At 39.7% G+C, this 133208-nt stretch overlaps 1 protein-coding gene across 1 annotated transcript; it reads left to right on the forward strand.

The window, feature by feature from the left end:
• The first annotated feature begins 45272 nt into the window (after nt 1–45272).
• On the forward strand, nt 45273–113985 carry PELI1 (pellino E3 ubiquitin protein ligase 1). The gene is made up of 7 exons (XM_026668442.2): nt 45273–45732; nt 93890–94031; nt 100845–100974; nt 104893–104994; nt 110817–111014; nt 111133–111321; nt 112469–113985. The coding sequence occupies exons 2-7, from the start codon at nt 93961–93963 to the stop codon at nt 113033–113035; spliced, it is 1257 nt and encodes a 418-aa protein (XP_026524227.1). The 5' UTR covers nt 45273–45732; nt 93890–93960; the 3' UTR covers nt 113036–113985.
• Nucleotides 113986–133208: the final 19223 nt, after the last annotated feature.

The raw sequence follows: 133208 nt of genomic DNA on the forward strand, positions 1-133208 counted from the left end.
ATCATCTCCTACAGATGTGGAGGAAAAGCCTGCTTTGAGATATGTGTGCCTGTGCCACAATATGGGCATCCACAAAAATCTTTTAAATAAGTAAATATTACATTGCCTAAGTTAGGGATGTTAAATCAGTAGCCATTCAGATAATATTGGATCAAAGCTCTTCGAAGCCCAACCATTCTGGGCAAAGGTAAGGGATGCTGGAGGTCACACAGCACCACTTATCAGACAAATAAAGGTATATGTATCCAAGGAGGATCAGATTTTTTTCCCTTTTTTTATTGTGTTATCAAAATATTTTGAAAATCAAACAAAAATACATTGCTTTGGAATGCCTATTTTTCTTTAAGAATCATCAAGACAATACCAAAGTGTGCAACAATATATTTTTTTTAAAAGAAAACCATAAAGGGGCAAAACCATCCACATAGAAACAAAATACCCCAGAATATGAAAACTAAACCTTTGCCATAATTATGGGAGTTTTGAGTGTTAAAAACAAAAACAAAAATGGAAAAAAAATAAGGAAGAACGGCTGGAGAGGTAGCAACTGTAATAGAGGACTGTAGAGGAATTTACAGGGACTCTGAAGAACAATCCTGTTAGAAAGTGATGATTCAGCTCAACATTATGTTGAAGGCCCATTTGTTAAGAATTGGATGGAGAGGGCTTGAAATAAAATGCCAAATATTCCAGTGCCTGGATGTAATAGTGCTATAAAGCAGCAGCTTCATCTGGAATACTAATAAAATATATACTAAGGTATATACTATAAAACATAACTCTGGCCTTCCCATTTCTAGCAGGAGCAGGGGAAAAAAACGTAATCCAAAGAATCAAGAGCATCTTTAGCAGGAAATGCTTATTTATAGACTTATAAAAAATCTGTAAAATGATTTAGCATTCATTTTACAGCTTCTTTATAAGTCTATAAATGACAATATTCTCAGAGGAGTTTGCTTGTGGTTTACAAAATTATAAACAGTGGAGTACAGAAATGGTTTTCTTCACTTACAAAATTAGAACTTTGGAACAGCCAACAAAAATAATTTGTGAAGATTCAGAACAGTCAAATTAAAGAATGTCATGCGATGTATAACTGGTTCATAGAATTCGCTGTCAAAATTTATAATTGAATATATAACTGCCTATCTACAGATTATCTACACTGTAATTTTGGAAACACACCATGCTGGCCATTATTGTATGATTTGTTCATTAAGTGCTTGACATTTTCATTTTAACCATTAGGGTTCCCTCCCCTCCTCATTTAAACACCACTTCGTTTGTATCCTGTTGCTGAACTCCCACCAAAACTGGAAGGTTTCGTATGACTCACTCCGATAACGCTGCTGTTGTTTAATCGCACAGAGAATGCAAACATGCACATACAGAACAAGATTTATGGACAAATTGCAACTGTGAATATTTTGAATAATCTTACAGTAATGTAGGTAACTTGTCAACAGCGTTCGACATATACAAGACAAATTGCAAAAATCTCTTCATGCCATATGTATGTTTCACAATATTTTAAGAGTCATTGTGACATGCAAAATGTAAAATCTAAATCAGGAACCCGCAATTACACTATACTTTTTAAGAAACTCGAAAAAGCAAGATTTGGGCCCAGCATCAGAGGTGGTACTGAGATTAATGAGGCAAAATGTCATTGTCACCTTGCGATATTTTGAAATAATGTAGCTATAGACATTAATAGGAGAGTGCAATGTACACATCTCATTGTATTACTTATTATCTGTGCATACATTAAAAGCAAACATGAAGTCTACCGCCTTCCTTTATTGCTTGCTTTCATACTAATGCTTTACATGACCCAGATCCACATGAGGGTACCATCAGCAGACAGATGTCAGAATAAAATCAGGTGATCACTAAGAATGAAAAACCCATAGAAAACCTGAAACAATGTTTGATCTTTGTTATATTTTCAAAAATCATGGTTGATTTGTTCATTTTTCATACAACCCTGGGTATGTACTGAAAAAAATCCCCACAATGTATCTACAGTTGCCCCTTCAAATTTGATTAATTGGACTGAATTGTTTCTGTATCATATTAACCTTTTCCATTCTTCCCCTTCCACCTACTTTTGTAACATCTCCAGAAGAGAACTGACTCAAAATCATTTGTGTGTCTTCATGCTCCTTCGTTTATGGCTACTACATTTGGGCTACAAAAACATGAGTGACCCCAATCTAGTAGCTGTAATTCAGTTAGCTTAACAATACTTGTCAGACATTATCCTGGCAGAATTAAAAACCTGGTAGGCAAAGATCCAGACACAAATATTTCATTACATTTATTGGAAGAACTACCGGTAGAAGAGCTTAAAGAAGAATTCCAAATAATTGCCAAGTACAAAATGCAAGCCCTTATTCATAATAGAAAAAATGTTCAGTTCAACAGCTTATGCTCTTGGGAGGAGGATAATGGCAATCATCACTGCCTTGTTTTGGAAGAAATATTGGACTCAAGGAAATTATTTGCATCTGTTCATTGTGTCGTCCTTATTGCAACCAGACCTTATTGCTTGAAGGGCAAAGGGAAGATTTTTCCTCATTAAAGGAATCAGTCAAGCAGTGTGTGTCTTAAAACAGTGTTTCTCAGCCTTAACAACTATAAGATAGGTGGACTTCAGCAAGGGTAGCTGGGGAATTCTGGTAGTTGAAGTTCACATATCTTAGAGTTACCAAGACTGAGAAACATTTGTCTAAGGAAAGTCAAGACATAACACACTTAGGAACCACACTACTGATATGAGATGATAGAGCATCTTTCTTCAAGCTGGCACCCAGCAAGCATGAATCCCAAGAGTAGCAATCCCATATAGCTAGAGGATGTTACATTGAGGAAAGCTTTGACAGATAATGGAGATAGTGAGGCAAGAAAGTAGAGGATAACCACAACAGTTTATCTATACTTGGCATGTATATTTTCACTTTTCTAAGTTTCTAGAAAAAGGCTTGGAGAAGAATTTTTAAATTGTATGCACAATGTTTTGCTGAGAATAAAAGGTGTTCAAGGTACTTGAAAACAAAGTAAGAAGGCTAGATAATACTTGGAGTCTTGTTAAGCTACCAGATCTATTACTGCAGGAAAGAGCTAATGAAAACTCTCTTTGCTTTGGAGATTTTGTAGCTCAAATCTGGCATGCTTAGCTGTATGCTAAGGAAAGAAGTCACATAGTCCAAATGTAACAAGGGTTCTCAAAGCTGCTTCTACTTTCAGATGAGTATCTTTCCTATTGTGGCCCTAATATGTTCTTCCCAGAACAAACAGTTTTTAAAAAAGAGAATACCACACCAGATGACATATTACAGATTGTTCCTTTTAGCAGTGCAAATTACATCAGATGGCTGTACAAGTTTTTCTCTCATTAAATATTCCCTCCATTAAATTTGAGTAAGAAAAATGAAACCTTGTGCCGGGTTCTTAAGAAGACATATTTCAATTAAGGTGCTGAACTGTCTGAAGTTTGAAAATACTGTATATTCAAATTTACACCCACGTTAAAAGTTTATTTGGGAATAAAACAAACAAATATCTTTCACCTATTTGCCTTAGCTCCAGGGAAATAGTGCTAGGATCACTAAATTGTACCAATCCACCAATTGGGCCAAAGATGTGGACTCAGGCTTGACAACCGGTTCTGTGGGCGTGGCTTAGTTGGTGGGTGTGGCTTGGTGGTCATGTTATTGGCTGGGTGTGGCGAACTCAATATCACTCACATCGAGGCACGCATCTCCTCGCCTGGCCTCTCATGATTGTGGGGATGCTGCAACAGTCGTACATGTGAAAAACTGTCATAAGTCACTTTTTTCAGTGCCATTGTAACTTTGAATGGTCACTCTACACAAGCAAAGTACCAGCAAAGGAGGGGGAAAAAACTCCAGACACGTTCCTGAGACAGGAAGTCTAGTCCTGCCAAGAATGTAATAAGGGTTAACGGAGAGGCAGTTTCTGTAAGCAACACCAGAATGTTTCCTTCCTGCCTTTCTTACAGGATTAGGCCAGTAATTTCTTCTAACAACCGGTTCTCCGAACTGCTTAGAATGTTAACAACCAGTTCTAGCAAATAGGTGTGAACTGGTAGAATCCCACCCCTGGGAATGTTGTGTTTCAACAGAACTTGCTATGCCTCTACTAGTTAACATGATTGCTGAACAGACACACCTGCTAAAGAAAAGCCCATATATGAATGTATCAGTACGGTTTACCCCTGCTAAAGGACAGTCAGTAGTCCTCTGGAGAAGAGAACAGCAAGTCAGAAAGCACGTTTCAAACAAAGAAATCCTGAATTTCATACCTTTCTCTATGAGCAAATGCATGTACTGTACTGTACTCTAGGTAGATTTATCTTGCAAAGTCATAATTTAATTTTCTTAATTTAAATTTCTTTATTTAAGAGAGAGATCTACTAAAGATTACTAGTCACCTGATAGCTGATGGCTGCCTGCCTTCATTTCTCTCCACATGCAAGGAACAATTGCAAGAGGGGTTTTTATCTCCACTTTCTACCTATTGTGCAGGTAGCAGACCACTATGAGAAACAAAATGCTGGATTAAGATGGACCATGGTCTGCTTCCACAGGTCTGTTTTCAGAATCTTTGGCAGCTGCCTAAAACCAAAGGTGATTATTTTCAAAGTAGGATTCTTTCGCCAGCAGATTCTCACAGAATGTTTTCAATAAGATTTGTCGAGATGAATTCTATCAGCTGAACTACCATTAATTTACAGCCAATGCATTACCATGTGCTTTAGGATGGAGACTTTCCAATTTTCTTTCTAAAAATCTTCCAGGTTCCTGCCTTGACAACAAAGAAGCATGCAGTGGCTGTTAAACATTTCTTCTGAAACTTTGAACCCACACAACTCAATTGAACCCACTTTCATAGCTATGACCTAGTCTTATACTTCTGTCTTCCTGAGTCTGTTTATTACAAGATCAAGGTAACTTCACCAGGTATCTGAAGGTTAGTTACCTTCTCCAATAAATAATGCACTATCTGCCTGAATAGTGGTTTGCAACATAATCTCATATGATGGTATCAGAAGCATGTGAGTAAAACAAAGCTGCTAAATTCTGCTAATAAACAGCTGGCAATTGAATTGGCATGGCTGAAAATAAATTCTGGTCTTGTTTACCAAGTAGAGCAAATATTGCAGCATAATCTACATTAAAGCCCCTTTTTACAGCTTGATGGTTATATTTTAAAGACAGCAAATACAGCATTTGCTGTGTTTATGAGATTCACTACAACATTCCCAGTGTAACGTGTCCTATATAGTGTGAATAAAGTCACATTGGTAAACACATGCCATAAGTTACCTGTACTATGTATAGCATTGTAACTGTAGGAATATCTTTCTGTTTGCTATTTATTTATCTTATCTTTTATATTAGGTAACTTCATGTATGCTTCTGCTGATTAAACATTAAAAATAAAGATCACGTATTCACAGTTGTGCAGTTGTAACTGTACCCCACAGGAAAAAGATTCTGACAAGTGTAGTTTTCTTTTCTGATGTTAGAGGAAAAGAGGATATGTAAGAAGAAACTTGGTCCCTCAGAAAATGGTCCTTCCAGTCTAGCATAAGGTAGTATTCAGCTACATTCATTCCAGAAGTTGACAAGTTGAACAAAGGACAAGTAGCTCTTTTCTACCGTTGCTCATTATTAGCTCATATTTAAGGTACTCTATCCGTGATTCAGATAGTGCTAAACAGCTTATAAGACCAGTAACTATTGATAGTTCTGGCCTCCATGCATTTGTACAGTTAAAAATTACCCAATTTATTTTCAAACCACATTGGGTGTCTGTGAATTCCCCCATTTATTTGTGTTATATAAAAAGTACTTGCTTTTATCAGCTTTGATGCCCTCCTGAAATGGATGTTTCCAAGATGTCACCTGGGAAAGCAGGCGAAAAAGGAATCCTTTGAACCTACAACCAGCCTACGAACCCCTCAGAATTCAAATTTCAACCATACGGTCAACCAACAACAGCCCCCATCCTCAACCAACGCACACAACTCCTACCACCCATCCCCAACCAGCATTTCACCTCCCAATGACCTCTCCCCATTATAAGACCCATCACAAGACCCTCACCTGATGTGACCCACACTTGACCCATCACAAGACCTTCACCTGATGTGACGTCCCCATTACAACACCTACTGACCACACACAGCCCTTATAAACAGAAGAACATTGACACTGACATCCATTGGTGGTATTCAGCAGGTTCTGACCAGTTCTGGAGAGGCAGTAGCGGAAATTTTGGATTACTACCTCTGACTGGCCATGCCCCCATCTATTCTCTGCCTCTCAAGTCCCAGCTGATTGGCTGGGTCTTCTTTTGTTGCCCTGCACAGGAAAATGGAGCTGGAAAGCAGGTTAGTGGGGTGGGGAGGGAATGGGATTTTGCAGTAACCTTCCCCCAGGAGTGGGGAGGGAATGGAGATTTTACAGTATCCTTCCCCTGCCATGCCCACCAAGCCATTCCCACAGAACCAGTAGTAAAAAAAATTGAATCCCACCACTGCTGACATCCCCTAAACTCCACTGAAGACGTTACCTCGCCTGGTAACAAAACATTCAGAAGCCAGCCCACAAGCTTGGAGAATGTACCTCCACCCTTATCCTTCATCCAAGTTACAGATATTTGCCACCATTGCAAATGAATCTTTTTCTCTCACCTTTTTTTTCAGTAACTTGCATGAAACCTGTCTTCCTTTATTCCAGACACTGTAGTATTTCCTTATAGTGGAATGGTATTAGCAAATATTACAAAACATGCTCTGCAGCTTTAAAAGAATGTAAGAATGATCATAGCCCCACTTCCCTACCAAGGCTGTGCCTGTCTTAGATGGGCACTGCCTCTCTGTGCTCCAACATCTGTAGAGTTTGGGAAGATAACTGATTAATTACCGGCTCTGCCCCTACCTGAGAAGAAATACTGTGAGTATAAGGTTTATAGTATTTCCTCTTAGGATGTAAGGTGGGCAATTTCCCCACTGTTGAGAAGCCTCATTCTATCTTTCTGGTGTTTCCCCCTTCCCTCGTCTATTCAATTCAGTAAGTTTATTGTTATAACCACCCGGTGTATTAATGTGAAATGGAATGAAATTAGTAGCAAGAACAAGGAAAGCAGAGAAAAGAAATAAAGAAAAAAAAGCAATGGATAGAATTAAGGTGAAACCAATATTACAATTAAGAGCTTAAGCATTTTTAAGTTTAAATGCAAACTTAGGAAAGATAGAAACCTAATTGTTAACATTTGAAATCACATCCATAAGAAGGCTGTTCGGCACCCAACCCTTTGTTTATATATCAACAATGTTGGCCTCCTGATTTCATCATGGATGGAGAATAGAGGACATAATGAATAATGTCCTTCATTTAGCTGGCACTACAGGGGTGGAGATGCTGTTTCACTGGATATTTACAAAATCTACCTTCAAGGGAATGCTGAGATCATGGTTGGTAAGCAGGGAGATGGAAACGTCTTTGTCAATGAATTATTAGTATTGTTAATCAGATATGGGGAGAAGCATCTATGTTTTTTACTTTTGTGGTACTTTTCGCTGATGATGTAAAGCTATTCAACACCACAGACAATACTGCTACCCTTCAAAATGACCTTGACTATGTATCAGAATGGTCAACCAAATGGCAACTTCAAATCTCAACAGATAAATGCTCTGTCTTACATATTGGCAAAAAAATATATCAGAAAATAAAATACAAGCTGAATAGTCAAGACCTTGTTGATGATCCAAACTCTGTCAAGATATCTACTCATCTCAAATGATCTAAGTGCTAGAGCCCACTGTAACTACATGGCCAAAAAGGCATTAAGAGTTGTTAACCTAATCCTGCGTAGCTTTTTCTCTGGTAATATCACACTACTAACTAGAGCATACAAAATATTTGCTAGACCAATACTTGAATACAGCTCATCATTCTGGAATCTGCATTACATATCTGATATTAACACAGTTGAGAAAGTCCAGAAATATTTCACAAGAAGAGATCTCCACTCCTCTACTTGTTGCAGAATATCTTATGCCACCAGACTTGAAATTCTAGACCTAGACAATCTAGAACTACTCCGCCTTCAGTCCGATCTAAGTATAGTACATACAATTATATATTATAATGTCCTACCTGTCAATGAATACTTCAGCTTCAACCATAACAATACAAGAGCACACAATAGATACAAACTCAAGGTAAACTGCACCAAACTTGATTGCAGGAAATATGACTTCAGCAATAGAGTGGTCAATGTCTGGAATACTCTACCTGACTCTGTGGTTTCTTCCTCAAACCCCAAAAACTTTAACCTTAGACTGTCTACTATTGACCTCACCCCTTTCCTAAGAGGTCGGTAGGGGGCGTGCATAAGCGCACAAACATGCCTACCATCCCTGTCCTATTGTTTCTTTTTATTTTTCTTATATGTATCCATTTCATGTATTCATAACTATGTTTATACTTATACCTGTTATCTTATAATTGCTTGACAAAATAAAATAAATAAATAAAAATAAAACAAGAGGAAAACTTTGAAGACTGTAATCCAATAGCATCTCTATACAAATCCTGTTTGCAAAGTTTATCTCTGATATTGTCACTGCCCCAAGAGCTTGGTGGGGTTTTTGCTGGTCTTTGTTCCCCTTGAGGGGGTCCCTCTGTCCTATAGCCTTTTCACTGTGAAATGTGGGGGGTGGGCTGCTTTGTTCTTCACAGTGTCCAGCAGGGTCTTCCCTCCATCTTTCTTTTAATTGGTAAGGAAAGCAAACACAGTGCATTGTAAACAATGGCAATGTATAGCTTTCCTATTATAGCAACATGGAGGAGAGGGATGCTGTCAATTTGTTTCATTTTCCTTTCATTCACAGTAAACATTAGTTAGTTTGCATTCTTTGCACTTTCTTATTGGTCAGTGGAGGAAGCACTGATTAGCCTAGGATGACCTCTATGTGTTCTCTGCATTTTGGTGTTTGAAGAATGAAGACACTTTGGAGGAATTAGAAGAAATGTTAATGCTATGGAAATGCTCTCAAGCTGTCAGTGCACATAACTCTTTCTTGGAACTTTGCAAAAAAATAGATTCTTAACATTAGTCTTGAGACACATGTATATTGGTGAATGCATTTATTACAACAGAGTTACTTGTCAGTCAACAAACTTTCTAAGTGTTAGAAATGAACTTGAAAGCACATAAAAATACTGCATATAAATAAATAATTTATGGTAACACTGCAATAATTAGGCTAAGACATGAGAAGTCATTGGTGCAAATCTAGGCAAATGAAAGTGTCTTCCACTGGCAGAGAGATAGTGTCGAACATTGAGGTATTTGACAGCCTTTTAAAAATCTACCATGATTTGTTCTGTCATCATTGGTCTCACTCCTAAAGGGGGGAAGGACTTTGAAAAGGGATGATGATGATGATGATGATGATGATGATGATGATGATGATGATGATGATGATGATATTCAGGTAGATTTGGGCAGGAGAACTTTGTACTTTACATACTTTGATTCTAAGCTCATCTTCACCAGGTAACCCCCAATATGTTAGACCGTAGTCCCCCAAATTTTCAATAACTATGGTAGGGTTGAGGAGGGCTGGTACTTGGAACCCAAAAGACCCAGAAGATACCCTCTTTGGGGAAATGTATTTTCACCTATTTAGGATTCTTAAGATCTGGCACTGAAATTGATCATCTAAATATATACAGTAGGAATACACATATAGTCCAAAAACAAAAGAGAAAAGAGAGCAAAAAAGATGCAGTAATCAAACAATGGATGTTATGGCAATAGGAGTGTCCCTACTAATAATGGTTCATGTTTGGATTGATCAAGGTCCCCTACATTATTCTCTAATTGTTCTTTTTCCTAAGTCAGGAGGTGGAGAACTTGTTGAACTCTAATTCTAAGCTTCGCCTGGGATCACTAGTTGTGATGATTATTGGGAGTTATTTCAGCAATATCTGTAGAAATAAAGATTACTTAACCATGTATCCAAATCAGGGGTCCCTGACCCCCTGTCTGTGGCCCAGTACTGGCCTGTGGCCTGTTGGGAAATAGGCCGCGCAAGCAGCAGATGAACGCGTGAAACTCCATTTGTGCAAGTGGTAGTCGTGGATGTTGTGAAACCATCCCCTTCCCCCCCACCACACACACACTGCTGCTGCCAATCCACAGAGCTGGAAAGGTTGGGGACCACTGATCCAAATTACTAAACGGCTGTCTTACAAGTAGCTGCTATTATCTCTAGACATTTCCAAGCTTCTCTCATGCTTCTAGTAGCAGCACTAAATCACTCTTTCCATACTCCTTTTCCAGAGCGTGGAATGAACATTATCACCATCTCAGGGGAACCTAATTTTGAGAAATGATTTTTTATTTAATGTAAATGGGCAACAGGTATAATGGATCAATTTGATATCTTTGTCACCCACTGTTTGTTCCACTAATTGTCCTGTCCCACTAACCAGACAAAACCAGTTGGGCAGTGGTGGTCGAAGCAAGCTTTGGTGTTTATAAAAGCTTCACTAAAAATATGAAATAAATATAGAATTCAGCTGAAATTAGGAGACCCTATGAGAGCTGTATGAAATGAAATTTCATTTTAACGTATGCCGATTAGTGTACAAAGTGACAATAAAGTTATCCTAAGTTTTAAACCATTCCTCAACTACAGTTTAATATAGGAATTTGTACAAAATGTGGATTTCTCTAACTACAGTTGTTATGAAATTTTTAAATTTGTATTCATTGATTTATATTTACTTTATTCCTTTATAAGGAAAAAAATCAATTGGCCGTCTAAGAGAATTTTATTTATTTCATCTATTTATTGCAGTTTATCCTTTTTATTGACATCTTTAAACTCATTTATGAGCTGTGAATGGCAAAGAATTCTTTACAGGTAGTCCTTGACTTACAACTACAATTGGACTGGAACTTCTTTTGTTAAGCAATGCAGTTGTTAAGAGAGTCGCAGCTGGTTTTACAACCTTTTTTGTCACAGTCATTAAGGAAATCCCAGGCCATTAAGCAAATCAGGCTTCTCCCATTGACTTTACTTGTCAAAAGCCCACTGGGAAAGTTATAAGAGATGATCATGTGATCCAGGGCACTACAATCATGGTAAATACATGTTGTTTAACAAGTGCCCAAATTTTGATCATGTGATGTTGTGACAGCTTTAAGTGTCTCTTAAGTCATTTTTTCAGCACCATCATAATTCTAAACAGCAATCAAACAACTGGTTGTAAGTCAATGACTATCTGAGTAAAGAAACCATCATTTCAATACCCTCATCTGGATCCTCCAGAATAGGAACACATATTTGCTTTTGCCTACAAAGGTGGATAAAAAGACACCACCCAAATGAAAGAGAAAGGAAAGTATAACTTCAAGGCTAAACCAAGTTCGTTCTAGGTCAGTGATGGCTAACCTTTTCCACGTTGCGTGCCACAAGTATGCTCACGTGCCTGCACCTATGATGCAATGTGCGTGTGACTCCCTGCCCCCTGCGCATGCGCTTGCAACCCCCTGCACACGCACCATGCACCTCTTTGCATATTGCACGCCATCGCATGCCTCTGCACATGTATGCGAGTCTCCCACCACGCATGCATGGCAGATATCAGCTGGCTGGTGGGGGGCACGCACACATGCGCAGTGGGGCTCTTCCGGGCGACCTCTCGCATGCCAGCAGAAGTGGCTCTTCCAGCAGGTGTGCCATAGGTTCGCCATCATGGTTCTAGGTTCAATCTTTGCTAATCTATTTTATTGGGTCTACCATTTATTCATTTTACCTTCAAAATGTAGTGCTTTCAACATCTATTTAGTTTTCATATTAAAAAGATACAGTATATGGCAAATTAAACACACAATGTTTACTTACAGTTAAAGTAATTATCTTCCATGTTAATTAGGAAGCTCACATAATATAGAATGCCATTCAAGAATAGTTGAGCATGCTGAAATGACATTGATATTGAGTCCAAATGGAAATGTGTTTGTATTTATCCATACTCTGATACTGTTACTATTAATTTCAGTGGAGATTGCATTGAGTTTCCTAGTTGGAAGATGTGTCTTTTCCAACAATCAGCACAACCTAAATGTTTTTCTTTCTCTCTTTTAAAACATGCTGTTTCTGTTGACAGCACACAGCTTCCTCCCTCCTACACAAAGTGCATCAATTCTAAATAGGTTTATTGAGGCCTATTGCTCTTATAGTTTAATGTACATCGTAACATGAAAATATTTGCTTATGACCAATTTTTGCTTGCTATCGCCTCTTGACAAGTTAGTCACCCATTTTAAAAATCACTAGAATGAATGTGTATATAAGAGGGGTGTCAAACTCGATTTCATTGAGGGCCGCATTAGGGTTGTATTTGACCACGAGGGGCTGGGGTAGGTGTGGCCAGGGTGGGCATGTCCAGCTCGACGTCACTCATGTTGGGAGTGCTTGTGATGGCCTGAGCACTCTGCCAGGGAAAACAGGCTCCCGAGCTCAGTTTCCGGCTGCAATGGCCTACTGCAACCCTCTGCCAGTGAAAACGGAGCTCCATTTTTGCTAGCAGAGGCTTCGCAGGCCGGTCCCTCGCTATTTCCAGGGTGGCCTCACGGGCCAGACCTAAGCACCCTGCGGGCTGGATCCAGCCTGCGGGCCTTGAATTTGATACCCCTGATATATAAACATGTAATCAATTCCTATATTTAGTCTAAGTGTACAACTTCCTGGAGGTTTTGTTATTAAAAAAGCAGATTTAGTATCTGGGAAAAGATATCAAGTTATTGAAAACTTATTTAACCTGTGCACCTTCACTGCATTCTGGGGGTGCAAATTCCACAAGAGAAACATAGCATGTACACAATGTTATATAAATATGTATGACATATTTATATATGACATAAATATGGTGTATTCAGAAAGTATTCAGACCCCCCTTCACGTTTGTCAATTTTGTTATGCTGTAGGCAGATTCTACAGTTGTTGAAATTCATTTTGTTCTCATCATCTCATAATGGCAAAGTGAAAACAGAATTTTAAAGATGTCTATAAATTTATTAAAAAGAAAAAAAGCTGAAATATCACACTGACATAAGTATTCAGATCCTTTGCAACAACACTTGAAATTTAGCTCAGGTGCCTCTCCTTTCTCTTGATCATTGCTGACATGCTTCTACACATTGACTGAAGTCGACCTGTGGTAAATTAAATTGATTGGGCGTGATTTGGAAAGGCACACACCTCTCTATAGAAGGCCTCACAGCTGACATTGTATACTGTAGCAAGCAAAAGCTATGAGGACAAAAGAACTGCCTGCAGAGCTCAGAGACAGGATTATGCAAGGCATAGATCTGGGGAAGGCTACAATAAAATTTCTGCTGCACTGAAGGTTCCTAAGAGCACAGTGGCCTCCATAATTCTCAAATGGAATTGTTTTGCACAATTAGGACTCTTCCCAGAACTGGTCACCTGTCAAACTGAGCAATCGGGGAGAAGGGCCTCAGTAAGAGAGGTGACCAATAATCCAATGGTCAAAGTACAGGGATGTTCTCCATGAAAACCTGTTCCACAGCTCTCAGGACCTCAGACTGAGCCAAAAGTTGACTTTCCAACATGGCAATGCGATCCAACCTGACTGAGCTTGAGGGGATGTGCAAGGAAGAATGGCAGAAAATCCCCCAATCCAAGTATGCAAAGCTTGTTGCATCATACCCAAAAATATTTGAGGCTTTAATTACTGCCAAAGGTGCTTCAACATAGTACTGAGTGAAGGGTCTGAATACTTATGCCTATGTGATATTTCAGTTTTTTAAAAAAATAAATTTACAGACATTTTCACTTTGTCATTATGGGGTATTGAATGTTTATTTTTTATTTTTTTTATTTATTTATTTTGTCAATTGCTTACAAGATAATAGGTATAAGAAAAAACATAGTTATGGATACATATAAGAAAAATAAAAAATAAAAGAAACAATAGGACAGGGACGATAGGCACATTGGTGCGCTTATGCACGCCCCCTAAGGACCTCTTAGGAAAGGGGTGAGGTCAAAGTAGATTAATAGAAAAATTTCAACAACTGTGGAATCAGTGTGCAGCATAACAAAATTGACAAATGTGAAGAGGGTCTGAATACTTTCTGAATGCACTGTATATCTGTATTACTAATCCAACAGAAAAATGTTGATCTATTGTAATCAAACAGTAAGAGTATACATTATATTTGATTGTATATTCAGTTTAGCATATTATACTTACGGTTAATCTTTTGGTCTCATAATGGACACCATTTTGGCAAAGAATACTGATTGCTTACTATTAATTTATTTTGGAATTCAGGAAGGCCATCAAGTGCTAACTGTTCTAAGAAACCTGGAACTGAAGTGGAGATGCCCACATTTTATATTAAAAGAAGGCTTTCTCAGCAAATTAGGATATATGATTACTAGTACTATTTCTAAGTATTAATATTTTCATTTTAATCCTGGTTAAAGAGTGAATGCTCTGCTTATATTCAGATATAATTGAAGAGGAAGAAGGGAGAGAGGGAGGTTTTAAGAACACTTAGGGACCAAATCTCTCACCCCTTGCTTAGTTGTTCCTAAAGTGTTGGAAATAAGGTTAAAGGTCGCTAATACTGGAATTACTGACCTCAACTTTCCTATTACACTACCTTGTTTTTTCGGGGAGAACAAAGAATGTTAAGAGAGAATAAAGAGTCTTCACATATTTGCATTTCCAAACTTAATTTGGCTACTTTAACCTTAGACTGTCTACTATTGACCTCACCCCTTTCCTAAGAGGTCTGTAGGGGGCGTGCATAAGCGCACCAATGTGCCTACCATCCCTGTCCTATTGTATCTTTTTATTTTTCTTATATGTATCCAATTTATGTATTCATAACTATGTTTATACTTATACCTGTTATCTTATAAATCACTTGACAAAATAAAATAAATAAATAAATAGTTTGTTTAGACAGGATGTTCCCTATTAGGCATTCATAGTCAATCCATCTTTTAACAAAAACACTGGTATCAGTTCATAATTAATGCACAGAACATTATATACTTTTTATTTTGCATTTAAAATACATACAAATGTTTTTCTTGTACAATAAATTTAATGTAAATGTAATTTAACATAAAAGTAAGATGAATTTGCCTTCCCTTTCATCTTCTTAGCCCATTAGCCCGCTTGACAAGCACTAAATTTGTTTACAGTTTTAAAGCTATTTTCCCCCACAAAAATTCACAATTCCCACCAGATTTCTTCATGGCCTCTATTCAGGCTCACATACTCCAGTGTGAGAACTCTTGCTTTACAGAGAATCAGATGACCCTTCCCAGGAATTTAAAAAAGCTGTTTAGATAAGTCCATTATGAATAACTTTTGAAAAGTGGAGTTTAATTCTGTAGTAGAAACTGACATATTAATAACAATAATGTTTGTGTGTGTACAATTTTTGCATATGTCTATGCAAGTTTGTTCAAAAGTAACTCCTATGTTCTGAGTATTTAGGACCTGTAGCCTTGGCATTGTTCAGTTTATAAATATTAATTATATTTTGAATTAATTATATTTTTCTTTTCTTTTAGTAAAGTTTATATTTCCCTTCTGAAAGTTTGTATATAGTAATGTCATTAGAAATTATAATTCAAAAGATAAAAACTAATGCAAACAAAACATAAAAAAGAAAAATAGCAAGTGCAGAAAAGAAAATATAAGAAAGGGAAAATAAGAATATAGTAAAAAAAAGAAAGAAAGAAATGTGTAAGAAAATGACTTCCTTTTCATCACAAATTTATGAACAGTTTAGCAAAATATCAGCTTTTTAAAAAATGAAACAAATGAGCTTTTCTTCCCATATCCCATCTCTTATTTAGAAACAAATCTTTAAAGCTATCAGTTTCAGTCCTGATCAGCAAAAGACCATTAAGGATTACAGAGATAACATATCTATTTTAAATTTGATCCCATAAACCAACTTTAAATTCCTTCCTGTTAACAATCTTGATATTTAATCCCTTCAAACAATGCCCTAGAACTTGATTTCTTTTTATTGTTTTTTTGTCCCTTCTCAGAAAATTCTCCAAAGCTTTAAAAAATCTCTTTTGTAAATTCAATATAGGAAAGTTATTCAGGTCATTCTGTTCAGTGGTGGGATTCAATTTTTTTTACTACTGTTTCTGTGGGCGTGGCTTGGTGGGCGTGGCAGGGGAAGGATACTGTAAAATCTCCAGTCAGATGTGGGATTTGCTGGTTCTCTGAACTACTCAAAATTTCCGCTACCGGTTCTCCAGAACTGGTCAGAACCTGCTGAATACCACCTCTGATTCTGTTTGTTTTTCATATATCCCTTTTAATAATTAAAACAGGCATAAACCAGTTTATTTTGTACATTCAGTGTAGCATCTTTTTCCATATCATTCTTGGAGCCTGTCATTTTTATTTTTATTTTTTTAAACACTTTATTGATTTTACAATTAAAATAGACCAACAACACATACATAAATGCAAAAGAAAAAAGAAAACAATAGAAAAAGATAGAAAACAATTAAAAACATTTTTATTTTCAACAGTTTGTGAGACCTCCTTTTTATCCTTATTTTATGCCATATATACAATTAATCCTTACATATATCTAGATAGACATAGATATATGTCATTTTTAAATATACTTTCAGATCAGTCTTAGCCTTGTCTAGTAAAATTTGTTCCTCTTTTATAACATCTTTTCAACATAATATCTATAGAGATAGATACTGTTAAAATTAACTTCTGGGTCCATTGTTCAAAAATGTCCTTCAGTATATCCAATCTTAAAATATTTTACTCCATTCTGTGTTAGCTCAACAAATTTAACTGTTTTACTTCTTTAATGGCAATCTTTAGTTCCTTCTACATCCCTCTGGTGTCCAACCTTCAAAATCTCATCCTATCATTTCTTTAAAAGCGAGATCAAATCAAAAGTATTTTCCCATGGGAAGTATTCTTCCAATTAATTCCAAAATTTTATTTCAAATCCATCTAGACTCTTAGTTCATTTGTAACTTTCCAAAATCAAAGTTGTAACCATCATTTTGCAAATATAACTTTTTTCACTAAGGATTTAAGGAAACTGACCCAGAGATGTAAAATCACCCTTTCTTCCCCAGAAATCATCCTTTTAAGAATTCTGAGCATTCCATATAAACTTTTAAGTAGAGCATCTTCCTCACTAGTGAAGACCATATTATATATTGCTGAAGATTGCGTAACAGTTGTAAATATACTTTGGGTTAACCAAGGTCCCTATTAGAATAGCAACAGAAAAGACACATCATGTTCTTTGTTCTTCCTTTTTTTGTGTTTTGCCACCACTCATAGCAAGAGAAAGAAGTAGGCTGGTTGCTAGGGAGAACTGGGAAAATGACCCATCATGTATCATTCAGGGTGTCTAGTGTCTAAATTTAGGATTCAGCAGTGCCTGAAAATCAAATCAGGTTCAAATACTGTTAAGTAACACAAACAGTTCTGGAAGAAGCTATGCTGGGGAAATCATTCAACGTTTGTTCAAGTGCATGTTAATGGCAAAGCATATGAAGCTCTGAAGGTTTTGTGAATTGCTAGAGTAGTGTTTGGAAAGCTTCCAAGTGACCAGTATATTGTTTAATAGCTTGCCCTTGAAGAACTAAACTGGAAAGTGGATTTCCCATTTATTCCTTTATTCAACCATGCTTCAACACTGAAAGTTGAATCTTCCTGTCTCTCCAGAAATTCAGTTACCAGAAAGCAGAGCCTTCGCGTGCAAGTGCCCAAATCATTTGTGACCAGCTTAGAAAAGTCCTAAAGGAGTACAGTTGAAAATAATATTTAAAAAAAAAAACATCAGAAACATTAAAAGCTATGAGGCTGATTGCCTTTGCCCTTGCAAGTGTTTAAAACAAGTATAAACATGACAATTTACATGGATACAATCACCATAGCAGCATGGTAACAGTAAAAGCTTGTTCTAAACATACCCAGAAGGAAACTAAAAATAGTTTGATAGTGTCAAAGTATCTCTGAGTGAGTGTGTGTGTGTGTACATGTACAAGTGTGTGTGTGTGTGTGTGTGTGTATTTATCTATATCTATATCTATATCTATATCTATATCTATATCTATATCTATATCTATATCTATCTATCTATCTATCTATCTATCTATCTATCTATCTATCATCTATCATATATATATATATATATATATATATAACACACACACACACAAAATCACATATGCTAGCTAAAAGAGACATAAAGCAGGTTGAGAGTGTAATTTTTTTTTAAATGGCAGTACATTTGATTTAGCAGTTAATGGACTCTGTGATTTTTATCAGCATAAACAGCAATGTAGATTATTCAGTTCTTAATCAACAAGCACCAGTAAATTTGCTTAGGCCACCAGAGACACTGTGCCTTTTTTCCAATGTAGGTAACAGTCCAAAATAATGTCACTCTGATATCCCATACTTCATTAGTCTCTTTGAAGAAGAAACTCTCGAGTCCTACTTCATGAACATGCATTTGGATTTTTTCATTACGGGATTAATTAGATTAGTTAAGAAGTAACCAATTAACTGTGCTTCTGGGTTCTACTGTACTTATCCAGTATTTTTTTTTAAAAAAAAACATGTTGCAAGTTGCTCAGTTTATTTAATGCAGCATCTCCTTTATATGGATCAACACTCCTGGTTATGTTTTTGACATCCATTAATATTTATGGCTTCAGGGCTTTATGTATTTTACAGCTTTTCTAAGTTGCTCCAATATGTACAGTAGATTCTGTGTGGCCTATCATAGAATAAGAAGTGTAAAAGTTCATAACTGCCCATAAAACATTCACCATTGCACAATCAGTTCTGGTTAAAAGCATGATAGTACAAATGGTTTCACAAAACACCAGGGAGAAGGAAGCTCTGAACAACGTTGGAGGCAAGAATTTCAAAAGTAATGGGTCGTGAGGGCACAACAGAAGAGGCTAGTTGAAATCCCCTGGGATTCTTAGAAGGGCATCTCACGGTGTCTTTCCTGGAATGGGAAATCTGACTTATGTGGTTCTGATATAGCCTGGAGCTACATCATACAGGGCTATAGATGATGTTTATCACATTAAACTGCGCTCAGAAACCTATTGGTAACTAATACAGTAACTTTAACAGTGGTATTGTCCTACATTGTTGGATGTCAAGTCCTATACCATTGGGCATGATCAAGGAAACAAGAATTATACAGCCTTCAGTAATGCTAGTCTTGAAGTAAGTACAGAATCTTGGGAACTGAAAAGGGAAAGTACAGCCTAGTTTTTAATTTATTTCACTTCTTTCTTCCATATCCATAGTTTTGAAGATCTATTATTTGAGACTAACACCCCCCCTACACACAAAGATCTGTCCCATATTCAAAACTTTTTATCACCCTTATATCTTTCACTAATTAATTGTTGGCCATAAATAATCAAACAAATTTTACATTTTTAAGTTAAATTCTTCTTTTTACATGTGTATATATGAGTGAACCATCATATATGCAAACAATTAGTTCTTCTTCTAAACTGATAAAAGAACCTTAATCTAACTACTAGATCTCATTGGAGCGATTTGCTTAGTTTGTTAATCCTGGACAATTTTAACTCCCCTTTCTGGGGTTGGAAGTAGCCCAAGAATTCATGACTGCCATGACAAACATGGGCTTGCTCAGGCCCTTTGGACTGTTACACACATATCCAAGTACAGCTTAAGTTCATTCACTTGTGTACATGCAATCTGTTGAGGCCTAGTCACCTCACAGACTTTCCATGTATCTGTTGTTATTGCATGCAAAACACACAGCTTTGTTCAACAGCTGAGACTTGCCCAAGCAGGGTAAAATACAGGTAGTCCTCGAGTTACGATTACCATTGAGTCCAACATTTATCTTGCTAAGTGTAACATTTGTTAAGTGGGTTTGCCCCATTTTACGACTTTTCTTGCCACAGTTGTTAAGTGAATCATTGCATTTTTTTAAGTTAGTAACCTGGTTGTTAAGAGAATCTGGCTTCCCCATTGTCTTTGCTTGCCAGAAGGTTGTGTTGGAAGAAAAATCCTTCTGGGTTCAGTTCCAAGTGGGGAAAAAGACACTGGAAACATGGAGGCTGTTTGGAAGGTTTAATGGTGGACAGGACCACATGGCTTGAAGCTGCAAAGAAGGATGATCACATGCTTCAAGATGAAGGAAAAGATCAAGAAAAAAAGACTGAGGTGCTGAGAGTGCCTGGGTTTTATAACCTTTGTTGGGATTTGAATTGAAGCTTGTTTCTAATTGGTTGTCAGACTCCCATGAGGCCATGCAGGGGCAACTCTGTAGGCTGTCCTGAGTTCCAGGCTTGGTTGAGCCTTGCTGGATGATGATGCACTGAAAAGGGCTTTTGAGCAATTGCAATAGCTTTACCTGGAGATCTTTGTTATGTAAAGTATTCTGTCCCTGGCCTTAATGGCCCACCCATTAACAAAGGTGTGAGTGAGTTTCTGCTTCTGAGGTGAGTTTCTGCTTCTGAGTTTCTGTTCTTTTGAGAGGAAATATTCTGCCTTTTTAATATTTCCTAGGATATTTCAATTTTCTAGGAGAGGTGTGGGTGCTAACTTTCTACAGTTGCAAAAGGGGATCACATGACCTTGGGACACAGCAATGGTCATAAATATGAACCTATTACTAAGCATTTGATTTCTGATCATACAATCATGGGGGGTGCTGCTATCATCATAAGTGTGAAAAACACTCATAAATCACTTTTTTCAGTGCTATTGTAACTTTGAAGGGTCACTAAATGAACTGTTGTAAGTTGAGGACTACCTGTATTATTCAGGGCCTTAATAAGATGAGAAGCAACAACTTCTTTAAAATTTGGAAAATTGTCAGGGCAAACAGAAGCTGTTTACAATGCTGAAAACTAACCTCATCAGAGTGGTCAATGTCTGGAATACTCTACCCGACTCTGTAGTCTCTTCCCCAAACCCCAAAAACTTTAACCTTAGACTGTCTACTATTGACCTCACCCCTTTCCTAAGAGGTCTGTAGGGGGCGTGCATAAGCGCACCAACGTGCCTACCGTCCCTGTCCTATTGTTTCTCTTATTCTTCTTTTATTTTTCTTATATGTACCCATTTCATGTATTCACAACTATGTATACACTTATACTTATTATCTTGTAAACAATTGGCAAATCAAATAAATAAATAAATAAAATAAATAGAGTCTTCTTCCTGGCACTGCTTACTTTATTGTTTTCTTGGGGAATTCCATCTATGCAAAAAAACTATCAAAAATGTGTAAATATTTTTCTAGTTCATCAAACATTTTAACTCTGGGTAACTGAATAACTTGGTCTGCACAAAAGCTATGCAACTTAAAATGATGTTACATGCCTAAGTTGCTATTCTGATTGTTTTCTGTTTTATTTCCAGTACATACTACTAATCAACTCCTACTCTGCTAGCTTTCTTAAGATCAGAAAAATCAGCTATGACCTCAAGTAATGGAAGTGGAAAGATGATTTTGACAATGAAATCATTCGAAGTCAACTGATAAAATTCAACATAGAAACCAAAACAAAAATCACAATTAATAAAAGCCAATGGTAAACAATCCATACATTCTAATTGAAAAATAATTGCAGGCCTCTTAAAACATTAGAGAAAATACCACTTTTCATGATAGTGTGTTTTAGAAAGGGCATGAACTTTATGCCACCATTCACAAAGCTTGTCCTGCCTTTATTGCTTCTGTTTCTAGTCACTGCCAACCACCTTCTTCCCTCCAAAGTAATGAATGAGAAAGCTTAGTATATTTCACAAACATTGAAACTTCTCTTGGCCAAACAGTCCAAGAGAAGAAGGGCCAATATGACTGTCTCATTCATAAACAGGAGATGAGATGAAAGCAATGTCATGAGTACATGACAAATAAAACAATTATGTCAGGATATATTTGGTCTGTTATTGCCCATATTAAGATTTCCCTAATCTTGTTCCTTCCAGAGCCTACACTTCCATAATTCCTACCAGAGCTCATTGCTTTTGTGACTGCTTGTGTCAGTTCCTCTTTTCCATCAGATTAGATTTATCCCATGGAGATCTAGTGGCAAGTTTACTCATCACAAGCTGTAATAACTACCAATAGTAGAATGTTAACCATTTTTATTGGGTTGAACGGTCTGCTTTATTCTTCTATACTCTGTGATAGATAGCTCTACAACAGTAAACAGTTTTTTTTTTCCGGTTTGCAAGGCTTCGGCGGCGGTAGGAATCCGCGATCGTGCACGGTCCCTGCTGCGCTCGCCGCCGAAGTGCCTCCGATCCAGCTGGATCTGGAGGATATGGTTGCCCCGTAGAGGCAACCGAAGAGAGATGAGATCCCGGTAGGGGTTTGGGGTTATCGCAAACCCCCTCCTCAGCCAGCTAAACTCCTTTTTCCCAAGGTGGTGGAGCGGCGGTCAGCAATGGCTGCCACAAAGAAGCCTACAGCTGGGTAAGATTGTGCAGGAGGAAGTTGGAAAAAGTGAACGTTTTTTTTGGCTGAACCGGGACAACAAGGAACTTTTAAACACCCTGGAATTTTAATTGCTTGAATGATACATTGTTTCCTAAGAAGACTGGAAAGCGGCGGAAGAAAATCGAAAGGGAAAGTTATTTTTTCTCACTCTCCCTCCCCATGGAAATAGCTGATGGAAATCGGAAAAACCTGCTTGGGCACAAAAGGTAACTAAACTTGAAATTTAAAGCCAAGGGGATAAAAGATTTCTGAACATTGGAATTAAAAACTAAAACCTTTTTTGCTATAAGTGGGAGGGAAGAGATAAAGAACTTATTTTAAGATTGCATTGAAGGAGACTGCTTGGAGTTTATAAGACCAGAAATAAATGGCAATAAGACTTCTAAAAAATTACTTTGGAACTGTGTAATTGAACTCTACCCCAAGAAGAGAAAATATAAAAAGAAGAAAGTGCTAAATGAAACAATTTGTTCTGATTTGGATTGCTTTGTGACTTTGGGATTTTTGGGAACTATTTCTTGAAAGATTAAAAACATTTGGGTTGTTCTAAAGAAAAAAAATGGCATTATCTGTTGAAGAATTGCAAATGGAATTTCAAAAGCTAAAAGAAGAGGAACAAGAAGGCAAGGGCTCTTCTGGATCTATTTTTCACTTTTTAGAAATGGCGATTTCTACCTACCAAGAAATACAACAACAAGAAGGCTGGGATGAAGGAGAAGAAGCCATCTTTAATGGACAGACAATCTCACTTGAGGAAGAAAAGAGAAAGGGGGGAAAGAAAATGGAGAATTCAGAACTTAAAAAAGCAACCAAGAAAGGGAAAAATAAGATGAAAAATCGATACAATGTCAGAAAGCAACAGAAAAGAGAAATACAACAGAGAGGGAAGATTAAGAGAGTGGAGTTTAAGAGATGGGGGGGGTAAAAAGGCTAGAATTGATAAGAAAGGAAGGGAAAAAGGAAAGAGAAGTCATAAAGGTTTAAAACAAGATGTTAAAAAACAGTTTTTTTCAGAGACAAAGGTTAAATTATAATTTAAAAAATGATTCTGCAAAAGTACATAAGATTGTATTGTAGATATTAGTATTTGAAATCGAGTTAGAAAACTGAAATATTATATGAGTTAATAATGCATTAAAGGGAATGTATAAAAATGTTTAAGATTTAATAATAGAGTTTAACTTTCTATGGAATATTGTTTTTACTATCTTATAAAGTTAATTCTCTCTTTTTTTTTGTTTTATTATTCTAAAATGTGATACTTAGAATGTACTAAGCAGAATCAGTATGGAAAGTATGTATTATTTTAAGTGTTAAATTTAGGGGAAAGATAAAAAGTTGTCATACTTCAACCAGTGATTACAGGAGAAATATTGTATTAGAAAGAAAAGATAAATAGATAATTGAAAGAGAACGGACAAAAGATGCAAGTATAATGATCTAAACTGAGATGAAATAAATAAAATAGAATTAAGAGAGTGAATGAAGAGAGAAAATATATAGAAAATATAGAATGTTAAATAAGATATGAAATAGTATATTAAGTGAGCATGAATTTGATTTATGTCTGTACAAAAAGATGTAACCCGGTGTAAGCTGCTTTCCAAAAAGAAGTTTTATGTATTTATGTTTTGTGTTTTGTTTGTCTATGTTTGAATTAACAAAACGCTAGAAGAATGTTGGAAGAGAATAACGAAATTGTAAATAAGACAGATGGATACAATGAATATATACAATTCAATGCAAAAGAAATATAATTGAATAGAAGGAAAGGGAGAAATAAAGAGAAGTTGGGAAAAGATATGAAGTTGAACAGATAAGATAAATATACATATTAAACTGTGCTTGTATGGAAATGTGATAATTTGGAATTATCTTTAAATAAGATGTCTTATTTGTTTTTCAGAAAAGATGTCCTATGTTATTATATTCTACGTTTTGTTTGTTTGTGTATTGTTTTTAAAATTAATAAAATTTGTTTTTAAAAAAACCAGTTAACAATGGAAATGATTCCATAATGAGCCAGTCTTCATATCACAGGTGATGGCTGATAGGCAGTATCACTTTTTCCTTCTTTGGAGTCTTATTTATCTTTTGATATCCCCATGTTTCCTTGTTCCCTCATAGGTAGGGAAACTTCTTATTTTAATAAATATGATAAATTAATAAGATCTGGCTTCAGATGGTCTCAGGGTAAGAATCTAAAGAAGCAAAAGAAATCTATGAAATTTCTTTGCAATTGAAACAGGTGTTATTACCTCTTAAAATAAAACCAAATATCTCTTCCAATGGTGGGATTCAATTTTTTTTACTACCGGTTCTGTGGGCGTGGCTTGGTGGGCGTGGCAGGGGAAGGATACTGTAAAATCACCAGTCAGAGGTGATATTTGCCATTTCTCTGAACTACTCAAAATTTCTGCTACCGGTTCTCCAGAACTGGTCAGAACCTGCTGAATACCACCTCTGATCTCTTCATTCCACATCTCACTCCAATTTATATATATTAATCTCTAAAAGCTCATGCCTCCTTACAAAAGTGCAGTAAGGGTTATCAGAAATAACAACATAAATATTAAATATTACAAATTGCATCTATGACACTCAATCCCTTTCTATTAAGCATATTCCAGCCCCACACCCCCTGGTTTCTCTTTTCAAATAATCAAAATACCCACTCAAAAAACAAATATTATCAGAAATAATCATTGTCATGTAGTCCTTATCAATACTATAAATTAATCATCTCCCATAATAGCAACCCCATTATTTTAATCTTGGCCAAATAACTCAACTTTGCATTCTTTCTTCTTTCTGCAAAGAAGATATAGTTTTTAAAGATCTTTTCCATAGTATATATTTATCTTAATGTTGGTTATACTTGCTGGAGATGAAGGGGGAGGTTCCTTTTTCTATTCTTTTTTTCCCCTTTTATTGCATTTTCCTTTTTAATGTATTCTGTAGTTGTATACATTTTATTTGTATCTTATAATCTTTAATAAAATTATTTGAAAAAAAGAGATTGAAATGGAGATTATCAAACAAATAAATCTCTGTAGAGTATGGATTGTAATAGTATGTATTATTTTCTATTCGATGCCAGTGTAAAGATGCAATATATTTTTGAATGATACATCCTTCAAAAAAAGAGTTTTAACTAGAGATAGTTGATATATATTTTTAAAAAGCTTGTATTTAGGCATAGTTGCATGTTTTTCAAATGTACATATAAAGAACAGTTACATATGACAATAAAACCAGATTTTTCAGTGCTAAAACATATTTTTTTAAGTTTACAGGAAATTTGACGAAGCAGGATAATCCTTGAGCCATTTTTATCCAATGATGCCCATAACAAAGCATAGATAAAATTGTGCTAGATTTGGTGCATAATGCACCAAATCTAGCACAATTCATAACCTAGCGGTTCTATTAGACAGTGAAATACACAATTCCAGTATTGCTTAAAACTATTTCATAAAACCAGCTTCATTATGAGAAATAAATACTACAGTATTTGGTAAGTCTTGTTTGGCTCCTCCTTTACAAGAGCCAAACGCCTAAGGAAACCTCTGTCTAAAGTTTGTTTAATATTGCATGTGAACTAAGTTCCTTGGCTTGTTCCTTTCTTAACAAGCCAAAATCATAAGACAGAGTTTATTTTTATTATATGCCAACTGGATGTGTGCCATTTTAAGCTTCTTTTTCCTTACAGTAACAGGACAATCAATTTCCTATGGAGAAAAGTTCTCATTTATTCTGAGCATATTTCCTCTGTGTTTCTTTTGTTTCTATCTACTCAACCGTTGCTGTGGTGATTTTTTATTTTTATTTTGCTACTAATATTATTTCAACTGATTTTTTTTCTGGGTCACAATATTGCTGAGGAAAAAAAAACAGAAGGGAAAACTATTTAGTCCAAAGCAGAGTGATCACTGAATTCTGTTAGCGTGTAGAAATGATTGATGAAAGAATGTCAAATTAATTTAAAATGTATTGGTTGAATCTGTGAAGGTCACAGCCAAGTCCCTTGCTTAGCTTAAATCAGAATTCCTCCACTTGAGTGCCCCGCAGATATATACATCAGTTCTCCAAATTCTCCAACCAGCATGGTCATTATTGAAAAGTATAGAAGCAGAAGTCTTCTCAAATTTTAGATGGCAGGTCTAAACCTCTTGTTTTAATATTCCCTTCTTACGTTTCTCTATGTATCTCTTTCTAAAAGCTCCTTAAGGAAAGGCAAGGATTCAAGTACAAGAAATGGACAAATATGACATATCACACAATGGATTAGTAAGAATCTCAATTACATCCAAACAATTTATTGGAAGTTTCACAGTTATTTTGAAAATACTGTATTTGCATTCCCTTGTATAACAAGTTGGAAGTTTTTTCTTTGGAAAACAAAACAAATATACCTGTCCCCCAGGAAGTCCAGCAGTATGTTGAGCTAGGTGAGTTCACCCAATCCCTTTTGCAAAGTCAGTTGTGCTCTTGGTTGATTTTCTCTACTCAGCATTATTAAATTAGTTGAGATTCTTGCACTGCTAGAAGAGAGGAAATCTCTTTGGTATTTCCAGATACTAGATTCAGACAGATATTGACAGATACCGAAGCTCCATTTGCTATGAATATGCCCTGTATAGTGATAACTTCTCTTTTGCTTCTTAATTGTTCTTTTACAATAAGAAGAAAGGTAGGAAGAAAACAAAGAAACTAACTGGAAGCATAACACGCATATAATTTTGTCAGCTTTGATCCCATCTCCCATTGTGTCCTGTCAAGAGCAAAGAACATAAAACTCTTGCTGGCTTTTTGACAATAATGAAGCTTGATTTGATTTGAAAATAAAACTGCAAGTGTTTACTCACTTTTCCCTTGTGAATCAAGATGAAATTATTTAGTTTTCTGCTTGTTATGGCTTTTATGAAGGACTAATGAATGGCTCTCAACTACTGTCTATTGCTCAATTAACAAAAGCCTGCGGCAGTTCTCAAGTCTCTGCAAGAAGTCTTGAGACTTGCATGAATACCAACACCATTCTGGAAGAGCAGATGATATCATATGGGCCTTCTTAACCAATCATTGTCCTACTTCTGAAATGCTGTATTCTTAGTGGAAACCTATTGATGTGCACAGTTCCTGGAATTCTATATATGGAGATTGCAGGGCGAATGTTCTCCAAGCTAAAATACATTTCTTGGAAGGATTTAGATTATTAATACTCACCAGTAATCTAGTACAGTCACGTTTTCTTTTTAAAAATCTTTCTCTTGGTTTCTTGCTGTTTTGATCTGGGGAGGGATTTGTTCCATTTTCTTGCAGCAGCAATATTCCTTCTAGGAAAAGTCATCACAACAACTGAGTAAAGTTTGATACTGCTGCTACAGAAAGTAATCATGAAAGCAAATAAAGGAAGAAATTTTAAGAAGGAAATTTCCCAAAATTCCCAAAATTCCCAAATTTTGACAATATTTGAGAATATTTAATACAACCTTTTCCAGAGATATGTTCTTTTTCATTTCTGAGTTAAACAGTATTTATACCGCTTAGTTTTAAATTTCTTGCATGCCATTTTGGTAAACCCTGGCAGGGGCTAGAATGCAGCCAAATTAATACACCAAAATACACTGTGTACAGATTAAGGTATCCATCTGTGAGCCAGAGTGACTTCAAGCAATCACACTGAATACTTTCTACATCACAACTAATGCTCCACAAACATTAAATGGTTTATAGCTAAACATAGAGAGTATCTAACTCACATGCTACCAACACGTGAAAAGTAAAGCTGTCATCAAGCGATGGATTTTTGAACAGGAGTGCAGGGATGTAAAAAGCGTGGTCTAGGGGCTTAATAGAGCCCCAGATATCCCTTCTGGGGCCTCCAGAGCCTCTCCAACTAGATGGAACAAAAATATTGTATGTTTGAGAGTTGGAAGGAGACTTTAAGAGGAAAAAGATTCCTAAACCTGCATATATTTAAAACATTTCATTTTATCCTTAAAGCGCCTAACCTGTTTTTCCCAAGTGAGCCCTGATCCCACTTGCTCTGGGAGAGCAGTCTTCAACATGTCATTGTTTTGCCTTTAAGTGGACAGAATTGCCCAATTTTCTGTAGAGCCTTTGAACATCAGTGTCATAGAAATATTTTCAATGGATAGTTCTTTTTATTAGCAAAGGTTTTTGTCTTTCACAAGCTTAGTTCTGTGTCATCCAAGTCAAATGGTAGGCAAGATGGATTCAGGTCAGAACCACAGTGGTGCTGAGAACTATTCCCCTTGCCCCATCAGTATCTTGGTTATTTTCTGCTCCTGACTTTTAGAAAACCATTCTTTAATTTAAGAAGATAATAGGAACCCAAATCATTGCCATTCCTCAGATAGCATTTTGGTAAACAATGGCAAACAGATGCTAATGTAAAACTCACAGAACAGGACAGAAAGAAGTTCTCTTTTCCCATAGTTAACCATGGCACTTTTCTCCTTTCCGCTTTTTTTTTTTTTTAGATGCACTTTTAATTTGATTTTTGCTTAAAGAAGGATTTAATCATGTGAACCCATCAAAAACAAATCCTGTGTAGCCTAGATAATCAATTTGTTTTCTTAGTAAATCCTAGACTACATACCAAATCAGAGGTGGTATTCAGCAGGTTCTGGCCAGTTCTGGAGAACCGGTAGTGGAAATTTTGAGTAGTTTGGAGAACCCAGCAAATATCACCACCTGACTGGAGATTTTATAGTATCCTTCCCCTGCCACGCCCACCAAGCCACACCCACAGAACCGGTAGTAAAAAAATTTGAATCCCACCACTGTACCAAATGCTCTTTGGGGAATTGACTTTTTACAGCTGACTACTAAGAGAGGGAGTTTCATTTTCTAAATTTAAATTATACATTTGAATTATATTATTCTGTTCTTCAAACAGTAACTTCTTTGAGCAGATATAGGGTGAGGAAGGAAGGATGAGACCAGAGGAACTGATGGCTATGTTTTCCCTCTTTCATCTCATAAGTTGGTCTGATATTATTTTTTTACCTTTGGTGCCTGAGGATCTTATTATTCCTGCTATGACTTCCCATGACTTGCCCACAGAGCTAGAAACTTCACCTGGGAATGTTATCTATGTCTCATGGCACGTGTTTATTCCTAGATCTGTGTGATGGTAACCAAGTGGTTGGATAGCTGTGATTCTGAATCACTCTTCTGCACTAGAATGAGTTTGGCATGAGATAGTTGTGAAGTATGTCTGACTATATGATGAGTCAAAAAGATTAAGATATGTCCCCTGAGAAAGAACACTGCCCTTACAACACTACCCACTTATCAGAACAGCAAAGACAAACAGTCCTAAGAAGAAAAAGCAGGGGATAAGTGAGCTGTTCTTTGATCTGCTCCCTTACACTTTGAATATTTCATGTTTTGGTAGTCATGAAACATACAGTCGTTTAACTTCTTGTGTGTGCCAGTACAACCCTATAGCAGTGAAACTAATCTCCTTGATGATTGCTAAAGGGATGTAAAAGAAATCTGCCAAAAAATATTATGGGAACGGATCTGCCAAAATGGACTCTTCTCTGGTATAAATAGCAGCCCTGAATACGGTCTGCCAAGACCCATTAAAATCACTCTGCACTGGGAAAACATTCAAAACATTGCTATTCAGTGGCATTCAGTATTGCCACCTGGGTGGATGGAAGGATTATAGGTAATGTAATTCTTGTGATCTCATATGTTCCGCTATGTATTATCCCACCCTCCCTTTTCACCCCTATTTATCCCTTCTTGGCTCTTTTCTTTTTCTTCCTGGTACCCATTCCCATCACTGGGCATGCGTATCTTTTTTTTTTTTTATTTATTTATTGATAACCACCCACAATACATTCCAGATCTCCCCTTGTAGCCTTTTCCTCTGAACCTTCTCTTGTACCCACTTTTTGCTCTAAAGCTCCATAAGTAAGAGGGGATAGAAAACAAACATCAACACAAATATTTTAATATTTTTGTTAATATCCAAATTTATAGTATTAGTTACCATTCTCCTGGACCAGGAATCAAGAACTCCCACCTCACTTATTGTTTAAATTCTGATTATGGCATACCACAGTCATTGCAACTTCACAGAATACCACAAAGTGTGGGCTGTTCATAATTAATATTTGCTTGCCTTGACTACTGTACACATTTGTCAAATAGAACATCTCATCATCAACAAAATTCCACTGGAGCTTTGGATACCATTAAACCCATTTATGCCCAAATAAAACATTGTAATACTTTGTTTAATTCATCCTAATGGGCTAGGGAAACTATTGGATGGTATCTCTATGAAAGGAGCAGTAAATGTTCTGAAGCCTTAAGAAAATATTTGTAGACATTTTATAATACTATTAATTAAGAGATTGCTTTCTTAATTAAGGGATTTTCCATGGAGCAATGAGTAATTTTTATTCTGCTCCATTGAAACATATTTATTTGATTTTTTTATCTCAAATAAATTTCTCATTCCCGGATCAGCTAAGAACCTATCATAATTGTTTGTTTTTTTTAAAAAAAGCACAATTTAAAATCTTAGTAGAAAGAAAGAAAGAAAGAAAGAAAGAAAGAAAGAAAGAAAGAAAGAAAGAAAGAAAGAAAGAAAGAAAGAAAGAAAGAAAGTGTTATGTCTGGGAACGTGGGCGCAAGAACGGAGACGAGGCATCGAAATAGTGACTCCAACTCTTTATTAGTGACTTCAGAACAGAGCAAAATACTTGGGCAGCAGCAGCTCCTTTTATAGAGCTGGCTGCTGTCACAACACCCAATGGTTTGAGTTTGCCGCGCTGTGAGCGTCCAATCAGTGGCGACCCGCTGTCAGCCAATCAGATCAGCCAAAAACAACCAATCACGATCCGCTATCAGCGGGCCAATCAGAAGTGCAGGTTTACAAACCTGTCGTGGAAAGAAAACTATTAGAATTGCAAGCCAACGAGCTTGCTTAGTTCGGAACAGAAAGAAAGAAAGAAAGAAAGAAAGAAAGAAAGAAAGAAAGAAAGAAAGAAAGAAAGAAAGAAAGAAAGAAAGGATTATTATTTTCAATTGTAATTCATTCCAAAAGTATTTCATCTTGTAGTTCTGTACCAATGAGGCATGAAGTAGATGAATGTGTCCCAAGGGAGGGAGTTGCATTTTCAAGATCAGAGAAAGCCCTTATTTTATTTAATTATTTTGTACAAAATATTTTGATATTGCTTCCTATCCAAAGAAACATTTGCAAGTTAAACATAGCAATTATAATTAGAAACAGCTAAAACAATAAAAACAGATGAGACATTTTACAAACTACGCCAATCAAAAACAACATTATTCAAACATACATTGTTCAAAAAATCAACATTAAGTTGGTTACAGAAAATAAAAACAAAAATGAAGTTTTAAAAATATCACAGCATTAACCCATGATAAGAAGCCCTGGCAGAATAAAATAAGGATTGTATGTAGTCCCCAAAAGACAATAAGGTTAGTGCTAAGACAATAGAGAACATTCCAAGGTTGAGAGGAGGGGCTACTATTGGAAAGGCCACCTCCCAGAAAGCCATTCTCCATATTTCAGTATACAAGAGTACATGGGAAGAAAATGGAATGTGCTGAAATGAGTAGATTGACATTTGAAATTAGAGAACAGGAGGATAAACAATTTTATAAAATTTGGGATCTTTTTTTATCAATGGTTAGATAATAAAGTACAGTAATGAAATAATGTAGATTTCTAGAAAATGATAAATATATAAAGATATACTTCTTTCTTATTATAACTACAAAATGCTCTTAGGATAGATTTGGGATGATAATATGAACTGTTATACAATAAATTAAGTAAATTACGGTTATCTTGTAAAACATGAATGGATAAAAGTACAGTCAAATGATTGATTAATAATGATACTAAAGTGTTTAGTTTTTGATTGACAATATGAGATTATATGCAATGTAATTGTAATTGAAGACTACGAAATGGAAGCACAAAACAATTTGTAAACCAACCGGCACACTGTATGTACACCTATGGAAGAATCTTGATGTTTTTATGTTTTGGTTGTCTATGTTTGTTTTTAAAAACCAATAAAATTTATTTTTTAAAAAATAAATTCATCTCTTTTCACTGAAGAGCGGAGCAGATGAGCTCAAGTTCAAGTTTATTTGATAGGTGATGTCCTAATCAATATAATTGGTTAAAGAGAAATCAGACAATGTTTCAACCAATCTTGTTGACCAATCTCTCTAGTAATATGACTACTGAAACACAGATGGCTATATCGTTTGCAGCTGCCACCTGACTAGCAATTGGATGAGCTCTCGGGAAAGCTGGCATGCTGAGACCAGGAAGTGAACAGTCTCTTCCCCAGTGTGATCTTCCTCCCTTGTAGCCCATCAAGCAGATAATTGGCAACCTGCTGGGAACAAAGGTCTGTGCAAAGGGTTAGAGCCCTAGCAGTCGGGTTTATATTGTCTACTACAGGTTGCTCATCTGTTCTTTGAAGAAAATACTAAAATATGAAACTGTCCTTGGAAACAGGCCTCAAAATGATTAATATTGGGTTACACGAGAGTGTGTGGTCTAATACAGGGGTCGCCAACCTTTTGGACCTCAGGGACCACCAAACTCATAATTTTAGATCCCAGGGACCACTAACTGGTTCTGTGGGTGTGGCCTAATTTGTGGGTGTGGCTTGGTGGTCATGTGACTGGCTGGGCATGGCTTGTATGTAAACATTATAAATATTTATATAAATATTGAATTTTTTTATAAAAAAGAGCAACTTTTACCCAAAATCAGGCAAAGCAGGCAAGCAGATTGAGTTGCTCACAGAATCACAGATTCATTCAGAAGTCTATCTATCTGCCATTGGCTAGCTCAGTCTGTCACATAAAATTTGCTTGCAAGCAAACTCACAAAATTAACTCACAACACACCATGCATGTAAATATTGATTTTTTTATTTAAAAAAAGAGCAACTTTTACCCAAAATCAGGCAAAGCAGGCAGATTGAGTTGCTCACAGAATCATTCCGTGATCTATCTATCTGCCATCGGCTAGCTCAGTCTCTCAAATTTGCTTGCCGTGAGTCTGCACTGAATCTGCTTGCAAGCATACCTTCAGTCCTAAGGGAGGTTCGCTGTACTTTAAAAGCAGAGCCGAAATCTAAAGACTAGCTAGAAAGCAAGAAATCCAACCATTTCCTGCTTCCTAGCTAATCTAAATCTCCCGGCACAGCAGAACAGATGATGGTCAGAAAAAGGAAAAATAGAAATTTAGCAGGCAAGTTTGCAAGGTAAGGAGTGAGTAGGCAGTGAGGATTCTGCGCAGCCTTGTGTTTCTGTGCAGCCTGGATTAATTGCTTTGGAAAGGTGCTCTGGGGGTGAGATTTCTCTCTGGTCCACCAAAATTTTCTCATGGCCCACCGGTGGGCCGTGGCCCACCGGTTGGCGACCGCTGGTCTAATATATAAACCTAGGTACAATTTTAGGCTGTGATATTCTGTACACGTTTCTAATTTTTTTCCATGGCATATTCGTCTCCAGCAAATTTAAAGAATCTAAGCTGGATCTGAGGATGCAATTTGTTATAAGAAACCATAAAAAGATACTGTGAGTACCTTTGACTAAACCAGACAAAACCTTTCTACCTGCAGCCACCCTCCGATCACCCAAAAACAGAACCAAATCTAGGAGCACTTCTGGTTCTAAAAATGCCACAGAGCAGATTTTTTACACTTATTGTGTCATTTCTGGCTTTTTGCATTACCTCTCAACTGATTAGCTTACTTTTAGCTTTTCATAGATATCAGACTGTTTGTTCGTTTGTTTGTTTATCACATTTGGCTGCCTATTTCTCAAAAGGACAGAATACAACAATCAGTAAAATAGCAATATATAAAAACAATCATTATACAAATATAAAAGTCATGATTAAAAAAAAACCCACTATAAAAAAATAAAGTATACAAACCACATGGAAAGATCAACTACAATGGAGCCATCTAAGAATATCTCCATTTTCAGATATTGATGAAAACTCTCTGCTGTTTTGAACTGAAAAGACTGTTAGATTTGAGCACCATATCAGTACTGAAGCCAAAATGTTAAAATTCTTCCAATGGGTTCAGGGAAATTTTTAAATATCCCCAGAGTTGTTCTGAGAGTGAGTTAGGCAGCTTCTAAATCTGATAAATAAATAAAAACTGAACCACAAAAACAGGTATAAACTGAATTTATATGGGACCTTATCAATTAGTGATCATATGCTGAGCAATGTTTGCCCAGACTTCTTACTGAATCCTAGGATGGCAAACCAAAGCAATGGCAGTTGACGTTTTCAGCCCCGCTGTGATCCAAAGGATACCATTACTGATGGAAACAAACTGAAAGATCCAGCAGCCTCAGTGTTTCCCTCTTCCCCCATTTCTAATTAAACTTCTCCATCAGATGAACTAAAAATCGTCATCCGGAAATCACTTTAAAAATTCTCAATAATTGATGTGTGAATGAATCTGAAATTTGATTAGTGACGGACTTGCAGGGGTGGGATTCCACCTGGTCCGAACGGTTCTATAGAACCAGTTGTTACGAATCTGCGCAGTTGCCTGATTTTTGGTAAAAGTTGCTCTTTTTTTATAAAAAATCAATATTTACATCAATATTTACAATATTTACATACAAGCCACGCCCGGCCAGTCACGTGACCACCAAGCCACGCCCAATCAGCAAACCACACCCAGCCAGCCACATGACCAAGCCACACTGACAAATTAGGCCACGTCCACATAACTTCTTGTTAAGAAATTTGAATCCCACCCCTGCGGACTTGTATTTCTTATCCTCACCGAAAGGATAAATTAGGTTATTATGCCAGATGGGATCTAAATATGGTTTATTCGGTAAGGTGTCAGCTCAGTTTCCTTCAGGTGTTTTGGTATGCTTGGTATATTTGCATCACTTGCATCAATTATGAAGAACGGAAAGGGTTAGGAGGAAAAAACTGATGTCATATCTCCAAGGATGCTTTCCACATTCTAAAACATGATCACCTGTTGAGGCAAAGGCATATCCGTACTTGCTATTTTCTGGCTTTTTAAAGAAGTGGCATTCTTGCCATTGGCCATGCTTTGCTAATAAGGATGGTGTGCAAAGACATCCCTCATGTTGGAAGACACATCCTCACACATGCAAACAGAGAATCTGCCATACTCAAAACAGCTTCCAGCAGAACAATCCATGGTATAACCTGCTTTCATGTAGAGACTATCCTTACTAAATCAAGTTAGGATAGTCTCTACATGATATACATTTTAATTTTTTGCTGAAATATAGTAGGTTCCCCTGTCCAGTCACTGGAGACATTAGAGTCAGACACTTAGAGTCGTGTCTGACTCTAATGTACAGTGCTCATTCTCCATTTCTTGGCCAAGAAAGCCAGCATTGTTCAAAGATGCTTCCATGGTCATGTGGTCACTATTAATATATGCTGAGGTGCACAGAACGCTGTTACCATCCTTCCGAAGTGGTACCTGTTTATCTACTCATTTTTGCATGCTTTCGAAGTGCTAGGTGCGCAGGAGCTAGAGCAAGTAATGGGTGCTCACCCTATTGCACTGCGCTTGGATCTTGAACCCAGGTTGTCAGCTTTCAGCTTTTGCAGTTCACAAGCTCAGCATCTTTAACCACTGATCCATCGTACCCACTGTGAAATATGGGAATCAATCTATAATAATCAGGAGATAATAATAATAGTAATGCTACTAACATGCACAGCTATATAAGAAAAACAATATTGTCAATTGTGGAATTAAGGACTGTGATGTCCTGCTATATAAATAATTAGATAGGAAGTGTGAGTCTGTGTCATAATAACTGTAATTAAAGAGCTTTTCATAGTCTTTGTTAATTAAAGATCATTATAATTTCCATCTATCAGCATGTCCAAATTAAATATTGTTTGATATAACACTGACAAAACTTTGATAGATTTTTATCTTTAATTTACTGAATTATATTTTAAGATGATATCATGTATCAATTTGTAAGCCATGTATTTAGAATATGCACACATTGTCAGCAAGGCAATCTTTAATCTTAAAGAAAAGAATTTTTAGACACTAAAATACAAAAGAAAAGAAGACAAATCTATGTTGTGTTTTATGTTACTGGTTTAACAATGAATTCTCTGCTGTAGAGAATTCAAAATATTGTAAGCTATCACAAAATATCTGTCATTGAAACATGTATTGTTGCATCCTTTGATTAGTAGAAAATATATACAGGTAGTATATACAGGTAGTCCTCAACGTATAACCACAATTCAACCTAAAATTTCTGTTGCTAAGTGAGACAGTTGTTAAGTGAGTTTTGCCTCATTTTACAATATTTCCTGCCATAGTTGCTAATTAGTAACACAGTTGAAAAGTGAAACTGACTTCCCCATTGACTTTGCTTGTCAAAAGGTCACAAAAGGTGATCAGATGTCCCCAGGACACTGTAACCATCATAAATATGAAGCAGTTGCCAAGCGGTCAAATTTTGATTGCATGACCATGCAGATGCTGCAATGGTCGTATGGATGAAAAACGGTAATAAGTGCAGTGATAACTTTGAATGGTTGTAACTTGAGGACTATCTCTAGTTCAACCTTACATTAACACCTTTAATATTTAAAGATTTCCCCATAAATCTACTTATATAATGTACGGTACATTAATGCATTCTCCCCAAAATATATCAAATGACCATGTCAGAGGGCTCATTGAATTCCCAAATATTTTCACCTCCAGCATAACAAAATCTGTTTCTTGTCCTTTCAAATAAGATATATTCAAATATATATTATTTGACATGTCCAATATAAGGTTGATTCATTTTTGATGAATCAATCTTAATTTCAGATGTATTGACCATTTTAACATTTTTAAGAACATGAGTGCATTGATGCAACTTTATTGGAAGTTCCAGATCTTTAATTCATGTCTGAAATATTCCAGAAATGTCCACTTTAAAAATATTTTTAAGCCTATGATTGAGATATCCTATAGGTTTTAATTCTGTCATGGATTCCATTAAGAAAGTAGGGTGTTGTTTAATCCTATTGTGAACAGCAACCTTATGGAACCAATCTTGCATTATTATTTTTAATATTTCCCATGAAATAATGAGGAATCTATGTCATTCTTTGTGATATCTAGCATTCTACTACCTCTGGTCATTGTGTGCACTTTCTGTGTGAAAACTCTGAAGATGTCACCATGTAAGAATTAATAAATAACCAAGAAGTAGAGAGATGTCCAACATGTTGCTTGTGTGCCATTAATCAGACTCTAGTGTTTTTCTTGCTGCTCAAGCAATCAAAGGAAGAGCTTGGAGCCCAAACACTGCTCAGCTAAAGACGATGAAATCATTAGATTGTTTACATGTTTGGATAACTAATGAACCTCAATGAATCTGTGCATTATACAAGGATGTGCTATGGCTCCTAGGCATGTGGATGTGACAGGTCATTGCTTATTTGCTGCTATGGAATTTCTGGAGCAGTGCGGGAGAAAAAATCCATAATCCTTAAAAACATGCTGAGGAAAAAAATATGTTATCTGTAGAAAACAGCATCGACCTCCTGTAACAGGCATCTCCCTACTGCTTTCCTGGGCAGCTTCTACCACCCCATGGAACTCCTGCAAATCCACCCCTTACCCTGTGAGTTGAGGAAGGGCTAACAGCTCCTGCAGAAGAGCCTCCTCCCTCAGCTCCAGCCACAGGTTAGGAAGAGCAGTGAGTAGTGGTTTTTTCTACCAGCAGATTATGATTAGTGGAAAGAGAAATTCAGCGAGGAGGAACTCCTAGTTGGTAACTTGCAGGCATTAAAACTATAAGAATAGCACCCATATGTTGGGCTGATTATTGAAGAAGAACATAACTGTACATCATGGCAACAACCTTTTCACCAGCTTATTATTTTTTTTCTTGGTTCTAGGATTGATGCATTGCATGTTAATGTGGTTGTCAAGTTGTACCCCGAAGTAATTGATTACACTGGACAAGAATTTAGAATTTATTCTGGATATGCTTAAAACTTTGACCCATTATTTTCACCACTATTTTCCCATAAAATCCAGTCTCCATTTTGGATAAGTCTAGTCCTCTTTTTCTAAACCGAATACTCATCCATGTTTCTCTTGTGCAGAGGAATAAAGGAAATTCTATTTAAAACAGATATTTTAATGCCACTTTGTGTCCTGGAGAATGTGCTTTGGTAACATATCACAGATCTCTACAAACTCATTACCAGTTGCTGGGCTTAGATGAGTTTTTCTTCACAGAAAAGGGTAAAAGACTTCAACTTTCTGACTGCCTTCCTCTTTGCTTTGAGGAGAGTGAAGAAGGAAGGTGGCAGCACAACCAAAGGAAGAAGCTCTGACCACATTCATCCCAGCCTGTCCTGATTGGGTGGGCAATTCTGGTGAGTGAAACATCTTACACACTCTCAAATCATTCTTTTTAGATAAATATCATTTTTATTGTATGAACTTCAAGAACATTTTAATAAAAATCATACAGGTTGTTATCATTTAGTGACTGCCTCCAATAGGGACCTTTTGTAGCTACAAGGGATGAAATGTAACTTTGCAACCAGTCCATGCTCTTATAATCTTCACAGGTCTATAAAGCAAAAGAAAATGACAGCAAAATAGGGATGATGTTTCACTTAGCAACAGCTTTGCCTAATGACCAAATTGCTAATGCCAATTGTGGTTGTTAAACAAGGACTAGCTATAATAACTGTTCCCTATCCAAACATTAGATTGGCCCTGGATCTGCTGGTCTTTCGTAAGGCGCTAAAGATGTCATTTTGTGCCCAGGCCTTGAGCCCATGTGTATGAAGAGACCCATCGCCTGGTTTTTGTATCTCTCTTGGCTATTGTGCATTTTAAATTTTGTAGATGTGATTTTAAATATTGTTCGCTGCCTAGAGTTGCTTGCTAAGAAGAGAGACTATATAAGTTGGCCAAATAAATAAATGAATATTAATTAAACCTGTGATACATGGTTTCATTTCTACTTCTTGATTTGGTAAACAGATATAACAAATGCCAAATGTGTACCTGAAGCTTCCTCCATGGCTGTAAAGACTGCAACGCTTTAGCAAAATTGGCCAAATGGTCATTTGCGTGCTTACTGTGCAAAAGCATTCCATGTCTGTAAAATAAGATCTGAAGATCTACCAAATAAGAAAGTTGGACTGCATATGTTATCTTAACAAATGACCTGAGTCAATTTTAACTGCTCTTAATAATTTTACAAGGATAATAGATTAAAACAGGTTGGCGGCCCGGGGGAGGAAGGAAAGAGGGGATGGTTTTGTGGGAGGGGCAGGTGTGTGCATCTGTGTGCTTGCCGGGTCACAAGTACCTGCAACAGTCAAGCAAGTGGGGCCGCAAACACTAGCAATGCTTGCACGAATGGGGCCATGAGTCCCATGGGTGGGGTTGTGCATGCACGCGCATGTGTGTGCACCAGCTAGCCACTCATGCAGCCTGGTTGTGAATAGACCATGGACTGGTAGTGGACTGTGGCCCACATGTTGGGAACCCCTGGATTAAAGTTAAGTCACACCTGGTGTACTTTCCATATTAAATAACTGAATAGCTCATTGAACATTTTCTTTCTATATTTTGTAAATATATTTAAATAAGAGCTGAATGTAGACTGTGTGGAATGGTAGTCTACATTCAGTCACTACATTTGTGGCAATGAGTCCACTAATGGAAAAAATACAAAATACTTTGATACTTTAAGAATCAACCTCTATGATTGGGACACATCTATTCATTTATGAATTTGTTCACCTTCATTCTTTCCCTCTGCTCCCCTCCCTCCCTTTTTTCTCCCCCTATGTAATACATTAATTATTTAGCTAAAAGCATTTGGAGAATCAAAGCTTTCCTTTTTTATTGGTACTATCTTGTAAAGCATCACATATAGGGATGATAAGATATAACATCATGACTGACAACAGATTGCCTTTTAGATTCCTTGCCTGTGCATCAGACTGCAAGCCTGCATTCATTCATCAGCTCATGATCATTTCGTTTATATTCTCTTCACATGTCCTGACATGATTAGCATGTGAAAGAAGTATCACTGGATGTTACTAGAACTTAATCATGCAGCTACCTAAGGCCCTGCAAATTCAGTTCAGAGGAAATTAACACATAGGGAACTGCCCAGAGGGACACATTAAAATTTATCCCTGAGCCTCCAAATGGCATAAACTAAAAGAATATTCTACTTCCACCCTAGGTGTAGCTTGCTCCCTTCCTCTCCAACTTTGTCAATTTTAAGATTAATTTTTCTACTAATATTTATTATTTTAATATTGTAATGTTTTATTTTGTTCCTTCTTGTTGTAAGCCTCCTAACTTGCCTCTTGGCAGGGATGAGCTGTATATAAATTTCATAATAAAAAAACATGCCAAAATTTGCTGCCACAATCACTGAGCTTTATTGTCTCACTATAATCAAGCTGACCACATGTGCTGCTCTTCACTTTTCACATCACGACCACATAATTGATGAGGTGTGCTAGATTGTATCCACAGTATAAATTGTTCAAAAGAAAAGTTTTTTCCTGAAAACTGGAACAGCCAAATGAAGTTGCCTCTGCTATGGACTGGAGATGAGATGAAGGAAAGGGCATTACATTTTTTTTATCAGGTTATCAGGGCCAGTTTTCCCACAATTTAGGAGATACGAGGATGAGTCTACAAACTGTTTATGACATTTTTAAAAAAAATCAAGACCAAATATAAAACCAAAATAGATATGATTAAACCTGATGCACTTGCATATGAGCTGGGGTGGTGTAGTGGCTTTGTATATGAGCTGTGGTGGTGTAGTGGTATTGCAGGCTAATTCTGCTGATTGCCAGCAGTTTGATCCTGACCGGCTCAAGGTTGACTCGGCCTTCTATCCTTCTGAGGTCAGTAAAATGAGGACTCAGATTGTTGGGGGCAATATGTTGATTCTGTAAACTGCTTAGAGAGGCCTGAAAAGCACTATGGGACAGTATGTACATCTAAGTACTATTGCTATTTTTACATGTTCTTAAAAACTCTTCCAATAGACATAGCTGTATAGATGGAATACAAAAGCAGCATAGTAATTCATAACCATCCTAGACAATTTTCAGCCTTTCCAAGAGTCACTATTTTTAGTATTACCATCCTAGATTTGTTGCTTAGAAATACAAGGATAAAGTGTTGATGGGGGATTGTACAACTAGAAAAATGGGGTAGAATAGCTCTCAATAATAATAATAACAACAACAACAACAACAACAACATTCAGGGCAAAGGGCCAATTATAATAGATAATGGGAAGGGTAGGTCAACACGTGAAGAGATATGGCTTCCATATAGTTGGCCTACATAAAACAAAATTAAGGGCAAGAGTAATTTATGCTGTACCACAACAAAAGTTTTCTTATTCAGAATTTTGTGTTTACATTTTTTAAAGCAAGGGATAGGCACATACAATGTTATATATGTCCTGCTCACAACTTGGGACTCCTAGTTCCAAAAATCTTCCTTCAGATTTGACTTGCTTAGTCTTTCAGCTTTCTCTTTGTGTATTCCCACAGACTACCTGGTTTATATGCTGGCATAATTTGGACTGAATTTATAAATTTGTAATTAAGCCTGATAATTTATTATAACCATAAAACATATAAACACTACCAGTTTAAGAGTTTTGGGTAGTACCTGCTTAAATGAATTTATAAACTTGTACAAATTTATAAGCACAAAAAATAAAATATAACCATATAAATCCTAACATTTCTCCCTGAAAAAAATAAGATTGTTTTTTCTAAGATAAATAATATCAAAATACTCATATGTTGTTATAATTTACTTGTTTTTTTTATTTCATCTTTATACCTCCTGCTTATTCAAATATTAAACACAACTTGCCCAGGGCAAGATCTGTTTAATCTGTACATATTTGTACAGATTTTAATTCTGTATTTTATATTTTAAATTTTAGGTCATACAGTATGCCTTATTTTAATTGTGATGTTTCTGACATGAATAAACAAACAATTCAAATATTTAAGGTGGAGAACCAAAATGCAAAATATCTTCTGCTTTCTATAGTAGAAAAACTGCTGTAAAGTAACAGTTAAAAATAATATTTATGTAGGATTAATGAGCTTGCTATTAACACTGTTGGAAGAAATGTCCATCTGGGTTCAGTTTTAAGTGGGAAGAAAGATACTGGAAACACGGAGACTGCTTGGAAGGATGGTTTAATGGTGGACAGGACCACATGGTTTTGAGGTCCTGGGCAAAATATGAGCACATGGATGAGAGAGGGAGAGAGATTTATACCTTCTGTTGGGCTTTAAACTTGCTTCCTTTTCCTGTGGCAAGAAATGTATCCTGATTGGTTGTCAGACTCCCATGGGGCTATGCAAGGGTAACTTTGTAGGTTTGGTTGAATCTTGCTGGGTGATATAATGAAGGGGCTTTCGGCAATTACTTTTATGGCTTAATGGCGTTGTCCTGGTTTGGATTTTGAGTGAGGGCTAATCCTATCACCCTGGAGCTGAAGGTCTTTTGACTTGTAGATAAGCTGGCATCAAAATATCTGCTGGGGCTGAGTTTCTGTGTCCCTTAAGATTCCTATTTCTCTTTTAAGGGAAATATTCTGCCTTTTTAATATTTCCTAGAATCTTTCATTTTTCTAGGAGAAGGGTGGGTGCTAATATTCTACAACACATTTCCCAAGAAAGTCTAAAATATATAAGCAATGCAGAACTGAGATAATCTATACCATAACGTAGTCCTGAGTTGTATATGTCCCATGCTTCAGTATCCCTTTTACAACATGGTTATATAAAACACAGATAGTTCCTGCCCCATTTTATGTCTTTTCTTGCCACATTTGTTAACTGAATCACTGCAGCTGTTAAATTAGGAACACACGGTTGTTAAATGAATCTGGTTTCCCCAATGACTTTGCTTGTCAGAAGGTCACAAAAGGGGATTGCATGAACCAGGACACTGCAACCATCATACATGTTAATTGTCAAGCATCTGAATTAGAGGTGGTGTGATGACCCAGAGTGTAACACAAATGTAACAAAATACAAAACATAAATAAATGTCCTTTAATGCCTCCAATTTGGCCACACTGTTCAATAATTCTCAGTTGGAGATAAAATGTACTCAAAAATAGTCTTCAAAAGAAAGCAATACAGTCCGAACTTAATGAGCAGATAGAGGTGAAATTAAAAAACCAAACAAACTACAATGATGAAATTTCCACAATGGACCAGGATAAGTAATTACCAAATTCAAGGAGATAATAAGGCACAGTCTGTTGGAAGGATGCCAACCAAGATAACTTCAGCCCAAAATAACACACGGTTTGCTTCTGGCAACACTGTGTTATAATCGTCTCTCTTATGTACTATTCTCCCCAGCTGCAACCAATGAGGAGTATCCTCACCGCTTCCTCTCTCATAAGCCAAGTTATTGCCTTGCCTTCTCTGTTCTCTCTTCCTGCATGTCCTAGGATGCAGAAGGGATGGGCCTGGTTCTTCCTCTGACTGCCCAGCTGACCTCTGCCCTTCCCCAGCCTCCTCTACAACCTCTGGAGCCACACCTCCACTCCCTGTCGGCTGTTCCTCCTCTCCCTCAGAGTCCGACTCTACCAAGGGCATGACAGGTGGTATTCAACAGGTTCTGACCAGTTCTAGAGAACCGGTAGCGGAAATTTTGAGTAGTTCAGAGAACCGGCAAATGCCACCTCTGACTGGCCCCGCCCCCATCTATTCTCTGCCTCCCAAGTCCCAGATGATAGGCTGGGTCTTCTTTGGTTGCCCTGCACAGGAGAACAGAGCTGGAAAGCAGGTTAGCGGGGTGGGGAGGGAATGGGGATTTTGCAGTATCCTTCCCCTGCCACGTCCACCAAGCCACACCACGCCCACAAAACCAGGATAGTAAAATTTTTTGAATCCCACCACTGATTCGAATATAAATCACATGAGCATGGGGATGCTGCAAAGGTCATAACTGTGAGAAACGGTCGTAAGTCACTTTTTTCAGGGCTGCTGTAACTAAATGAACTGTTGTAAGTCAAGGACTACCTGTACCGCAAACTCTCTTTGAACAACCATCCCTGAAAAAAAAAAAAGTTAAATCATGGGTGGAGGAACGATGCTGCACATTCAGCATTTCGCTTCGTTGCACCCAAAGGTTTTGTGAGCCTTATAATTAATATTTTGCAGTTGAATCGCCTTGTGAAGCAAAATGTTGCCTCCCCTTTGCTTTAGTTTATACTAGCATCTGAGCCAAGCCAGCTCGTTTGCTTTAGTTTATACTAGCATCTTGTGAAGCAAAACGTTGCCTCCCCTTTGCTTTAGTTTATACTAGCATCTGAGCCAAGCCAGTTCGTTTTAACACAATCGCAACGTTCACGTTTTAAAGGCGCCCGCCACGCCGGCGTTAATAACCGTTCGCGCTTGGCGCCTCTATCCAGCCCGAAGAACTACACTTCCCAGACTCCTTCAGAGGGCGGTGCGTTTTTAAGAGGTCACCATACCCCCCCCGCCCCCTTTTATGTATATGTGGTGGCGGAGCTACAGCTGACCCAGCGGGCTAGTTCTAGAGTCGAGGTTGGTTGGTCGGGGAATTGCGCTCCTTCCGCCTCGTTCCCAGCCACAAAGGAGACGGGCTACTTTGTTCCCTTGCGTGTCCCCCCCCAACCCCTCACCACATCCCGTTCCCGGGTTTGCAGGCGCGCGGCGGCGACGGCGGCGCTGGCAGGATTACTTGAAAGCTCCGCTGCGGAATCGCTCTCCCGCCCTGCCTGCCTGGCATTTTGGGTGAGGGTTTGTTTTTCCTGGAGGTGATTGATTTATTACAGCCCCCCCTCCTTTTTTTTGGTTCTTCCTTTGCCGTTCTGCGAGGAGCAGCGGCGGGGTCTTGTCTACCTGCTATAGCAGAGGAGGAAGGGGGAGAACAGAGGGACGCCACCAGTTCATACCGGGTCACTATCCCGGCTCTCAGTCCGTACAAGGTAAGAATATATCGGTTTGACTGGTGGGGGGGGGAGGCTGAAGATGGGGGTGGGTGGAAATAGCTGGGGAGGGGGAAGCGAGAGGAAATTTTAGAGCAGGAAGAATTCGCCCCCCGCCGCCGCCGTTGCTCCTTCCTTGTCCAACAACCCCCCTTCACACACACACACACACACACACACACACTCGCGCGCGCGTTTGTTTTTCGCCTCATGTTGTGTTTCTGTTGTAGGCTTTGCGTTTGCATGTTCTTTGTCCTCTTTCTCAAAAAAGGAAATTGCTCAGGCGTCTCGAGGTGGATATTTCCACATCCTGTCTTCATCTTCCTTTAGCCACCCCCACCCCCCAAAAAAAAAAAAAGGCTTGTGTGTTTGTGTGTGTGTATGGTCTGGGAAGGCTTTGTCAGGGAGCCTTTCGGCTGGGAAATCTTTCTTTCTTTCTTTTTGGTGCCTTAGCAACGTGTGAAAGGTCATGAAAGATACGTGCTTCTTTGAAACTCTCTGAATACGTTCCCTAATTTGCCCGAGGTAAGCGAGCAGGCCGAAACGTTAACTGATGCTAAAAGGGGTAAAACAAAGGAATCCGACTCCTTTGTGCTGATGTATAACAACAGCTTGATTTTCTTCGGCATTCTGGTTAATCTTTTCCACCGTCCTTTTGAACCATTCACAAAGAAATACATTTTTCAAATAATGTGATCTTTGTCCTTTTGTTTTGTGATTTTTATTTTCACTGCCCTTTATATTCCGTAGAATATTCCTAATCTGGGTTTGTAAGAAATCTCTATTTTTCTAATTTAGCTAATTTTCTCAAAAGCGTTCAGCTTCAAATGGCTAAATTACTGCAGGCAATATTAGTAATGATTAGTTTTTTCTGCCTTTTTTTAAATGGAAGATTGAGGTTGAGGGTCTTTTTTTTTACTTTCAGTATTAAATCATTTCAGCCTCCAAAGAGACCAACTTTTCCTTAAAGAATACCTTTGAGGATGGTAACTGCCAAAATTATGTCTTAATTTTGTGTTGTTTGGGTTTTAAAAATCTGCAGTTATTCATTGTAAAGCATAGAGAATTTCCACGAGTAGATTCATGTAATGGTATACTTTCCAATGAAGTGTATTGTTTACAGACAGCCTGTTTTGTCTTGGCTGCTGGTTTAGCTGGTTACTTTTTGCAATCTTTGTGACACTGTAGTAATTTTCTCAGTTTCCTACCAACAATTTTCTGAGTTGTGCAGTAATAGGTTTAGCTTAATGTTTATGTTGAATTTCTACAGGAAGGAAGGAGCAAGAAATCTGTTTCTCTAACTTTAATTTGCATCTCATAAACATAAACACAATGTATTCTGTGCTGCTGCTTTAAGTCTTGCTTTGTATTTGTTATGTGTTACATTTGGCTGACTTGCTCTCTCCAAAGATCTTGTTGTAATTTATGGATACTTGAGATGTCATAATCTCATTTCATATTAATATTTCTCTGCTCACTTGAAAGCTAATGCTAAAAATATTTCTCTAAAATTTGTTTTATTTTAAAAGTAGTGGTTAAAGTAATGCAGCCTGGGTTTTAAGTAGCTCCTAATATTTTAAATTAAGGAATATGAAGAAAATATTGACATTTTAAGGTTAACTTCTTACTTCAGTTATTTTGGTAATAACTTTGGTTAAATTATTTCCTAGCAGAAGTAACTTACATGTTTTCTTTGGGGTGGTTAAATTAGTGACTTTTGAAATCAGTCTGTTAGTAAATTAGATTCTGCAATTAATTTGGCATTTCAAGGTATCTGAATACTGGTGGTTTTAAGTGAAGACCATAAAAAAAAACAACTTAGAAATTTCAGTGTGTTTTTCGCTATTACTGTGCATTGCTTTTCAATCCAGACTGAAAAAGGAATATTTTCTTTAGTCATAATATTTACACACAGAAAATACAATGATACTGCTTAGCTGCAGGACCTACCCTTTTCATATAAGAATTTCTTAAAATACACATTATCACTGGAAGCCTAGCACTGATAACATAATTCTACATCTTTTCCCTTTCATGTTTGGCTTAAATTTAGAAGAATTCTGATTGTATTCATTGGTCTTAAGGAACTAGAAACATGACTGGAGACTGCATAGGGAACCATGTTTGAATTAGAGCATTTGTTGTGAAAACACTAGCATTTTAAGCTCAGTAAGGTTGAAATTGGTTGCAGTATTGGCAGACTAAGAGTGTAGATCATATGATGCAGGATTCTCTTGTAATCCATGTACTGAATGCTAGTTATATAAATAAGGAAATGTGTTCCATTTGATTGATCAAAGCTGGGTATAACATAGGGATTATATTTCCAGGAATTTATTTCAGCAACAGAAATCTTTACCCAGCAGAAAAGAAAAACGAGCATCAGTTTTAGTCTTGTTTTGATTCCTGTTAGCTACACAGAGTTACATTTCATGACTGTGGCAGCCATATAAATTGTATAAATAAATGTCATCAAAACAGTTGATAACATTGACCACAAAGTTTTAAATTGGCATGTAAACATAGGATTTCTTGATTGTATGCAAACCTTAGAAGATCCCACATACTAGATTAACAATATGCATAAGAAGATATTAGTTATTCAACTTGCTGTGCTAAAACAAACATTACTTCCCATTGTTTTCCCCAATCTACATATAAAGCAAAGTGTGCAAGAATTATAATACTGATTCTGTTGCAATGCATATAAAATTACGTTTTTTCAGTAAATCTGCAAAAGGACTTTCTGTATGTTTTGTGGGACTATCTTTTCAAGAATATAGATCAGATTTGTCTAAAGATGTTTCCTAAACAAAAGTATGCATATTTATCATATTATAATGCAAATAAATACAGCCCTATGTTAATCCATAACATCTGCTTATGTTGATCATATGTTTTTAGTTCACTACTTAAAAATTCTACTGTATCTATAATACCAATAGCACTTAGACTTATATACCGCTTCACAGTGCTTTACCAGCTCTCTCTGAGCAGTTTACAGAGTCAGCATGTTGCCCCCAACAATCTGGGTCCTCATTTTACCAACCTTGGAAGGATGGAAGGCTGAGTCAACCTTGAGCCCCATCTCAACTGAACTCCCAGCAGTGGGCATACTTAACCTGCAATACTGCATTCTAACCACTGTGCCACCATGGCTGCTTCTATATTATAAGTGTTAATAGTTACATTTTATTAAATATTATCCAGTTAAGGTGCCAAAATTTCAGTGAAGTCAGTTTGATTTCATAAATTGTCCATTTAATGTAGGATTACAAGACCTACAAAAATGCTATAACAAAGTATAAATGGCCTTCAATATTGATTTTTTAATGCAACTTTTGGATGATTCATTCAATATCAAAATAAGGAAAAGGAAAAGAAAAGAGCAATATTCAGAGGCTTTGGTAAAGGAAACATTTGGCAAATTTACCATTGCTTTATTTAAAACTTGTTTTGTTCTTTAATAAACTTAGTTATTTATCATAGTTATTCATATTGCTTGAGGAGTTAAAAGGTGAATTATATTATACAACCAGTGATGTCCCAATCAGACAGTAGTATCTGGCCTGCTTTAAAACCAAGAGTTAAACAAAATCAGGCCTGGTTAGTGTTGAATGGGAGATCACCAGAAAATTCAAGGGCTTTGGACTAGAATGGGAAGTTGAAAACACACCCAGAAAAGGATATGTGCAAGCCATTCCTTATTTTTGCTATGAAACCTACACATTGTTTATCTTGAATGGAGGGAATTCTCAATTTTCTTTAATCAGTGTTACAGGCTCACTATATAACATCAGCTTATGTTTCACCAGTAATATCTAGACTCCTGATATGTTTTATTGGTAGTTTTTATTCTACAATATTTAGCTTGCCTAGCTAATTAATACCGTATATATAATTGCCCTTGAATGCTCTGATTTCTGCTCCTTATGTTTCACTACTGCATGTTGAAAAACAAAAGCCAATCATTTTATCCTGGAAATGCATATATTCCCACACTAGATCATTTGTGTTTGTCAACACTAAAAATAGCACTAGTTGCCTGGTACTTGAAGCCATAATGTTTACACACATTCCTTTATTTTGGTCAATGACCAGCATAGTAATTACTCTGTTTTGAGGAACATCAGGAATTCACCTAGCTGATTTCTAACATGCCTATTCCACAGTTTCTAAATGCACAAATACCTCCCAAAACAGAAATGATAACGAAGTATTGATGTGACAAGTAACATTAAATGCTGAAAAGTAATATCTGTAAGGGAAGAAAGCTCACACACTTTCTTTTGATTCACTTGTCTTATCTTATATTTCATTAGATAAGTTGCCTTCTATATTCAGTCTCAATACCCATGTCACAATATTCTGAACTGTCACTGAATTTGTGAGTTACTTAAACTTCACCTATCTTTTCTGACAGCTTGATAGAGGCAAGCTAGGACTTTTCATGTTCCGTTGCCTTCTATACCTTTGCTGGCCAGGAGGATGGAACCCTAGAAATCAAAATTTCAAGACCTATGGGGAGAAACAGATTGGGAAGACTGCATTAGACAGGGTTCGGATAGTCCAAGCATTTTAAAGTAATCGCTATTTGATCACTTATATTAATTTTGTTCTTGCTTTTGGAGTGTGGGAGTGGAAAAGAACACTAAATGAAAAAGTGTTTGTTCAGGAAATAGTAAAGTTGTTTGCTATTTTCCCAAATAGGGAAATGAAACATTTGCTACTATTTTGAATAACTGAATACATTAATACTCAAACACAGTTCAGAGTGATGTGTTAGATCTCAACGATCAACATCTGGAACTCAAGATCTAATTCAGTAGCATAAACATATGCTGATAAGGAACTTATGGTAATTGATATATTAAAAAAAAGACCTTTCATTTTGTGAATATTCTTAATGTTGATTTTATAAGCTATGGTTTTTAGGATTATGGTATAAGCATCAATATAAAATGTGTTCAGACCAAGACTCTTAGTTCTATATAAAGATATTGTTGAACAGGTGAATCTTTAAAATAAAATTAGTATCCATACAACTTAAGTGATTATAATTTTCTGTGTTTCCTATGTTTTCTATCATTTTCTACATTTTGGAAAATATTCATGAAATATTTTTGGAATCGAAGAGTTGGAAAACATGGAAGTTTTCTATACAGTCTAAGATGCATGAGGCATTTCAGTTTTTATCCAGTCAGTGAGTTTTGATTGTATGATAAGATACAAATATTCAGTTGATTTGCATATGTTGGGATACATCTCCTTTCCTCTTTGAAGTTTTTTATTGCTGACAGGTGAAGCAGGCCAGCAAGCTGGAGAGTCTGCCTTCTTTACCTCCCACATTCAGACAGTATTAAAATCTGATTGCTTAGTTTGGATTATGCAAATACACTAAAGTGATTCCACTATTTCTTGTTTGATCTGCAGTATTGAGAGATTATTTACATGTGTGAATGAGCTATTATTGGTCCAACACCAGGTATAACATTTTCAAATTGTCAACTATTGTCATGAATGTAGTGTTTACAGTACAGTTGACTTAAATCTTCATTTGTGAAACTAATGGAATGAGCTTGGATTGAAAAGCTGCAATTATTTCAAACTTAGTTATCAATATAAATTGAAATATGAATATATGTTCAGTCTTAGGAGAAAGCATGTTGAAATAGCACATAGCTGTACTAAACATTTGGCATGTGGTTAAAAAAGCATCCCATATGTGGGCTTACTAAAAAAGAATCAATTTCCTTTCAAAACAAGCCATAGCCTTCTGTACTTCAGTACTAAATCACTTGGAGCATGTTGTTAATTCTAAAAATGTATCTTTGATTTCCCATCATGTGCTGTAACATCAGTTCCTCCCTGCTTTTAAACTGATATGTGAGACTGTGTGTTTCCTCTAACAAATGTTGGAACATAGGATGAAATTTTAGTAATTAAATGCCTGCTTCAGAATACTGTATTTTATAGATCAAGGTAAATGTTGTCAAACCTTGCCTAGTAACCTCAGAAGCGTGTATAGTAGTTGGCATTAAATATGAACTGTCCTTGGCTTTCAATTCCACTTTGCAGTCTGCAATCCCAGATTGTGGCATTTTATTTTCCTATTGTGTTAAAGTTAATAACGCATTCAACAAAGTTTCATCCCTTTAGTCCAAATGGACATCTCTGGTCACATGAAAACAAAAAAGATTAATTGTGCTACATCTATATAAAAAATGAGGATAACTACTTGGGACAGAAAGTTTATGGTACCACTCAGCCATGTTACTTGTCTGCATTTGAATTCTTACAAACTGATATTTATAAATAAATGATCTACAAGAAAAACACAAGTAGCAGTTCAGCGTAAGAGTCAGTTTGATAAATCAGTTTAGATTAGAAGAACTGGTTCCTGTTAAATATATTGTTTTTCTTGAAACTCATCCATTGGCCTGAATTCTGACTTAGGAATAATGGGCATTCTAATGCTGTGCATCTCAATGACATTAGGTTACAGAAATTTACTATAGTGTCACATGGTCATGTTAGAGATTGTTCATGCGATTTAGGCTAACAGTGAATTTGTAAGTTTTAATAGCTTTTTATAACCTCTGTGGCTATTCAACATTACATTTATCAGACCTGTTAGCCATTATGTACAGCATTTCATAAGGCTTGGCAGATAGCTCTACTGTTGTAATGCATTTGGAGAATATCTTGTATTTGTGATCTTTTTTTAGAAAAATACTTCATATGGAAACAATAAGTAGGCCTGCTTTGTTCTTCATATCATAGTTTAGTATATTATTGGTTCTTGGCAGACAGTATCTGCAAGCACTTTGTACTCAATAGTGCTGGGGCCATATTTGTATTATTCATACTGAAAACATTCAAGTCACAACTTGTTCAGTTTTATATTCTGCATTTAGTGTTACTGAATGGCCTACATTTCCACTGTGGGGTTTTGGGTGCCTCTTTATGCAATACAGCAGGGGTATCAAACTCGCGGCCTGCAGCCCGAATGCATCACACTCTGGCCATGCCCACCCCAGGTTTAGCAAAGGGGAAAAGTTGTGATACGTCACATGATGACAACGTGATGTCGCAAGTTTGACACCTGTGCAATATAGGAAGAAACCAAGCCTACCTCTTAGACAAAATGTAAAACAACCTTAATGGTATAGAAAAAGGGGGAGAAGAACATATCTCTCTCAGGGCATGTAAATTCTAGTCTTAGATTGAAAGGCACTGTTCTAAGGATTAAAAATATCCTTTAGAACAGTGGTTGCCAACCAGTGGGCCAGGGACCACTGGTGGTCCGTGAGAAAATTTTGGTGATCCACAGAGAAATGTCACTCCCAAAGCACCCCCCAAAGCAATCCAGGCTGCATGGGAACACAAGGCTGTACTGCCCACATGACCCACGGGAACACAAGGCCTGCATGACTTACATTGTGAACAACACGAGTAGTGAGGGGAGGGGGAAAGGGCGGAGGGGGGGAACTTGCCCCACTCACTCCTGGCCACCAGGCTACTTCTTTCCACTCTTCTGCTTTTGGCTGCACGCAAGGAAAGCAGCAAAAGTCTGTCTTTATCTTCCCCAAACTCCACCAGAAGTGAGTCTTTGGGACCCTGCGATGCATCCTGCTCCAAGAGGCTGCGCCGGTGCGACAAGTCTCACAAAGACTCGTTTCTGGCAGAGTTTGGGCAAGAGAAAGAAAGACTTCTGCTGCTTCTGCTACTTTCCTTGCATGAAACCAAAAGTCTCCCTCCCTCTCTCTCTCTCTCTCTCTCCCTCCATAAGAACAGAGCTGGAGATGGTATCTTGCGATCCCAAATAAAGAATGATCAATCGGTAGGAAAACAGGGTGGGGAATTTTCCTGCAGACTTTTTGGGGGATTTTCCCAGGGTCTCTGGTCCACGGGATCTAAAATTATGAGTTTGGTGGTCCCTGAGGTCCAAAAGGTTGGCGACCCCTGCTTTAGAATGGTAGAAATGGCTCTTGTAAAACATCTGGTTCAATCACTTAATGCAGGAATCCACTAAACCAACCTTGACATGTCCTGTACTTATTTGAAAACTTCCAATGAGGGAGAATCCACCCCTGGTTAGGCAGTTTCCCCCATTATTTTAACACTCACCATACATTAAGTGTGGTGTCCAAAATTGGGTGTAATAATGAGGTATAATAGACTTCTTGCTCCCGTGTTCCGAACCCAGTAGTTTTGTTAATGAAGCCCAAGACTGTATTAGCTTTTTTCATTGTTGCATCACACTGCTTGTTCATGATAGTGATATGATAGATTTCCTAAATCCTTCTCACATAAACTGCTTGTCAAGTCAGGTCCTTTCAATCTGTGGTTCTGTTTTGTTTTTTTTTTTCTATTCAGATACAGGACCATTTATTTTTCACAGTTGAGCACTCTACAGTATTGCATTTTATCCAATGAGCAACCTTGTCAAGATCATTTTAAGTTGTGCTTTTATTCCTTAAAATATTATTATATATAAGTCTGATGACCTTACCTTCTATTCCATTCTCTAGGTCATTTATAAAGATGTTAAATAGCACTGAGATGAGTATAGATCCTTGGGGTATTATAGTACTGTCCTCCAAAACAATGCTAAGCCATTTATGAATGATGTTTTGGTGTTATATTACTGTACTGTCTAACTTGTTATCATGAAAAACCTTATACTTTAATAGGATCAAGAAACATAACATCTATATTAATCCTTTCATCTATCAAACCAGTCACTTGACTCCCCCCCAAAAGAGAAAGTTTGTTCTTGACAAAACTTCTTAAAGTAGGATAATAAATTTGGAAGGCAATCATGTGAAATGTAGTCAAACTCCAGAACAAGAAACATATAATTTGTTTCCAGAACTCTCTGCAGTGCATATGAAAATGAATAGTCAATGACATGGCAGAGAAATGTCACAGGCTGGCTCAATGTATATAAACTGATATCATGAACAAAAAACAATTTATAAATACTGTTTTTGCCTTTGGACAAACTAAAGGAAAAGCATTTGTTTAGTTTTAATAGTGACAAGATATTTTTGCTGGGAAATTATTGGAAAATGCCACCATAGTCAAAATGAATGTTAAGTTGAAAGTTGTTCAAAACACCATAATGTATTTTTAGAAGCTGTGTTCCAGATCAATATTTCAAAAATTCCTTTGAAGTGTTTTAATATCTAAAATATGGTGAGTGAAGATATATGTAGTAAACTTAAGAGTTTATTTAAATGAACCATAATTAAAATATATGGATCTTTTTTTAACTGGTATTACATTCAGAAGACACTTGATGTGGCTATAAAAACCTGAGTTGAAGATATAAAGAGTTTTAATCTGGAGAAATAATGTTAATTATAAGGGGATCTGTATAAAGTTGAAGACAGAATTGCTGAATATAAAACACCAAATGTATGATCGTCTAAGTATATCAGAATAAAGACGGTTATTGAACAGGCAAGATAGCTACTTATCGAAGAGAATGGGGGTAGGGGAGATAATTGAAAGCAAGACTATAAATTAGTTCCGTATAAGTGAATTTCAGCCTAGGTGAAACACTCCACTTAGAGTTAATGAACACGTCCAACAACCATTGTGTCTCCAGAATCCCAAGGGGCAACAGGAAGCTTTCTTTACTATGATTATGTATCTCAGAGCTCAGTTCTTATACTCCGTTTACTAAATAGCCAAGGGAGAGTAGAAAATGGCCTAGGGCATCTTTAGTGGAAAGTAAATTGTATCTTCTACCTATGGAACTATGGAATAGCTAGTGATACCTATCCAGAGATACCCTTAACTTTTACAATTGGTAGTTCAAGAAAGATTAGAAGTGCTCTGGCCATTGAGCAGAGGAGAAATCAAGAATGCTGCTATTTTTTCCGGAGTCCCATTGGTATGTTCAAATTATCTCCTCCCAAAAGTTTTGGTTGACAATTAGCTCCCAAGAGATGATATCAAGAAACATGCCAAAACAACAGAATTTGTAGTAGATATAGCTAAGAACCTCCTGTTTGCTTCCAAATCTGTCACTTTGGAACTGGTGGCATGATTAATTCTTCAGAATTGGGAAGTAGACCACCATCAAAATGTAACCTCATTATTCTTCTTTGGAAGAAAGAAAATCAGATTGCTTTTGGTACCAAGCAAGGATACAAAGACATTTCTAAAATTCTGAGTGTAGATTAATGAGAAAAAATGAATTTCAACAAATGTAAAATCAGGCTGCAGCATAACAACATTGACAAAAGGGAAGGGGAGTGTTCTGAATATTTTCTGAAAGCATTGTAAGTTAATGGTAGAAGCTAATCCTGTTGGACAATGTTGTAGCTTCAGGAATTTGTCAGAAACCTACTTAAATATCCAAATCAGAATAACCTAACAAAGGTCACCAGGAATTATTAGTTTCAGTTCATAGAGGTCGCATTACAATCTAAGAGGGTTCATCAAGAGAATGGTGGTGGTTGTGAGCGGTTTAAGAATATAGGTGGTCTGGGTTCAATGTTTTACATTTATCTAGTGTTCATAGTCACCCACAAGGAGCATGGGCTGGGCTGACAATCGGTACACTCGCATTTGAGACACATTGCTGCTGCAGGGTGGGATGAGCTCCTATCACACGCTCCAGCTCCTCCCAACCCAGAAATTTGAAAGTGGGTAACCTTGAGTAGATAAATGGGTACCACTTTGGTGGGCAACTTCACAGACATGAAAGGAACCCCAAACTGGATGTCCCCCAGGTGATGTCATCAGCAAATCCTTTCACCACGCAAGCATGGAATTATTAGTGTAGTTGCTCATTATCAGAAAAGCAGTTAACAATTCCAAAGCAATAGTTTACTGCTGACAGAAACCTGACTAAGAACATAGGGACATCCTGGCATGAACCAAGTGGATTCCACAACAGGAAGCCTTCATTGACAGAGAAAGGGCTTTTCTCCCATGAGCTGTTCAGAGCATCCAGTAGTGGGAGGTGCTTCAGTCTCTGCATGTGTAGGCTGGGCTTAATTTCTGGAACGCTCTTCCTCCTCCATGGGACTCCTCCCCAGCGTTCCCCAGTTTTGGCTCAGCCTTGTTCAGGATAGGCAGTGCTTGTGATTCTTCCTTGGCCGAAACAAGAAAATTTGTTTCTTATTAGCAGGTTTGAAAATTGACCAGTTTATCTTTAGGACTCTTTAGCCTCCAAATCGCATTACGATCTCCCGATGTTGGCTCTTTAACATCTGGCATCCTTGCCATTTAGCCTTACAGGAGAAGCCCTTGGAGGCTACTCCTCCACGTGGTGGGAGTTTGCTGCTGGGGAGCACACCAAAAGGTTAACGGCTGGAGGCCATTGTTTTTTTACAAAGACCTCGTGGCCGAGCTTATTGTATTTCATTTCGTGCTGTGTGAGGTACTTTCTTTCCCGAACAGAACTTTCTCTTTAGGAACCCTTGGGATCATTACACCCTCATCTTGTTCTTACTATATTCGAGGCTATCTGTACATTTAAATTGTTGGCTTAACCCTCACAGCCCAATCAACCCAGCGGTACAACAGGAAGCACCTAGGCCTGTGTCCGCCTGTGCAGGGAAGCTGTTGAAGGCCTCTACCTTCATTAACTTGGGCCTTTAGGCATTCTCAATTTGGCTGTTTGGATTTTCAGTAATTTTAGCTGTGTGCTATTTATTTGATATCCATATATATATAGCTATATATTAGTGATTATCATTAAATAATAATAGTCATTATTATTATTACTATTATTATTATTATTCGGTATAATTTAATATCAAAATATTACTGAGGTACGACTCATTATAGATAGATATTAAAAGTGGGGGATGAATAAAACATCAGGGCAACTGGTCTGTTCTTAGATCAGGCCCTTGGGCATGCCAACTGCCTTCACAGTATTGCATTGAATAATGAGCATACTGTAATTCCTTCAATCGAAATGCAGGCGGTAGTAACTCTCAGACCTCAACCTCAAAGGTCAAAGCTAAATCTCAGCACAAACCTAAGCAGACTAAAGCGAATTCTAAAGCTTCAGAAAAGGATGCCAACAGGTGCTATAAAGCATTAGAAAAGCAGATAGATAAGTGCACATGGGAGGCGCACAGGGCCTCACAGGACTTTCCGCCCCCCAGTCCAGGTCCATCTACCTCTTCCCACCCTCTTCCTCCCCTAGATCTCTCCCTCTCATCCATGCGCAGCTTGGCTCCCCAGAGCCAACAGGCCCAGTTACCTGGAACACTGACCATGCAAAGGGCTGCTGAAGCTACATTCACTCCAACGGCTGCCCATCTTTGACAGGACGACATTCTTCCAGAGGAAGTTCCAGAGAGGATGAAGGCCTGGATGGAGCTGGCAATCCTCCAGGGAATCTCAGCAGGTCTTCAACATGCAGTTCTGACCAGGGAATATCCTGTAATTGCTGATTATGATTCTCAATCACTAAGGTCGTTGACCAGGTCGGAGCAACACTATACCCAGGTACAGAGGGAAATGCCCCTCCAAGGGCTGACGGAGGAGGAGGAGGAAGAAGTGGATCAAATTGATTAAATGGAACAGATTGAATCAGGATCAATACAGGTTGGAAGCGGGCCCCTTAGAAAGGGGAATGTCTGAGGATGAGGGCCTTGTTCCTGATCAACCTGTATTTACAGGCTTATTCCACCCACAACTATTCAGATCACTTTTGTTTAAGGCAAAAAAAATTGCGCGGCTGAACAAGTTGACCCCTTCTACCACTCCAACTCCTTCAGAAGAGGGACCAGAAGATCTAATTTTCAACCAACCAGTAGTCGAGGCAGATGTGATTCCAGTTCCTTACATGTTTTCAGACCTGGTACAGAAACAGTGGGTGTCTGCAGCGGTGTACCTGGCCCCCACAGGATATGACAGGAAATATTTTAATTTGGCCCCTGATTTCTCAAAATTGTTGAATACTCCCGAGGTAGACGAACCTATAGTGGGATTAGTGTCCTCGTCCTTCATTCCCAGTGAAGTGCTGGAGGCATTAAAGCCGGAGGAAAAACAGGCCGAGCTAGCCCTATGCAGGGCTCATCAGTCTGATGTATGGGCCATCAGAGCAGCCACAGCCGCCTCCTTTACCCGTTCTTCTCTCAGGTGGCTCCGCCTCTTATGGGAGCATGTCCCTAATTCCAACATTAGAGCGCACCAAGATATTGCAAAACTTATAGCAGCTGCTGAATTCTCAGCTGACACAACTTATCATACGGTCAAGTTTTCAGCCAGGGCCATTACTTCACATATCACAGTGCGATGCTTACTATGGTTAAAACATTGGCAAGCAAACATTAAGCACAAATGCAAGCTGGCTTCATCTCCTATTGTGGGAGACAGACTGCTTGGCCCTGCCCTCGACCTGCTGCTAATCGAAACCTGAAACAAAAAGAAAATTCTACCTTCCCTTTTTCGGAAGTCAGATTTTAGAAACCCTCAGTCCATTCGGAGGGGATCCTTTCGGCCCTTTTACCAGGGACCCTTCTCACCCAGATACCAGAGATCCCCATCATTCAGACCAGGGCAGCAGCCACAGAGGTCCAACTTCGGGGATAGGAACAGAAGGGGTGGCCAATCCAAGAGATCCTTTCGAGGAGCAGGAAACAGGTCTTTCTGGCATCCAAGATAACTTCCTGGACCCGACTCCCATTGGCAGGAGTCCAAATACAAGGTCAAGGTACCATCAAAGGTCCTCATATCTCTACACTGGTGGACCAGACCAGTCATCAACAGAGGTTGTCTCTTCAAAGATCCCCACAGACTTACCATCACCGCCGATGCCAGCCTGTTTGGATGAGGAGCTCACTTTCAATCGCTCACAGCCCAAGGCCGCTGGTCCTCCATAGAACAGTCGTGCAGCATAAACTGGCTGGAGCTTCGAGCAGTACACCTGGCTCTCTGCAGCTTCCTTCCACAGGTACACAATCATCACATACTAATATTGACCAACAACTTAACAGCAAAAGCTCACATAAACAAGCAGGGGGGCACGCAGTTGAAACACCTTATGCGGGAAGCGGAGCGCTTGTGTCGTTGGGTGGAGAACAACCTGCTTTCCATCAGAGTAGAGCATATCTCAGGCCTGTTGAATACACAGACAGACTGGCTAAGCAGGGCCATGATCGATCAATCGGAGTGGCGCCTCCATCTGACCCTGTTTCAAGAGGTGGTCAGGAGATTCAGACAGCCGGTGGTAGACTTGTTCGCTTCCCCCCTCAACTTTCAGCTCCCCAGATTCATTTCCAGGTACCCCTCGCAAGGAGTGGAGAACTTCAACGTGCTCTGCTGCCGTTGGCCCCAGGGTCTTCTGTATGCATACCCACCACTTCCACTGATCCCCAAGGTCATCCAGAAGCTGCTGGACGAGAGGGCAGAGCTGCTGCTAATAGCTCCTTACTGGCCCAGATGGCTGTGGTTTGCAGACCTCCGCAGTCTATCCTTATCAACACCATGGAGAATTCCTCCGGACAGGGTTTTGCTAACCCAGGAACCCCTTCAACATCCGGACCCTCAATGGTTGCACCTGACCATCTGGAGGTTGAGCAGAGATGTCTGAAGAGCGAAAAGTTATTGCCACCATCCAAGCTGCCAGACGCCCCTCAACAACCCGCATTTACAATGCCGCATGGATCAGTTTCTGAAAATGGTGTACTAAGTCTCAAACTGATCCCATCTCTCCATCAGTGGCTCAAATCCTAGAGTTTCTACAAGAGGGTCTTGACAAGGGATTATCACCTAATACGTTGAAAAGACAGGTGGCGGCCTTGGCATTGGTTGTCACTTGTGAGGGTCTACTGTCTCTTTCTCATCACCCATATGGAGTTTCCTTCGAGGAGCCACAAATTTATACCTGCCAGCGGTTCACTGTTATCCCACTTGGGACCTTAACAAGGTCCTCGTTGCACTCACTAAGTACCCTTTCGAACCCTTGAAATTGTCAAGTCTCCAATTTCTGACGTATAAAGTAGTTTTCCTTGTAGCGATCACTTCCGCTCGTCGTATTTCGGAACTGGCAGCTTTGTCGATCAGATAAGATCTTTGTATCTTCCATTCTGACCGGGTGGTCCTTCATCCTGATCCTATGTTTATACCCAAAATTAATTAGGTCTTTCACAGGGCACAAGAGCTGATACTTCCTAACTTTTTCCCAAGCCATCTCAAGGGTTGGAACTACAATGGCATCGGCTTGATGTGAGGCGAGCATTGCGAATATATATTCACTGCACAGCAACTTTCAGAAAAACGGAAGCTTTATTTGTGTCGTTTCAGCCAAACACTCAGGGGTGCAAGGTCTCATCTTCCACAATAGGCCGTTGGCTACGGGCTGCGATAGCGAAAACGTATCAGACTCGAATCACTACAGGTGCCCAGGGGCATAACAGCTCATTCAACAAGGAGCACCACAACATCGGCAGCATGGGCCACGCAGGCACCAATAACTGAAATTTGTCAAGCCGCAACTTGGGCCTCTCCATCACCCTTCATTAGGCATTATAAAATAGATGTGTTTGCATCCGCTGAGGCCTCCTTTGGCAGAAGAGTTCTGCAACAGGTACCAGGAGGAGATTCCAAGACAGACGGAGTCCCTCCCATAGGACAGGCCAAGCTTTGGTATGTCCCACTACTGGATGCTCTAAACAGCTCATGGGAGAAAGGGCGTTGGTACTTACCTGATATGCCTGTTCTCTTTGAGCTGTGAAGAGCATCCAGCATCCAGCTGTGAAGAGCATCCGTCTGGTGGGGTCCTGTTTCAGCCAACGAATTGTTAGGGCGTTGAGGGCGAGGATGTTTATTCTCTCGTCTTAGCCAAAACTGGGGAACGCTGGGGAGGAGTCCCGTGGAGGAGGAGTGTTCCAGAAATTAAGCCCAGTGTTGAGGTAATTCCCCATTTCTTCCCCCCATTCCAAGACTACAGAGCAAATGAGATCAATGTTGTAATGGCACCATGATGAAAAGGGTTGCTCTGTAAATTCCTGGTTTTTTCCAGTGCTATCCAAATGAAACATAAAGTAAGATGCACAATGAATAGGTGATTCATTCTGGCCTTGGAGGGCTTGATTCATCACACTAATGGACACGAGGGAGGAACACCCATGCCCCTTCCTGAAATGACAAAACATCCTAACCCAGGGTGCAACAATGCATCCAGGTTCAAATAGCTACAATTATATGTCTGAAAATTGAATTGAGCAATTCCTGAACACAGATCTTCCAAGTTTGTAATGCAATCTATCTTAATCCCAAGGAACTACTACTGTCAGTTAACTACGTGCATTTTTGGACAGTGGTACAAAAAGAAAAACTTCGGATTTTCAGGTTTCCTGAAGATAGGGCTGTATAAAGGAACATAGAGATAACATCAAGGAAAGAGTGCAAGAAATGTTGAGCAGATTGTCTCAGTCTTGAGAAAAGAAAAAATATGAGGAAAAAGAGAGAGAGAGAGAATTCTGCCTTTATTCTGTTTGGTATGAGAGGGAGTAGAGGAATATTCCATAACATTGCAAAATAGTGTTGTTATTCTCTATAACAATAAAGTTGAGTTCTAATAATCTTATGTTAGAACTCTGTTTTATGATTGGCTTATCTCAAAGGGCTAACAGTCTGAAGAGGGGATAGAGGCAGTCAGTTTAGACTCTACTCCTTGAGGGGCAGAGGGCAGTATTTTCACATGCACCATTTCCTTAAAGGTGTGTTCCTCTCACCTGCAGTGATTCACTGTTTGTTCACATGAGACTTACCATGATGTCAGAGCCTCAGTGACTTCCCCACTTCAGAATATTAGATCTCCATTACCATTAATAGAGGACAGCTTTCTTGATTGCTCTAATTTTGATTTGGACATTTAAAACGTTAAGGGCATCTTCGTGGAGATACAGAATGGACAAAAATGGCTTTAAAAAACATTTCCCTAGTTCATGTTCATGTTCAATTCCAGTTTCACGGAGCACAAGAGATTGTATTTCCCAGCTTATCTTAGACTCAGTCCTCCCTAGAGGTGGCTCAAGCTAAAGGTTTGGAAGATTCTGACCATCTACTTCATATATACACTGAAAGGAAAAAGTGCCTAGTATAGACTATCAAACAGGAAATCAGGCAAAATGAGTTTTTCTGCTTCACAATTAGTTGATCGGTTGAAAACTCCACTGCAAGAGTTAGTTTCCACACAGTTGGAGGAACATGATCTGGTACCAGATCTATTTGACACCAACACAACAGATAGATGGAAATTAGGCCTCCTGTAAATAAAATGTCATTGCATAGCTTGGGGCGGAGAAGGATGAGCAAAAATGTGAACGTTGATTTCCCTATAGATAAGATTTTTGTTTGAAATATAGCAGCTACTGCAATTCTGTTGTAATGGCTTCTTGGCCATTCTCTACAATGACACTTCTTATTAAAAGTTCTGGATTACAGTGTTCTTTAATTGGTTCTAGTCTAGCTTTCCAGGAACTCAGTATACTGAACATAGGGATTTCCTCCGTAAGATAGTTACGTTTCTGCCTTTTAATTTGAGGAGATGGAATTTCATATTGATTCCATCTTCTGATGACCAGAAAACACATCACAGAAATCCAGCTACTATTCACACTTAAGTATGTAGAGCTAGACTTAAGACAAAAAGCAGAGTTTCTTTACATAGTAATTCATATGGCAAGAATACTGTACTATCTGGATGAGCAACTTTGTCCATGTGCTACAATTTAAGTACAGATCAGACATCATGCTTTACCAGCAGGGAGCTTATAGAATTCATGAGGGAAGTGCATACTTACAACTGTAAGGGAGGAGGGAAGATAGACTTTCTCAGTTACATAGACGTAGATACACATAATTTCATAAACTCATTCCAGAAATAAGTATCAAGTTTTTCATACCCAAAATGTCATAGTGAAGGTGGGATTTCAGCTCAGATTGCTTTTTGAAGGACACACTGCAATAGAATTAACTTTCCTCCCTGAATGTAATAGTGATATGCTTGGGGGATTTGACTGAAGCTAGGGGATTCTGATTTTCTGATTTTTGGCTGGAAAAAGAGGCTTTTTTGGGAGGGGGGGAATCTTTTCCACTGCCTTCTATTGTAATAAGATAGTAAGTTCCAGATAGCAAGTTCTACCCTTTATACATAGGTTTCTGTTAAGAGCACCATCCAAAAATCCTATCTAATCCAACATTCTTCTCCTTCAGTGCTTAGAAAATGTTAATCCAATCTTATTGCTTGATTCCTCCCCCTCAAAAAACCCTTCTCTCTTCCTTGCCATTGGAAAAATATGGGAAAGTAGAGGGTTTTTCTCCTGAGGTGCAGTTTGTCTTCCAAGGGTACAGGTAATCGTCAACTTAAGACTACAGTTGGGACCAGAACTTTCATTGCTGAGCGAGGCGCTTGTTAAGTAAGTCAGACCCTATTTTACTACTGGTTTTGCCACGGTTGTTAAATTGGTTACAGTAGTTAAGTATATCATGAGATTGTTAAGTCCATCCTTCTTTTTACATTGATTTTGTTTGTTGGAAGCCCCCTAATAAGGTCATAAATGGTGATCATGTGACCCCAGGTTCTTTTTTCTTTTTTTGGTAAATTTTGAGTTTTCACAAAGAGAAAAAAAAATACAAATAAAACATCTTTTTTGAAAGTAGTGTAATCCTGGGTTACATTTCTTCGTACAGACACAAATTCAGGTTCATGCTCATTTTTATATTCCATTCCATATCTTATTACAATTTTACATTTTCTGAATAGCTTCTCCCCTCTTTTAATTTTCTCAATTTTATTTTAATTATCTCAATTCAAATCATTGTATTTATATTTTTTGTCTGTCCTGTTTCAATTATTTATTATCTTTTCTCATTAAACAAAATTTCTCCTGTAGTTACTGATTGGAGTATGACGCCTTTATATCTTTTCCCTAAAGTTGTAACATTCAATATAATACATAACTTCCATTCGGATTCTGCTTGGTACATTCTTAAAATACACACTGTATTCTTAAAGAAAAATTATAAATGTATAATATAATTAAAATAACATTCCATTCCAATTCAATTCTATCATTAATATTAATATTCATTAAAGTCTTAACATCTTTAACATTACTTTTCAATTAAATATCATACTTCTATGGGAACAATTATAAGCTTTCCATAGTTAATTCCCCCCCTCTTCACTTATATTTTATAAAACATTAACTAATTAAAATGTTCCCGTTCCTTCCTAATTCAATTTTCTCATTTATTTTATTTCACTTATTTTATTCACAAGCATTTCACTAAATTACACTAACTATTTTAGCTCATTTACCTCATTTTAATCATACATTGTTTCCAATTTTCTAAAGTTATTTCTATTACTAATATGACACTACAATCTTATGTACCTTTACAGAATCCCTTTTTCAGTTAAATTTTCACCCATTATCTCTAAATAGGCCCTGTTTCTCTATATCTTGTGTCTGTCCTTTGTAACTTCTTTTCCTTTCCTTCTTCCCTCTCTTCTTCTCTCCCCTTTTTACCCCCTTGTCTCTCTACCTCTATTTCTCTCTTCTGTATTCCCCTTTTCTGTTGTTTTCCAGTATTATACTTAGTTTTTGAATTATTTTTCTTTTCTTTGGTTGTTTTTTTAAGTCTTAAATTCTCCATTCTCTTTCCCCCCTTTCCTTTTTCTTCCCCACATAAAACTGCTTGTTCATTAAAGATGGCTTCTTCTTTGTCCCAGTCTTCTTGTTTTGCAGTCTTTTCTTGTTGTTTCTCATAGTTCCAAATCTCCATTTCTAAGAATTGAAAAACGAAACCAAAAGAACCCTTCCCTTCTTGTGCATCTTCTTTGTACTTTTTAAATTCCATTTTCAATTCATCCAGAAGTGGTGCCATTGTATAATTTTTTAAACAACCACCCGATTGATTTTAGTCATTCAAATATACTACCCAAGAATCCAAAGATCACAAAGTAATCCAAATACACGCGATCTGTTTCTTTTTTGCTTTTTTTTTTCACTTCCTGAGGTTACTATTTAGTTGCAAAGTTTCAGTTAAAATGTATCTTTTAGAAGTCTTGTTGAAGTTTTACTGTAGATTCTTTTTAATTCCAGGCAGTCTCCTCCCTCTTCCAGATCCTGCCCTTATGCTTTTTCTCTCCCTTCCTGCTTATGAAAAAGAAAATCTTTAATGTCCAGAAATCTTTATTATCCCTTTGGCATTTTGTTTTATTTTCAGCTTAATTGCCTATTGATGTCAAAGCGGATTTTTCTGATTTCTTATTTAAGTCTCTTAGTTGTCAGTATAGGGAAGGAGAGAGAAGGGGAAAAAAGCCAAACCTTTCCTTTTTCACTTTCCTTCGCTGCTTCCGAATCATCTTTGGGAGCAATGTTATTTTTTGTAAGTTTAAATTCCAGGGTACCTTAGTTGTTGCGTTTACAATTTAACCTGGTCAGCCAAAACTTTCACTTCTTATCTTCCTCCTGCACATTCTTTTCCGGTCGAGTTCTCCTTTGTGGTGGCCATTTCTGACCACTGCTGCAACCACCTTCGGGAAAGGGAGTAATGGCCAGCTGAGGAGGAGAGATGCGGCTCTCCTCGACCCTGCTGGCGGTCTCCCCCCTCTTCACCACCTCTACGGGGTGGCTTAGCCCCGAAACCAGCCGGCTCGGGGCGCTCCAGTGGCGAGCCCAGACAGAAACCGCGCACGATCGCGGATTTCTGTCTGTCGCCGAAGCCCTTCAAACCGGAAGACCATGTGACCCCAGGTTCTTGCAGCTATTGTAAATACATGCCAATCGCCAAGCACACAGATTTTGATCACATGACTGAGGGAACACTGTGATGGTCATAAGGACATAAAGTCACTTTTTCCGACAGGATTGTAATTTTGGTCATTAAACAAATGTCTTAAGTCATGGACTACCTGTGTTCATTTATTGTTTATGATATTTGGGGGTACTTTGATTGCTGACACCTCCCCTTTGGGTGTACACTACACCTTTAGGTGTAGTAGAAAAGACATGAATCCATATTAAAAGGATTAGAGGCAATAATTAAATTTGCTGGTGAACTACATTGGGATCAAATCTCTAATTACTTTCCAAGCTTTTTACATGAGAGTATGTTTTATGTAGGCTTACTTGGGAAATAGGTTTCTTTGTGTTAAATGGGATTTTCCATAGAAAAGTCTAATATTATAAGTGTTTGGTTTTCTATATTTACCTATTTTACTACAGCATTGTGAAATGTATTTAAATACACACACACACAAAAACATTTTGGTAAAAATAGGCCCCTGATTGTTTGAAGATGTGCTTGCAAATATCATCTAGGACAGAAGTAAGGGGTCTTTTTTCTTGTCCCAAATATTTATTCTGCTATAATCAAATAACTTTGAAAGAGGTGGTGATGTACCCAGGGGTGGGCCATTACAGGTTTGCCCAGGTTCAGGAGAACCCGTAGCTAACGTTATGGCCGGTTCAGAGAACTGCCAAATTCCTTCCCTGGCTGGCCCTGCCCACCCCGCCCTGCCCCTCCCAGGAGTCTCTTTGTTTGGGATGCAAGATAAGTGCAGAGCACACATGGAGGTTCAGGGAGAGCAAAAAGTGGGCCTGCTGGAAGTTCCAGAAGACCAGAAATGGGCCTGTTTCCGACCTCTGGAAGGCCTCCGGAGCCCAGGGAGGCCATGTTCGCCCTCTGAGAGGTTCAAGAAAAACCTCTGGAGTCTGGAGAGGATGAAAACACCGCCCCTGGCTGTGGTGCAGGAGGCTGTCTAGGCCACACCCACCATGGCCACACCCACCCAGCAACCAGGCAGAGAACCCGTTGTTGAAATTTTTGAAGCCCACCTCTGGATGTACCTTTTTTGGTTTTGGCCATTTTATGTAAGGCTAGAAAATATTGTTCAGAAAGTGGTAGGACTGCAATTACAGAATGTCCTTGGGTGAGGTGGATTATCTTGATCCCTTATAGCAGGAAAGGTTCAATTCTGATCAAAGCTTGGAAATACCATTAATTGCTCTGTTTGATGATTTTTCTAGGAACTTGGCTGGGAGATTGCATCCCTCTTGGTCCTTCTAAACCAGGGATGTGAAACTCAAGGCCCCACGGGCCGGATCCAGCCCACGGGGCCAGCCTGGAAATAAGACACCAGCCCACAGTGCCTCTGGTGGCTAAAATAGGCCACATGCGGCCACCCCGCACCTCATTTTCAGCTTCCATGGCCTCCTGCAGCATTTTGCCAGCTGAAAACTGGACCCAAAACAGGCCAAAAAATGAGCCCAAAAATGGCCTGAAAACAGGCCACGCAGCTGGCAAAGTGCTGCAAGAAGCCATGGAGGGCGAAAACAAGGTGCAGGGGGGCCACATGCAGACCTCCTGCATCCCGTTTTGGCTGGCAGGGTGCTGCATGAGGCATCCGTCCCTCTCCCTCCACCACCACCTCTGACCAGCCTGCAGAGGAGAACTGCAATACTGATCTGGCCCTCAAAGAAATCCAGTTTGACACCCGTGTTCTAAACAGACTCTTATCATCAACCAGAGCAATAAACAATGCAAAGGTTGGGAGCGGGGACTGTAGCAGATTGGTTGAACCCTAGGCTTTATGGATCTTCACATCCTCCCCATTCCTCCTGCTTTGAGATAGTGGCTTGGTAGTTCCCACTGTCACCATTGTATCTTCCATTTTACATAGCATCTATCTCATAACCTAGACATAAAGGTAGGTTCTGAGCTAGAGAAATATTCACATTTTGGGCACTTCTCTCTTATCGGTTAAAAGAATGGCCCCTTCTCCAATTCACATACAGGCCATGGTTACAAGGCTGAGAAATTCCAACCTTAGCATATTGGAAAATAAAATGGCTTTTGACATATTTCAGTTGCTGAGTTTTTTGTCACCTTAATCTTTTTCTCTTTTCAGTAAGTCTGAAAAAGCCTCTATGAGAACTTCTATTTTTTGAGGTATACATCCAGTAATGAGCTATCAATAGCTTGACAACAGAAGTCTTATAATCTGTGCTGTGTTTCTGTTGATTTAAAGTAAACTTGCCAAAAAATAACATTTCAGTTGTGTAAGCCCTGACTGTGTAGCATAGAGGTATATGACTAAAGGATGCAATCTTTCCTTGCTTCCTTGGACTATAGAGCAATATCGCCAGAGATCAACAAATCAAATCTTATTAAACAGAAGAAAACATAATACCCTTATTAACCCTTAAACTCATAAAACCCTTATTAACAGAGTATCAAAATGCAAACATTCAAAGAGAAAGAGAACAAGTTCCAGAGCTGTTCCCATTCCAGTAAAACAGTTGGTTAAAAGAAATATAGAAAAGAAAATGCAATGCTCCAGGCAGAGCACAAGATTAGACTAGTTTCCTACAAATTATTAATTACCTGCCTCAACATTTCATAAAATGATGATGGATAGAAGTTTCAAATTAATGTTAACAAATACAGTAAAATTCATAGAAAATTTGTCTCCATATACAGTCTGACAAATAGAAAAAAAGGCTGAGGTAACATACTTAATTTCATAATTTGTTCAGAGGAATAAAAATATTAAACCAACACAGCACAGAATAAATTAGGACCCTAATGCTAGTTCCTGTCTAGACTTACCCATTTCTTCTGAAATAACTATAGCATCAGTTCCTCTGCTTCAGTTTTCTTGGATTTCCAAACTCTGGGAAATTCCAAACTTTAATTGGAAGCTGCTTTGAGTTGGTAAACTTTACTCATTTCCAGCTTCAGCTCACAGCTTTGCTTCTGATGTAAAAAAAAAAAAGAATTTTTTTCTATGTTCAGCAGAAGGAGATGCTGGGGTAATCTGATTTGGTATACGATTAAGAGCCAACTCTCAATTGAGAGAATGTGGGTTGCATATCTGAGCCTGTCTAGCAAACAAATTGCAAATACAGCAGAGGCACTACAATGCTTCTGCTTTTCTCTGGGCAGTTTTAGTTGTGGGAAGGGGAGATCCAAGCAATAGTTACTGCCTTGTAATATTGTAAAAAGATGTTATGAAAGGGGAACACATTTTCCTGAATGAGACTGATCTGAGAGTGGATTTTAAAATGGCAGACTACAAGAATGATATGCAAAAATATGTTATATTCAACATACGAAAGAAGCTGGATAATTAAAAGCGATATGCAAATAACAAACCAAAAGAGTGACCGGAATAACTTCCCTATATTCTATTTACAAAGAGATTTGTTGAAACTTTGAAGAATTTTGTAAGATGGGATAAAGAAAAGAAATTAAAAGAAATCAAATTCTAGGACGTTATTTGGAGGAACTAAAAATCCAGATTATTCAAAGAAAAAGGAAGAAATATAAAGTTGATTTATTTGATCAAGGTTAAATATTATATTATCTCTGATAATCCTTAAGAAACTGATGCTGATCAGGACTGAAATGATCTTTAAGGATTTGTTTATAGATAAGTGATGTCATGGCCTTGTCTGAGCCTGGTTCTAAGGAGGAAGAGAGTACAGCTCCTCTGGCCCATGAGGAACAACCGGAGGAGCAGGACGAGGCAGGTCCAGGTCCCTAGGGCCTTGGAAGGGTCGCCAGAGAGGAAGAGAGGGCACAAGATGACTGAGTGAGAGGGAGGAGCTTCAGAGATGAACAACTGCCTCCCCCCGTCTGATCCGCGAGAATGGAGAGGAGGTGGAGACCAAGGGTGACACAACTCCTCAGTAGGAGGGCACCTCAACCCTCTTCACAAGGCTCACCTGGAGACTAGGATTTAGGGAGACACCATGGGGAGGGGTTTTTGTCAGGAACAAGTGTACTTACCAGCAACACTTGCCACGCTTCGAGAAGCCTTGCTGTTACTGACGATTTGCCTTGCCTTGCCTTGCCTAGTCTTGCTGTTGGTGGGTTCGCAGTGACACAGCTCTGCTTCGGGTTGTGCCTTGTTTCTGGCAAATTGTCTGGGCTAAGGTTGCTAGCCTATTTTGCTCTTGGAGCTGTGCCGCTCCCTTGGACTCAGGGGTAGGATTCTACCAGTTCGCACCTATTCACTAGAACCGGTTGTTAACATTCTAAAGCAGTTCGGAGAACCGGTTGCTAGAAGAAATTACTGGACTAATCCTGTAAGGAAGGCAGGAAGGAAACATTCTGGTGTTGCTTACAGAAACTGCCTTTCCATTAACCCTTATTACATTCTTGGCAGGACTAGACTTCCTATCTTAGGAATATCTCTGGAGTTTTTTTCCCCTCCTTTGCTGGTACTTTGTGACCATTCAAAGTTACAATGGCACTGAAAAAAGTGACTTATGACCATTTTTCACACTTACAACTGTTGCAGCATCCCCACAGTCATGAGAGGCCAGGCGAGGGGATGCGTGTGTCCATGTGAATGATACTGAGTTGGCCACACCCAGCCAATAACATGACCACCAAGTCCATCCAGTCACATGACCACCTAGCCACACCTACCACCTAAGCCACGCCCACAGAACCGGTTGTTAAAAATTTGAATCCCACCCCTGCTTGGACTTCTTGCATCCAGAAACTGCTTGAGTTATGTGCGCGCATTAGAGCTTTGCTCATAGACTGAAAGTGAACTGTGAGGACTTTATGGAAAGGTTGGTTAAGTAAAGGGTGAATAAGCTACGCATTGCCTGTGTTGCTTATGTGTCCAGCCCCAGGTCATAACATGAAATGGAATATAGAAAGCAGATATTTTTTGTTGTATTTTAAGAGAAGGTGATGATTTACCAAAATTGTTTATATTTGTGGTGAAGGGAGAAATTGTTATATATTTCTTTTCCTTTATTATTTTTTCTTTCCATTTCTTTTCTGTGCTTTTTTCATTTTTATTCTTCTGTTTTTTGGTTTGTAGGTTTTTTTATTATTGTATTTTTAAATGAAATTATTAAAATACAAAAACGTTCATCAATCAGTTCAGTGTGAAGTATTATCAAAATATGGGTAATACTCTGGTATACAACTCGACTCTAAGTAAGGCCAGGATAGAGATGTGAAGGAGGTTCTGACTACATGTTTAGAGGCTGTGAAGGACTTTATAGGAAGATATAAGCTGCAGTGGAATCCCTCAAGGCAGAGGTAATGTTTGTTAATAAACAATATTTTTGAGATAATACCCTCCCTGAATCTGCCCTGCTAGATTCATGGTTGCTGGACAAGCGAATAGTTATTTGGGCTTTTGTTCAGCTTTAGCTAGTATGCCTTGCCTGAAGTTGGAGATCCTGTCACTTGTTAGCCATGAATGTATGGACCTCTACTATAATGCAATGCATACTACATTAAACATACAGCTGATTTTCAAGTTGGTTCAAAATGCAACACTCTGTCTATGGGTGGGCAAGAGCTGCCAAAATCACACATCATCATCAGTGCAGTGATACTGCTCTGGCTTCCAGTAGGCTTCTGGATTTTTGGTTTAGACCTAAAAGCCCTTTATTGCTTGTGGACCTGATATCTTCAGAAACCACCTCCTTTTAAGCACATTTCTCCTTGAACATGTTAACATTTAGAACTGCTAAAAATGTATTATGGTATGCTGTTTTTTTTAAAAAAAAATGTCAAAGAATCTTGGTATTCATTCTGTATACTACCCATAGTATAAGAATGTATTTCAAATTTTATTTCATGTTCATACGGTACTATTATCTAGATGTAGGCAGTAGTGCCAACATTTGAGAATACATAGTAGTGTTACTTGAGAAGTTTTTGGTGTGCGTTTTCTTCACTTTATAATCTGGTTTGCAATAATGTAATGTCAATGTAACATATTCATTGAGATATACAAAGCATTTGTTTTCCTCTCTGGCAGGTACATATGGAAGAAATAAGCAGCATAGCAACTTTTGTAAATTGTGATAAATAATTTATCAAAACAAACTAACCGGTGACCCAATGAACCTTATTTATTGAGTTATTAATTAGTGAGAAAACCCGTGGATTAAAAATCATAAATTTTTAATTCAGTGGTTTTCTAGGATTGGATATAATGCTAAAACTATTAATTTGTCAAAATATGAGTGCAAGCTTGGGATTGTCTTGTTGAAAAGAAGAAATATTTCCCAGCTTCATTTACATAGTGCTAAATCATACTTTTGCTTTATATTTGAATAGAGTTATTGATGTGTTAGATTGGATTAAGCCATAGTATTTGGTTTTGATTTAGCCCATTGCCTAAATCTGATTGATTTTTATTTATTCAATAAACCATAGTTAGACAAATCATGGGTTAGTATGTATGAACCAATTATTGACTCTTATATTCTTTGTAACAGTCTGTATCTTTTTAAGAAAATCAAAGCTAGAAGAAACATTTTCAAATTGCATTACAGCAATTCTTTTCAATATATCAAAGCCTAAACAAGGATGGTTTGGGCTGAATGTGCTAAGTTTAGAAGCTGGAAGTTTGGGGAGTCTCTTACCATCTCTGGAGTGTACAAAAAAATTAAAACTGCTCCTAATGCCCTTTGGCAAATCTTAAGCTACATTCCTTTCAAACAGCTTGAAACCAGTGGTTACATCTGCCAGTGCACATGTGGGCTTTGGCTCTTGTTCTGCAATGAACTTTTCCTGTCTCTTCCTTGCTCTGACTTGCGTGTCTACAAAATCTGTTGTGGGGGTTCCTGCACCCCAAAAAAGAAGCTGAGGACTTTGGAAAGAAACTATGGAGAGAGAGAGAAGGAATCTGCTATGCCGGTAGATCCTACTAAATTATCTGTGTACAATACAGTCATGTGCTACTTCCATTTTTGCTTTTATACCTGTGGTGAGGAAGCCTTTTTCAACAGACTTTGGGAATTCAGTATATATATATTATATAACATTAACCATGGAAGCTGTCTATTGATTTGGGATACCATTACACACTGACATCAGAATTTGTCTTCAGGTTAAAAGCTGTGCTACCTTTCTTCATCTTGCTCCAAAGGATGCTTTGCAAGCTAGTAGCTAAAAAAACCAGAGGCACAAACCTCCAGACTTCAGGAATGAGTGGGAGTTCATACTGATGAACAGTCTTGAAGCAGGTGGTGTGTAGGCCTTTCCTTCTATGCAGTTGCTGGGGAACTTTTCTGTGGAGATACTGAAGAAGTGGGTGGAGAGAGCTGGTTGAAATAGAATTGTGGGGAATGATTAACCTATGCAGTGCACATTTAGCGATCATTTGTGCTCTTTTGGTCTTGTGAATTGTTTGGCTTTCTCATAAGGCTGAATGCATAGTGCGGGCCATGTTAAGGATGCAAGCCAGATACCAATGGATTTTCCTACAGGTATGGCTGTTACCTTTTGTTTTTAATTCTAAGTTTGCACCTCGGGAGAAGGGGATTGAAATGAATTTATTTCTGGCTGTATATCGCCCACAGATTATTACGGTTGGATGGGGAAAAGGTTGACTTGAACGGATTTTTCTTCTCAAAGTATCGGTTTCCAGCAATGTTGCGTATGCATATCCGTGCTGAAATACTTTAAATTACTACTCATATTCATTTCAGCTTCTGATATAATTTTCATTGTTTAGATTAACTCTTGATTCAAGCAATCTAAAAGTAGGAGGAAAGGATAACAAATGCTCTTTCTTTAAGGGATGGTTGTCGGTTTTTTGGGGGTGAATAGGGAAATAAATGTTGTTTGACACTCGGGAAACAAATAAGCAGATCCTCAAATCAATCCAGAGTTCTCATTTGAGATACAAATGACCGAGCTCAATCCTAATTCTGATACTTCGAACAAAAGTATCTGTTTATCTCTTTTGAGAAGGCTCTCATGCTGGGAAAGATAGAAGAAAAGAGAATAACCAGCAGCCAAGTGGATGGACTCAGTATACGGTAGCAGTGAGTGAACTGTTGGAAGATCTGAAATATCAGATCAAGGGTAGATTGTCATGGCAAAAATCTATCTACAGGTAGATTTACAACCATTAATGGCTATTCAAAGTTACAACAGCACTGAAAAAAGTGACTAAACTGGTTCTCACACTTAAAGCCAATGTAGCATCCCACAGTCATATGATCAAAATTCAGGTGCAATGGCAACTGGCATGTATTTTCAACAGCTCAAGCATCCTGCAATGATGTGATCACCACCTGCAATCTTCCCAACCTGCTTCCAACAAGCAGTCAATAGGAGAAATTGGATTCACTAACATCTGCATGATTCGCTTAACAATTGCAGGTATTTGCTTAACAGCTATGGCAAAAAAAGGTAATAAAATTGGGCATGATTCACTTAACAGCCATCTTGCTTAACAACAGAAATTCTGGTCTCAACTGTCATAAGTCAAGGACATTTGGTAGCACATAATTATATTGCTGATATACTGTTGTGCTTAAAAAAAAGTGCATGAATCAAATTCAGATGAACTCTACTACACTGTTCCAGGATCCACCCTGTTGTTGGAAACCAACTGGTCGCCTGTTTCTAAGAAGCCTCTGACAGGACATGAAACCAGCTACTATTCTTGAAATTTGTCCTTTTCTATAAACTAATATTCAGAAGAATGCTATCTCAGACCCTAATGATTTTTTATGATTTTATGGTTAATGTCCCTAATTAGCCATAATTAAAGGGGAAAGCTAATACAAGTGGTCTATGATTAATGACCGCTCATTCAATGGCTGAGTTTACAATGATGCTGAACAAATAGTAGTTACAACCCGATTATGGGAAGCTTCCCATTAGTCATGTGGAAGAAAGAGTCCTGTGGTCACACATAATAGTCTTCCAATATGTCATAACAGGAAAGAGACTGTGGATTTATTCTCCACAGTTTAGGACAAAAACGATGCCAAAACCAATGGTTCTGGACAGTGTTTGTTGATTGTTGGTTGGATCTGCTTTCCAGAATACCGATGATCAGTTGTTCCAGGCTGCAAGGATCTCCACTGCCTCCGCGCGCCCCGTTTTCTGCCTCCGTGCATCCCATGGGGAGGAAGGTGGGCGGGGCTTCAGCAACATTAGCTGTATAAGATGCACAGACATTTCCACCCACTTTTTTGGGGAGAGTGAATTTTATACACCAAAAAATACGGTATCTAAATCAAGTACACAAAGTTTGGGTAGTTATTTATCTGGGATGGTCAAATTCCTTGACTAGGAATATATCCTTGAGAGCAAGGTTGGCATTTGTTTTGAATAGCAGACATTATTTTAGACATTAAGTATCAGGTAATAAGAAAGCTTACAAAGTTATGTACTTGCAGTAAGATATGCCTCCTAATTTTTTTTCTTTACTTCACTTCAACTGTATTTGATTATTCTCATTTTCCTATAATTTAAAGAAGGATATTGCCATGAAGTTGATAAGAATGAGAAAGTTATGTGCCTGTTTTTTTTATGTGAAGAAGGCGAAAGTAATTTTGAATTCTAAAATTTCCTAGTGTTTACTTAAATACTGGATGGTTCTAATTGATATTCTAACGATTACATGATCTGGGGGAGAGGGGAAGAGCTAATGTTCAGGAAAAAAGAATGTAGAATGTCTAAGATACACAAAACTGTCATGTATCATCCAATTCATTTTGAATGGAATCTCTTATCCTGGGCAATGTAAACTGGCATACTGAGATTTAGTTTGAATGACAATAAGCCTTAATTCCACTGCTGGAGACATACACTAGGCAGCAAAAGGGAGCCAATTGGCACTATGGGGGCTTTTATAACCAAGGATAAGCTGTGCTGTGCTGTATTTTATAAGTATCTTGTGTGTTCCAAGTGCTATATTAATACAAGGGGGTTTGCTTTATAGTAGGACATGCAGTGAGGGAGACAGTAAAATTTAGTAGTATGGAAACCTATGGAAACAGTTGTGGCTGTTTTTAAAAGGTTGCTGTATAAGGCAGATTGGTTTGCCTGGGGCTCCCTGGTGAAGTTCACAATCATTTGATTTGAACCTTTGTTTTCCACTGCCCTGAAGCCACAGCATTTGCACTGGAACTTCACGTTGCTATAGTATAATGATACATTTATTGACTAATGTTGAAACAGAAAACATGTCAGACTGGTACTTGATACATATCTGCAAATGATGTAAGTTAGTTTTCTGGAAATGCTGGTTAAGCTAGTTTACCGGTGGGTCATTAACTGCTAGGTCTGTTGGAACAAAGCACTAATGGAAATTAACCCAAACCTATTTTGCGATATACTAAATATACTAAACCATAATGACTCTAGCCTGAAGAAGTTTTCAAGCTGCTCTAACAAGAAAGTAAATGCTTCTATATATCTAATTTCATAATTGTGCAGCACGTAAAATGGTGATAGCTAGTAAGTACATGCAGAGAATTCAAAGCAAAAAGAACTGGAAGATGGCCATTAATTTTTCTATGGAATTTGGTGAGGCTTTAGAATAATGTGGAAGCCTTCTTCTTTCATTACAGGAAAAGAAAACTTTTTTGGGAGGGGAGAGAAGAATTAAAACTCGAAAGGAAAACCAGAGTAGTTTTGATTTTACCTTTTTGATTTTGCTGTTAAATGATTTTGCTGTTAAATGCTGTTAAATATCACTACTAATAGTTGCGTGTCCACTTGCTGTGGGTGTTTATCTCATTGTTTCATATATTCAGAGCCAGCACTAGACATATTGGTGCTTAGACAAAGTCATATTCTGACACATATCTTTCCGCCACCCCCCTAATGGTTTGATTCATCATCTAGTGTTGCTAGAATTTCAAAAATGTGTCCCTTTGCTTATCTTTTTCGTTGAGTTTTGGAGCTTTACACATAAGATTTTTATCTCATACATTTTTTTTCTTTCCTTGCACATTTAACCTATTTTCACAGTAATTAATTTTAATTACCTCAGCATTCATTTTTGTCATATGGCAACAATTCTGAATAGTGTATTTAACTTTAGAACGAGCACATTAGCTCACAGAGTATATGCTGTGATTGCTTTTCACTTTTTTATATGTGTTTTTCTGAAGTCTCTTCCATTTTGGGAGACCTGTCTCCCCCCCCGCTCCCCCCCCCCAAATTTTTTTTTTTTGCCACTCCTCAGATATTATTTACCAAGGAATAATGGATGGAAACTGAACAAGGAGAGATTTAACCTGGAAACAAGGAGAAACCTTCTGACAGTGAGAACAATCAACCAATGGAACAGCTTGCCCTCAGAAGTTGTGGGAGCGCCATCAGTTGAGACTTTCAAGGAGAGATTGGACTGCCATTTGTCAGAAATGGTGTAGGGTCTCCCGCTTGGGCAGAGGGTTGGACTAGATGACCTACAAGGTCCCTTCCAACTCTGATTATTTGTATCTACTTAAGCCATTTCCAATGTTCTTACCAGTCCTTGCAATTCTGCAGACATTACAAAACATTACAAAAGTAAGTTAATGAACAGTGGCTTTATTCCTCTGATAAATTCATAGTGTGACCTTAGGTTCTGTTCAAATTCTGTCAATAAAAATAGTCGGTTACTTTTTTTACTTTTACTGCATATTAGAAATGAGGCATGCTTGACTCAGTCTTCTGGCAGTAGAATCATAGATTTGTCTGTTTGGAAAACTTCACTAATTCCTGCTTCTGATGACAGCTGAACAGCAAGCCCTTCAGTTGCTATGTGAACATAATCGTGTGATGATGGCACGTTAAAACTTCCTGTAGGTTTAAGCAGTGCATTCGGAGCATACAGGGCAATAGAACTGAAAAAAAAGAGAAAAAAAAAGAAATTAGTCTAGCCCAGTGGTGGCTAACCTTTTTGGGCTCCCGTACCGATAATTACACACGCAAGCTTGTCTGCTTGTGCTCGCTTGCCATCACCCAGAAGGCAATGCGCAAGGTCCCCCATGCCTCCTGAGCATCCACGCATGACCCAGCGCTTGCTTCTGTGCATGTGTGCGTGACCCACGCAACCCACACTGCGCGCTTCTGCGCTTGTGTGCATGACCCCCCCATGTGCACCACATGCTTCTCTGCATGCACAAGTGTCTCCGCACCACCACGCATGCGCACTAGATACCCAACAATCAGCTGTCAAGAGGGCGATAGCTACGCATGCATGCGCAGTAGACCTTTTCTGGGCGAGGGCTCACATGCCGGCCATAATGTCTCTGCGTGCCACTTCCAGCTTGCGTGCCATAGGTTCACCACCACAGGTCTAGCCTTTTGTTCTCCTCTGAAACATTTTCTGTGTTCATAAGGCATTCCGTGTCACAAGCTCAACTTTTGTAATATTCAAGAACATTGGAAATAGGTTTTTTTTTTTAAAAAAAAAAAAAACTTGCAACAGTAGGACCTCATGCTTCCAAAAGAACAAGACTCAAATCTTTTGAAATGGTTTGATTTGGAAATTTGCATGATTTTTGGTGGGAATGGTAAAAATAAATCAGTCCATGTTCTCTTTTGCAATGAACAATGTTTCTATATAAAACGTTTTTTAAAAAACAGGCAGAGGGAAAGTTTTGTACCAGCAGTTTTAATCACTGCTGTTTTCTGTTTTATTTCTTTGGCTTGTGAATTGTAGTAAAATGTCTTAACATCATTTCTAAAATGGAATATATTCAGCTCTTCAGTTATCCTTCTGCCACACTAGTGAATGCAGATTTTCTAAGTCTCCAAATGTTTCATGTTGAAAGCATTATTTTAAAGTCTGTAGGTGTTCTATCTAGATCAAATACAGTCATATATCTATTCTCCAGCATGCCGATTGGAGAATCCACACACATGGGTTGACACATGCCTATCTGCCCAGAGACTGAGTCATCAATCTTTGCCATGCCTCTCCTCCAACGGCCAGGACCCCAGTTACGACTCAGTCTTGGTCCTATAGAGATGTGATAAAGATTGGCTCAGAATTTGGTCAGAAGACAGAGGAGGTTGGATTCTTCCAAGGAGACAGGTTTGCAGGGGACCTGGGTGATAGGCTTCCTAGTGAGGCTCCAAAATTCCATTAATTGCCCTGCCGACGCCATGGCTTCTCCTGAACCACCACTGCATCGCCTTTATCAAGGCCATGCAGGAAGGGGAGCGCACTAGATTGGGAGATTTCCCACCCGCTGAGGGGGCCCCAAGTGATCCAGCCACCGCCATTAACAGCATGCAGAACACACGAAAAACGGCTCACCTGGTTAACTCCAGCAAAGGCAATTGAGGCCGCAGCATATTACAGCTGATTGAGGAATTCGGCGTTTCCAGCCAATTAAACCTTGTCAAGGCGCATTTCAGCACCATTTTTGCTGTGACCGCGTTTGGGTGAGTGTGCAGGCTACTGCAGTCATCTGGTCTTGCCGCCACCAGCAGCAGCTCAAAAGAGGATTGGAAAAGACCTGGGCTGCACACTGCCACTAGTGACTTCGTGGGTCAGAGGACTGAGAAAGTAGCATCTTCCTCCCAGGGCAGTGTTAATCGGACAAGATGGCTGAACAGCCAGCAGATAGCTTGAAACTTCAACATTCCAACAAATCATCTAAGCAAGGCTCCAGGAAGGCTAGATCTGCTAGCAAGGATGAAGCAGACAAAATCAAAACAAAGGCCATTTATTCAAGGAGGTCATCCAGAGCTGAGGAAAAAGATGCCAATAGGAGACAAAAAGCTCCAGAGAAACAGATCTATAGAGCAGAAAGAAAGGCTGAACAAGAGAGATATTCTGTCTCACCTCAGTCAGAGGCAGCCATTTCCCACCCTCAGCAGCTGCAGCCGTTAATTCAAACAACCTCTGCAGTTCCAATGGCATGGTCACCAGAGGGCGAAAGTGAGCAAGTCTTATTCCCTGGAGCAGCAGAGGAATTTCAAAAGGAAACTTTTCCCTTTGCTTGTATGGCATCTGACCTTGCTGAGTCTCAGCTCAGGGATAGAACCCAGGTTCCAGAGGCCACCTTTACCCCTACTGCAGTGGGGCTCCGCCCAGTAGATAAACTTGTACCCAAACTGTCTGAGGAAATTAAGGCCATCTCTCAAGCCATCTCACATGGCATGGCCTCCACCCTGCAGATGAGGAGCCATTCTCCTTCCTTGGATTCTGAGCCTCCAATGCAGGCCATCCATCCTTACCATTTCCCTACCGAGGCACCCAGGCTTCAGGGGTCAGTATCACCTGCCCATTCCTCTAGAAGCAGGGCATCAGTGCTAGAAGAGCGCTAGAAGAGCGCTAGAAGAGGAGGATCAGAGGGAGCAGGAGTTTTCAGAGGACAAAGACTTGTCCCTGGATCCCCCTCAGTTTACTGACTTATTCAGCCCTGCACTCTTTAAATCATTGCTAGTCTTAGAGCCTCAGACTCCAGCAGAGCCATTGGATAACCAGGGCTCAAATAACGTGGTCTTCTCAGAACCCACTATAATGCAGCAGGACATTCCTTGCCCTAAGCTGTTCCTCAGTGTGGTCCAGAGACAATGGGTACAGTCCGGGGGGGAAACGATAAAAAAATCTTTAATATGGCTCCTCTCCTCTCAGAGGCACTTGAGCTCCCTACAGTAGATGAGCCATTGGCCTCCCTTGTCTCTTCCTCCACTGTGTCTGGAGACATAGCAGAGACCTTGAAAGCCGAAGATAGGAAGGCGGAATTAAATTTCCGCAGGACCCATCAGACAAATGCATGGGCAGTTAAGGCGGCTATGGCCACTTCCTTCTTCGCTAGAATCTGGCTTCACCAGTTACAGGCAAGAATCCCCTCAGAGGAAATTCAGATGCACCAATATAATAACAAGCTGGTGGCAGCCACTGAATTCATGGCTGATTCATCCTTAAACACAGCCCATTTTTCCTCCAGGACTCTCGCCTCATATCTCGCCGCTTGTTATGGCTTCGCTAATGGCAAGCAGACGTTAGGACAAAGTGGAGGCTTGCCTCCGCTCTCTATAAGGGAATCTCACTATTTGGGGATGCCTGGAACCCCTTCCTTGTTGAGAACAAGGAAAAATGCAAGGTCTTGTCTTTCCTGACCAGACGTACGGATAGGCGGGCCTCACCTTATGCCCACAGGCAGTCCTTTTGGCCAATGGACTCTGGATCGGACTTCAATCAATTCCATGTCCCAGGAGCACCAGGACAGCATCAAGTCCTTGGTGAACGAAATCCGAGTGGAACGAACCGTTCCCTTGGCAGTGCTTTCTCAACTCCTGGGAAAAATGGTATCATGCATAGCTATAGTTCCTTGGGCTCAGCTACACTCCAAAACCCTGCATTGGTTTCTGTTACCATGCCAGAGGTCAAGAGGCAGTCCCTCCAATATCAGGGTTCGGTTGCCATTAGAAACACTCAGATCCCTCAGATGATGGGTTTCCCCAGCAATGACCAAGGGAACACTGTTCAAGGTGCCCAGCCACCTGACCTTAACCTCAGATGCCAGCCTCTTCGGCTGGGGCGCCCATCTCCAGTCCCAGTTGGCACAAGGACAATGGTCCCAGGCAGACCTGAAAAACAACATAAACTGGTTGGAGCTTCGAGCAATCCACCTGGTTTTATGCCAGTTCAAGAGTACTATATCAGGACAACATATACTAATCCTGATGGACAATGTGGCTGCCAAAGCACCTGTCAACCGACAAAGGGGTACCCATTCTAGGTCCCTCATGTGCGTGGTGGAAAAACTGGGACTCTGGGCAGAAGCTTACCTGCTGTCCATGAAGGCAGAGCACATCTCAGGAGTGACAAACGCACAGGCGGATTACCTGAGAAGAACCAAGGTGGACTACTCTGAGTGGCGCCTGCACCCAGACCTCTTCAGGGAACTGTTCCAGAGATTTGGCCATCCTATGCTAGACTTGTTCACCACCCCAGTAAACTCACAACTGCCCAGATTTTTTTTCCAGATTTCCGACACTGGGAGCAGAAGGGGTCAACGCCCTTTGCAGCCCATGGCCCAAGGGCCTATTATATCCCTTTCCCTCCTCTTCCCCTCATTCCAGGGGTGATCCAGAAGGTTCTACTAGAAAGAGTGGAAATTCTGCTACTTGCTTCCCATTGGCCCAGACGGCCACGGTACACAGACCTGGTGAGCCTGTCAGTGTCCCATCCTTGGAGAATTCCTCAGGAACGGATCTCCCTGTCTTGGAACACCTGGAGCCTCAGTAGCTCCACTTAACTGTCTGGCACTTGAGAGGAGACTCCTGAGGAAGGACAGTTTTTCAAGGCAGGTGATACAGACAATTCAGGCTTCCAGGAGACCTTCTACTAATAGAATATGACTCTACCCGGAAGGCAAGTGGTGTGCCAGATGGGCATAGACCCCACTGTGGTATCTATCCCACAGATCCTGGACTTTTTACAGGAGGTCTGGATAAGGGGTTATCCCCTAGCACTATTCGCAGACAGGTGGAGGCCTTTGTCCACAGTGCTGAATTATGGAGACTTGGACTCCCTCACCCACTATCCAGTGGTGCGTACCTTCATCAGAGTTGCAGTCAATTTGAAACCAACCGTGGTCCACAGGTATCCCACTTGGGACCTATCCAAAATTTTACAGGCCCTCGCCTCGGCATCTTTTGAGCCACTTTGTACTACTAGTCTGCGTTATCTGACATTCAAAGTCGCCTACTTCGTGGCCATTACCTTGCCCAGGCAAATATCAGAACTGGAAGCTCTGTCAGAGACGACCTTTGCACTTTCCATATGAACAGGGTGGTTCTACGCCTGGACTCCTCCTTCATCCCCAAAGTACTCCTGGTTCCATAGAGCCCAGGAAATAGTGCTACCAGACTTCTGTCCTGCTCCATCCCATGGAGTTCAGAATTATTCTAGATAAAAACACAATGATTCCTCAAGGCTTCAAAGGGAATCAGCAATACAGTTATAGGGTTACTGAAGTAGCAACAATTCTACTCCCATGATGCTTAATTCAATGCCAAGAAATGATTTTGATGTATAACACTTTAAAGTGTAGTGTAAGATTGAACCTTATATACTTTCAAAATTATCTCATCTACATTCTGGTTTGAATCCTATGAATTTGGAGACCGCAGTTCAGTGCTGGAATTATCTGAGAATACAGAATAACAGAGCTGGAAGGCACCTTGAAGGTCTTCTTGTCCAACCCCCTGCCATAGAGGAGAGACCATTCCAGACAAATGGCTGTCCAATTTCCTCTTACAAGCTTCCAGTGATGGAGCACCCACAAGCCGTTCCTCTGATTAATTGTTCTCACTGTCAGGAAATTTCTCCTTAGTTCTAGGTTGGATCTCTCTTTGATAAAAGTTTCCATCTATTACTTCTTATTTTACCCTCAGGTACTTTGGAGAATAGGTTGTCCTCTCTTCTTTGTGACAGCCTCTCAAAGATTGGAAGATTGCTGTCATGTCATGCTTAGTCCTTCTCTTTGTTAGATTAGACATATCCAATTCCTGCAGCTGTTTATCACATTTTAGCTTCCAGACCTCTAATCATCTTTGTTCTCTGTACTCTGTACTCTTCTCAGGATCTTTTTTGTATCATGGTGACCAGAACTGGACACGGTATTCCAAGTGTGGTCTTAACAAGGCAGTATATATCCATACTGATTCTTAATGTAATCTTGATACCATTCCTCTGCTCATGAAGCTAGGGACTAAAATGGCTTTTTTTGGCAGCTGCAGCACACTGCTGGCTCATACTTAAGTGGTTGCCCACTAGGGCAGGAGTCTCCAACCTTAGCAACTTTAAGACTTGTGAATTTCAACTCCCAGAATTCCTCAGCCAGCAAAGCCAGCAAAAGAATTCTGGGAGTTGAAGTCCACAAGTCTTAACGTTGTCAAGGTTGAAGGCCCTAGGACTCCTAGATTCCTCTCACAGTTACTGCTGCTGAGCCAGATACCACTTATTCCATCCCTGTGCATTTGATTTTCCTTGCCTAAATGTAAAACCTTACAGAATTGAATTTTGTTGGGTAGGACTTCAGAAGATGTAAGGTTGGAAAAGCTGGTCAAACTAGTACATCTCTTTCTAGAACTATAGTTTGCTGATCAACTTTGCCTTCTCCACACATAAACTACCTCTGTGTGCAGAATCATTATGTATAGAAACTGAACATTCAGCCCACAAAACCGGGAACAGTCAGGATGGTTTCTTAAAGTCAAGCGTTTTTCAGTAATGAAGTGTGGACTACACATAGCTTCTGATCACTAGGTGTGTATATATTTATTGAAATGGATGAATGTTATATTTCTGTGATTCGAAATGCCTGAGGCGCTCCTGCCTTTTAAAAAATACCGCATAAGAGAGTCATTGATGATGTGGGAAATGAAGAACGCTTGTTTGTCTAGTAAATGCTAAATCGTGTAGTGTGTATTGGTACAGTTACATAACACAAACTGACAAGGAAATAGAAGAGTCTCTTTAGCATTCCAATCCTGACAAGTTACTATGTTGTTAGGAAACTGGTATACTACACCCTCTGCTTCCTCCTTTTCCTTTTTGGAGTCTGAGATTAATTTTAGGAAAGTAAACAAGATGCTACCTTTGATGCAGCTAAGCAAAATTTTCTAACGTCCAAGTGTTTATCCAGCTTGCATAAATCAGACCAGTCTCCTTTTCAAGTCATCATGTATAAGCCCAGTAGCTAAAGTAAAAGACACAAAGTAAGACTGACTGGAGCTGCCTGGAACATTCCTGAGGATTGTGTATATTTTATCTGTCTTTTTTATTATTTTTAAATGCCTGGCTTCCCCTTCCACTCCATTTTTTTCACTGGCACAATGTGAATATTTTATATATGGGATAAGCAGGAACATAATAGGAAGGGCCAAAGAACTCAGCACAAGAAATTTTCCTATAATTTGCTCAATGATCCTGAAAAAATTAAGAACATTACTGATTGTAAAAGATATAGGAAGCAGATTTTATCTTTCTAATTTGTGTTCTAAATCAGTGGTCCACAACCTTTCTGGCTCCGTGAACCTGCAGAAATAGTGATGTGGGGGAGGGGATGGTTTCATACGCGCACACGCCTCTTCACAAATGGAGCGTTCCACCCTCACCTTCCACTTGTGTGGCCGCAACGGGCTGCGGACCACGAGCCGGGGACCCTTTTTCTAGATTGTTTTCTAAATGATAGTGAATAGTGGTGGCAAGTAAACTCCATTAAAATTGTAATGAATTTTAAATAATTTCTAGGATTACAGCTGTAATGGGGTGGGGGGAAAGGAACTTGGAGTTGACTTCTTTGAGTTGAGTTGAAATAATATTTGAAGAGAAAGTAGAAATAACTTATTGCATAAAATGACCTGGATACATACCTTCACTACCTTTTCTAAAAACAAATAACTGAAGTACTTCCAGTTTTGAGAAAGTCTGGATTCAGCCTAAATAAGTAAAATTAAACTGAAGCCAATTATTGTCTACAATATATTGTTAAGTTGAATAAAATGCAGCTCTGTTTTCAGTTTCTCCACTGTAACATCTAACTTTCTCAAATCCAGTCATCACAAGATATCATCCACTATTATTTCTCAGAGGTAGCATGTTTTTAATCAAATTTTAATTTATTTAATTTATGTATGTGTGTGTGTGTGTGTACACACATACATACATACATGTATGAATGTATGTATGTATATGTGTGTGTGTGTGTGTATATGAAAATGGATATATATATGGAAATGGAATACAGCTGGCAAGAAGACCAACCCTATAATCAAAAAGACCAAAAGGATACCAAAAGCAAAGGGGTTTGCTTCCTCTCCTTAATCAAGCTCTGGAAAAACAATGGAAAATAATAGAAAAATATATTTGTGTCTACTCTTTCTATCATGTTGTTGATGTATGATGTTGTAATTATATTTTGAGGGAGATTGTTCGGAAACTTAAATAAATTATTTATTATTTCAAATTTGAACCATCATTTTCAAGGAGCAAATTAAAACCCTGGTGGTTTTAGTAAAATTGATTCCCAAATAGAAATGCATGTGGCTAAATTTAGTGATGCATAAGATCAGATGCACATTTGATGGCACATCAGGGATAGAATGGTGCTTTTTGAATGGGAACTTCATAAATTAACCAACGTGGATGTCATTCACATGATACAGATAGTTCTAGGCGTATGACATTCATTTAACAACTGTTTAGAGCTATACCAGTGCTGAAAACTTGATTTACAAACACACCGCCATTGCAGCATCTTCACAGTCATGTAATCAGAATTTGGGCACTTTGCAATCAATATGCATTTATGATAGTTGCAACATCACAGAGTCACATTATTTACAACCTTCCCGGAGGGTTTCTGACAAATCACTGGGGGAAGCTAGAGTTACTTAACAACCACGTGATTCGCTTCCTGACTATGGCAAAAAAGGCCATAAAATCAAATACAACTCCTTTAACTAAGCATCACTTAGTGATGGAGGTTCCAGTCCCAATTATGTATATATTTTGAAAAAGAGGACTATTCTATAGAGTTATAAAGAACTCACATTTATTCAAGGAAATAAATTGAAGGATAATATCAAGATGCAACATGCAGCTTTAATGAATCAGCTGGTCAAAGGATTAGATTAACTCATTATTGTCACATGCTCAGATACTGGGGAAATACCATGTTTCTCATAAAATAAGGCTGGGTCTTATTTTTTTTTGAGCCCCGAAAAAACAGGACGTCTTTTTGGGGGTGACTTAATTTCTTCCCCCACGCACACCTCCACCTAGAGTACCCCATGCCACTCACCTCTCCATGAGGCTGCCACTGGAAGATCCCCAAAGGTAGAGTCACCAGCCGCTTTTATCGGCCGGTAGAAGCGGCCTCGGGGCGAGCACCCACGCGCACTCACCTCGCCACGAAGCTGTTTCTATCAGCCGATGGAAGCTCCCCAAAGGCAGAGTCACCAGCTGCTTTGGGGTGAGGCGTGGCTGCCCGCACGTGCACTCTCCTCAAGGCTGTTTCTATCGGCCGATGGAAGCTCCCAAAAGGCCGATAGAAACGGCTTCGTGGCAAGGGGAGTGCACATGGGAGAGCGGCTGCAAACTTTTCTTAGCAGAAGGGAAGCAAGCTGAGTTTTCTCTCTCTCTCTCTCTCTCTCTCTCTCTCTCTCTCTCTCTCTCTCACACACACACACACACACACACACACACACACACACACAAACATCACCCCTGCTAGCCCTCGTCCCTGCACCGGATCAGCCAAGCCCTTCTGACGAGGTAAGGTCTCAGCATCTGTGGGGTTCCCACCGCTGCCCTCCCCTCCCCAGGCCAGACCTTTTCCGGGCAACCTGCCAAAGTCCCAGGGCAGCCGACCTCCCTTTACCTGCTGCCGCCGCTGGTTTGGGGAGCGGGGGGGGGGAGCGCCGGGAGGGAAGAGGAGGCAGCAGAGCTCAGCTACCCTTAGAAGGGAGATCAGGCGGGCTCCCGAGAGGAGATGTGGGAGCAGTCCTCATGGTAATGTGGCAGGGAAGCAGGGTGAGTATGAAAGGGTCGCCGCCGCGGCACAGGAGGGCAGGAGGGAGCTGGAGCGAAGAAGGGCCGGAGAGAAGCTAAACCTTCCTTTCTATTGCTCTGGTGAGGGACAAATATTTGCAGGGGCTGGTTGGAAAGGCCTAATTTTAGTATGAACCTTGAGTCGTGGAGGGGGAGTTGAACGGCGAAGTCTCTCTCTGAGCTCCTGAAAGAGCACCCGTCATTAACTAATTAACCAACGCCAGCCTTGGAATCCTTTATTTTGGCATAATTCGGGATGAGAGAGGAGCCGTAAAACCACAGACTTAGCAACGAGGTGCAGGTTCTTTTTTTTTTTTTATTGAGTTCAATCATGAGACATTTCTGGATTTCATCGGACGTCCGAGGCATTCAGAAGAACTTTTGAAAAACTTGTGGGTCTAACTTTGAGAAGCAATGAGTTTGGTCCTCTCAAATGGCGGAAGTTAGGGACGGTCTTTGGAGACCTTCCCTCTCCTTTAGCTGAGCAAGACCTGGGCGATTTTAGGCCAAAAGCTGCCCCGGAGAGATTGATCAGAGAATGGGCAGGAAAGCAAAACAAGAACACATTTGGTCTAAGGCCTTTTCTCCCATTCCCTCTGTCGCAATCTCACAATTTTTATCCAGACACAGATATGCGTGTGCTTTCTCTCCTGCCCCTCTGGTAGATTCAAAGACAACTAATGCACGCTCCCTTCACCACGAGGCCGTTTCTATCGGCCGATGGAAGCTCCCCAAAGTCAGAGTCACCAGCTGCTTCCATCGGCGGATAGAAATGGCCTCGTGGCAAGGGGAGTGCGCACAAGCACTCACCCCGAGGCCGCTTCTACTGGCCGATAGAAGCAGCTGGTGACTCTGCCTTTGGGGAGCTTCCATCAGCCAATGGAAACGGCCTCGTGGTGAAGGGAGTGCGCATGGGCACTCGCCCCAAGGTCGCTTCTACCGGCCAATAGAAGCAGCTGGTGACTCTGCCTTCGGGGAGCTTCTATCGGCTGATGGTCTATCGGTAGTAGATCAGGGTATTCTAGCCTAGGCTATCTGCAATGGCGCTCCTAAAGGCAAGTTTTCTCCCCCCCTTCCCTTCCCCCCCATTTCTCTTCACCTCGTGTAGTTCTAACGAACGATATGAGAAATGGTGGGGAAATGGATGGTTTAAATAGGCCTAAATTTTGGGGGCGTTAATTTCACCTCATGCCTAGAAATCATGCTGGGCCTTCCTATTGGTAGAGGCCGTATTGTTGGAGAAACACGGTACAATAAAGGAAAGGTGCCTTTTTTCAAGAAGTATCTAGCTATATTTGATGGACTCGGGAACCAAAAGAACTTTTACGTTTCTTTGAGAGAGCTGTTCAGACAGCCTTGTGTAATTTACTCTCATTTGGTAATAATTGTTATTTGTTAAAGCTCTGAAATGGCTTGAATATGTATAACTGTTCAAGGACATTGTTAATTAGGGGATGAGGTGTGGGGTGGAATTGAAACATAGTAGGTAGCCATACTATTCTGACGCTAAAAATAAAATTTACTGGGAGATGATGATATCACGCTAACAAATTTTAAATAGCTGTGCAAAAATATGTGTAATTCTGAAAATCTGTGTGTGGGAAGTTGAGAACATCACATATAAAATATATGATGATGTGTGGTTTCCTCAGAAGAAGATCAGCTGTTGCTCTTTCATAATTGGAAAGTGTTCTGTGGCTTTTTTTTTCTTTTCTTTCTATGGCTTTTCTCACAGTTTGCTTAGCTTTTTATCCTAGTCGCTTGCCTATTTTTCTGAAGTTAAGGCCAATTTTAATATTTAGAACAGATTATATTATAAACCAAATATGGTTGTAAGCTCCCAGAACCATTGCCCTAGCATAAGACTCTTAATATTGATTACTTTGAAATAGTGAGGTATAACTTATGGAAATGAGGTTCTATTTCTTGCACACTATTGTCCCTTTCTTAATGGCCATAAGGAATAGATCAGAGTAATTTATGTACAGGTAGAGCCATTATATCAGTAAAAAAGATGTCTGAAACCCATGTAAACTTTTTAACAAGGGAATTTGCATAAATGACAATGCTTGCTGTCTTACCAGTTCTGTTTTTGTAGAACTGGCTGACACCCTTAAGAATGCTGAGAACACACTGATCGAAAAGGATGGGATTTGAAACTCAGCACACCTAGAGAACCCTACATTGGGGAAATTTATAATAGATTCCTTCCCAGCCTTTCCTGCCTGAAGTCTGCCAGATTCAGAAACCAAGCTCTTTGTCCCTGCTTGATTTTAAAGCTATGTAGCATCTTTGCTTGTAATCAGTCAGCAAAATAAACCATGGGGCATTTTTTTTTACACATTTGTATACCTAATTTTGGGGCTCTCAAAGTGAAAAAAATCTTAATTGCAATACTATCAGAAAACTATTTTTTTGGGGGGGGATCAATCCTTAAAAGTTTCAGTAGCATGCAACATATTATTAAAATGTTTGGATCAATTTAAAATCTAAATTTATCTAAATTTAATGTAATAATTGAAACCAGAGAGTTTAACATTTGATCTATTGAGTAGTGTTTCCCTTGTAGCCCCAAGAAAAAAACATGAACTGATCTGGCAAATTATAGCATTCTAATTTTTTTACTCCTACAGGACTTACAACCATTTATTCATTAACTATTTGAAGTTACAGTATGGTACTGTTAAACAAAGAGACTTACAACTGGTTGTGAAGGGCCGGGTTGGGCATGCCTTGTCAGCGGGAGCAAGAAGAAAGCCCATGTCAGCTGGGGCAGTGGAATGCGGAGGGTTCAGAGTCCAGAATGTCAAGGGTGACTGTGGCAGGGACTGAGCTGGGTTCCCAGGTGGCAAGAGGCCCCTTTGACCCATGTTGCTGGACCCAGCTAAGGCTGAGCTTCACACTGCAAGGCAGTGCCAATTCCTTTGCGCCCAAAGCCCAGTTGCAGCTCTGGGGTGGCCAAAAAAAACAACCCCTTTTGTGCTGTGCAGCTGTGCTGTGCTTTATGCTCTGCTACACTGTGGCTTGGACTTCTTGTAACCCCAGAACCACAGTGCACCAAGAAGCCCCTGAGCTGCAGCAAATTTTTCCTCCATCTCCCTGAACTTGTATGCATGCACACACCTCTCTTTCCCTGGTCACCCTGAACTTGCGCTGCAACAACCCCCCCCTTCCCTATCTGCACCAGGCCCCTCGGGACTCCTCCCGTGGCACTTCCACAGTCTTTATTTTGGGATTTGTTCCACTTCCCACTTAATGAACCATGAGTTATGATGGCAACTGAGATGTAGTCTTTAGAACTGCATTGATTAGCAACACAAATTCCGGTCCCAAATGGTTGTAAGTTGAGGGTTAGTTTTATTAAGTTTTAGAACATCTTTTTAGCAGTCTTTCATCGTTTCACTAAAATGGTATTCTGATTCAGTCTAGTGTTAGTTAATGGAATCTTTAAGGCATAGATCTAGTAGTACTAAATATACAAATGGAGATATTATAATAAAGATTTTAATTTGGTACTTGCACATCTAAGCAAGATGTCTAGAGACATTTTTCTTGGTAATGGTATTAATGTGGGTTGACTTCCCCATTCCACTGTGAAATTGAGTGGCACTTTTGTAACACCTTTGACGTTGCTTGCTTTTGCAATAGTGGTCGTTCTCTCCATCCTAAATTGTAGACTTTACCACTTTGAGGGTGCTGTGGTATGTAGCAGTAAGACTGAAAAATTCGAACTTGCTGTTCTAATGGTTAAGTGGTTAAGTTCTGATTTTAGAACTTAAAATCAGGGGGTGGGGAGGTCTGATTGTTCATGGACATAGAAAGTCATATGCAATACAGTTTACAAGTGTGTATGCATCTATAGCGATATAGATGCATCTGAAGCGATAAAACAATGGGTGAAATGTTTGTTCCTCTTTGGGCCACCAGTAAAACAGATTATAATCATTCAAGCTTGGACTGACTTGAGTTATAAAACTTTTGGAGGAAAAGTGGAGTGTAAATCTGTGACCACCCATGTAAATCAGATGGTATGCATTTACTGGTATGTCAAAAGACTGCCTTCCCCTTGCCAGACTTTCATTGTACACAGATTTTCATTTCAGAGCAAAATGCTTCTTCAAACTTAATGTTGTAATTTAAAGAACTACTTCTAAATACATGAGAGCAGAAAAATGCATAGTGAATTAATGCTTGTTTATTATATGTTCTGTCCTATACAGTCGAATTAATGCTGGTAGACAGTAAATATGAAAGAAAAACTATGTTGTTGTGTTTCAGAAGAAGTAAAAACTGTTTTTGCTTTTAAATTGGCATGTTTTCTGGTTTGTTTGTTTTTAAAAAAACTTATTCATTGAAATACAGACTGTTCTTGACTTACAACCACAGTTGAGCCCAGAATTTGGTAGCTAAGCAATCACAAAGCAAGGCATTATATGTTTATATCACTTAGTGACTGCAATCCCCACAATTCACATTTGCCGTCATTGAGCAAATTTTTACCAATCATTAGCCAAATAGCCATCCAAATCCAAGCCATTCCAGATTTGGTCCTTTACGTCCCAAACAGTTTGACACTGCCACCAACTTCTTCCACCTACCTAACCCCTTCCCCCTCTGCCCTTTTGGGCCTTGCCGTCTGCTCTCTGCTGCCCCAGCTGACTTTAGTTGCCATTTTCATACTCCTTTCCTGGCAAGGCATGCCAAGCCTGATTTCTGGGCTATACGCAACTGGATTTTCAAAGCAAAAGAAAAGGGAGGTAAGGGAAGCATCTTAAAGAGGCTGGAGTGTGCCAAAGTGCCCCTTTGCACTAAGCTCCTAGACCATATGGGGCTGATTTTGCACTGCAAAAATGGGGGGGGGGGCTACCACAAGGCCAGCCAGCCTAGTTCAGGAGCTCTTTGCAAAGAGACAATGCAGGAAGTGGCTTCATACAGTGGGAAAGTGCCAGGATTGGCTCAGCTTCTCTTACATGTGGCTCCCTGAGCCAACCTGCAGCTGTTTGCCATTGGGTGTAACCACTGTCTTCCCCATTGACTGGCACTCTTATTTTCACTGCACTACTGGGCAGTCATGGTAATTGTTGGCTATGGAGACCGTGAAGAAAAAGAACGGATGAACAAGAGGCGCCTGAGGTAAAAGCACAGCAGTTGTATTATGGAAGTGGCATGGCCAGCCAATGAAAAGTGTGAGGGGGGAAGGAGAGGAGGAGAAACACAGTGAAGGTCAGCTGGATACAGCAGTCGGCGGAGCGCGTGGCAGTGGGGCTTTGCACTGAACTGGCTGGCTATGGCGTGCAGTTTGAGGCTGGGATTGGGAGTGAAGTAGAGGCCTGGGAGCTGTGGCAGATGGCTGAGACTGCTAAAGGCCCTGGGCCTCTAATTCAGCCTCAGCGCTAATGCTGCCAAGGAATGCCTCTGTGCAGAACATCAAAAAGGGCAGAAATGGGGTGAACATAGGTAGGTGAAGGGAGCTGAAGTGCATTTGTGGTCATAAGTATGGGTGATCTACCAAATGCCCAAATCCTGATCACAGGACCACAAGGGGCGCTGCAATGGCCTGTAAGTTTGGATGTCAGTTTGTACGTCCTTTCACTTGGCACCATCATAACTTTGAACAGTTGCTGAATGAATGATAAATCAAGGACTCCTAATGTACTAATTCAACCCATCCCCTGTTACTTGAAGCAAATTAGGAAGGGTTGTCATTTCAGCTATATGTTGCGATCTATGCATCTAGCAAGTGATAACAAAATACTTTAGGAATCTCTGCTGAAATTTTTATAGGTTGTGGATTTTGTTTACATAATACCAGATTGTAAGATGTGGCATTCTCCATCATATTTATTTCTTTTTGTTTAGGAAATGACAAAAGTGTGCCAAGATTCTTGATTAGAGAAGTGGAATTTGAGAAAAAGGATCTAACTAGGCTCATGTTTTCGCCTGATCAAGAAAATCATCCATCAAAAGCACCAGTGAAGTATGGTGAACTGATTGTGTTGGGGTAAGTATCTGGCACTGACATCAGAACTTCTAAAAGAGGAGTTTTAGTTAATCCTGCAAACCAAAGTTTTTTCTTGTTTTCCTTGTTGCCTTGCAATGTGATTCTTTGAAACATGGCAGTTCCTTGCAGTGCAGCTTGTTTTGGGATCCTGATTTCAGACTGACATTAGCATCAGTCTGAAATGTTCCATCATTAGCGTCAGAGGCATCAGGGTTAGATCATACCCACATAGTCTTTTGAGTTATATGTGATGCAGCCAAACATTTCTAAGCTTCATCAAATTTCACTAAGAGAAATTTGAGTGCAGGTTTTAAGTTTTTCCCCCCATGAAATCATTTAGGGTTAACTTTAGAATGGCATTTATAACATTTGTATATTAGTATTTACAATAAATTGTTGCTAAAGTAGTTGTCAGCACAGGAGATTTATTCTTAAAATAAAGGTAAAATAAAAGAGTGGCTCAATTTTCTCTGTGCTACAAATTATACAGAATATATAATGAATGAAAACTAATTGAAAAGGTTACGGCATTCCTATTACATTAGGTAAATATCTGATTTCTGCATTCATATACCTGAACCTGTTTGTGATAAGTCTTAGGAATGCATAAAACTTAATATGTACTAGATTTAACAAAATACTCATGTAAAGTATATAACTTGAAAATTTTTGATTTGTCCAGGGTTTTTTACAATAACATCACTGGATGTGAACCATCAAAACAATCTATTTCTGACAAAGCTTTTTGCAAATATTTTATAATTTGGTTGCTAAATAGGAAATGTATAACTGCAATTCTGCAATACAAAGTGCTGTATCATTCTCCTCCATGCTGCATCGAGAGCCCAGGATGGGTTGAATCCTTCCTATGACGTCAATTAGCTGAGTCTGTACTAAGATATAAAAGCCAGCCCCCGGGAGAGACCCCAGCTTTTGACTCAGCTCCTTTCAGTCAGTAGCTGTGCCTCTGAAAGCGTTCTGTTAGATAGCATCTTCAGTACTTTTTTCCTCGCTTCAAGCAGCTCCCAGGGATCTGGGCAGCTGTTCTTCCAGGAGAGCAGGGCTCTCTCTCTCCTGCAACGTTGGGAGCAGCGTTACAGAGCTCTGTGCAGGCAAGCTGGGCAGCGTCTGCAGACTTCCCTCATGCCTGCAGTTTGGAGCGATGGTAAAAATGATCAGCAAACTGATAAGAGGGCAAGCCAGCTGATCGTGTAGCTGGTTGCTGCGTTTTTCCCTTGCTGACTTCGCTCGGGGCTCTGTATAGATTCTGCAATCTTGGAGCCTGTTTTCCTGTAGTCAGCAGCCCTGTTGGATTCAAGCCTTCCACCACGAGGTGAGCGGCCATTTTGTAAGCCCGGGGGCCATTTATACCCTAAGGGGCTTAATAGAAAGATTTCTAAACAGCTTCTTTCCAACGCAAAAGCCTTTATTCTGAAAATGGAGCAAGATAAGGCTCAGGCAGAGCTTTCCCCCCCAGTGGAACAGTCTCTTAAGCCCAATAAGAGAAAAAGACGTAGGCAACACACCCAATCAGTCCAGAGGGAGGTGGCTGCTAAGATCAAAGCTAAGGCTCTAGCCCCTAAGAAGGCAACTCAGGCTGAATTGAGGGCAGAGAAGTGCAGACATGCAGCTCTAGAGAGGCAGTTCAACAGAACTATTCAACAGAAGGGAGTGCAACTACAGCATGTTTCAGGTGATACTCGTGGGCCCCAACCAAGCCCTCCCAAGGGAGGAGAAGTTATCTATGAGCCTTTCCATCCTCCATCCTGGTCTCCTGAGGCTCTTGCTGTTCAATCAGAATCTAAGCAGATCTGGGCCTTATTTCCAACAGGCTTCTGTGCCCTATGATCCTCCCCCTCCCTCCAGGCCTCGAACCTCTCCTCAATCTAGGCCTGAAGCCACCTTCACTCCCACAGCAGCGGGCCTTCGGCCTTCTGCCTCTACCTTTGAGCATAGACCAAGGGATATCCAAGATGTAGTCTCATCAGCCATTAGGCAGGGATTGGCTGAAAGCTTCAAGCAAATTCTTCAACCTCTGGAAAGGGTTCAGGCCCTTCTCCCTTCTCAATCTATAAGTTCCTTGCCTCATCATCCTGATTTACACAGGCCTCAGGACCTCAGGGTCCATTCTTCTCTACCAGAATGGGAGGAGGTTGATGAGGAAGGAAGGCCTTCACCATCTGAACACAGTTACTCTTCTCATTCAGAGTGTGAGATTTTTGACCAAAATCTTTCAGAGGAAGAGGATTCTCGCCCAGAGCAGACATTCTCTGCATTGGTCTTCAAACTTACTCTCTTCAGGCCATTACTCAGCAAGGCCTTGGTCACTGCCAAGCTGTCGCCAGAGGAAGTGGCTCCCGAGTCACAAGGAAATCCCTCTAGCCAAGGGGATTCGCTGTTCTCCAAGCCTGTAGTGCATGCAGAGGTTTTGCCTTCTCCCATTTTGTTCCTGGACATGGTCAAGGAACAGTGCGCTTCTCCTTCGGCAGGTCCTTGCCCATCTTCTCTGGATAAGCGTTTCTACAATGTCAGCGCAGCTCTGGACAATGCCCTGGCAGTGCCTTCTGTTGACATTCCGGTTCTGGCCTCGTTCTCATCTTCTGGCACTCCCACGGAGCCAGAAGATATCCTGAAACTGGATGATAAACGTTCTGAACAGACCCTCAAGCGCAATCACCAGGCCGCTGCTTGGGCTGTTCGGGCTTCAACAGCAGCATCCTTTTTCACGAGGGCATCCATACGGTGGCTGCGCCAACTCCAGAATAGATTGCCTGCTTCTGACCTTTGGTCTCACCAAGACCTTAATAAGATTATTGCAGCGGCGGAATTCACTGCGGATGCCACTCTCAATTCCGCCAAATTTGCATCCAAGGCCATGGCATCTTCTGTAGCAGCAAGAAGACTTTTATGGCTCCGAAATTAGCAGGCGGAGTCATGCCAAAAATGGAAGCTGGCTTCAGTTCCATTCGCAGGCGATAAGCTTTTTGGCGATGTTCTGAAACCTTATCTCATCGAAACCAGAGATAAACGTAAAATTCTCTCTTCCTCTAGGAAGAAAGCCGACTATCGCCCTGCTCCTTATCGCCCTCCTGCCTTCCGAGCGGAGACCTCATCTCGCTTCCCCCGCTCTCACAGGCCATACTCCCAACGCCAAGACCAACGGGCGGAAACATCTGGCAGGCAACAACCTTCTACTGGTAAACTGCCCTTTCCGGGGGGAGGGGTCGTTCCTTTCGTTGCTCTAAGTAATCCCTCGTTCTCCCCACCCATCGGAGGTAGCCTAGCCTTCTTTGCCTCCAGATGGGAGGAGTCAACAACGGACGCCTGGGTGCTCAGCATTATTAGGTCAGGGTTACAATTGGACTTCCTAATGTCACCCCCCAAATTTTTTTTGATCTGTCCTGTCTCTCAGGACATTTTCAGGCAAGCCCTCATGAATCAGGCCATTCAGCACCTTCTTGAAATCAGGGCTATTCAACTTGTTCCCCCCTCTCAACGGGGACGTGGACTTTACTCTCGCCTTTTCATCATTCCCAAAGCCTCAGGGGGGTGGCGAGCCATCCTTGATCTAAAATTTTTCAACCGATTTGTAAAATACAGGCGATTTAAAATGCAGACTCTGCATTCTATTTTAGAGAGCGTTCGGGAGGGCGACCTCCTCTCTTCCATTGATCTCACTGAGGCTTACCTCCACATCCCAATTTGGCCTCATCATCGCCAGTTTCTCTGTTTCTGTTATCAGAATACCCATTACCAGTATTGAGCACTTCCCTTCAGCCTCTCATCAGCTCCAAGGGTCTTCACAAAGGTTCTGGCAGCATTGATGGCATCTCTGCATTCTATTCCAGTGAGGATCCAATGCTACTTGGATGACATTTTGATTCTATCTTCTTCCATCCATGTGGCCCATCGGGATCTGCAAATTACCCTGTCATATCTCCAGAACCACGGATTTTCCATCAACAACAAAAAGAGCCAGCTCTCTCCTACAACCAAATTGCAACACTTGGGAGCAGTCATCGATACCATGTCGTGCCAGGTTTTCCTGTCCCCAGCTCGTGGAAAAGAGCCTTGCAGAGATCATCAGCCAGATCCAGCAACATCAAATTGTCCTCCTGTCGCTGCTGTCCAAACTTCTGGGGAAGATGGTCTCCTGTATTGGCATTGTCCCGTGGGCTCGGCTCCATTCCCAACCCCTCCAATGGTTCCTGCTTCCCTACCAACGAGCAGGAACCAGCCACTCATCCATCAAGGTCCCACTCCCGCCACAAATCCGGAGATCTCTCAATTGGTGGCATTCCCCGTCAATCTGGAGGGGACTCCTGTTCAGGGACCCAGACAGGTTAGTGATAACCACCGATGCCAGCCTCCTGGGTTGGGGTTCCCATATGCAGGGCCAGATAGCTCAGGGCATTTGCTCCAGATCAGAGCAGACCCTTCCCATAAATTGGCTAGAGCTCAGAGCCATTTTTCTGGCTCTCAAGCATTTCAGGCAATCAGTGACCAGCTCTCATGTTCTAGTCCTTACGGACAACATGGCCACAAAGGCTCATGTCAACCAGCAAGGGGGGGACGAGGTCCAAAGCCCTCATGAGAGAGGCTCTACGGTTGGGGTTATGGGCAGAGAAACACCTGTTGTCGATCTCGGCAGACCACATCTCCGGAGTCGACAACTCCCAGGCCAACTGGCTCAGCAGGAGCCTAGTTGACCAGGCAGAATGGTCCATTCCTCCGTCTCTATTCAGGGATCTTTCCCTCAGATTTGGAACACCGGAGGTGGATCTCTTCTCCACTCCTCAAAATGCCCAAGTCACCAGATTCTTCACCAGGTTTCCTTGCCAGGGAGCGGAGGGGACCAATGCTCTTTGGTGCAGATGGTCCAAGGGTCTCCTCTATGCCTTTCCCCCACTTCCCATCATTCCGGCAGTAATTCGGAAGATGTTGGAGGAACGTGCGGAGCTCCTCCTCCTCCTGGGACCCTATTGGCCAAGGAGGCCCTGGTTTGCGGACCTGGTCAACCTATCGGTGGCTTCTCCGTGGAGGATCCCAGCCCATCTAATCTCCCTTCACCAGGGGGCCCTGCTCCACCTAGAGCCCCAGTGGTTCAAGCTGACCGTGTGGCACTTGAGCGGCAGCGGCTAGAGGAGGCTTAACTTCCAGAAAGGGTCATCCTCACTATCCTGGCGTCTTGCAAACCTTCTACAAGGCACATCTATGATGCCACCTGGAAGGCTTTTTCCCGATGGTGCCTCAGGGAGGGTCTTTCTCCTGCTTCAGCCCAGTTGGCAGAAGTTCTTAGCTTCCTTCAGCATGGGCTGGAGAAAGGTTTGGCCCCCAACACCTTACGCAGGCAGGTTGCGGCCCTCTCCTCGGTACTTTCATGGGATTCACTTCCTTCCTTATCCCATCACACTTCAGTCAGGAGGTTTTTGAAAGGGGCTTCCAACCTGCACCCTCCGGTGGTTCACAGGTATCCTTCCTGGGACCTTCATATGGTCCTTAATGCCCTTACAAAAAACCCCTTTGAACCCCTTAGGACAGTGTCTCTCCATTTCCTGACTCTGAAGGTAGTGTTCCTTGTTGCCAGGAGGGTTTCCGAGCTTGCTGCTCTTTCCATCAGACAGGACCTTTGTTCCTTTCACGATGATAGGGTTGTTCTTCGTCTGGACCCCTCATTTATTCCGAAGGTTAACACCTGGTTTCACAGGTCCCAGGACATTGTTTTGCCTGACTTTTGTCCTCTCCCGCACCATGACCTAGGGCAGCAGTGGCACACGCTAGACGTAAGAAGGGCTCTTATAATATACCTTAAGCGCACTTCCTCCTTCAGGAAGTCGGAAGCCGTGTTTGTTTCCTTTTTCCCTTCTCACTTGGGGCACAAGGCCTCTTCTACTATTAGCAGGTGGGTCAGGTCTTGCATTGATCAGGCCTACAAAGCTGCGGCCCTTCCAGTTCCCCAAGGTCTGATGGCGCATTCTACCAGAAGCGCGGCCACTTCTGCTGCCTGGGCGACCCAAGCACCCTTGGAGGAGATTTGTCATGTGGCCACATGGACATCCCCGTCTCCTTTCATCAGACACTACCGTCTGGATGCTTTTGCCTCGGCGAATGCAGCCTTCGGCAGACGGGTGCTTCAACAAGTGGTTCCACAGTTCCAGTGTGATGAGCCGGAGGACATGCAAGCTTTGGTATGTCCCATCCTGGGCTCTCGATGGAGCATGGAGGAGAATAGGCGTTGGTAGAAGTTACCTTGAACGCCTTTTCTATTTATGCTGCGAGAGAGCCCAGCCCCTCCCTTGATTCGTCCGGAGAGGGCAAGACATATTTCTGTATTTATTTTGGGCTTTCAGAGACACCTTTCAGTCTGTCAAGTATCTTCGCCAAAAGCTGGGGTCTCTCCCGGGGGCTGGCTTTTATATCTTAGTACAGACTCAGCTAATTGACGTCATAGGAAGGAGTCAACCCATCCTGGGCTCTCTCGCAGCACAGATAGAAAGGGCGTTCACGGTAACTTCTACCAACGCCCATTTTCCTATTTGGCTCTTACATCCATCTGAAGTAACCTCCAACATTTTGTAGTTTGTTATTTGCCTGATTTTTTCTTTATAGAGATATGTGTTCTTACAATCTTTGTGTTCTTTTAAGGGATTAAAAAGTATGATGTATATTGCAATAATGTATTAAATATTTAGAAAGTTATTTCTAAAATATTCAGTTCTACAACATTATGGAATTATGTACAAATTAATTCAGAGCCTTTATCATCTAATAATCCTCCCATCTCTTCAATTCTTCCTGTACTGTTTTCCACAGATATAATGGCTCCCTGCCAAATGGAGATAGAGGAAGAAGAAAAAGTAGGTTTGCTTTATTTAAAAGACCTAAAGCAAATGGGGTGAAACCTAGTACAGTGCATATTGCCTGTACACCTCAGGCAGCCAAGGTAAGCTTGATTAATGAGGATCTACCACTGTAAATTAACAGCAATTTCTATCAATGAAATTGTGTGCATGTGTGTGAAATTGTATGTTTTTTTTAAGATGGCATCAGGCAGGCATTATGTTGAAGTAGATGGTTGTTTGGTCAGATGATGATGGATAAATGGATATATAATTGGTAAGTGCAGTGAGTTAATCGAAATTCATGTTGCTTATCCTGCCTCATATTAAAGAACAGGCAGAGTTTACTCTTAGGAAAAGAGTACTCTCTGGAAAATTGTAGAGACCAGAACTAGGTCATCTAGTGCCTCACAGTCATCTTAACCCAGCGTTTCTCTACATTCGCAACTTTAAGATGTCTTCCAGAAAGCCACACATCTTAAAGTTGCTAAGGTTAAGAAGTACTGTCTAAAACAGTTCTCTCAGTCCTTTCTGATGCTTGGGTTGATAGGTAAATCGTGAACTTCTGGAATGCTGTTAGTAAGAAAGCAAGCCCATTTTAACTGTTGATCGAGTATGTATTGCATTTGAATTTCATTGTATCTTTCTGTTTATTGTGATTAAATTATGCCTAATTTCTGCCCATCTCTTTGCTTCCTTTTCTTCATGAGGAACAATTTAACTTTTGTTGAGTGTCATTTATCATACTGTTCAACCTCAAAAGCAGTGGTTAAACAGGTTAATCCATAGTTAAACTATGGTTTATTAAAATAGCTTCTTGTAATAAGTATACTTTAAGCAGTTTAGGTTTTGCATGCCATGTTTAAACATCACAAGGGATGCCAGATTGCATGTGAAGAGAGAAGTGTGTAAGTCTTGAAGGCCAGTGTTGGTAATAAATAATAAATATCATGTCTGCAAACCAGAATAGTTCAGTATTAGAATTATTTCATATGTAGATAAGAAATAACTCCTGTTATTATAAAAAAATCTTCATATACATTAATACAATATGTAAATGTCATAATGGTTGTACTTGGGAGTAACTTTTGCATATAGTAGGGCTCATTTTTACTAGCTTTGGTTGCTGAAATGAGGGATGAAGATTATTATTTTGGTTAGTGATGCTTAAACTAAGTAAATATTTGTTTCATATTTCTCATATAACTTTATTCCTTTATCTTAAAATTTGTTTCTTATTTATTTATCCTAAGTGTTTATGCCATCCTACAAATCATAAAAGAGGCACGGATACTAATATATGGTATACTATAATGGGGCTCAAACAATATGAATACAATAATAGTGGCAAGAGGAGAAGAAATTCTAGATAGGACAACTCTTCAAAGAAAAGCTCAGTGCCATTTGCTAAAGGAGAAGCCTTTACTGACAAAAGACCCTTTCTTCTTACTGCATCTTTCAGACTATAAGCTTGAGCTCATAGTGGCAATGACCAGCTATAGATGAATCCGTGGTGGCATCTGGCCAGCTATAGATGAGTCACAACATCTCTCACAGCCTAAGTCATATAGCTTTAAGCTGTCAGATCTGCTAAGATCTGCTATAATCTGCTCTTTCCCCATTTTGAGGGATTTCCATTGTCTTTGCTTCATAATAGCACCTCTTTTGCCTAATTAATGTATTGATCACCACATTTTTAAAAAGCTGTTTAACTTTAAAACTTCCTCTTTACCCCGGTGTGCTGAGAGGATGGGATGGAGGCAATGTTGACCCATCATGTTCAGGGCCTCATTTTTTTGTGCCTCATTTTTGTGACATTTGAACGCCCTGAGGATCTTAATCATTCAGTGTGTCTAGGCCAACATATGGCTAACAGTAGCCATGACTAATGGGCTTATCTCATAGCAACATATGTTCTATTGTGAAAGATTAAATGAGACCAGTTGGGACTGTTTTCTTGAATACATCAGTCATGCATTTTAAAAAAAGTTTCTCTACAGTTCATTGTTTTGAAGTGACACACCTGCACATAATTAGCATCGGTACTGTCAGAGTTTCAGTAAGCTCAACAGGAGGCCAGTAATACTAATTTCAAATGCAAGCTTTGCATATGTCTCTGGTCTGGGAAATAATGAAGGGTCTTTATAGGAGCTTCTGAAAGAGCTGGGACTCTTAAGCACAAGAGTACATACAAATTGCATGCAACATGTTTGTGATCTTTTTTCCTTTGTTTATGTCACAGAATTGTATTTGGAGATAGTATGGCCATAGCATTTCTCCCATTGTTGAATAAAATATGCTCATTGTAATTTATTTCATGAGGACTGTTTTACTTGGAGTCTGAATCCTGATAACCTTCATTTGTTTTCCTCAATTTGGTGCCTTCCAGCTATTGGCATAAACTAGTACAGTGTATATAAGTTGTTTGAGCTGTATAAGAAATTTGGTACATGAGAATTGCACCCATTGTAAATTCCTCTATATGAACCTTCCTTCAATGGTAAAACACAGGTTTGGTGTGATGTATGGATTAGGATGGACTTCTCAAAATACCATAGTGATTCAAAATGAGCAAAATGAAGGTTTATAATACAGAAGTCTGAACTCAGTATGCTTTGGACTGTCAATACAATTAACTTCAAAATAACCAATATGTGCCTGACTTGCCAGAAGTGGGTGGGAACCAAAAATTAATAGTAATTAATTTTAGCAAACCTGTCTATTTGAAACCCTATAGTATGCCAGCCATGGGGTAGATATAAAGCATGCAAGCAACCTAAAGTAAAGAGCTATGACCTTATCAGCCATTGTATGAACCTTTGCCATTAACATATTGCTTCCTTCTCTCACATACTTACAAATAGAACATATCTAATAAAATGGCATCAAATCAGTATAATCACGCATTAAATTCCCTGTTAATAAATACTTGCATGAAAACATCAATTGATTTCTGTAATACATAAGGCATTTGAGCCTTATCTATGTTTTTGGCCTGAAATAGGTGTAGTATTCCTATTTAACATAAAGTTATCCAGATACACTGATTTAACAAGACCAAACTATACAATATGCACAATAAGGAATAAATGAGTGAACTTACAGTCTGAGGCCAGAAAATAAAAGTTAAGAGAACCATATACAATCTGACAGTACAACGAAATAAGATTAAGTCAGTTACTTACTTCAGTTATTGGGTCTGAACAGAGTGAAAAATGTAGCTATTGCATTGTTTCAGGACATTTATCATTTAGGAAAAATTGTAAATACCATGCCTCTGAAGAGCCTGGGTTCTTTCTATTATGAGCTGGAATTTCTTGTAAAATCTACAACTCAGAAAGCTATCTTCTAAACTTTCAATTTCACAAAGGCACGAGGAATAGAGTAAAGGAGAAAATGAGTAGGTAAATATATATTATTCAAGTCTCCTTTGTAATGAATAATGTCACAGCTAGTGGCCACATGGCGGGAGTGAGAGTGATGTTAGTCATATTGCAGGGCATCAATTTGTGAGTGACTGGTTCACAGCATGAGAATATGGAGGGACCAACATATTTAGGTTAGATGGCATTAGTAACAACCATAACATGCTTATTTAGCAGAATTGCTTAGAAGAACAACTGCCTTTATGATGGAAAAGTGGGGAAGAGAGTCATGCAAAGAATTACTGGTTTTGTTGCATTACAAAAGAACAGCTACAAAAGCTGAGGGTTAGCTATGAAGATGATCTTTAAAAGTTTTCTTCCAAGAAACTGCCACAACTCCCTGATTGTGCATGTTCTTCAATATCACAGTTGAAGATACATATCATAGGATTTTTATAGTAATTATAGGGTTTTGTTTTATTTTATTGACTAAAATAACATAACTAGGGGAAGTAAGATCAAACGGGAGTAAATTTTCCATGTCGAATCATGAGTTATTTTACCTAGTAGGATTGTACTCTAGTGTAAAGTTTTACTAATCAATATATTTTATGGTTTTACATTGCTGAAATATCCCCTCTTTTCCCTTTTTACTAGGCAATAAGCAACAAGGACCAGCACAGCATTTCTTATACCTTGTCTCGAGTGCAAACAGTGGTGGTTGAGTATACCCATGATAGCAACACTGATATGTTTCAGGTATTGTGTGTAAAGTATTCATGTGCTGGGAACTGCATAAATTAATGATGAATAATATGGATAAAATTGTATAAATGTATGTTAGAAACATAATATTGTGGTTGTACTAATAGAAAGTAAAGTTTTACTGTACACTGGTAAAACTTCCAAAACTCTATTCCCTGAACTAAAGATCTGGGAATTTAAGATTAGAGATGGCTAGTAGAAACAGGAAGGAAGTACTTCCTGTTCATTGTTATTACAAAAATCCATTTGGTAAACATCTGAGAACTCTGTTTTGATCTTGTTCATCTACAGTCAGTCTACATCTGCTGTTCAGTTACTCAATTCACAGTAAACTTTAGTCCTTCAACTTGCTGCCTAAATATATATAGCTTGTCTATTTAAAAAAAAACAACTAGCTTTTAAATGATAGACTTTTGTTCTAGTTGGATAAAACATATCTGATCAAAATTAGATTAATATTTTTCACATAATATATTCACATAATATATTCCTCATGCATATTATTTCTTTTGGATTCTTTATTACATGCTTTCTGGGAATTCTCTTTCTAGTGCTTGTGTGTGCATACATGTATGTAAAATACTTTCCCACATATTGCAATTTACATTTAAGCAAACAGTCTTTTAAAATCAGTTTCCAGAAGGCCCTCAATATAAGGATAAGTTATTTAGGAATTAGCTACTTACTAACTCCATTTAACTACACTGCTCAAAAAAATAAAGGGAACACTTAAGCAACACAATGTAACTCCAAGTCAATCACACTTCTGTGAAATCAAACTGTCCACTTAGGTAGCAACACTGATTGACAATCAATTTCACATGCTGTTGTGCAAATGGAATAGACAACAGGTGGAAAGCATAGGAGGTTAGCAAGACATCCCCAATAAAGGAGTGGTTCTGCAGGTAGTGACCACAGACCACTTCTCAGTTCCTATGCTTTCTGGCTGATGGTTTGGTCACTTTTGAATGCTGGCGGTGCTTTCACTCTAGTGGTAGGATGAGATGGAGTCTACAACCCACACAAGTGGCTCAGGTAGTGCAGCTCAACCAGGATGGCACATCAATGCGAGCTGTGGCAAGAAAGTTTGCTGTGTCTGTCAGTGTAGTGTCCAGAGTATGGAGGTGCTACCAGGAGACAGGCCAGTACATCAGGAGACGTGGAGGAGGCCGTAGGAGGGCAATAACCCAGTATCAAGACTGCTACCTCCGCCTTTGTGCAAGGAGGGACAGGAGGAGCACTGCCAGAGCCCTGCAAAATGACCTCCAACGGGCCACAAATGTGCATGTGGCTGCTCAAACGGTCAGAAACAGACTCCATGAGGGTGGTATGAGGGCCCAACGTCCACAGGTGGGGGTTGTGCTTACAGCCCCACACTGTGCAGGACGTTTGGCATTTGCCAGAGAACACCAAGATTGGCAAATTTGCCACTGGTGCCCTGTGCTCTTCACGGATGAAAGCAGGTTCACACTGAGCACATGTGACAGACGTGACAGGGTCTGGAGATGCCGTGGATAACATTCTGCTGCCTGCAACATCCTCCAGCATGACCGTTTTGGCAGTGAGTTAGTAATATTGTGGGGTGGCATTTCTTTAGAGGGCCGCACAGCCCTCCATGTGCTCGCCAGAGGTAGCCTGACTGCCATTAGGTATCGAAATGAGATCCTCAGACCCCTTGTGAGACCATATGCTGGTGCGGTTGGCCCTGGGTTCCTCCTAATGCACGACAACGCTAGACCTCATGTGGCTGGAGTGTGTCAGCAGTTCCTGCAAGACGAAGGCATTGATGCTATGGACTGGCCCGCCCATTCCCCAGACCTGAATCCAATTGAGCACATCTGGGACATCATGTCTCACTCCATCCACCAATGCCACGTTGCACCACAGACTGTCCAGGAGTTGGGGGATACTTTAGTCCAGGTGTGGGAGGAGATCCCTCAGGAGACCCTCCGCCACCTCATCAGGAGCATTCCCAGGCGTTGTAGGGAGGTCATACAGGCACGTGGAGGCCACACACACTACTGAGCCTCATTTTGACTTGTTTTAAGGACATTACATCAAAGTTGGATCAGCCTGTAGTGTTTTTTTCCACTTTAATTTTGAGCGTAACTCCAAATCCAGACCTCCATAGGTTGCTAAATTTGATTTCCATTGATAATTTTTGTGTGATTTTGTTGTCAGCACATTCAACTATGTAATGAACAAAGCATATAATAAGAATATTTCATTCATTCAGATCTAGGATGTCTTATTTTTGCGTTCCCTTTATTTTTTTGAGCAGTGTACTTAATGTTATAAACACATTTTCTTGTGCTCAGTGTTTTAGTTTTGAAGTATACTGCTGCATTAGAAACTTAGCAGGATATACCATGTAAAGTACAAACTGGTAAACATTTTCCTGAAATCAGTCACTTCAGCCTTCAAAATATTCATCTATTCCCAGGATTTTTTAAAAAAACAAAACCTTGCATATAGAATAGAGCCATATCAAAAAGAGGCATTTACTTAGCTTTACTTTACTTAGCATAGTCATTTTTTTTATGTATAAGAAACTTGAGCAATGTAAGCAAGTCATGTAACATAACCCAAAGCAATATATTTATTAAAAATAAATACCCACTTTGGATCTTTTTGAGTGCATTGCTGAGGCTATGCAAGTACATAACTAAAGCTTCACTGTGTCTTCAAAGAGGAATGTGAGAGAAGCAAACAAGTGAAACTTTTCAGTCTTGGTTCTTCCAAACCAGATTAAGAGTTGGAAGCTCTTAACTCTTAATGCTTTTTAATAGGGCAGGTATAAGTACCAACTTAAATGCTTTGGAATGGAAAGGAAGAGAAAGATGATGCAAATCCAGTGAGAATTATAAAAGCAATTCTTAGAAAGTTTTGGTTGAATACTTCCAACTACTTCTTCGTGATTGTGAAAGTGAAAGGCAACAGTTTACAAAGATCGTAGCTATAATTGTGAATTATAAAAAAGTCCCCTTGTTCCTTTCAAGTTATTAAGTAATTTAGACTACTTAAGACAACTTACAGATAGTCCTTGGCTTACAACAGTTAATTTAGTGTCCCTTCAAAGTTATAGCATTGAAAAAAGTGACATGACCTTTTTTTCAGTTACAAGCAAAGTCAATGAGAAAGCCAGATTTCACTTAACTATCGTGTTACTAACTTATCAATTGCAGTGCTTCACTTAACAACTGTGGCAAGAAAGGTCATAAAATGGTCACTTAAATGTTTCATTTAACAACATAAATTTTGAGCTCAATTGTGGTTGTAAGTCAACTGTGTTGGCAACAACACTAACAATGGAATAAGGACACAAATATCTTTGTAACACACAAGGACTGAATCAGCTGCACTGAAATAAGTTCTGCTTTGCTTCATTCTTGTGTTGTTTCTTTGAAGGCAATGGTTTGGTTTTGGTGTGAAAAGTGCCAGTTCCCTTACCACACGAAGTTTTTCTGTGTTTAACCAAAAACAATAAGCTTTTGTTAGGCTATTGTTTTCATTCAGAAAGGCTGCATTTACCTTGCATTATATAGGCTACATATGTTCTGTCTGTATACTCTCCAAAGAATAGTGGTGCAACTAGGTAATTTTAATTTTAAATTCCAGATATATTGAATATAGGTGGTGTCTTAGGCCAAAAGTTGTCAAACACAGATTCAAAGACCACATGTAGTTCTCAACTCTTCTGAGTAGGGCCTAAACCAGATTAAAATACATTTGGGCAATATTTAACAAAATAAAACAAAAATAAAGCATAGTTAATATTATATTTTAAAACTAAATAATAAATTTAGTCACCATAAAACTTTTATATAAAGTCCACTTAGAGTTCTGCACAAGTTTGTTGTCTCAGTTTAGCTGGAGCAGTGAGGATTGCTTGCTGCTGCCACACAGCACAAATGACCCAAAGCTCCATGGGATCAGAGTTCTCTCGCAGTGGTGCTGCTGAAGTTAAACTAGGCTGTGAGCTTGTGTTTCTTCACCCTAGGACAGCAGGCAGGAAGTCCTGCAATGATAACTGACTTGCTGTGGACCTGCCTTTCCAAAACAGGTTGGATTCTGTGTTCTCTTGATGCTTTCTGAACTTCTTTTCCTTCTACTTGCAAAAAAAAATCTTTCCAAAACTGGTAAAGTGTGCTTCCGAGTACAATTTAAAGTGCTGGTAGTTACCTTTATGGCTTGGGACCAGGTTACTTACCAGACAATCTGTCTCTCATGTTGTTTCTGCCCATTCCACCTGGTCCAGCAGAGGGGCATGAGTGTCAGCTCACATGGCCCAGGAGGAGGGCTTTTTGTGCTGTGACACCAGCCCTATAGGATCGTCATTCCACTTGAGATTAAGTTAGCCCTGACCCTTCTGTCCTTTCATAAGGCCCTAAAAACTTGGCACAGCCTCTTGGCTTTTGCTGATGGTTATATATGAAGCTTGGCTACTACGTTGTTATTTTTGTTTTATCTTATGTTTGTTATTGTTTTTGTCTACCTGATTGCAAACTTGCCAGGTTGCTTCTGTGAGATCGGCATCTATAGAAAACAAATAATAAAACCAATTGAATACATTTCCCTCCCCTGTCCAGAAAAAAAAATGATTTTCCCTACTGCCTCCGAAACAGATTGAAATTTATTTTTCTCCAGCTTCCAATAAAGGCTTAATTAATATCTATTGAGCTTCAGTCTGTGTATAACCGTAATTGTTATCCACTTTATTTAAAAAAATAAACTTTATATAATTTCAGGATACATGCAGAGAAGAATGAGGGAAATGAAAGAGGGGGTGATCTAAATGCTTTTATGTTATGCCTTGCTTTCTTTTTTTCTAATTTTTTCTTGTTTTATGATACCACATTCAAGGAAAGAAAGAAATTTAAATGTTTACAAAATATTGATTGCAGTGGGTTTATAGTATAGTCTTTAAATATGTATGTGTGGAGCCAGTTGGTATAGTGGTTAAAGTGTCAGACTAGAAACCAGAAGATGGTGAATTAAGTCCTGCCTTGGGCACAAAGCCAGCTGGGTGACCTTGAGGCAATCAATTCTCTTACCAGTAGAGAGGGAAAAAATCCTGCCAAGTCATTTCTGAAAATTGCTGTCAAGAAAAGTAGAGAGAACAGTTGCCAGGAGTCCAAAATTACTTGAAGAACACCTTCCAAGTGTCTACATGATGTGCTATTTCTAGTTTTTATACTTTAAGAAATACATAAATATCTATGTTGCATATATTTACTTAATTAAATCTGTAATTTACTCTCATTCTCATATTGTGGTTCACAAATTTGTACTTGGTTTGAGAAAAGTTGTAAAAAAAAAAACACCATTATTTTTCATGCACAGCATATCAGAAATTAGAGCAGGGGTGTCAAACTCAAGGCCCGCAGACCGGCCTGGAAATATCAAGGGAACCAGCCCGTGGTGCCTCTGGTGACTAAAATGGGCCATATGCCCCCCCCATGCGCCTCCATGGCTTCCTGCAGCACTCTGCCAGCTGAAAACAGGCCCAAAACGAGCCGAAAACAGACCACATGGAGTGCTGCAGTAGGCCATGGAGGGCAAAAACAAAACACAGGGGCTGCGTGGACCCCCTATGCCCCCGCATGGCCTGTTTTCGGCCCGTTTTGGGCCTGTTTCAAATTTCTACATTCTTTTAACTGGTTCTTAATGCTGAAATAACAGGTGTGTAGTTTTCAAAACATTGGATGTTTGCAGTATATGTGTATAAATGAAAGATTCCATTTTGGTTTGATACAAATACCAGTACTTTATAATTACTTCAATAACCAAATCTAAATTCATTTTATTTTTGCTAGATTGGGAGATCAACAGAAAGTCCTATAGATTTTGTAGTGACAGATACTGTTCCTGGAAGCCAGAGCAACTCAGAGACTCAGTCTGTCCAAAGCACCATCTCAAGGTTTGCCTGCAGGATAATATGTGAACGAAATCCACCTTTCACAGCAAGAATATATGCTGCCGGCTTTGACTCCTCCAAAAATATCTTCTTAGGGGTAAGGAGCTTGTTTCCCTCTACTGCTCAAGGCAAATGTAAAAATTCAGTTTGCTTTCCAAACTTCAAATATTAATAACTACAAAGCAGTTTTTAGTCATTTGTTATCTTCCCTCTAGGAAAAAGCTGCCAAGTGGAAAACACCTGATGGACAAATGGATGGATTAACCACAAACGGAGTCCTTGTTATGCATCCACGGAATGGGTTCACCGAAGACTCAAAGCCAGGGGTATGGAGAGAGATATCTGTATGTGGGAATGTGTTCAGTCTTCGCGAAACAAGATCTGCTCAGCAAAGGGGCAAAATGGTAAGTGCAAGAAGGACAGAGTTTCTCAAGCAGGTGACTGACTCCCTTGGAGATTGAGAGCCAATTGGTGAAGCAAGGGAGATTTTTTTCAACCTGACCACACAAAACTAGGTTAGTTTAAGTACTTGTTTCCAAATGTGATGAGAAGCCTTTTTTCTGTATTGATTCAGTGCAGGAGTTGCAAACTACACTGAAGGGAATGGTTAGCTAGGTTGGGAAGGGTTGCTTTCCCTTTTCTCTGTTGGCTTGGTGAGATTTGCACATATGGGAGGTGCACTGGGTTCTTGCTGGTTGTGTGGAGAAATGCCTGCCTTGGGCTGTGCAGGGACTGGCTTTAGCAGGCTTTCCCACTGTTTTTGGTGACGGCAAGGAGGTAGATGGGATAGGTGCATCCAGCAAAATGGTGATGAAGGAAAGTGGTGTCTCCAGGGAAAAGAACGATCAGTGAAGACAGTGGGAATGCTTACTTACAAAGAATCTCCAGAAGCCCTTCCTTTTGCTGACCAGCTCCCTTCCAGGATCCCAGGAGCAGAGAGTTACAAGAAGGGTGTTGCTATCCTGCAGGGAGTATCAGGATCCCAGGCAAAGTTTGGGTAAAGGGTGGGGGTTGGTAAGAAATACATTGGGGCATGAGAATTGCACCTTTGGCTCTTCCTGGCTTCTCTTCCCCTTCTCGTTTCTTCCCTGTGCATTGGAAGGTTGCCTGAATCTAGAAGCATAATTTGCAATTTTATTTCATCTTTTAGCATGCTTTTGCTTTACCACAGCCTCCAGTTTTAGGCAACTTCCCAAACTAGATTATTGGTCATGTGAGTTTCTACTCCTCCTTGTGATGCTCCCTATGGAGAACTAAACTGGTAGCTGGAGAATTCACTACTATGAAATGAAGCTTATTAATTTCATTCATGGGGGGTCACTCCTGTAATTATTCCCTTACTCTCTTAAGTTCAAATCTCTGCAGGGAGGTTTCTAGTATTTCACTTATTTCAGTGTTGTTACTTGGTTTCTCCACTATTAGACATAATAGTTAAGACATCCACTATCATTTCTTATGTAAGAGACATATAAGAACAAAATAACTGGCTTTTTGAAATAAGATTACTTTTAGAACTCTGTATATTTCATGAATTCTATATTACTTTTCCAGGTTGAAAATGAAACCAACCAACTCCAGGATGGTTCACTGATTGATCTCTGTGGAGCCACACTTTTGTGGCGTACAGCAGAAGGACTTTCACGCACTCCAACAGTGAAGCACCTGGAAGCTCTCAGGCAGGAAATCAATGCAGCCCGGCCTCAGTGCCCTGTGGGCTTTAACACATTAGCCTTTCCCAGCATGAAGAGGAAAGATGTTGTCGATGAAAAGCAACCGTGGGTTTATCTGAACTGTGGCCATGTGCATGGATATCATAACTGGGGGAATAAAGAAGAGAGAGATGGCAAAGATCGGGAATGTCCAATGTGCCGGTCTGTTGGTCCGTATGTGCCTCTATGGCTTGGATGTGAAGCTGGATTTTATGTGGATGCAGGGCCTCCAACTCATGCATTCAGCCCATGTGGACATGTGTGCTCAGAAAAGACAACAGCCTACTGGTCTCAAATCCCTCTTCCTCATGGTACCCACACTTTTCATGCAGCATGTCCATTCTGTGCACATCAGCTTTCTGGTGAACAAGGCTACATAAGACTTATTTTCCAAGGACCTCTTGATTAATGTTCACATGTTATTCAAGGACTGCATCTAAATGCATAAGCTAAGGAATTCTGATTTCAAATGAACTGTTGTCTTAAAATCAACTATATTTCTTCTCTGGGCTTTGACAGTTTACTTTGAGATGAAGAATAAGTTTATTAATATTATTATTATTATTTCAGTGGTTAAGTTCCTCTGTAGATAATGAAAGAAGTTGCTATGTAGAAAAGACTGGTGATGGGTAAGTAGGATAGATGGAAAGTAGTTCCAGACTCATATTTTTTTTCTTTTTTTTCTTTTTTTGAGATGGAATTGATAACATTATTTGCCTTCATTGTAATGTTTTGAATAACATGCCTTTAATATCTAAAGGATATCTCTTTTTTTGTAAGTACATATCTGAGGGTAAAAGTGATCAGATCCGAAGGACATATGTTTACAGCTTGGATGCAAACATGTAAAATAGAGCAATCTGTATATTAACTCCTTTTTCTATTTATCTTTACTATGAGTAATTAATCCTAGATGATTTGGATAGAGTAGCAGGGTAGTGTTGTTACATCCATTGATGGGATGTGTAGATTAGTTCTTGATGAGAAAAGTTAGAAGGGGAAATGGTAAAGGAGCTTTATTTTGTAAAAGTCTAGAACACTATTGAGTTGATGGCTAGCAGGAAGTTATAGAACCCAATCAAAGCATATTGCTTTTATATGCTTTTTAAAAATCCTTAATTGTACGTCAGATAATACAGATAAACACTTTGGTGTTTCTTTTTCTCCGTCTGATGGAAATATAATACCTGGTCACATAACATTTACCTGATACTTGGAATATGCAATTTACCCTCAATGACGTTATTTTCTTCCTCTGTGTTAAATATTCTGTGTTTGTTTTGCTTTTAGTTTTTGTTTTGCCTTTTTTCAACTCAGAAGGGTTTATGTTTATTTAAATAATAAAAAAAATAACTAAGGCATCTGAGGTTGGTTTTTTTTCTGCAATATTAGGAAAAGGGATATATGTAGTCAGCTTCTACACATTATATCGGCAGCTGACCAATGTAATATATTTTGATGATATATTGCAAACTTCCTAAAGTCTTGGGATTAGAATGATAATAAAATATAAATTGATATAAAGGTAGGTACAGATTAGAATAGACTTAACAGACAAAAATACATGTTTTCATTGCAAACATTATTGAATTTTATGTTTTTATATACATTGGCAGCCCTGAGAGACTTTTCTAGCATTATTTATAGAACAAAAAAATAAGACATTGGGATGATAACAGTCTTCATTTTCTTCCAAATGTAACAGTGAAACACAAAGATATACAGAAATACAGAGGTAGGTTCTCACTGCTGATTCCCCTCCTGTCTCCCCATGCAATCTGTGCTGAAAGCAGGTTGAGAAAAATTAAGTGTATGAGTAACAAAGTTCTCTGGTGCCCTCCAGATACACTGCTGACCATCTGTATTCAGCTTAACTGTTGGACTCTTACAGTCAAACACATTGGCAAAGCAAGAGTAGAGAAAATTTTGCCATATTAGCACAATTGAATGCAAGCTGATTCAGAAGCAAGTTGTATTCTGTTCAGTGGGTCTGACTGCAGGTGAGGAAGTAGCATTTTAAAAAAGAAGATGCATTCAGTTTATGACATTTTCCATCAGATTATAATGTAGGCAAGTCCAACCCACGGGCTGCTTGCAAGATTGTAAACATTTAACATATGTTTTTGGCAATATTTGCATATGTTAACTATCTTATATATTTTATATGTGGCTCAAGACTATTTTTCTTCACTCAATGTGGCCCAGGCAATCAATCCAAAAGGTTGGACTACCATCTTATAATATACACATTTTAACCCAAGGCAGCACTAGTAAGGTATCAGGAGCTGCTTTCCCATCACCTTTTTGCTGTTTCCTTGTTGAATAATCCCAGTATTCACATGATTAAAGAAACATAAGCCATTATGTTATACATAAATGACCGATAGCAGTGACTATCAGAATATTTTATTATTATTTTTATTCTATTATTCATTAATTCTAAGATTGAAGCCTACCAACAGAAAATAAGAGCAGGCAACAATGGCAGCTGTATAAGGCAGATGCTAGGTGAATTCCTGTAAATAGGGAAGCCTTAGAATAGAGGACATAAATAAGGTTCAGATGAACAAGAATATGAGGTTTCTTGAATTTTCCTTTTCACAAGACTAGTTATTATGCCAGCAGAATAAAAATTACAAGCTGATTTGCTTAATGTTTGTCCTATTTAAATAATTGGAAAGCAATATTAATACGAAAATTATGGAATACTTTGAGAGACATGGATGTGCCCTGCTGAAGAATAAACCACATTGCTTCTACCCCGTATAAAAGGAAGCAAAAACCCTTTTCATACCTGAATTCCAAACCCTGTAATAAAGTTAAATACAAAGCTGAACATAACCGAACATAATGGAAAATATCTAATATTAGGAATGGGGCTTCTTCTTTCCCTTTCTGGAGATTTACACCTTAACTACTTTAACCCTCACTCAAACCTAGTAATAGCTTTGTGCTCTTGAACTGATTGTCAGTTTTCTTTGAACAATTCTGCCTATGCAATTAAAACCAGTCAAATTATTGCTTTTCAGTAGCCCACATTCTAGCTTCTAGCACAAGTTTTTTGTTTCAGTCCTAATAATAATTTTAAAAAGCAAAGGTTTGAGTCATAATGCATGACTAGCATTTAAGGTGTGGTTAGAAACTTCTGTCAAGCAGCTTTGCAAGCAGCTTAGCAAAAATCCGCCTGCGTTTAAACAACAGTTTGAATTTCTAAGGTACTTTAAAATGATTTTTCTTAAGGACACTTCAGAATATAGGTCAAAAGTTCAATTATTTTAGCACACATTTTAAAGTGAATATTACATATCAGCATATTACATATGAAAGCATATAGAACACATAAAACCATAACTATTTAGATACAGTTATTATTTATTGATTAGCCTTTAGGCCATATCAATATACAAGATTCAAACACCTATTACCAATAAAATCCTATACAATCAATTTAAAATAAGAGTAGGGTAAAATACAATAGTTATAGGATAAAATACAATACTTTAATATATAAACAGAATAAAATGACTTAAAATTATATTTTTGTATCACTCCTACAGTCTACCCCAATCAGGCCCACGTGCCGATCTCAGCCGGACCATTTAGGTACAGTTGCATTTCACTTTCATATTTTCATTTATTCTAGTTCAATCAGAATTTTCAAGTCTGTTTTCCTTAAAATGTGAATACTTAAATTGTCTTCAGAATTTGTCTAGTTTTGACATGGCTACTGATAAGAAATAGAAATAAGAGCTCCTCACAAAGGACAGAGCCCAGACAATTTGGGTATTGAATTATTTTTCTCATAACTTTAACACTGTAAGAAAAGATAAAAATGGAGAGCATTTTCCAATAATAAAACTAGAAGCCTCTGGCCAAAAGTACTGAATAAACAATGGAAACCAAGAGGAATATTTCTGGAGATTTTTCTTTCCCCGGTAAAAGATCAGCCATATTAAAAATATACTGCAAATAAGGGGCAGAATCTCAACATATTGCACACCTATGTGAATAATTTTCCAGAAAGGAGAAATTCTTTTCCACCACTACCTCAACATTGGAAAAAGTAAAAAGGGCAATGTCATTGGTGACATCATGGAAGTAACGGAAAATCCACAGTATTAGATATATATCCTATATGAACATGTTTAACAAGGAAGTCAAAGAAAGAATGGGAAGCAATAAGAATGCAATAAGGACCATAAGAATATGAAAAGCTAGCCCAAATCAGAAGAAAGGAAGCCAAGCCTGCAATCAAATATATCTCTTTTTTTGTACTTCACTCAAATAATTTAAACCAACATTTTTTTTAAAAAGTACAACAAAAGAAGCAAACTAATTAAAGGTATCTTGACTATCATGACAACTCATGTAAGGAAAGGATACCGAGAACAGTACAATTTTGTGTGTGGTCTTCATTGAAGAAACCACAGGGCAAGGCAAATACCTTTGTGGTTTTCCATTAGAAATCAGTGTAATGTTTATAAACTATTTCCGTGTTGAATTTTTCTGAATACTTTAATGAAAAAAAATGTTCTGTTTACAATTATTTTTCTTCTAGTTGCCCTTAATTGTTTGGATTTTTTTTCTCCTTACTCATCCTATTTAATACCAAGGCTCTGCTTCCTATTTAATATCAAAGCTCTGACTTTGACCAGGGTCAAAAAAAATTAAAATGTGGTCCAACACTACACTAAATTGTACCTTCCTGTTTTAAATCTTTGGGATAAAACCATCATCATCATCTACTTGGCTTGAATCCTTAACTTTTATGTGAAATTGCTGTGTTCAGCAACAGCAAAAATAAATTAGTCTAAATTCTGGTTTTGGAACTACGGAAGAGTTTTATTATTATTTTGATGTTGAGTGGGTACTTATCCCCGAGCATTTCTAGTCTTGACTGTAAGACGAACCAGTCAAGTGTTTAATGTATGTAGAATGTATTCCCTTCTTATAACTGATAATTAAGGGAAAGGAGTAGTTCCATGTGTTTTAAAATACAGTATTGGACTGCCATCTGCTGACTTATATGAAGGTTGCTAGAGACCATATATTTTGTCTTTCAGCCAAGTATGTTTTAAATAAAATACCAAGCTTTGACATAGATATCCTTTATTAGAATATAAAAATGATATATGCAAGAAGTTGACACACATTATGAACCAGTTTTGGTTTTGATTTGGTAACCCTTGAGAATTCTGTATAATTCCTGCTGTGGAAATCAAATGGTGTAATTTCACATAATTTTGACACAGGAAACACAAACTAGAATGGAAAAGTTTCATTCATGTATTATGAATGAAATAGCCTACCTACGTGTTAAAAAGTTTGACATGATGTCATCTAGGTTATTATGGGTGTGGCTGAAAGTATAAAATCCTTAAGTTGGTAATAGTTGCAGGTTGTGCTCTAGCAAATGGTAGGACGGGAAGAACCAGTGATGACTTCTGAAAAAAAATGATGATTAAACATTCCAACTGAAATCCAGGGGGGAAATGTTATATACTGTTAGATGACACAAATGGATGGAAGGGTAAGAACAAGATGAAGCAGTGTAGTAAAAGTAATCAGACATTTTTTGAGACCCCAAAATTAAGAGAATTATGACTGTTGATGTAGAGATCTAGGTGATCTTTGGAAAGCTAGGCATAGGGAGCAATGGTGACATAAACAAAAGCATACTTTAAGCCTGGCAATATTGAAAGTGTAAGAAAGAAGCTTAGATTGGACTCCTCCCTAATTCACTATAGTATAAGGTGAAGCGAGAGGTTCAGGTTTCTGTTTACTATAGTCTATATATCAACAAAGTATGAGTCTAGTCAGATTTATGAAGTCTGTTTCTTGACCAGGACTATCCCATAGGTTAGCATGGCAAGGGGAGTTATACTAAATGGGATATATAAGATAAAAGGTGCTTAGAGGAATGATGAAGTGAAATAGGATGTGGATAAGAAAAAAAGCATGGCATAGAATGCTATCACAATGATAATGAAATAAAGCTATATTGTGCAAAACGTATGAAGTTAAAAAGATGATTGCAAAGAATATGATCAAGAAGAACAAGGAGTTATTAAGATAAAGAAAATACAGAGTGATTTTGATGGAAATAAATGATTGTTTTGAAAGTCAATATAGAAAGATAAATGAGCCTCCTGAAGACTGAATGGAATTAAAAACAAAGGTGATGACATCCTTTTCAATGATATTTATGTAATAATAAGATGCCGAAGAAAGGACTGAATAAAGGAATTGAAATTAATCAAAATAAACGTTAGAAATTCAGTGTCCAAGAAAAAAAAAAAAGGATGATAAAGGAAGTACTAAATGCTATGAAAATGTTTTTTAAAATATTAAGGAAATTATAATGTAACTGAAGAAATACTAAAATAAGAATGTAGTTCTTTTAGAGCAGAGGTGTCAAACTCATGTCATTACTAAACTAGGCGTGGGGATAGCCAGCATGTGACACATCCGGCTTGCGGGCCAGGAATTTGACAGCCCTGTTTTAGAGTGACACTGTGATATTATCATATCTATATGTGTACTGATTGGAGAAAACTGTAGCCTGAATACAAAAGTTACAGAATTAAGTATGCTGTGTAGATAATTGGCAGAAGAGATATGAGATATAAAAAGAGATATGACACATGAACAATATTTGTGAAATGCAGCATGTAGATTAGATGTTGCGCTATTACCTTCAATTGGGAAAAGTATGAAGGGAAGAATGTTTATTTGTTGATTCAGAAGATGCACATGATCAAGTGAACAGGCTTGAATTATGAAATATTTTACACAAATATGGAATTGAAATTTGGTTCCTAAATCTGGTGTAATATATAATTAAACTAAAGCATGCATGAGAGCAAATGGTTTAACAGTGAGGCAGAAGTAAAAATAAAAATGTATGATGTCCTCTCGGTTGCATAAGTTATTTATGGATAAATATGTAGAGAATATTTGTGATGATGATAAAAGTGTATTGCTTGGGGGAATGAATGAATGAATGTCTATATTTGTATGCAGATGATGCCATGTTGTTGGCTAAGAATTCAAATGATTCGCAGGGAACATCTGAAAGACTATAAGATGTAATTGAAAATTAGGGAAATGAATATATTGAATACCAAGATAGCTATATTAAACAGGGAAAATTGAATGAATAATTACAATGTAGACAGACGGTTAAAAAAAGAGAGCAACTAAACTGGTGTGTGTACCCTGGCAGACTATTCTCTAAAGATGGGGAATTAAATGGGGAATTTTTAAGATGTGCAAATAATGGTGGAAACACAGGGTGGTATGTAGTATCTTGCAAGGAAGCTTTTTTTTTTTAAAGGAAAAATAGATGTGTATAAAAGCATGCTTCTGCTCACCTTGTTTTATGAAAGTGTTACATTAGTACATCAGAGAAAATTGGATGTGAAATGAGAACATATAAGGTTAAGATATAGGTGTGCTGAATAACATGAACTGAATACAGAAGTGAATGATCAGTAGGAAAGGTGAGGTGGCTTGATGATATAATGAGAGATGAATGAGTTGAGGGGAAGAGAAAGTCATGGTTGGGTAGAATTGATGATATCCTGAAAACGAGAAAAGAGGTTGTGTTAAAAACAAAGGGAATTAACACACAAGCTTGCCCTTCTTGTGCTTCCATCATTTCTATGAGTGTACATAATTGTCAGCCCTATTGAAGCCATATTGGAGCATCTTCAAGGCTACCAATAATGGTACAATCCATTAATCATGTAAAGACAGTTCTCCGTAGAACTGCTGCGAGCATCCAGAGAGTGGGAGGTGCTCCAGTCTTCACTTCTCACAGGCTGAGTTATAATTGAGGAACGCTCCTCCTTCCTCCACATGACTCCTCCCTGCGTTCCCCCAGTTTTTAGCTCAGCCTTCGAGAAATACAGGCAGCTATCCTATTGTTCCTTGGCCGTTTCAGGTTTCTTACTTTTCGCTGTGTCAGGTTTGATTTGATTCATTAATTTCCTTGTCCCTGTGCCTTGGTAGTGGTCCTAAATTTAGTTAAAGAGCTCTTTCGCTCTCAGGAGGGAGGTAAGGGAACGGAGCCTTTCGCCCCCCCCCCTCCTCCCTTTCCTCTGCCGTTCCAAGCGTGCTGGGCTCAGCCGCTTGGCCCTGCGCTATTTTTAGCGCGTAGTTGCGTCTTCCCCCCAGAACGCCTTTAGTGGAAGCAACGCTTCCTCTCCCAGCCCTTTATTTCTGTTTTTACCTTTTTTTGTGAAGTACTGATTCGGGCTGGTGCGCCTCTGAAACGTGCGCTCCGTGCCGGGTGGCCATTTTGGATGCGCCTCGTGGCCGGCGCCATTTTGTTTCATTTTAAAAAGAATAAAGAGATCTTTTTTTACTTTACTTTCTCGTTGAGCTGCGTGGCCTTAGTAGGCCCTTAGCGGGACCGTCAGGCCGCGTGGACCAATTTCTTCTTTCTAGAGAGCACTGTGGCTCCGTGCCCTGTTGCCTCTCTTGATTAATTATTGTTGGCTTCTTTCCTTGCCCGCAGCTCTTTCAGAGGCGCAGGCACGTACTCTCCATTGTTGTTGGGGGGCTGCCTAAGGAGGCCCATTGGTTCATTATTTATATATATATATATATATATATATATATATATATATATATATATATATATATATATATATATATATATATATATATATATATATATATATATATATATATATATATATATATATATATAGTTATTGGCCTCAGCGTTCATTTGATTTATTTGGAATTTAGGTTTGAGGTAAAAGGCCTTTTTTTACTGCTAGTTTAATTGGCCTTACTTTCCTTTGGGCCTAGCCCACAAAATAATCAATAATAAATAATTTTTGTATATAATTAATAACGTTAGATAGATTTTTCTTCTTTATTATAAAAAAAAGAAAAGAAAAAGAAAAAATTAAAATAAAAAGAATAATCATAATAATTAATAAATAGATAAATAAATAAATATTTAGAATTAAGAGAATTAAAAAAAAATTATTCCAAAAGGGGGACGTGACCCAACCTTGGGAAAACCGGCTTGCGTAGTAGGCCGAACTCCTGGGCGTGCCAACCGCCTTTCTTATTGCCAATTCTTTATTTGATACCATGGCAGAGGCCAATCCCACTGGCTCTTCTTTGAAGGCCAAATCTAAGACACACTACCTTCGCAAGAGGGACAGGGACTCTTCCAGTACCTCTCAAAGAGATGCATTACGACGCCATAAGGCCCTAGAAAAAGAGTTTAGCAAACGGGCTAGAGAATCACACTCTGTAACACCTGCCTTACCTTCTACCTCCGCCCCCCCCTCTGCCAAGTCAATCTTCTCCCTCCAGGTGCGGTAACACCCAGGGCCGCCAGCCCACCCATACGCCCGAGGCGACCTTCACGCCAACCGCTGCAGGCCTACGCCCTGAAGATCCTGTTTCAGTCACCATCCCGGATAGTGTTAAAGAGTGGGTGCAGTCTGCCATCCGTCAAGGTATAGCTGAAGGAATGCAGCAGCTGTCCAGACAGGACAACCGAGAGAGGACTCCCGAGGTTGGCTCTTTATCCGGAAGGTCTCTCTCCGGACCAGCGTCTCAGCATGGTCAGGTACCTTCCCATATGGATGCCCCATTCCCAGAGGGGGAGGATACCCGCGAAGAGGAGGCAGCGGGCTTTGAGCCCTTCGAGGAGGACGAAGGCTCTGATAGAGTGTCTTTACATTATTCCGAGCCTTTTCTTGAGGCAGACCCTATGAAAGGGGAAATGTCAGAAGATGAGGGCATTCTTCCTGAGCAATCTACTACTGTGGGTCCTTTTAAATCTCATTTATTTAAGTCCTTGTTATTCAAGGCAAAGAACGTTTCAGGTCTGACTTCACAGTCTCCCTCTGACCCTCCTCCATCGAACCCAGAGGATCCAGATGACCTAATGTTCAGGCAGCCGGTGGTAGAAACTGACACTATTCCGACCCCTCCGATCTTTTTAGATTTGGTTGCCAGGCAGTTGGCTTCGGTGGGTCCTTCCCCCACCCCCTCTAGCCAGGACAAGAGGTTGTTTAACCTTGACCCGGATTTCTCCGCTATGTTGGACACCCCGGAGGTAGATGATCCGATTGTAAGGCTAGCCTCTTCCTCCAATCCTACCGATGCGCTGGAGGCGTTGAAACCGGAGGACAAGCGGGCAGAGATGGCGGCACCAATCTGATGCTTGGGCCATTCGATCGGCCACTGCCGCCTCCTTCTTCACCTGGTCTTCCATTAGATGGCTTAGGCAGCTGAGGCAGCATATCCCCCCAGATAACACCAGGGCCCATCAGGATATTGCAAAGATCACGGCAGCGGCAGAATTTGCAGCCGACGCCACCTTTCATTCTGTTAAGTTTTCATCCCGGGCCATCTCTTCCCACGTAACTGCCAGAAGATTGCTTTGGCTTCGGCACTGGCAGGCTGACATCAAAAATAAGTCCAAGTTGGCTTCAGCCCCCGTCTCAAAGGGAAAGCTGTTCGGGCCCGCGCTTGAGCCTTTACTCCTGGAAACTCGGAACAAAAAAAAGTTCCTGCCTTCGCTTTTTCATAGGCAAGAATCTAGGGGATCCCAGTCCTTTCGGAGGGGCTCCTTTCGTCCCCCCTTCCAGTCATCATTCACCCCTAGATTTCAGGGTTTCCCATCATTCCGGTCATCCTACCAGGACCGGGGTGATTCGGGAGACAGAGGAAGAAGAGGGGCAGCTACAGAAGGCCCTTTAGGGGTGCCGGGAACAGGCGTCCCGCCGACCCAGATAGGATTGCAGGTTCTTATCCCATAGGCGGCCGCCTCAGGCATTTTGCCGACCAATGGGAGGAATCCACTTCAGACGCCTGGGTCAGAAACTCCGTGCGTTTTGGCCTGGCCCTGCAGTTTCGTACTTCCCCGCCTGAACATTTCAGGATTTCACCCATTTCCAGGGATCCTACTAAGTGGGCCCTTATGGTCTCCGCAATCAAACATCTGTCTGATATTAGGGCCATCCAACCTGTACCAACTTCACAATGAGGAAGGGGTTTCTATTCCCTCCTATTCTTGGTGCCTAAACATTCCGGGGGTTGGAGACCCATTTTAGACCTTAAGAGGCTCAATCGCTTTGTCATACACCATAAGTTCAAAATGCAGACTCTACAGTCTATTTTGCAAAGCATCAGAGAAGGGATTGGCTTACGTCTGTTGACCTCTCCGAGGCTTATCTCCATATCCCCATCCATCCCTCGTATTCCAAATATCTGAGATTCTGCTATAATAATCAGCATTTCCAGTATGTAGCCCTTCCCTTTGGCCTCGTCTCGGCCCCGAGATCCTTCACTAAGGTGTTGGCGGCTCTAGCAGCTCACCTTAGACAGGTTCCCATACGTATCCATTGCTACCTTGACGATATCCTTGTTGTATCCCCTTCCCGACATCAAGCCGAGAGTGATACTAACACTAACGTCCAACGTCCAAGCAGACCCTCTCGGTTCTCCAGGCCCACGGCTTTTTAGTCAATTGGGAGAAAAGTCAGCTTAGCCCTTCCACCCGTATAGCCCACCTAGGGGCTGTGATTGATTCTGTTGAAGGGAAGGTTTTCCTCTCTCAGGAGAGGCTCATTAGTATTCACGCAGCTATCAGGGCTATCCGGCGAACCGGGAAAGCATCTTTGCTCAATCTATCCAAGCTGCTTGGAAAACTGGTTTCTTGCATCTCTATTATCCCTTGGGCTTGCTTGCATTCCAGATCCTTGCAGTGGTTCCTCCTGCCATACCAGCATTCAGGAAGGAGCACATCAGGCCTTGTGGTGAAAGTGCCTCCAAGGGTCCTCGCCTCCCTTCTATGGTGGACACGTCCATCTGTCAGCTCAGGACATCTATTCAAGGAGCCTCAAAGGGTCACTCTCATGACGGACGCAAGTCTTTCCGGATGGGGGGCTCACCTGCAGTCTCTATCGGCCCAGGGAGATTGGTCTCCTGCGGAGCGAAGCCGAAACATCAACTGGTTAGAGCTTCGCGCAGTGTACTTGGCCCTGTGAGCTTTCATTCCTCAGGTGAAAGGGCGCCATGTCCTGGTCCTTACGGACAACACTACAACCAAGGCCCGCATCAACCGTCAAGGGGGCACCCATTCCATTCTCCTCATGAGGGAGGCCGAGCGGCTGTGTCGGTGGGCAGAAGCGCACCTGTTGTCCATCAGAGCGGAACACATTTCCAGAACCTCCAACGTCCAAGCAGACTGGCTCAGCAGGGCCACGCTGGACCAAGCAGAGTGGCGTCTGCACCCACACCTATTCAGAGAGGCAGCAGCCAGGTTCGGCCAGCCTTTGGTAGACCTGTTTGCATCTCCACTCAACGCGCAAACGCCAAGGTTCTTTTCTCGTTATCCCTCCAACGGTGCAGAGAATCACGACGCCCTGCGTTGCCTGTGGCCTCCCGGGCTTCTGTACGCCTTCCCTCCACTTCCGTTGATTCCCAGGGTGATTTGGAAATTAATATTCGAGAGAGCAGAGGTCCTCTTGGTGGCACCATATTGGCCCAGGAGACCGTGGTTTGCGGACCTTCGCAATCTGTTGGTAGCCCCGCTGTGGAGGATTCCACTAGAGCAGATCTCTCTGTCACAAGGCCCACTACTTCACCCAGAACCGCAGTGGCTTCAGTTAGCCATTTGGAGGTTGAGCGGGAAAGGCTGATTGAGGAGGGCTTGTCAGCCCAAGTCATTAATACCATTTTGGCTGCTAGGAGACCTTCTACTACTCGTATTTATGATGCAACCTGGAACAGTTTTTGTAAGTGGTGCCACAAATCATTCATCGATCCACGTTCTCCTTCAATTGCCCAGATCCTGGCCTTTCTGCAAGACGGCCTAGATGGGGGCTTATCACCCAATACCTTGAGGAGGCAGGTCGCGGCCCTCTCAACGGTGGTTGCTGGCGGCCCATTCGGCCCTCTTTCCCACCACCCTCGAATTAAGGCCTTTCTTAAAGGGGCTTCCAATTTGCGTCCTCCAGTGGTGCACAGATACCCGACATGGGACCTTAACAAAGTTCTCTTGGCCTTGACTAAGCCTCCATTTGAGCCTCTCAGGGAGGCAACACTTCAATTTCTTACCTTTAAAGTAGTTTTTCTGGTGGCAATAACCTCAGCTAGGATATCTGAAATTGCAGCTCTATCCATGAGAAAGGATCTGTGTATTTTTCATTCTGATCAGGTGGTTTTGAGACCAGACCCTTCCTTTCTGCCAAAAATCAACTCAGCATTCCACAGGGCGCAGGAGTTGGTCCTCCCTAATTTCTGTCCAAAGCCTTTGCATGAAAGAGAAAGACAATGGCACACCCTCGATGTTCAAAGGGCGTTGCGTATTTACATCTATCGCACACGGTCCATCAGGAAATCGGAGTCTCTGTTTCTGTCCTTTCAGCCAAAGACATTAGGTTGCAAGGTATCCCCATCCACAGTGGGCCGTTGGATTAGAGCCACCATATCCAAGGCCTATTTGGTTCAGGCCCTTCCGGTCCCCAGTGGAATAACCGCCCACTCTACCAGGAGTGCTGCTACATCAGTAGCCTGGGCCACTCAGGCTTCCATTCTTGACATTTGCCGGGCTGCCACCTGGGCTTCCCCGTCACCCTTCATATGTCACTATAAAATTGATACCTACGCTTCAGCTGAAGCATCCTTTGGCAGGCGAGTCCTGCAGCAAGTGGCGAGAGATACCCAGGAGATTCCGACCCAGACGGAGTCCCACCCGTAGGACACACATGCTTTGGTATGTCCCACTCTCTGGATGCTCGCAGCAGTTCTACGGAGAATGGGCGTTGGTTCTTACCTGATACGCCTCTTCTCGTGGAACTGCGTAGAGCATCCAGCCCCACCCTGTTTGGTCCGTCTGGTGGGGAATCCTGTTTGGGCCAATGACATTATTGTATATAGTTGAGTTTGTACTATAGTTAAGATTAGAGGGTGTTGTTGTCCTCTCGTCTTCGCAAAACTGGGGGAACACAGGGAGGAGTTACGTGGAGGAAGGAGGAGCGTTCCTCAATTATAACTCAGCCTGTGAGAAGTGAAGACTGGAGCACCTCCCACTCTCTGGATGCTCTATGCAGTTCCACGAGAAGAGGCGTATCAGGTAAGAACCAACGCCCATTCTATACAATATCATCCTCTACTCATCTCTAGATCTTTTCCTGCTATGTGTCAAAAGTAATGTTTTCTGATTTGTGATTGTTAAAGTGGTAGTCTTCTCCTGTAGTGCCTCATTTTATTGTAGGCACACCCATCTGCAGCAATTAATTTAATGTATGCTATGGCAAAAATTATTTTTCTCTTCTGGTTATAGGTTGCTACAGTATTTAGGCCATGTCAAATGTTTCAACTTTCAATTTCCAAACATTAGGGATGTTCAAAAGTAGCACCATGTCTTGAAGATTGTAAATATATTTTGGTTACTTTAACATAATTTAGATGTGCTTGGCAAGTAACTACATAAATATCATAACTTGTTAACATTTTGATGTTTCATCCTATATGGTCATTTCATTCAGGTTAAATTAGTAAATCATCTAGAAGAATGAAAAATTGGGAGTTGGTTTGTTTTGTTTACAAGTACATTAATGAAGGGAATTAATCTGGTAAAATTGATTAATGTTTTGCCATTTTTCCCTTCCTGCCTAAGTGAAATGATAAAAAATGAGGTGTTTTCATTTTCATTTTTAATTACTGGTCCATTGGTGGAGCATCAGACAGGACGTCATCAAATTCAAGGAGGAGTCAAAGATGAGATCATACAAAAGATCTATACCATATGTCCCCAAAGACTCACCAATAGGAAAGTGATTTGTATATGGTTTCCCAGCATGAGTGGAAGGATAAAGAGGCAAAGGAATTCAATCAGGGATTGTGGTAAGAGTGGTCTGGATAGAACACAAGGCCATCAAAATGGCTAAAGGAGGAGGTAGTCACCTGCCATCACAAGAGTACCTAACTTGAAGGTAATCCTCCTGTCCCTTATTTATAAATTGGCTCAATATATTTGGTTGAAAGTAAACCTCTTCGCTGATTAAGTTTTGATGTGTTTTTGTTACCATCTGGTTACCATCAAAGAATTTGGTTGCAGCATGCCAGATGGTAAGTGAGAACATAACCAATGTATCAATCTAAGCACATTCAGTAACAATTCACAACATTAACCAATATTTCATAATCAGTGGAGAATGGAGCCAAGCTTGCAAAACTAAGCATGTGAAAAGATTTACTTTGGTACTTACTTTGTTAGAAAAGTATTAATTTATATATTTTACTGCAAAGTTTATTATTTGGCCACATGTAATATTTGAGTTATCATTTCAGAACTCTAATACAAGCAACCTTAAAACAATTTGATAACCTGGGTAAATTACTCAAAACTGTATAAAAGTGGTTTTCTTTGGGTAATAGGATACAGATCCATTACTCAATCACAACAAGGACATTTAAATGGAGTTATATTTTACCCTTTGGAGTAAAAATGACTTTGATAAATGGATTGGAGAAATGAAAGAAAAAGAATTGTAACACTATTCTAAAACACAGCCCCAAATAATATGGTAATTGCAGAAGGTGGCATTTTGGTAAAATTAAATCACTGCTGGTGGTAAACAGACCTTTTAACTTTGGTGTGTGTGTGTGTGTATGTTTGAGAGAGAGGGGGGGAGAGGGAGGGAGGGAGGGAGAGAGAGAGAATACTAATTTTAGTATTATGTCTATACTGTTGTTTCTGGAATCTCAAATGCTTTATTTTATTACTATTTTATACATATACACATACAATGCAGAACCACAATTTTATATTTATTGTATATTATTTCATAAATAAAAGTGTCCTTTTCCAAATACATTGGCAATTTCTGAGTTACATAAATAGTAGCTACTTATTATGTTTTCATTTTAAAGTATTTTAATTCATTTGAAACTATTTGCAATTATGCCCAAGCAGAAATGGAGTCTTACTATACTTTGAGAGCGCTTCTATGGAGCTGATAAAGGAGGGTGAATTACAAGGAGGAAGTAGAGTGGGAAGTAGAAATAAACAGCCCAACCTACTGGTTCCACCCCCCCCCCAAAACAAGATTAATCAATTTGAATAGAATTCTTTCTTGTCAGGTCACAACTGACAAGCGCTCAGGACCTCAGACTGGTGCATTCAGAAAATATTCTGACCCCTTCACTTTTGTCAATTTGTTATGCTGCTGTCTGATTTTACAGTTGTTGAAATTCATTTTTTCTCATTAATCTAGTACACACAGTGCCTCATAATGACAAAATAAAAACATAATTTTGGAAATGATTGTAAATTTATTTTTTAAAAAAACCTGAAATATCACATTGGCATAAATATTCAGACCCTTTGCAACAACACTTGAAACTTAGCTCAGGTGCCTCCCATTTCTCTTGATCGTTGCTGACATGTTTCTACACCTTGAGTGGGATCGACCTGTGGTAAATTAAATTGATTGGACATTATTTGGAAAGGCACACACCTCTCTATAGAAGGCCTCACAGCGGACAATGCATGCTATAGCACAGGGCTGTCAAACTGTTGGACCATGGGCCAGGGCATCATGCCCTGGCCATGCCCACGCCTGGTTTAGCGAAGGGGAAAAGAGTCCTGATACTCACGTGTCAACACCATAATGTGAGTTTGACATCCCTGCTATGGCAGAGCAAAAGCCATGAGGTCAAAGGAACTGCCTGCAGAGCTCAGAGACAGGATTATTGCAAGGCACAGATCTGGGGAAAGTTACAATAAAATTTCTGCTGCAATGAAAGTTCCCAAGAGCACAGTGGAAGACGTTTGGCACCATCAGGACTCTTCTAAGAGCCTGATCAAAGTGAGCAATTGGGAGAAGGGCCTTAGTAAAAGTGGTGACCACCGATGATTACGGTGACTGAGCTCCTGAGATCCTGTATGGAGATGGGACAAAGTTCCACAAGGACAACCATCACTGCAGCCCTCCACCGATCTGGGCTTTATGGCAGATGGCTAGACAGAAGCCTCTCCTCATTGCAAAACACATTAAAGTCCACATGGAGTTTGCAATAAAGCATCTGACTCTCAGACTGGGAGGAACACGATTCTCTATCTAATCAAGATTGAACTGTTTGGCCTCAAATCTAAATGTTATGTCTGAAGGAAACCAGGCACCACTCATCACAACCCAATATCATCCCAACAATGAAGCATAGTGATGGCAGCATCATGCTGAGGGGTGTTTTTCAGCAGCAAGGACTGGGAGATTGGTCAGGGTTGAGGGAAAGCTGAATGGAGCAAAGTACAGGGATATCCTCAATAAAAACCTGTTCCACAGCGCACTGGGCCGAAGACAACAATCCAACATGACAACAATCCTAAGCACACAGCAAAGAAACATAGGAGTGGCTTAGAGACAACTCTGTGAACGTCCTAGATTGGCCCAGCCACAGCCCTGACTCGAACCTTATTGAATATCTCTGAAGGGATGTGAAAATGGCTGTCCACCGACAGTCATCGTCCAACCCGACTGAGCTTGAGAGGATTTGCAAGGAAGAATGACAGCAAATCCCCCAATCCAATGTGCAAAGCTTGTCATGTTATACCCCAAAAGGACTTGAGGCTGCAATTGCTGCCAAAGGTTCGTCAACAAAGTATTGAGTGAAGGGTCTGAATACTTATGCCAGTGTGATATTTCATTTTTTTCATATTTCTAAAATTCTGTTTTCAGTTTGTCATTATGGGATACTGTGCAGAGGTGGTATTCAGCAGGTTCTGACCAGTTCTGGAGAACCAGTAGTGGAAATTTTGAGTAGTTCTGAGAACCGGCCAATACCACCTCTGACTGGAGATTTTACAATATCCTTCCCCTGCCATGCCTACCAGCCACACCCACAGAACCGGTAGTAAAAAAAATTGAATCCTACCACTGGTACTGTGTGTAGATTAATGAGAAAAAAAATAATTTACAACAACTGTAGAATCAGGCTGCAGCATAACAAAATTGACAAAAGTGAAGGGCGGGGTATGAATACTTTCTGAATGCACTGTAAATATCCCAAGTGTCCAAAGTTTGGTCACATGACAATGGGGATAGTCATAAGTGTGGGAAATGGTCATAAGTCACTTCTTTTAGTGCTGTTTTAACTTCGACTGGTCACTAAACAAATGGTTGTAAGTCGAGGATTACCTGTACTATTGCCTTTGAAAGATAATTTAATCCACAGGGCACACGTAGTATGTTCCTCTAAGTCTTGAGCTGTTATATTGCCAACATATTGGCAATATATATATATATATATATGGTGTTCGGCTTGGTTCGGGTATTTTCCCACGTCATTGTAGTTCTTTTAAAGTTGTAGCAACATTTCAGCAGAATCTCATCTGCCATCATCAGGCTTCTGTATTGTGTCCGTCTGTGGGTCAGACTTTTACAGTGGTTTCAGATTTAAATTTGGGGCAGCCTATTGCTGTGCCAGAATGGTTTTTTCTTCATCCTGATTGGTTGGGAGTCTTGGTCTGTGTTTATTGGTCTCGGAGTTTGCTGTGTTCTGCTTGATGGGTGTCTCTGATATCTTCTGTCTGTTTTTTGGCTCTTTTTGTATCTTGATTGGCTGGCAGCATTGTGTTACTTTAATGGAGGCCTTTAGTGCAGCTTGGCTTCGGGTAAATGGACGGCTATCATTAGTTAGGAAGCTGGGTTTCATCTGGGTGCCTGGTTGGGGTGTGTTTGAGCTGGAGGTATCAGGGGGGATCTGTTTGTGCCCAGGTGTTTGCCTGGCTTGTGGTGTGGATATTTTTTTGTTTGTGAGTGCAGGCTTCCAAATGATTGACAGCCTGGTGGAATCATCTCTTCTGTTCATGCTTTCTGGTCTTTTTTCAATCTCTATGGCTTCTCTGATGATTCTGTGATTAGGGTTTTCTATAGTGGCCAGGGTTTTGGTGCCATTGAAGTTGATGCTATGACCTGTAGCTTCCATGTGTTGGACTAGTGAGGAAGTGTGTTCCAGCTTTTTGACTGCATTTTTGTGTTCATTCAGGCGGGTACTTATTCTTCTATTGGTCTGTCCAATGTATGTGGCCGGGCATGATGCACAGGGGACTTCGTATATGCCTTGGTTTTCCAGGTCAATTTTATCTTTGGGGTTGCTAAGGATGGCTGCTATTTTTCTGTCTGTTTTGAAGGCAGTCCTGATGTGATGTCTGTGTAGTACCTTACTAATTTTGTCTGTAGTACCTCTTATGTAGGGCAGGACAGCTGTTCCATAGGTCTGTTCATCTTCTGGGTCTCTATTATGTTTCAGTGTGTTTTTGTGGATCAAGCTGGTGATTTTGCTTTTGTGGAAGCCGTTGGCTGTCAGTACTTTAGTCAGGGTGCATAGTTCAGCCTTAATGTGTGTCTTGTCTGCCAGGCATTTGGTTCTGGTAATTAGTGTTTTAGCCACGGAGTTTATCTGTGCTGGGTGGTGGTGGGATTGGGCGTTGAGGTAGCGGTTGGTGTGTGTTTTCTTCTGGTATATGGTGTGTCCTAGTGTGCCATCTGTTTTTTTGTAGATTAGTACATCTAGGAATGGTAGTTGTTTGTTTGTTTCTGTTTCCATGGTGAACTTGATTTTGGGGTGTGCGCTGTTTAGGTGTGTTAGGAAATTGTTTAGGTTTTCTTGTCCATGGGGCCAAATCACAAATGTGTCATCGATGTATCTTAACCATAGTTTGGGTTTGAGGATGGCATTGGCCAGGGCTCTGGATTCGAATTCTTCCATGAACAGGTTAGCAATGACAGGTGACAGTGGTGATCCCATGGGGGCTCCTTCTATTTGTTTGTATCTTTGTCCTTTGTATATGAAATATGTGTTGGTTAAGCAGTGTTCTGTTAGTTCCATGAGGTGTTTGGCTGGTTGGTATTTATTTTTGATGATTTCAAGGGTCTCTTTTATCGGGACTTGAGTGAATAGGGAAACCACGTCAAAACTTACAAGCAGATCTTCTTGCTCCACGTGTAGATCTTTGATCATTTCCAAGAAGTGGTATGAGTTTTGTACATGTGAAGCTGCTGTTTCAGCATGGGGCTGTAGCTGCTTTGCTAGGTATTTGGCTAGGTTTTGTCACCTGGGCACAAACAGATCCCCCCTGATACCTCCAGCTCAAACACACCCCAACCAGGCACCCAGATGAAACCCAGCTTCCTAACTAATGATAGCCGTCCATTTACCCGAAGCCAAGCTGCACTAAAGGCCTCCATTAAAGTAACACAATGCTGCCAGCCAATCAAGATACAAAAAGAGCCAAAAAACAGACAGAAGATATCAGAGACACCCATCAAGCAGAACACAGCAAACTCCGAGACCAATAAACACAGACCAAGACTCCCAACCAATCAGGATGAAGAAAAAACCATTCTGACACAGCAATAGGCTGCCCCAAATTTAAATCTGAAACAACTGTAAAAGTCTGACTCACAGACGAACACAATACAGAAGCCTGATGATGGCAGATGAGATTCTGCTGAAACGTTGCTACAACTTTAAAAGAACTACAATGACGTGGGAAAATACCCGAACCAAGCCGAACACCATACATGTAAGTA

This window comes from Notechis scutatus, chromosome 1 (assembly GCF_049901735.1).
Source record: "Notechis scutatus isolate UNSWTSFEM ecotype Mainland chromosome 1, rNotScu1.2, whole genome shotgun sequence".
NCBI classification, from domain to species: domain Eukaryota; kingdom Metazoa; phylum Chordata; class Lepidosauria; order Squamata; family Elapidae; genus Notechis; species Notechis scutatus.

Excerpts from the sequence above, each read along its gene's own strand:
- PELI1 (XM_026668442.2), top strand. The coding sequence starts at position 93,961 with ATGTTTTCGCCTGATCAAGAAAATCATCCATCAAAAGCACCAGTGAAG. Across the intron at positions 100,975-104,892 it reads GTACACCTCAGGCAGCCAAG|GCAATAAGCAACAAGGACCA; the intron begins GTAAGCTTGATT and ends CCTTTTTACTAG. Across the intron at positions 104,995-110,816 it reads GCAACACTGATATGTTTCAG|ATTGGGAGATCAACAGAAAG; the intron begins GTATTGTGTGTA and ends TATTTTTGCTAG.